This window comes from Netta rufina, assembly GCF_964035555.1.
Source record: "Netta rufina genome assembly, chromosome: 1".
Lineage (NCBI taxonomy): Eukaryota > Metazoa > Chordata > Aves > Anseriformes > Anatidae > Netta > Netta rufina.
Genome location: NC_140123.1, coordinates 198714830 through 198859008, shown reverse-complemented (window position 1 = coordinate 198859008; position 144179 = coordinate 198714830).

Here is a 144179-nt window from a genome sequence, read left to right as displayed (position 1 = left end):
CAATTTTCTTCAATGGATTCCCTGTCCAATTTCCTCTTCCCTGTCTGCTCCCATCATCGTCACTCTGCTCTTCTTTGTTCATCCCATGACATCTTCTCCTACAAGATACCATATCTTAGTTCATTCATGTTTTCCCCTGTCGCCTTTCCCAGTTTCTGTCCTTCATCTAAGCATATCCTTTCCAGGCATCTGGCTCTATTTTATTTTATTTTATTTTATTTTATTTTATTTTATTTTATTTTATTTTATTTTATTTTATTTTATTTTATTTTATTTTATTTTATTTTATTTTATTTTATTTTATTTTATTTTATTTTATTTTATTTTTGACAGGGAGGTCCCAGTTCATCAGATTAATTTCTTACTTCTTTACTGCTCCTGTTTCTATGATTACACAGATCATTCTGATCTTGTTTGACTGATTCCTAGTCCTGTTTCCTGTACTTCATTCCCTCACACTTTTTACCAGTCAGCTCCAGAATATAACTTTCCTCCACCAACTCTTTGTCACAGTTATTTTGCCTCGAACAGCTCTTGATACTGTTCTTCTACTCAGTTTCCTTGTCTTCCATTATCCTCCTTATCCTTTAGCTGTCCTTTTTTTTTTTTTTTTTCCACATTCACATCACTGGTCTTCTTGATCCACACAGGTAGAGTGAGAGACAAAATATTCATGCCCTCAAAAGTTGCATGGAAAAAACAGTACCTTCCTTTCAACCTTTCCTCTGGATAGGCAGAATATAGAGAAGCCAGATGTGAACCATCAACAAGGATTTGCTGACTATTACTATTTCTAAACAAGGTGATTGTGAGAACAGAAAAAGGTCTGATATAACAGTCTACTTCCTTGCCAAGTCTCTTATTCCTTCTCCAAAGAGTAAAGACACTGCACTGTCTCAAAGAAAAGGTTAGGAGAATTTTAATGTTGATAAAAAACAACATATTTGTTCCTAGTATTGTTTTTGAAAACAGCTCAATAAAGTTGTTTGTAATTACAATATGCATCCAGAAGCAGATACCAGCATGGAAAATGTCATCTTGAACAGCCAAATTTAAAAACATTTCTATTAGGAACTGAAAACAGGGGAAATGTTCTTACAAGAGGAAGTGTCATCTAAATCTAATTATAGATGATGTTTCCATTCTTGATGTAATATAGTTAAAATTCATTATCCATCTGAAGTGAGAGAAAAGATGTATTTTAATTCATATGCCACATCTAGCATTGCTGATTCCAAAAGCTGTCACAGATAGTGACAGATTAAGGGAGGTCAGTGTCATACCACAAGGAGGAATGACTGATTATCAGTTTGGTGAAAAAAAATCAAAAGAATTCGGAGAACTCTTCTTTGAAGGGAAACCTTCAAACAATATCATTAATTCTTTGCGTTGATTTTTTTTTTTCAATTGCTCAACTTTTTGCAAATTGGTAGAATTATATGTGATTGCAATATGACTATCTAAAGAACTAAATGCAAACAGGTCTTTCAATTTCTGCTGCATGATGCCCGCATACATTTTTTTAAGAAAGGTGACTCTTAGCCAAACTAAATGGTTTAGGTAAATTGGATGCAAGCATCGAGCCTTTGATGAGGGCACTATAAATAGTGTTATATTACTTCTTTCTCTCACATGCACATTCTTTTGAACTGAATAATTAAGTCCAACTGTTTTGGACAGTTGGAACACTTTCCAATATAAATTAGTTTAGAAACTATAACATTTAGGTTCTTTTAAAACTGGATGGATGCACTAAAAGAGACTTTACATTTGCATATGATCAAACAGTTGTTTATTTTATTTCAGCTAAGAAGACTTCATCTTCCCTTCCCTTCCCTTCCCTTCCCTTCCCTTCCCTTCCCTTCCCTTCCCTTCCCTTCCCTTCCCTTCCCTTCCCTTCCCTTCCCTTCCCTTCCCTTCCCTTCCCTTCCCTTCCCTTCCCTTCCCTTCCCTTCCCTTCCCTTCCCTTCCCTTCCCTTCCCATCTCTTTTAACCAGCTCTGCCTCCTTATGCATTTCATGAGTTGATTCAAAGATTTAAAATGAAAACCAGAGTGGACTATAGCAATACACAGACATCCCTTGCAGATTTTGTGACATTTGTAATGTGCTTTATTGTCCTGTGCCACACAAACATCACTTTTTTGTTTTTCTTGGCAAAAGTCTCTTCCATACAGGTACACGATGTTGTACACTGAAAATACATGTGAGCACTAGCACACGTGGAATTTAACTGCTTTTGGACAACACCTTTGTAATGCTCTTTATGACAATCTGTATGGTGGACAGAACACAGAAATTGGCATAAATACTGTTATAAGTATGCTTAAATCAGTCGTACAATGATGATTTACACTGATTAGACAACTGACTCAATATTCCAAAGAAAATATGAATACCCATCTGAAAAACTCTAAATAGTGGTTGGGGTGGTAGCATCTTCCTTAATTTTATGGCAACATCTTAAAACACATATTTATCTATTTCCACAAAATATTGTCTTTGGATCTGATCCTTCATTACCCCATTTGAAATATAAAACTTAGAATTAGTAACTGTCCAATAAGGACCTAGACTTAAGCAAACAAACAAACAAACAAAAACAATTAGTTTGACACAGATTTCCATCAGAAACAATAGTAAGGTCTCAAATGATGCCAGACAAGTAAGGACTTGATAAAATAAAGGGAAAATCAAGTCCAGCCCATGCCTATTTAATCAATTAAAGATGAGTGAAAGATGTAATATGAACAAGTTGCTCCTCAATTACTGTTCAAGTTTTTTTTTAATGAGTTGACTGATACCCTATTTACATAAAAAAAATCTCCACTCATGCTTCACTGAGCCTCAACCAGGCCATAATTGAGAATTTATGGTTGAGCTCTGAGTGGAAATAAAAAAGTTGAACATTAATTCAATGTGCAGCAGCTGGCCTGAATTCACTGTTTTTTATGACACTGATGAGCAGTGTCCATTCACGCAAAATTCCTGTAACCAGCAAAGACTTGAATCGGAATTATACAAGGAGCTGCCAAAAATTTGGAACCAAGATTGAATGTACCTGGATTGTATATGTACATATAAAACAAATTTTCTTTCTTTTTTTTTTTTTTTTTTTTTTTTTTCCTGGCTCTTATGTGTGTGCTCATAATGTACAGAAAGTTTCTCCAAATCAAGTAAATCCTTCTTTCTGGAAACTGTCACATAGCCAAATTTGCTAAAGAGAGGAAGTTGTTTGCTACTGTCTAAAGTTCCGTGTGTTCCTTCAGTGAGTGTCTCACAGGTTTCCCTTCTCTATTCTTGTGTTTCATTTGTACATAGGGTTCTTTATCAGGGAATGGTAGGATAGTATCCCACAGTGGACTAAGATTCACTCAGGAAATTCTTTAATCATGTTGATAGCTGAAGGATGGGCCATTTGGGTTCAATTCTCTTCCTAGCCAGCCTTTTCTGTGTGGTCATTTGTAAAATATTTAAGACCCAGACCTACCTCTCCCATGCAGTAGATGACTTTGAGGACAAGCACCAAAATGGCAACAAAATCTTTAGGTTTTAGATATGTATAAAATCTGTTCTCTAAGCAGTTCATAGGAGAAATGCAGGTTGAAGGTGAGACATCTAAATTTAGTCCTCTACATGAAGGTATCTACCAATGTGCCATGTGTCTTATGTAGCCTTTATGGTCAAGGGTAACCAAACAGATTTTTGGCATCCTTGAAGCAGGTGCCTAGTGCCTGAACTGCACTGTCTGGGGTACGCTGGCTAGGGGCTGGATTCAGTTATTTAAGCACAGGCTGGAAGGTCTCTGGCTTTTCTATTGGAATGAGTTTTTCCAACACAAGTTTTTAGTAGGTAAGGGTTGCGAAAGAGTGACCATGTATGTGGAACAGGGGTCCCAGGCAAAACGTGGAGCAGAGTTGTGATGCAGAAGGAACACTTAGAAGCTCCAGTTGCCGCTCATTCCTTTTTACTCTGTGAGAGGGTACTTCAACACCCATTAGGAAGCCAAGGCAAAGAACACATCTACAAATGTCATAAAGAAGCCTTTTTAAGAGATTGGCGCAGCAGGGAGTAGAGCAGAGGAGAGAACAGAACTTTTCTCAGGATCACCAGTTGGTGTTAAGCTATTGTAGTTCCTGAATATTCCAATTTGCACACAAATATACTGTTTTCTTAGTAAATCTAGTATATTTATTTATACATTTTAGTGTTCCTTACCAGCTGAGACTAACCCTGAATCTGCAAACTTTTCTTAGTAATCCTGGTGGGTTGTCCACTAGAATTTGATTCTTTGATCAGCAGCTTGTTACAGCCCTAAGAAAAACACGTCTTCCTCCATCTACTCCTCATAGCATCTCGCCACATGTAGCAGTCCATGCCTCTGCGTCAATTACTGGGGCAATCTGTTCTGAACATGCTGGTAGAGATGCTACAGCCCCTCAAAGGCTTAGGTACGGCAGGGAAGCTCCAGACACCTGCTGAGAACAGGTGTTCTCTAAGATAACTATTTGCTTGTAAAAATCAAAGGGAGCAGAGGGAGGAAGAAGCAGTGGATGAAAGCTGCCTTTTGTGATTTCAGAAGGTCAGTAGTACCTTCTACAATAAAAGGCTGAAGTGTGTCTGGAATAATGACATGTCAAACATCCAGAGATGAATAGATATTGGCTTTATGGGATTAGTTAATTAAGATTTGTTATTTGCATGGGATTGGTTATGTGTTCCATGACATACAGGAAAGAAATACTGAAATAAACAAATAAGCAACGAATAAGGGCTTTTTTTTTTTTTTTTTTTTTCAGGAAACTTTTTTTGAAGAAACACACATATGGGACTGCCCAGGACCTCATTCCCCAAATTAGTAAGGCTGTCTGTTCACCTGAATAAACATTCAATAGGAAATGATATGCATGGGAAAATCAGTGAAGCACAGTGGAGTGAGGGGAGAATTATCTGATTCAATATTTGTACCACTGACATTATTTTTGCAGAATCACAGAAGGATTGTGATGGGAAAGAACCTCTGGAGAGCATCTTTTCTAACTCTCTTGCTCAAAACAGGATATTCAGGGCTGTGTCTAGACAGGTTTTGAGTGTCTCCAAGGATAGAGTCCATGACCTCTCTTGGAAACTTGTTCAAGGACTCACTCCAGTATGCCCATGTATCTCTTGTACTGAGGTCTGTTGAGATTCTTCTGAATGGCAGCACAACTGTCTGATGCATCAGCCACCTCTCCCAGTTTTGTATTGTCTGCAGACTTGCTGGGGGTGCACTTAGTCCCATCATCTATGGCATTAATGAAGAAGTTAAACAGTTCTGGACCCAGTATCAATTCCTGGGCTACACCACTGGTCAATGGCCACCATCTCCACTTTATTCTGCTCGTCACAACCCTTTAAGCCTTTTCCTATAAATGCGAACAGGCAAACTGGATGGAAATTCACATTATTAACATATCTATATTACTCACTGGAGCATTTATCTTGATTGAGAAAGCCATCATCCCCAAAGGGTTGTGCTCCACCTTGGAGTTGTAATTTCCAGGTCAGAAATGCTTCATACTAATTTGAAAATCCCTCATGTAGTGGGAATACCTGGAGCTGTGCCTTCATTTTTTGCTCACCTATCCTTGCTGAGCCCTCTGTGCTTGGCTGGCAGTTACTTCTGAAACTTAATCACTGCTAGAAAAATCCCTACACTCATACAGGGTCAAACTTTGCTCATTAAATGTCTTGGTCCCAGCTTTTGAGTGAGGCAATGCTAGAGCTGAGCTGTCAATACTTAGAACACCTGGGATGGCATATCACCCACACTGGCACTGTTGTGCGTCTCACAGCTGAACAGAACACAGGACATAGACCCCAGTTATGAGCACAGAACAAAAACCCCAGTACTATCACAGCCTCAATAGTGAACTGCACAAAATCACACTGATACCTCAGCTTACATCCAGAAATACTGCTTTTGCTTTTGTGGGGTATTGCAACCACATGAGTAAATAATTTTTGCTCAGGTTTTGTAACAGCCTACCCACATCTGCACCCATGGTATCGACATTCCTTCCAGCAGTTAAGTCTCATACTGAGATTTCAGAGCCAGTTACTGTAGCTGGTCCCTTCAGCTGCATGAAGAATTATGCCTGTACACCCAGGAGGGCAACAAAATCAGCCCCCTCAGACAACTACTCAGTGTCAGAGCATGAAGCTCTCCTCTAGATTTTTCTTTCTTTAGAACTTAATCAACAAGTACTGATGGAAGAAGTTGTTTCATGTTTCAGTTACAAAATTATGAAAATCAAGCTGCAACTGGGAGTTGTATTACAGGATGTAGTATGTCAGGAGAAGGACATACACACCAAAAAAAAATGCCTCTCCCTGTATCTTTATTTTAATTCTAAGATTTGCAATCCTCTAAGACTAGTCCTATAATATCAGCTTTGCACTCACCAACATATAACTTTCATGAACCTAACTCTATCCAGCAATCACCCCGTCTTCAGCCTTCAAAGAGGTGAAGGAATGCTACTGCTTCATACTACATTATTTAGGGGCTTCCTAGAGTTCAATATATTAACGCAGTTCACTCTATTCAGCAGTAAATCTATTTTGTCTTTAGGAAGGTTATATTCAGCTGTGCAGAATGTTAGAAATAATCCCAGTCCTGTCAGGCAATTAAAGTAGTATTATTCCTTACAACTTTAGTTTTTAATTTATTGTTTGAATCCCTACACTGTTAAGTCAAATATTTTCATAGAAAAAATCAGTGTGGCACCACACAATAATATTAAAGCCTTCCACCTCCTACATCTTTTTCTGTATGAGAGCATTAGAGTCTGGCATGCAAACAAGATAATTCAATATTTAACCTAAAGTTTAGGCAAGGAGATGTATTATTCTTAAACTTATAGATGAATTAATCATTTAATGAGGGTTATTTAAATGATAGAATTTATAAAAGGGATAATTAAGGTTAATATTTTTTTCCTCAGTTTTCCTGCTTTCCATGTCTTTGTTTGCAGTCAGGCATTTGCAACATTTTAAAAACTGAATTGTGAGCTGGAATTTTCCAGACTTATTTAGAGCTCAGTGGCAGTTCTAGGGAGGAGTGAAGATCTGAGTAAAATTGGTTTAGATGCTTATGACTTCAGACCAAAAATGAACTACATTCTTCAGCTTGGCTACTGATCTTTCATGGGAATAATTTGAAAACAGCTGAATACGTTTTGTTCTAGCTTGGCTTATGATTTCTTGGGTATATTCCTTTAATGACTTGGTAGTTTTAAAGTTTATAAGCATGAAAACTTTATTATTATTATTAATTATTATTATTATTATTATTATTATTATTATTATTATTATCATCATCATCATCATCATAGATGCAGAGTATAATTTTCTACAAAGATTATTCTTAAAAAAAAAAAGATTTTAAACTCTGCTTCAACAATGAACAGAAGTAAACACAACTGATATTTTTGACAGTCTTTCCGCAGTGTCCAATGAGTGAGCCTCAGCTTTCTCTAACTGTTAGAGAGAAACAACTATTCCTAAGGCATGGTTCAGATAAACTAAATAGACGTTAAAACATCTGTTTCTTGTTATCACTTAAGAATGGGAGTAAAGTGCTACTATCTGAGATGGAGGTGTTTGAATAATGTATATCTTTTTGGATTGGGTATATGTTCCAAAGATATTTTTTTCTGAAAATTTATTTGAAAAGCAGAGCAAAAAGGGTTTGAGTTCCTGTTTCAATAAACGTATTATATACAAAGAGGAACAGATTGACTAACCCCCAAATAGCTGAATAGGTATAATCCTTAGATGGGCAAGGGAAGGAAGAGTTTCAAACAGAAAATATATGTGGAGCAGTCTTCAATGCTTTGAAGAATGATGAACCCCTTTGATTTCCTCAGCCACACAGCACCTTCAGTTTGCATAAGAAGTGATGGAAATACTCCCTGATCCTCAAAAAAAGCAACAAAAAAGAGGGAGTTATGAAGACCAAGCTGAGCTGTCAATACTTTTTATTTGTTTGTTGATATAATATCAACAAACCTAGCTCAGGTGTTATCATGATTTCCAAGTTCTAGTGATGTATTGCAAGACACTGGTTAATGATGCAGAGATGGCTTTTCAAGTGCTGCCTTCCCTTTGTGACACTTAAGATATAATTCTGCATAATAGTGAAGCTTCCTGCTGTGCTTTCCTCATTCAAAAATGTGACTTCTTCTCTAGCAGGCTAAATAAATGGTGAGTTTACTGATGTCATGGTACTTATTCTTACACATAAAGGAGGACATACAGAAATTTGATAGCTGGAAAGGTACTAGTTCAGACTGCTAAATAGTCACTAGATAACATACTAGAGCAAAAATGCAGTACTTGGAAATGTCCGACATACATCAAACAAAAGAAGATCATGTCAAACCTATTCTGTTTCCTCCTCTGGTAAGTGATCTTTCTTAGCACATGGAGAAGAAACAACAAATGTGATGTATTCTGACTTTATTAATCTTGATATTCTATATACACAAAGTAAGGAAATAAAGTCAGTGTGTGTGGATCTGTGGCTGGCTGAAAAATGGCACTTAGGGAGAGGTTTTCAACCATTTTTCTATCAAACTTTTTGTTTGATCAGCATTTTATTTGATCAGACATTTTGTTTAGAGTGCCCCTGTGATTTCCCTTGGCCCCATCTCTGGTCAATCTTTTTATTTATGAATTGTATGAAGGAAACAGGCAAACATACAGTTCTTGGGTGACAAGCTGAGAAAGATTGTACATATTTTAGAGAAAAACGTCAGAATTTGTGGCCATTCTGCTTTTGTGGCAAGCTTTTGAACCATAAGGATGGAATTCGATAAAGACAAGTGCCATGAATAATAATGACAGTGGAGGAAACCAGAAGCAAACAAATACAAATGGGAGAATAGCTGGAGGAACAGCAGTACAGTAGGAGAGGTCCAAGGTCATAATGGCTCACAAACTGTATGAGTCGACAAGATAATGCAGTTGCAAAAAAGGCAGATCTCATTCTGGGCTGTATTAACAGCATGACAAAGAAAGTAATTATTTCGCTGTACTAAGCAGTGGTGAGACCTCAGCTGGTGTACTGTCCCTGGTCTGAGCAATGAGCATTAAGATAGATGTAAATAAATTGGACAGTCTCTAGAGGAGAGAAAAAAAGAGAAGGCATAGAAAGAACAGCTTATGTGAAATGGCTGGAAGATTTCCATTTATCCAGTAACAAGAAGATCAAGGGGAAACCCAATGATATATGAAACAGAATTAATTACTTTAAATAGAGTAGTAGCTATTTTTTCTCCACATTTTTTATGTGTATTGTAAGAGATATTGACTTCATTAAACTAAAATAAAATTTAAGAAATAGACAAATTTCAATACAAATGTTTACAATAGAGATTAGGAAAAATGTCTAATTATTAGAATAGTAAAGCTCTGGAACATGTCTGGTAAGCTGCAGGATCTCCTGTGTTATAAGTTTTTAATAAATATTGAACACGATCTCTCAAATATTGTCTAGATTTATATTTTTGTGCTTCATAGAGAGGAGACAAATAAGTGACCACTCAGTATTTTATCATGTTCATGGTTTCATTAAAATATTATTTTTTAAAAAAATACTGCAACATGATATTTAATAAGCCTTTATGCCTCAGTTTTCCACCTGAAAGAGAACATGGATAATTCATCCTAGAACGCAGAAGGATATTTGAAAATGGAATAAAATTTGGGATGTCAGAATAGGATTAATTTCTTATAAAATATCAGTGAAAATGAGCAACTAAACAACAACAACAACAAAAAAAGCAAAGAATTGTCTTTTAATGTAGAGATATCACATTTATATCTATATTTTTTAAAGTAAAGACTTTTGTAGTAACAGAATGTTTCATAAAACATTCTGTAGAGTTGAAAGGACGTCTTTGAAAAGAGTTTCAGCTGAAACAACTGTGAGCTGCTCTATTAGAAATTATGAAGGCATTGTTATTTGCAACCATGATACTGTTGGGCACAATAATTTTTATCCTTTGTTGCCTTTGGATTAACTGGGCTTTTTGTTATTTCCTCTGAATATTCAAACTCAGTTTCTTAGATTGTTTCAACTTTTGCCTCACACTTCCCCAAATAACTCTCCCTCTAAATAACAAAGGCAAAATAAGGAAGACAAGTTCAGACAAACAGATAACAGGAATTCAGGGAACTCTCCCACAACAGTATATTTGTGAAAGCTCTCTGAAATCTGTCCTTTGCTTCATAAAACAATCCATTGTTGTTGGCAGAAATGACAGTGTAGAGGCAGGTAGCCTTGTGGTGTAATACCTTGTTCAAAAGCTGTAACACTCGCTCACTACTACAGTTGCTATCATTATCTCTGTGTTGGCATTTCCATTATACTCCTCCTCATGCATGAGTTGGAAACTATTTTACACTGAACTTGAATCTCATTTAGAATGCATATTCTTTCAGGGTTGTATTTTTTTCAGGGACACTTCTAACATGAATCTGGGTACAAAATGGACTCTTGCTAATTCAGTTGCACATCCAGATTGAGCCTATTTGTCCAAAAGGCAGAATTTATGGGGCACTTCACCAGCACACGTGAACCACTGACAGCATCTGAAACTCTCTAAGCACCTTCTCTCCTCCTCCCAGTCCCTGGCACCTCTTCCACTTAGGCTGACATTCTCTCAGGACTTGGTTAAGTACATTAAGGGTTAAAGTCACAGAAAATCAATGTAAGTAAGTTTAGGAAAAGTAACTCTTGCTATGCTTGAGAGTCAATCAGAAAAAACAGAAAGGCTGAGGGTGGAAAATGCTCAGGAAAAAGGACTTGAGAAGCTATACCTTGAGTCACAGAGTAAAGCTGTTCTTGGAGCCAGAAGACATGAGTTAGAGTCTTACTTCTAATATTGAGATAATTAGCTAGCTTTTACATCATTTACAGTCTCACCACTCTCTTTACAATCTCAAATGAAACACTTCCGCCTTTCACAGTACTTCCACAGTAAATTATTTTTGCTAGATACCGTTTCTTCCAATATTTTATCACAGTCTCTGCTATAATAGCTCCAGGCTCATTAAGAGATCTGTTGGTGCTCCAGTAATATGAATAAACATATTTGAATATATGAATATGTTTAATGATCATATGAATATATTAATAAAGCCTTATCCCATCAGGGTTACACTGGCTTGAAGTGGAGTAACTCATGACTGAATTAATCAGAGACTTGTTGCTACCTCATTTTAACTGCCTCTAATTTGTTCCAGTCCTGTGAAAAACAATATTAATGTTCCCATTTTTCCCTTCTCTCTTGTCACACTTGGAAAACCAAGGGGGTGATACATACTAATGGAAATCTCTAGGTTCACCAAAGTCATTCAAGGTAGAAAAAGCACTGAGCTCTTAACACTGTTAGTGCACCCTCTTCTTTTCTCATAATGAATCTTCAGTTGGAGGACAATAACAGATGTGATCAGTAAAGTATTCCCTGAATAATAAATAAGAAAAAGCATGTTCATTCTGTTCTCTGTCTGGACTCATACTATCACCCTGTAGGATTTGAGTTTCTTGTGTATGATCAATCACTGGTACATTGTATTTCTGAAAAATAAATAATAATAGTGCAATAGAGAAAAGACTCTTGCAGCCAATAGCAGCTTTCAGCTGTTTCAGTTTTTGGCCTAAATAAATAAATAAATAAATGAAGGTAGCCCAGAAGACAGCAACATTATTTTGCAATTATATTCCTCTCTGACCAGCTCACGAAATGCATGAGGATATGTCCCGGTTTAAGGTGCTCAGCACCTTAAAGGAATATCACCAGCATTGAGAATCTAACCTACAGGACAATCAAATATTTATGCATAGCTCCTATTTAAGTTGCATTCAAATATGAAATCTATTTAGAAAAGTACCCATTTCAGCCCACTATTATTCAGGTAATCACTTTAACTTGTTACTCACTTTAAGTAAGTGCAAAAGTCTCATTGATCTCAATTAAATTTATACAGATATTCAAATGAAACCTGGTGCAAAAGGTGCATTCCTGACTAAAGAGAGCTATTTTGTAAAGTGGGCCTGGCTTCAGTTGCTATGCTGAGCCTCTGATTTTAACAACAGGTAAATAACGGTGATGTTTCAGCCAAAAGGACTTGTTCAAGTTTAATTATCTCCCTATTTCTCAGAAGATTAAGGTTCTATGAAAGTTGTTTCTGAATTTTGGGAAAGGTAATTTACTATTTATTTTAATGGTAATGTTCCCCTGTCAGTCAGCACATATTTTATGTTTCTGTCACATTTGCATTTCCATGCATCTAATATAAGCAAATATACTCATTTGAGTGATTAACAATTTTACAGTTTATACCTTTTCTATGAAAAATTATTTGTGACCTTTATTCATTTTGAAAGACAACAATTCCGTTTTTAAGCCATGGTTGCTACTAGCTGAGAACACAGCTTCTTATTATTACTGATTTTAATACATTCATGAAAACTGCAGCTTCTCAACAATATTGCAGAAATGATTCAGAATTTAAATCTATGGAAAAACAAAGAGTTTTATCTAGCTGCAAAAGAGCCATTTCATGGCATTTATCCTGTTCAAATATCAGTTATTAGGCTTTTAACAATTTTATCTCTTAAAGAATGACAAAAATCCTAATAAATTAGTTCTCCTGGACCAGGTTTAATATCAGCTAATCATGTGTGATTAAGATGATAGATAGCATTTGTCACCATAGTAGCTGGTGACAGTAGCTCTTACTTCATTCTGCATTTCCAATATCTATCAGATACTTAGAAATTATGATGAGATAAATAATGTATCATTACACATATTAGAACTTTATAAAGGTACTCAACAATTTCTAGTGCCTCCAACATGTGACTTATTCTCATGACTCACATCTGATATTTTCTCAAAGCCTAAGCTTTTAGAGATGTGGATTCTAAGAGGGTGTCACTTTTTGTGTCACTTTTTATGCCAAAAAGCAAACAAGCAGAAATGTAAAGAAAAACTTAGAAAGCTGAACTCCATAATAAAAAGATAAAAGTAATTAAAAATGTACACTATGAATAAATAATAATACAATGTATTCCCACAAATAAACGTTCTTGTGGCTTTAACAAAGACATCGATATCTTTGATTTTCACAATAACATGCAAAAGACAAAAAACAAACCAAAACAAAACAAAACCTACTACTTTATTCATGTCTAGCATCCTACATAGTTTCCCAGTAAGCTCAGGCTCACCAGTGTGTGTGTGTGCTGTAAGGTGAGTGATGACACATGGTTCTACTAAGTGCATATCTTTCACTTATGCAGTTTTGGCCATGTTTTGGGTGAATGCTGCATTGCAGTACACTACCAGGACTTAAAATCTATTTAGTACTTCAGTCTTTGCTGCTATTTTGGGGAGGAAAGATGTTAAAATGCTGTGGAGACAGAGAACATTGTTTGAGATGATTGATTTTTCTACTTATATTAAAAAACAAAAGCAACATTTAGGAACTACATCAAAGTTGCTGGCATCCACTGTTAATTTTCTGTCTCAAATCCAGTGGACTTTTCCTCCCGAGTTTAATTGCAGTTATCCACGTGATTAAGGAAACCCTAGGACATGTCTCATGACACTCAGAAGAACCCTCACAATTCATGTGATTAATGAGAAGAGTCTAGACACTAGCCATTTATTGTCATATATTTTTATGCACTGAGATGAATTCTTCCAGAGTTGGGTTGGGTTGGTACCAGCATATTCCCCAGTTAATCTCTGGGACAGACACACTAATATGGATAACTCCATGCCAGTTTAATCCAAATGTCAGTAAGGACTGTAACCACAGCAGCACAGACATCAGTGCAGGCAGCAAAAATACCGTGTAAGGAACTGAACATGTTTGGGAGGCTGTTCTGTATTCACCTCCACATTGACAAAGCTGGTTTGATAAAATGTGTTTGGAGGTTTTGTTTGCCCTGTGTGGCTTCTACAGTATGGGTATACACAAACTGAGGCATACACCTGCACCATGAGAACAATGGGGTTACCCTATTGAGAGTGTGTGGCTGGAGAATCTGATAAGTAGCCCAGATATGTTGTTACAGTTTGTTGCAGGAACAACGGCCAAAAACATGACAGACACGAATATGGTCAGATCATGCTCTCTCTTTATTACCCGAATAGCCTGACTTTTATAGCAAACTTAACAGGGGCAGATAGTGTCTCACACAAGATTATTGGTCAAAAGCACTCAGACAAACAACTGCAAGAAAACAACCCCACCTGCAAGAAAACAACCCCCTTGTGATTAGCAGTCACGTAGATTCCATCCTTGAAGCCAACTTCTGGCAACAATATTTTTCTAAATTCCTCAGTTGGGCGATGTGGGAACACTGTCATGGGAACTTCTCATAGTCATCCTGGTAGCTTGGTTTGCTCAGCTGCAACAAGTCATGGCCTCCTTGCTGTTTCAAAAATCCCTTAACAATAGTTTAAAGTTAAATAAAACAAAGCATGGTCTCTTGATGACTCCTAGCTAACCTATTGCCTAGACTGACAAATCTTGATGAGTCCTTTATTCAAAATGTGGATAAAATCACCATCATCAATTGATCAATCACAAGCATGCTTCTCTGCAGATAGTATGGCTGTGCTAATAAATGTGGATAAACAAATTGCAATGGTCAGAATACTGCTGTAAGTCTGTCCCCTTCTGTGTATGCTGCAGAGGATAGTATATATCCAAGCCAGAGAAGAGTGTGTTAGCTTCATGACCAGGATCAGAATAGCCGGGTAGTCACAAAACTAGGATCAGAATAGCCAGGTAGTCATAAAACTATGACCATACTTCTAAAATCTGATGAATGCCAGGGATTATTGGTTTTGGTTCAGGATTATACTTGCATGTCACATTGCTTTCAAATCTGAGCTGGCTTCTGCTCTCATGGAGGCACCAGCTGAAGCTGATGCTGGGTTTGAGAGCTCTGCAGTGTGCTCTGCTGCTTGGATAAGATTTGCTTTCTGACTGCAGTCATCAAGCTTTAGGTATTGCTCCTTCTGCCTCCCTGGCAGGACAATATAATGACTCTTCCTCTTCTGGACTGGGATCAAGGCGTAGTTTCCACTTTCAGTTAGATGTGGATACCCGGCATTACAGTTTTTTGGAAAGAAGCAATCAGTGGCATTCATTGGCAAGCACCTATAACAGAGCATTGATTGAAATTTTAAACTAGCAACAACTACTGAAATCCTTCATGACCAAGCAAGAAGTGCAGTGTGTTCACCAGCAAGCTCTGGAATCCCAGCCTCTGCTTTCCTTTATCTGATTTCCATCAGTTTCAGAAGTTACTTCCAATTTGTCTCAACTGCATATACAAGAAAACAAAATCCTTCCTGATTCCTGAAATATTTTATGGGAAGCAGAAGAAACTTTTCTTCCTTCATCCATGTATCAGGAGACTCAAAAAAGAACACCAAAGACTAAACTAAGCCTTGTGGTAGATGTCTTGCTACTTGGATATGCCACACCCATTACTTCTGGTATATAAATTTTAACAAACATACACAGAAAACTGTCAGCATACACATTCAAAAACCACCTTTACAATTTTCAGTACAAGTACACAAGAACATGCAACTTTAACAAGTTCTTGCATATGTCCAAGTATATTTACTTTTATTTTTATTTTTATAAGTACTTTTATTGCTTTTGACACTTACAATACGGCCAAGAATTTAATCTGCTGCAACAGGAGAGCAAACAGTGAAGTTTATTAAGGTGGAAGAGGTAACATGCTGTTTAGGGTTAGTCACTATGTCAGTTGTGTTGCTCAGAGCTCAATAACGGCAGAGCCTGGCTGGCTGCCCAGCAACTGTGGCTGCTAATGGCAGCATATGCTCATGTTGAGTCTGTAGCATGGTGGCATGCAGGGTCCTGGGAAGAGGCAACTGCTATCAACATCCTGCCCGGTCCTTTCTGTGGATCCAGGGCAAAAGAATTTAATGGCTGTTGTATCTACTAGTTAGTTACAGCCACAGTTTCACCTACTCCATCCCATTGTGCACCCATAGCATTACCTGTGTCTCCTCTGACACCTAAGATTTCCAGATATTAAATTTAGTGGCAATCAGACTTTTCATTATATTAGTCATATGAACTTCATTTCTTACTGTCCAATTGCTCCTTGGGGCGGTGATACCTTACATTTACCAGGTCACAGAAACAAAAGAGAAAGTAATGTGTTGGAAGCTACAGATTCAATGTTTCCTTTTGTTTCAGTGTATAATGTGAGTACAATTAACTTTGTTAACTAGAAACATTGTCTAGAGCATTACCTAATCTTTCAAGAAAACCTGTATTTCATAACTTGTTTAGCTGCTACATGATCATGTGCAAGTACGAACTGCTTAAAAAGTGGCAAAGTCTGAGCTCAAAAAAGGTTGCAACAAAATTTCACTGTTATCAGGATTCAATTCCAATATCCCTAGTGTTTTTTCAACATTTGAATTTCATTCATTCAAATAAAAACAATATATAATTTGCCATTCCTCTGTTGTCATAATACTGCCAGAACTTCAATCATCCACATGACATCAAAGATTGATTTCACAATTTCTAGTGTGAAAAACATCCTGAAGGAAACAATAATACCTCTCCACCCATATACTCATTAAAAAGTATTTCAAAAAGTGGCCAAATGTTCTTTTCCAATAACAAACAAGACAAAAAAACAAACAAACAAACAAACAAACAAACAAAAAAAAACCTCTTTTATTTCCCATTGGAAATTACTTTTAAAATAAAAACTCAGTTTACGGAAAGATTGGGGAACATTTTCCTCAGGGCCAGTTCTAATGCTATAATTCATTTTGCCTTACTCAAACACCTCACCAACACATATACACCTGGTAATGTGTAAGATTTTGCTACATTCAGTACTAGATCAGATGTTTTCCAAAGTACCATGAAGATGACTCACGTAACTGCTCTGAATGCAGCTGGTGTAACTCCTGTACTCGAACCACTCAGCGGGGGTAAAGATAGCTGTCTAGACATGGCAGCCAGCAACTAAGCATTAGCTGCAAAAGTGGAATAAGAACTCCTATGCCTAAGTTGCATCTTCCTGTCATGACAATTTGAGCTTTCTCATTTAAAGTCTGGTCAGGTATGCCACACTAGTGGCAGTCAAAGAAACGCAGAAACTCAGACCAGTGTAGCTGCTGCTAATGTTTGTCGGTCTCTGAGATCTGGTTTCTCCACAGAGGTTTTGTCTTCTGCACACATGGGATTCAGAGCAAAACATGCTGGGTTTTGACACCACAGCATCAGTGGTGTCAACTAGCAATGAGTCACATGTCAAAGAACAGCAAGCTCCCTTGGAAGAAAAAGGCAGCGCTCTACAGTAATGTCAAATGAAAGTCAAGCATGTTGCCTTCCTGGACTAACAGAGAAATAAAATATTTACCTTTGTGCAGCATAGAAGATATTGAAGTTAGGTGGTGAGGGGAGGAGGGCGTGGAACTCCTCTTCAACACAGCTGAATGTGTCTTCTATATGGGCAAGTAAAGATACTGGAAAAGTCAGTTCTGATTTGGCCTCTTTTCCCTCTCTTTCTCTGAGTCACATACTGTGAGCCAAACGGGATGGAAGGAGAGGGAGGAAAGTGGATTGAAAAGGTATTTATTTGGCAGGAAAGGAGCTGGGTAAGCAGAACTAAGCAGAACTAACTTCACAAAGTGGTGGATGAATGGAGGTTGAGGTAGACATCTCAATGAAGCCAAAAAGTGAAGTACCTACCTGTGAGTGGAGAGGAGGACTAGAACACAGGCAAAGTTAGGACAGATAATGGTACAGACTCTATCATTAATCTCAAGGGTGACCAAACATAAAATGAGTGGAATTAATTAAAAACACTTTTCCTTAAAAAAAAATTTCCTTTTCCTTTTCCTTTTCCTTTTCCTTTTCCTTTTCCTTTTCCTTTTCCTTTTCCTTTTCCTTTTCCTTTTCCTTTTCCTTTTCCTTTTCCTCTTTCTCTTTCCTCTTCTTCTTCTTCTTCTTCTTCTTCTTTTTCTTCTTCTTCTTCTTCTTCTTCTTCTTCTTCTTCTTCTTCTTCTTCTTCTTCTTCTTCTTCTTCCTTTTTTATTCTTTTTTTTTTTTTTTTCCTTTTCTTCTTCTTTTCTTATTCTTCTTCTTAGTCTTTCCGAGAAACAGGAATCTTCATGTCCCAAAGGGCTGCAGCCTGACTTAACGCGTTATTAAACCACTGAGAAACTGCACTGCATGCAACTCAATAGGCAAAGCTTGAACTGATACTCGTAATCAGCCTCACCCAGATTCTTTAGTTCTGCTGTTCTTGGCTTTATTTGTTTCCTAGTGGGATAGATTCCCCAGCCTAATTTGTGTTATCAGGGTTTGTTTTTCCTTCTATTACTTTCCCATTCTTTCTCTCCACATTCTAGGTCCCCTTTGTTTAACAACAAATGATTCTAATTAATCATTTTTGGGCTGCTTTTGAATTGTGCAGTTTGATTAATTTGGGGAACTGAAACAGTGGCTATAGGGTTGAGCTGAAGTGATAGTGAGCCATGAACATGGGCTTTATTGTGTACAATAGCACAAAATGTTTGTGCATAGTAGTTTGCAAGTTTAAGTGTTTCTTTTGTGTGCAATGTGCTATGCTTGCTTAAACCTTTGCAAACAATGTTCCTATTATATGCACTGAGAGGTTACCTGAAAGTTAAGAAGATGATTACTCAGTCATCGTAGCACATTATAGGTCAGAGGTTAATCTGCCCAGTACTTTACTCTTGTTGAAGACTGAGATTATTATTGTTATTATTACTAACCTATAAATAAAGGAGGTTTAATAAATGTATTGAAAACACAGGGACCAGGTATTATTTTACAGTTATAATGCTGGTTCCTCTGACTTCCTAGAAAGTTCCTGTTCCAGTGCAGCAAAACCTTTTTTCCCTTTACATAGACCCACGAGAATAACAGATGAACTCATATAAGTTGTCTAACTCATCTACTGATAAAAGCAAACCATCAAAATAAGATATATCAGTGCTAGTAGTAAGATTTATCAGTTTTTGAGTTTTCTACACCTTGATTCAAGTATACTCATATAATTGTGCCTATGTATCTAAGTGTGCATATACAGTGCATAAGTGTGCATAAACAGACGGATGTCACTGAGAAGCCATGCAAATATATATGTAAAAAAATAACTACAGGTTCATTATAGAGATACACTGTTTCTTAAAAGGAATATGAGCTTGAATATGGAACTAAACACATGTGGCTACCATGGTAGGAATTCGTAAAGGATAAATTCTCTCTCCTGATGTCCCACTGATCCTACCTATAAGGCTGAGAATAAAAGGGAATGTTTTCCCTGTTAAAACTCTCTCTCTTCTGTCTCTGATTTCTGTGGGGAGGGAGCTTTCTTAGATTTTTGCTTAGAAATGTATGAGTTTGTGCAGTTCTTGTGCATAACTGGAACTTCTAGGGATTAGTGGAGTACAAATACTAATGAATAATGAACCATGAAAACCTAACAAGACAGCTTTAGAGATTCAAGAAATCTCTCCAAGTTCCCCTGAAGGTGCCTTGCACACCAGAGGCAGTATGGCAAATCTCTACTTCTTTAGTACACACAGAGGATTTATCCTTAGCTGCTGTCACTACTATTTACCTTATATTTTCAATTAAAACACAAAACATATCTATTGACATGTTTTTATCGTGGTAAAAGTTTGTTTGCTTAGATGAGGAGCAGAGGTGAAGGCAAAGGTGTCAAGCTGATTAAGGAACTAAGGGAACTATGGCATGGCTATGAGTTTGATATCAACATAAAAACTTCTGGGATTTTGCTATCTTGTCAGTTTATAGTACTTTCCTGACAGAAGGTCAGAAGGCTGGGAGTTTGTTTGGAGACCATGGGACAGAACTGCTGAAAAGCAAAAAGCATCTCTGAAATCTTGCCTTCTTATATCTGTTTTGAAATTATAATTCAGTCTGAGAAGCAACTTTTTTTTTTTTTTTTTTTTAAAAAAAGTACATATACAGAGATAGATAGCAAGGGGAAACAGAAATATAAATCCTTGTTTTCTCTTTAAAGCCAGTAAGCATAAAATTACAGAATGAGACATTTTCTGAATATTTAAAACATCTTTTATTTTACATAAATACCCCACTGAACATTGTTAATGCTCTACTAGAGCACTACAGTAAGCAAACTTGGCTACATAGGAAATATCTGGAGTAATTCTGTTGGCTTTAAGTTTATTACAGGGCTTTACTGGTGGACCAAGAGTGGTATTCTAAGGAATTTGAAAGTGTACTATTGCATAATGTTAATATGTTATTAACCGAATAAATATATAAAGAAATCAAGTAAAGTACTCACTTTACAACAAAGAAAGTATAACAATAAAAAGAAGTGGTGCACAAAAAAAAATAGGATAATGTAGATTGGCAGGTAACTCTGGAGGTCATATTTTCAGCCCTTAGCTCAGAACAGGATTGATTTTTATCAGATTAAAATTGAAACATGATTAGAATTGCAAGACATGTCTGTTGTGATGGCACAGTAAAAAACAGGGTCCATGTGACTCTGCTGTATGTGGCACTAAGCTCCCTTTGTTCATGCTGTGTGTGTGTGTAGTCTTGCTCAAGTGGCCCATTGCTTCTAGGCAAATTGGACCTTTGTCAAATATAAGAAACATATGTGACTGGGTATTTTTAATGAAACAGTTTTAGTCTTTAAAATGCTATTTTTCATCTGTTTCAGGACCACAACAGAATTTCTAGTGAAAGACTTGCACAGTTCACTTTAACTAGAGAATAAGAGGAACAAAGAACAATTATTACTCCTTGTGTCAATTCAGTAAGTGAAATGCACATCCACAATACATATTCAAGGAACAAGATCTGTTGAGTAATAATATTCTGGCCTCTTAGAGGTCACTGGAAGTTTTGCCATTGAATTCTCTAGGACTTTGATTCTTACTCCATTTTACTGGAATAAATACTCATTTCATCCTTAATAAAACTTTAAATTAAATTGTGAAGTTGGCAAGAATGCATAAGGTGCAAAATATAGACTCATCTGTTCTGTATTGATGTTATTTGCTGCCTAAGCAGCAGAGCTATTTTAAAACTAATTTTTTTTCCATCCGAGAACAGATTATTAGGAAACTAAAAATATGCAAAGACTGCTCATATTTGCTGGTTCAGTGGTGTTAACTCAGTTCTAGTTCCACTGAATGTTTGACTAGGTTTCATCTGAAGATAATTTTATTGGTATCTTGAGTTTAATGTGCATATAAAATGACATTTTCTAGGCTTTTGAAAAGATCTGAATGTCTCAGTCCTGCTAAAATATATGACACATGCCTCTAAAATCATTTGGGTGATCCTGACTTTTTAAAGAATCTTTAATTGTGGTTAGGGGGGAATAAATCAATATGGCTTACAGTGTCAGTCTCTGTTCTTCAACACAGCAGACTGGCAGCCTGTTCAATCACTCCCTGGGCAGCCCTGTGCAAGCCCCCCTCTCTGCTTATCATTCTCTGCAAAGCTAGTGGTACTGTTGCGCATGGTGTCCCTGGACTTCTTTTTTGCAGACAGAGACACACTTCTCAAGTCTAGCTCTGAACTACTCAGTGGAAATGTGTCCCTTTCTCTTGTCTTTGGACTACAGCTGTAATTTAGCATGATTCTTACTCAGGAACTTCACTTAGGTGTCTAAAGAAAAGTGAAACTTTGAGACCACCAAGAGAACAGCTCCAGAAGATGACAGTGATTTTTCTCTCTTTTACAGACATGACAAAATGGTAGACAGTTCTCCTGAAGTGGAATTTTATAATATTTGCAATTAATGGAAATATGTTTCTGGGGGGGAGAAAGGTCAAGGAACTGAAACAGACTTTGACAGGAAAATCAACATGTAGAGCCTTGAGAGCTTTGGTAAATGCTGTCAAATAGCTTAGGTCTAAACAATACAAAGCAATAAACACAAAGAAACATATTGGTTTCTGGATGTCAAAACACCACTGATGAACAAACAAACAAAAAATCCACAAATTATTTTAAATGTTGCCCTAAGATGTTTTCAAAAAAAAAAAAAAAAAAAAAAAAAGCTCTAAAAATAACAACTCGGAAAAGTTAGCTGGTGAGGAGAAGGACCTGGGAGTCCTGGTGGACAGCAGGTTGGCCATGAACCAGCAGTGTGCCTTTGTGGCCAAGAGGGACAATGGGATCTTGGTGTGCATTAAAAGGAGTGTGGCCAGCAGGTCAAGGGAGGTGATCCTCCTCCTGTACTCTGCCCTGGTCAGGCCTCACCTGGAGTACTGTGTCCAGTTCTGGGCTCCATGGTACAAAAAAGACAGGGAACTCCTGGAAAGAGTCCAGCAGAGGGCTACAAAGATGATATGGGGCCTGGAGCATCTTTCTTATGAGGAAAGGCTGAGAGACCTGGGTCTGTTCAGCCTGGAGAAAAGAAGACTGAGGAGGGATCTTATCAATGTTTATAAATACCTGAGGTGTGGGAGACAGAGGGATTTGGCCAACCTCTTTTCAGTGCTCTGTGGGGACAGGACAAGGGGCAATGGCCACAAAATGGAGCCCAGGAAGTTCCTCACCAACATGCAAAAGAACTTCTTCACGGTGAGGGTGACAGAGCACTGGAACAGGCTGCCCAGGGAGGTTGTAGGGTCTCCTTCTCTGGAGATATTCAAGGCCCGTCTGGATGCCTACCTGGGCAGCCTGCTGTAAGGAACTTGTTTTGGCAGGGGGGTTGGACCCGATGATCTTTTGAGGTCACTTCCAACCCCTTCAATTCTGTGATTCTGTGGTTTAATTATGGCAGATGAGAGCTTGGACTTGCTGCTATCGAGTTTGATTTCTCAAATATGCAGAGACTTTTTTCCATAAAGAAAAGAAAACCAACCAAACAAAAATGAGATCTTCTACTAAGAAGGTACTTTAAAATCAGGATCAGGTACTTTAAAATCATGGATTGCCTTTGGCAGAACATGAGATCAGGCAGACAGAAGGGAAGGGGAGAAGGGTGAAAGCATAAGGTACTATATTGACCAGCTAGTTCAATTCATGACAAGCAGCAGAAAATAACTTATTTGGGATTTAAAAGTAGGAATACAGGCTTAGGAAATAGTGCAGAGAGACCAAATGAAGGTCAAATGAGACATACAGGCCAGCAATGAAGAAGAGGTATATATGATCTCAAAATAATAAACAGACATTTCTATCCTCAGATCTGAGAGATTATACAGTTTTGTGGGGCAATTCCAAATAGTTCCATGGAGAAGAGAAATATGATGTTTCCCTGATGCATATTTAGAAATTCAGAGTACTTTTCCCATTCCCTGAACTTTCTGACGTTTCTGGCTTCTGTCTTGCTTTTGACATATGAATGCTCACAAGCAGATGATACAGAGCTCAGCCTTGCCATTTACAATCAGTCCTCAGGGAAAATTCTCTTGTCTCACGTGGTTTAGCTGCTGGCTGCTGAAGCACTGGTAAACCAACCTGTGCTGTAGGCAGCAGTTCCTATGCTTTCATCGCAAAAGAGAACATTTGATTGTTCCTTCTTTTAGTCTGAGTGAATGATGTTTGCTGCACCAATTGCCTGCAGTTGATATCTGCCTTTAACATTGCCCAGAATAACAAAAAATAGATGGATTCCCATCTCTGGTAACAAGTACTGACATTAACTAAAGGCAGATTGTAAATGACCAAACCATATGTTAGCTTGACATAATATAGGTGCTCTAAATTTCATGATCAATGCAGCTGAGTTGTAGTGCTGTTAATCGAGGCAGTTGCCCCTTCTGTCCTCGGTCCCAGACATGCATTTTGTCACCACCTTTCCTAATACCAGCACATGTGTTTGGTCAGCCAGGTCAGGAGCATATCTGAAAGCAAATTAACTCTTGTAGATGTGGTTTTCAATCAGATGGATTTACAGGCAGCTGTGGAATCACATAGCCAAGAATGTGAGGAAAGAAGGAACTATCCTTTTTGCCAAGTGCCTATCCTTAAATTGGGTTAAACTGGTCCTGAAACTGCATCCTCAAAGTGAAAAATCTATTATAAAGATTAGCAAGCTAGCCACCGTGAACTTTATATTTAAAGCCAGACTCTTAAACCCTAATGAACTCCCATGGATTTTGATGAGGATTTAATCAAACTATGCATCTTGAATCTCTTACTCAAATTTATTGTACCATTTATCTTTTCTACAAGGTCTATACAGATAGATTTTGGTAAGGAAAATTGGCTTTAATATATCAGTAAGACAGATTAAAAAATGCAGTGATTAAGTTATTTACAGCTCATACAAATAAATCTAACACAGAGATTAAGATATTTCTAACCTATGGGGCATAGAGCACACATTTTGGGTTGATGTAAGCATGTTATTTTTCATTGTGGATCTTCTAGCAGTGACTATAAAAATATAACGTAGTCAAATGTAACATTAAATCTGTTAGACAGTCCTTTGCAACACCTGCAATATAACAGAGCAGGCAAATAGAAATATTTCAGCATCTTCTGTATTTCTGAATACTGAAATACCATTCAGAAATAAAGATATAAATTCATCTATTCTTTCTTCCCCTAACATACTGAAAAGGCATTGAAAAGTAAAGCTGATAACACAGAAGTACAATTGCAAGAGTTCTGTTTTGGCTTAATTATAGATTCAAGACACATATGCGACATCATTTGAAAATAATTGAAACTGAACAAATACTCCAAGTGGTGCATGGATGTGTGAATAAGATGTAAGTGGAGAGCTGTTATTAGTTATATTCCTCCAGGTTTGGTCTTGAAAACAGACTTGCTGAGTATGCTCAATAAAGCATATTCTTACATCTTAGTATAAGAATTAGATATGAAATCTATACATGATTGTAAGTTGGAAGCTATTGGCAATGGACCAGATCATGATATAAGGGAAGTTTCTGGATCAGGAAAATACAAACTGTGTACAAACTGTGTGAAATTCTTGATTTAGAGATTCATCAAATCATGCTGCAGTAGTTGGGTGGGAACAAAAGAAATGAGATACCCTTAGGATACCTGTTGCTCTTGAGACAGATATGAATTATTAGGGTAATTATGCCATGAAAAGGGATAATGGACTCACTGGAAGTATCAAATCAGGTAGTTTTTCACTAAAACAGATAAGATTTTAAAACCACTGCATAAAACTTAAGAAGACTTTATGTAGAATCATATGTGTAGATCGGGTATCAAAGAGAAAATAAAATAATTTCTTTGCACAAAAAGAGAAATATTAAACATACCTTAAGAGATTAATTAGCAGAATTTGGCTTATTTATTTTGTTGAGGGGAAACTGAATTATTCCATATTGGTACATTTTAGGATGAGGGGAAAATGTTTAACAACAGCAATGGAATAGAAATATTTATGTTGGAAAATAATTCTGACAGAAAATCATATAGATTTAACTCATCATGGATACATTTAAACTGAAAATTAATTGACAATGAAAGTGTTGAAATAGCTTCCCAAATAAGACATATAGGATACGAATATTGCATTATTCCAACATGAACCTTAATAAGTTTATGGGGGAAAATGATAATAGAGGGATGAATCTAGGATGAAAAATATAAATCTGTGAGGTGATATTATGGATTATTAATCCACTGATATTCCCCAAAGTGGTGGCAGAAGGATGTGGCATAACTGCTATGTAATGCATATGTGCTGATGATATGTGATAATTCTAGACATTCAAACTACTTCTGTTTGCCTCCCAGGGCCAGGAATATCTTTTCTGTCTTCCAGAATAACTTGACTACCAGTAATATTTCTGCTCCTTTGTTAGAAACAAAGAGGACTGACCACAGCTGAAAAGATGTTGAGTGAAGAGTCTTGCTGCTTCAGGTGCTAACAAGAAGTACCTCATTACTATGGTTGATGAGATTTGCTCAGATATAATCTTATCACTCAAAGAATATTCCCATGATCAGATTGTCTTAATTTATTTTTATTTTTTCATTTATTTCAATGTGGGTCATTCACTCTAGTTTCACCCTACAAATTGTCTACCATTACAAGAGTGTAAATTGTTAGAGGTAACAAGGGACAAAACAAAAGCCTTGCATTGTTTTGTCTCTTGTAACAGCAATGGATACCTAGAGAACAAAGCATGAAATGTTTCCTTAGCCTTGCCTACAGGTTTTCTGAGGAAGAAATTGTATTTTTTAATAGTGATAAATGGTTATATCATCCTTGCCTTTAAACTAGGAATGCCCTAGATTTCTCAAGCTATTTCCCAGTGTTGTGATACAATTCTTATATCATTTGATCCTTTGTATAAAGGTCTGGTGGCTTTGAAGGTAAGAAAGGTGAAAAGGACTTGGAATATATGCCTGACAGGCCTATTGGACTAAAGATCGCAAACATCAAGGCTAGTGCTGATAATCTATGAGCCATACTAATCTTTTTTTCCTGCATTAGTTAAGTCAGCTAGCCCCCAGGACATCCATATCTGTTTGGTTAATAGGGGTTAGTAGAAGTAGTCAGTAACTTAAAGAGGATCAGTTAAAGGAGAATAGTGACACAGATTACTCCCATATACAAATGTGGTTCAGATGTAAAACTTGCACTGTAATTTTCTTCTATTTGGCCAAAGACATATTATATGCAAGAGGTTTGATTATAAGACCATTAAGTGAATAGCTGATGCTGTACATAATAAGAAGTGATGAAGTGTGACGGCAGCATATCTTGTACATTATCATAATAATTTCTCCACACACTGGCTAGAGAAATGTGTTGAGTTGCAAGGCTGCCATCCCTGAGTGAAGAAAAGAGCTATAAGAGTGTTTAAGGGTGATTAAGGCATTTGGAGGCCTGTGTTTTTGCATAGGCTGCACGGTCTGTTCTTTAGCAGCATGACAGTACAAGCAAACATAGTGGTTGTCACAACTATTCATTTTTATATACTGGGAACATAAGCCAAGCAAAGCAGAAGCATTAAAGGTACAATCTAAATGCTTTGCTTAACAGAAAAAAAAAAAAAATGTGACTAGAATATGTACTAAAGATTAGTCTGCTTAAAATGTTATACTGCAATTTACATGGTCACAAATTAGAAGTAACAAAGTAAAAACCGACCGGATCATCTTAAAACCACTGTTCTTTATTTCACCAGTCTAGCACTTTTTCCCCATGAACCTCCAAGTGCTGAGGAAAGGTATGTGTATACTGATACCCAACAACTCACAATAAAAATGTTTCACTCTTTGTTATTATATGTTGAATGTTTGTGACTGCAACAAGCCTACTAGAAGCGAAAGCTTGAAGGCTTGCCCACTTGCCTTTCCAAACACAGGCCAGGTTTGGAAGAGTCAATGAGCAGTAAGGACAGCATATTATCCAGCTTTGTCTTTTGCTTGGGCACATTGATGTTTTTTCTTCTCTTATATTTTAAAACATGGCTGAAGTATAATGTGGCTTCTTCATCATGAATGAATCATTTTTTTTCATTGTGTTGCCCCAGGTTCTTTTCTCTTATGTCTCTGCAAGTGATGCAATAAAGTCTTACCAAGAATATATTCAGCCAGTAAAAGTTTAACAACTGGATTCTGATCTCATTTGTACCTGGGGGTTCCATGGCACAAGGCAGTTCTGAGTTCATTTGAAGTCAGCTCCAGGAGGATCAGTATATGGTTTTTACACCATTGACGTTGGTGAAGTTAGTCTGTCTTTCCATTCATGCCAATAAGTTCAGAATTTGTTCTTAGTATTCCAGAAGTGAAAATCCTTAGACATCCTAAAAATCATTGCTATATAAGCCACAGATACCTCAGAAAGTTTCATCTCAATGAAACACAAGACGAATTTCAAGAAATACCAAATTATCCCATATTATGAGTTCTAAATAACCAGTTTAGGCCTCAGCCATGCTTATCTCCTCATTGCTGATTTAGGAACAGTACAGGGAACAGATCATAAATCAGAGTCCTAATTCTCTCTCTGATCTCTCTCTTTAAGGCTCTGCTTGTGCTGCCAGACAATACTGGTAAGAAATTATCAGAGAGGTTTAATAGGTTAATATAAGTTAAGGACCTGTCATTAGATACATTCACCCAGAGAGCCTGGGAGCTAGAGTATGTGCGTAAATGAAGCATGGGGTTCCATGCAGACGGAGTAGATGTTCACAAAAAAGACATTTTGTCTATGCCACGGCTACAAGATTACTGTGTAATTCAGGTCATATTTTAGATTTTCTTGTCTAACTTGGTTTAAAATCAAGCCTCCTGCCTAAACTAGTTATCTGGTCTTCTCTATAGACAACAGAGAAAAGTGTTATCTTTAGTAGTGAATTATCTCACCTAAAAGAGGCATCTAAAATGTAATGGAATCATGCACAAGAGGTGCCTTTCTCCACTGTGTGCTGTCATAAGGTTACTCAGACTGCTTAGACTGAACACCTAAGTTTAAGATGGTGTTCTTAAGAAGGTTGTTCAGCTGAAAGCTAGAGGTATTTTTTGTGTTGTTTTTTGTGGGAAGGGTGAGCATTTACAGCTCAAAGTAGTTGAAGAAGAAGTTGATGAGGACTGTGCTTTGACCATTTAAACATATATAAGGTTGGATCTGTGGGAAAAAATGTATATATTTCTAGGTCCTTGGCATCTTTAATTTATGTCCCCAAATTAGAAAATACTTTTAGCTTTAATCCCACCAATTCTGCATTTCTTAATGAATAATATGTTTTTCTGTATTGGAGTATGAGATGAACCTACAAGGAGACAAGCAGCAGAAGTGCCCTATGTACTGGGTCTGGCTGGAATGTTAACTTTCCCGGCAGCAGCCCATACAGTGCCGTACTCTGTACTTGTAGCTGGAACAGCAGTGTTATCACACCAGTGTTGTGTCTACTGCTGAGCAGCAGTGGAACAGCATTGGGCTTTTCTCTAACCCTCCTAGGGGGTGGGCAAAAAAGTGAGGAGAGAAACATCACTAGGGCAGCTGACCTAAACCAATCAAAGGGATATTCCATACCATGTGGTGTCACACTCAGCAATAAAAGGTGGAAACAGGAAGAAGAGGGGGGGGGTGGGCTCTTGTTGAGAAGACGTCAGTCCTCCTCTCGAACACCGGCTGCGTGCGTTGAGGCCTTGCTTCAAGGACGTGGTCAATCATCGCTCATTTGTGGGAAGTAGAGAGTAATTTCTTTCCTCTGCACTTCCATATAGCTTTCATTTATTTTGTTTGTTTGTTTTCCTCCCTTTTTCCCCTTTCCCTTTTATTTCCCCTTAGTTAAATTGTTTAGTTCATGGTAGTCTTTATTTAATTATTATAATTATTTCCCTTTAATTAAATTATCCTTATCTCAACCCGTGAGTTGTTCTTTGCTTTACTTCTCCCCCTCCTTATCTAAAGGAGGGGGAGTGAGAGAGCGGTTGTGGGGTTTAGCTGCCCAGCACGGTAAAACCACCACACCCTATTATGTCTGGCTCAGTGGGTCCATGTACCCTTGGCATGGGCTACCTCAGAATAGGGTACTTCAAGGACTCAAGGGATAGTGACGAGACTTAGATGTAGCCACTATGAATGCAAAGAAGGTTAAACAGTTGCCTACCTTGCTCAGCCTCTTGGAGGATCTTCCTACTGTGGCAATACTGCATGTGGAAGTACAGCAGTTGTTGTTTGTTACCATGACAGTGCATTATGACAGAGCATTATGACAGCAGCTGTATCACACCAACTGAGACTCCTTGGTCAGAGCCTTTGTGATATGACTTATGTAATAGCGGACCAGAAGCCTCTTAAACCTCTCTCTGAGGCTAATGTCACCCTCAAACAGTCCAGAGAACAGCACTATGGAAAGGAATCTGTGGCTTTTTGTTGACATCAAGTTAAATGTGAGTCAGCAGTGTACCCCAGCAGCCAGGAGGGCCAACTGTACCCTGGGGTGCCTCAGGTACAGCACTGCTAGCTGGTCTTGGGAAGGGATTGTTCTGCTTTACTCTATGCTGGTAGGGCTTTACCTTGAGTACAGTGTGTAGCTTTGGGCAACACAGTATAAGAAGGAGATAAAGCTATTAGCGAGTGTACAAAGGAGGGCTATGAAGATGGTGAAGATGGTGCAGGGTCTACAGGGGAGGACATATGAGGAGCAGCTGAGGGCCCTTGGTGTGTTCAGCCCCGAGCAGAGCAGGCCGAGGGGAGGCCTCATGGTGGCCTGCAGCTCCCTCACGAGGGGAGCGGAGGGGCAGGCACTGAGCTCTGCTCTCTGGGGACAGCGACAGCATGTCCATGAATGCATTATCTTCCTCTTCTTATTGTGTTACATCTTATAACATGCTGTTTAAACATACCCTTGGTTCGCTGGCTTAGGGATTCATCCCTGCCTCCACTTTGTCCTAAATTTACAAGCATAAGAACCCCAAGATTATATATTTTGGATGTTTCATAGCTGACAAACTCTATGATCTTGGAGCACAGGTACTTTAGAAGAAGTATCTGAGAGACATAAAGATTCCAGAATCCCATTGAAAATCTACCAGTACTCTTAAACACTGATTTTGGGAAAATAAGGTGCAAGCTATCATACTGTCCATGAAAATTTCTCATCTTTTATGCTGCTTAAGGCATCTTCCAGCCATATGAATTTCCAGGCAGGTCTGCACTGCTGTGTTGGATCTGTCCTGGAGTTCTGCCCATGTTCTGAGGTGACTGAAGTAGAGCTTATTCTTCTTTGTAAACCATTTAACTAAATTATCATACCCATGTTAGATGGAAAATTTAGTCTCTTCTGGTGGCAAAAGACTAAAATGACTGTGTTTCAAAGGAAACCAAGGATTCAAATAGCTCCTACACAGGAAATCATTATTTTATTTTTTTTTCTCTCTCTCCCCTCCCCTGTAGTAGTCTGAATTAAAGATAATCTGTTCAGAATATATTTGGTAAGTTCCTACTCGTTCTTTCTCTTTCTTTCTTTCTTTTCCTTCCTTCCTTCCTTCCTTCCTTCCTTCCTTCCTTCCTTCCTTCCTTCCTTCCTTCCTTCCTTCCTTCCTTCCTTCCTTCCTTCCTTCCTTCCTTCCTTCCATTAATGTACATTGCCTGTGGCATCACCTGTTGCAGGCACAGATGAAGGCTAATACATCGTTATCAGCATATTGAATGAAGAGGTTGTCTTGTGGAATTGTCTAAGTGTATGGTTGCTTACTTGCATTGTAATAAGACCTGATGACAAAAACCCTCCAGGTCATTTTGTCTGAGTCTTTGGAGAATGTTAATATGGCTGTAATGAATTGCAACTTGTACATGGTACAAATGCACTTGCATACAAACCATTCAAATTATTTCACTAACCTGTAGAAGCCAAACCCCATTTGTGCATGTTCAGAGGTTATCCGTAGCTTCACTGAGCTTTGGATCAGACAGATACATAAAACTGAAAAAAACACTCAGTGCTGGAATGTTAAGACTATGTTCAGTCAACAAATTGGGATTAGTGACAATAAAATTACTAGTGCTGGAAATGATTGTGACATTGACAAATGCAGTCTTTGGATTCATCTCTCTTAACGTTAGATGCATAGGTTGTCCTCAAGCACACCTGACAGAGTTTTCTGGATTTCTGTTTTGTGAGCTAAAGACACTCTTATATTCTCTTGACAGCTAAAATAGTTCCAGTAAATTACACTTTTAAAATGTTTGTTTATGTCCATTGATTGCAAAGGATACAGAAAACTGTTCTGATTTAGACATATGCATTGAAAACATTTAGTGTGATGTGGGATGAACCCCACACTATAGCAGCTTTTGGAAGCCATGATGTGACTGGCACATAAACTTTAGCACTTACCTTATATATTACCCAAACCATTCACTTTCTACAATGGATAGAACCCATTTCATCTAAATTTAGGCAAGCCTGGTGTAGACATCCATGTTGTAAGTGGATCAACCTAGGCTGTAGCTATCACCTGTAGAGATAATTAGGCATTTGTTGTACAGACATTTATATACAGTCAGATGAATCCCACCCATGGAGTCTTCATTTGGCATTTCTTCTGTCTGCTGAGGCTAGGTATCCTGGGGAACAGAAATCTAATGGGCATCTAATTGCAGTTTTCCACAACTTAAACAAGCATCACAGAGAAGATGGAGCCAAACACTGATGGGCATGATGGAAGATTTGAAAGGAAGTTGTCAAAAGTTGTAGCAAACATAATCCTAGTTACATACAAGAAAAAATGTCTTTGCTGGGCACATTTATTCTATACTGCAGGGTTCACAGAATATACTTTGTCGCTGGTAGCCAAATGTTGAAACAGGTTGCCCAGAGATACTGAGAAACCTGATTCTGGAAATTAGGCCTGCTTTGACCAGGAAGTTGGACTACCAACCATATTTATTTTGTGGTTCTGAGGTACAAAGCATTATAAAAAGGGAGGGAGGTGGGAAGAGAGAGTGGACAGATGCATTGGTACCTGAGACATTTCCCCATGGAATACAGGTATCTTCTGTCTCTGGAGGACAGCTTCCACCTGGGTTTCTTTCATCTGATGCCACTGGGCAGAGGTGGGATCTGATTAACTGGGGCAGTTAAAAAGCCTTGTTTTGCACTCAGTGTCTATGGTAATCACTTCACAGCAAGGTCTCTATTTTCCTAAAGCAAACATCTAAAACAGGTTAGAGAGATGCACCTTGGAAGCACTTTCTTAATCATCCTAAGATAAATAAACCTGATTACAGAAGCTGAATTTTCACTCGAAAGACTCAGAGACTCCATGAGAAGCAGTTATGCTGTGCCTCAGTGAGTTACTCTGGTATCAATGATGCCCTGTACTATTGCTGCTTTAATTGGCCTATGTTTGGTAGTAAGATAATTAGATGCTCCAAAGTGCACTTATTCTCAGGCCATCCAGTACTTGCTAGATTTATTTTCTGTTACTCTGCAGCTGAAACTGGATCTGGGTGCTGCTGGCTGCTGCCCAGTGCAACCCCGCCGAGTACAGAGGGTTACACAAGATGTGACTGGGGGCATTAGGTTGCCCTATGCTGTAAGGGCCATGTGAACTTCCAGCCAATGAGGTTCAGGTCAGCACAAACTACTCACAGCACAGAGAGCTGCTAGCAAGGCAAGGGGATGGTTGTGTACAGCACAAGGCTTTATTTTTATGGCTTCCAGAGTCTGTTATTCATGAGTGGCCTAGCAGGCATCAACCTCTCTTTTATCTTTTGTTCCTGGATGTTGCAGAATAAGCAAAAATAGGGATTGGATTTACCTGCTGCAGAAAATCTAATTTGTTTATCAGGAGATATGAGAAATGGGAACTGCACTAAATATGCTAAAGTGCAAAGGAGTTAACTAACACATTTTTGGAGTTATATTTCCAATCTCCTCTTAATAAGCATGTATGCACTTTTAAATTCAGATGACTTCTTAAGGGTTATGACTATAATCAGCTGACAGATTATGATATCTCTAAATCACAAAGAGTGAAATAGGTCCTATTCTTGGAGCACATGCTGTTCAGTTGGTTTTTGTAGGAGAGTAAAGCAGAGCAGACTGGGAAACTGAGATGTGGGCACTAATAGGAATCTGGCATTCTTTTTAGATTTCAAAATAATGTTTTATCCATGCAAGTTTGGTGACATTTTGATGGAGAGTGACAGCTCGTTAACCTCCCTAGGAACATTTCTCTGTCCACCTCTGACCCACCACGGGGGAGAAGTTAAGGCTTTTGTTCCCCTGACTGATTTTGTCTGCAACTGTAGAGCCTGAGGGAGGACATCTTTTGCCCTGCTCAACACTATATGAAATCCTTGTAGGAAACAATGAGCAACCTATTGTTTTTCACAGATCTTTTCCTCCTACACAACCCCCTCAATAATTAACCAGCATCATCTTCAAAGCAGTATTGTGTTAAATAAATAAATAAGGAGGAGAAAAAAAAAGAAAAAAAAAAAAGTGATAATACCCACATGACGCAGAAGTGACAAGGTATTAGCCTCAGAACAGTTCATCTTTTATGAGCTTGCTGGCATTTATGCCTGTCTTCAAGCTTCACAGATACTTTGTCTGTCACAGGTGCACTTTCACTGCCTCTTGCTGTTCTCACCAGCACCTTCTCCTCTCCCCACTGCTCAAATTCAGCTGAGAGCACTAAGAGAGGAGGGGGCCCTATTTTAATTTTCCTGACATCCCACTGGGGGACAAACAAAATTGTCTTCTTGCCTGGCTTATCTTCCAGCGTCTTCACTGAGATTAGGAATGTACCAGAGGAAATCAGTACTGAGAAAGTATTTTGCCTCCAAATATTTTTGCAAGTACATTTTTTTTTTAAGTTTACAGAATAAAAGAAGGTAAAATCCAGGTATCTGAGCTTACTGCACAAAAGCCACTGCTTCTGAAGCTGTATTTCATGTCAGATAACTTTGTCCATACTCCTATTCATAGGAGTATGTAACTTGTACAGCCTCACCCAGCAGTACAGGAGAAAAAAAAAAGAAATCGATTTGATAAAATGGAGCTGCTTAAAATGAATGTGTTTTCCATGTCTGTTAATTTTTACTTTTATCTCTCTTAAGAGACTATACAGACTTTATCTGGGTCCATATAAATGACATTTATGAACAGAATACATATTTGACAAAAGCTGTTACTTTGACCAGTTTTTAATAGTTCCTGTATCAGAAAATGCAGAGTGCGTGGGTTCACTCAGTTTTTCAGGGGACATCTTGTTTTGATATGTAACAAAATTCAGAGGTTTTATCTTCCAAAATTAGTATATTTTCCTGAACTTATGACTAAAAATGATTGAATATTTGTACTCAGAAATCATTTCATTGAAAACCTTTCAATATCTTACAGATTTTACATATTGGGTTATGCTGCTCTCCAGCTCTCAACCACTTGGCTGGGAGTAGTAATATCTCTCTATCCATTTGGGGAGGGAAGGAGGAGGGGGCACTCAGATTAATAGTTATCTGTAGTAGCTTCTTGTCAGAGAAACAAAACAGAACACAAATAGACAAAGAAACAAACAAAACAATCGTTGATAAAATTATTAATTCTATTTACCCATGTTCCACTGCAGACTGACAATAGCTCAGTTCAGACACATCTCTCCTTTACTTTATTTAAAACAAATTTAGATAAACTGCAAGGAGGAAGAACAATGCACCTCAAGAATTTAACAATCCAGATCTGTGTTATCTCAAATCACAAGTCTGCCTTAAAACAGATTTAGATCATTTTTGGTTGTTTTGCTCTTTTTGGTTCTTTTGTTTTGTTTTGTGGGTATTTGTCTTCTGTTTTGAAACCTTCAGGGTTTGTATAAGATACCTTTATTTTTTTTTCACGGTATATAATAGAACAAGAAAAATAACTGGTCAGCCTAAAACCATATATCAAATCAACACTAGAGTTTGTGTCTGACTCTTCCTTCTCTCCAGGAAAGTCTGATTCCTCAATCTCTCCTTTGGCTGTAAGAAAATGTTTCCTCCCATATATATGTGCCTCTGCTTTGTCTTTTTGCTTATGCCCTCCCACTTTCAATAACAAGGTAAAAAATATTCTCATAAAGAAATGCAGCACACTGTTTTTTTTGCCATCACCAATTGCCAGCTTTTATTATTTCTGTGCCTACTCCTTGCCTGGAGCAATATGATTTTAATGTTCTGATAAAAATTAAAAATAAATAAATAAATAAAAGGCACAACTGTCATCCTCTAGGAAAATAGAGTCTGAAAGACAACAAAGTACATGTGTGCATGAGCATCTTGGCAGATCCTCTGCCTATTTCTTTATCCTTGATGATATCAACATTTTTTTCCCCTCAAGCAAACAAACTGCTTTGAAGTGATGCCTCCCATGTCACCATGAGCTATTGAAAAGCTGTCATGACTGGACAATAGACAAAATTCTATTTTTGTCTATTCGTGCCATGTCTGAAGGAATCCGGATACTGATGTGCCATAACTTTGGCTATCAACTGAAATATACAGAGGCCATTACATGTATCTGTGTAAGAGACATAGGTCTAATGTATGGTCCCAGTACCGACCCATGAGGAACACTACTTGACACTGATCTCTACTCTGACATTGAGCCATTGACTGCAACTCTTTGAGTGCAACCATGCACTATTGCAGCAGCTGGGAGAGTGAGGAGTGAGAATCAGCCCTGCAGACACCAAAGTCAATGCAGAAGGAGGGCAACAGGTGCTCCAGGCATGCAGCAGCAGTTCCCCTGTGGCATGTGGAGAGGCCTCTGCTGGAGTAGGTTGTTCCCCTGCAGCCCATGAGTCCCACATGGAGCAGATCTCCACGCTGCAGCCCATGGAGGAACCCCCGATGGAGCAGGTGGATGTGGCCTGAAGGAGGCTGCAGCCCATGGACAGCCCCTGCAGGAGCAGGCCCCGGGCTGGAGCTGCAGCCTGTGGAGAGGAGCCCATGCAGGAGCAGGGGGTCTGGTGGGAGCTGCCGCCCACAGGGGTGCTCCTCATACAACATGACTTCCACCCCTTTAACTACCTTAATGACTTATGGATTTTATTGGGAATATGCAAAGATGAAGCTAACATGTGGACAGTACAAGGATGGAGACAAAACCAAGCTGCTCCAGCCACAAGATGGGAAGACTGGGTAACCCGTCTTGCTGCTCCTGGGCAAAGTGATTGGAAGTGTAGTGAACATTGATGGTCATAATGAGTTGACTCACTGACCTGTGCTTTTCCTTTGGCACTAGCAGTTGGGCAAGTCTAGCTACCCAGAGGTTTTGGTAACCACTGGGGTCATGGCTACTTTACTGCCCCTGGTAATCAGCTTTCCTTGATAACTGTCTGCTTTCCTTATACCTAAAGCCAGCATAGGGCAATTCTGTGTTCAAAGGTGATGCAAAAAGGCTCATCTAAACCTCACAATCATAGAATCATCGAATAATGCAATGTAGCAGAAAATTGGAACAAAGTATGTAATTGCTAACAAAGATGCTGCATGTTTCTTCCAGGGAGGTTATCAGAAGGAGACCCTGTTATGCTGGTGTTGCTGGCTTTTCTGTGGAGAGAAGAACCAACATGAGGACAATAGCCTCTGGATCCTAGCTACCTACCAGTTACAGGACAGGCAGATAATCGGTAGTAGTGTGGTCCTAAGCTCTTGCAGGTGTATGCTTCAGGGTAGATGAGTCAGAGCCCTTACTGTACACCACTTACTGAGCAGTCATGACATGACCAGTTTTTACAGTGTGTCATAGCCTGCTGTTCTTATTCCTTCAATTTTCGTTTGTAGAATTGCAACGAACAAGCTGAACCAAAATGATTAACATGAAAACGTATTCACCCTGGATTTATCTGAGTAAAACATAGATGAAAGACTATCCTATCACAGTCCCTTGTGTTACACTGTCTCTTTAGTAAATCGTTTTTGAGAAATATTAGAATGAAAAAAATGAAAGCTTGCTAAACATGTTGTAAAATGCTTTGCTTCTCCCTGGAAGCCATTGTATGTTGTATATTATAATCTGAAGTGTATGGAGGTGTAGCTTAAAATATGTCAAAAGATAGGAGTTCAGATTCATGGCAAACTCACTAACACTGATGATTCTGGGTAGTAACAATGGCTACTCCATTTGGCTACTCCACTTCTAACCCCTGTTCCAGACTGCTGGGATAATGTGTATCATGAACTAATAGTAAAGCAACTTCCTCCCAGAAACCATCCAGGAGCTGTCAGACAGAATGCTGAACCATGGAAAAACAGTATTTTTTTCATCATTTATCTGGAGCTCAGATATGAGAATTTTGCAACCCATAACAGATTGGACTGGGGTCTCCCTCCCCATCCAACCTTTGTATTGGTTTCTGACAAGTACGCATCTGTAGACTTGTCCCCTACAGTTAGACTTTTATGGTTATTTCAGCTTCTGTGGTCTAAAAGGTAGGTGTTGGCCTTTGAGTTGAAATTCACATTCAGTACTTTAACCATTAATAGGGAATTGAGCACAAAAGTTTGAGAAATGGAAAAAGGCATGCAGCAGGCAAATGGCAAAGAAAAGAGCAGATAGTGAGAAATAATTTGATCTTGATTTTCTCTTAAAACTCGACTGGTAGAGGAGCTGGTGGTTCTAACCTATTTTATAGATAAGTCATGATTAGAAAGCTTCTCCAGAAATTGGAAAGCCTGTGTTTTGAGCCCAAAATGACACTGAAACAAATAACAAAGAGATTTTATCTGCTTATAATTTTAACTGGAATAAAGCTTTCACTGCCACATCTGAAATTTTGGGCAACTCTCTTTACTGGTTCTTTCTGGTCCTCTCAGAGAAGGAAGTTTGAAACCACCCACTTAACCTCATGTTAAGTGAATGGGCAAAGAGGGACCACTTCCCTCATTTTTTTTCCTACAGCAGCTGAGCTGCTGCTCAGGTTACTGTACAGAAATGAATGACCCCCAAGGCAAAAAGGAGAATAAAGAAGAGAAAGCAGTCCCATGTGTTTTATGACTATATGAGACAGAAAAAGAAAAAAAGAAAAAAAAAAAAAGAAAAAAAAAGACAAAAAAAAATGGACCTAGCATCAACATTCATCTCTAAATATCCCCTAGCACCACCACTGGCACATTCCCCAGGCTCAGGAAGGTAAATAGGTAGAGGACAGACTAATCCTGCCAGCCCCCAGGCACTCAGTGGCTTGGAAGTGTCACAGCTTTGAGTATTATTGCATACCCAACAGCAGAAATGTAGACACCTGAGACATTTCCACATAGCTGCAGAGGTCCCTTTGGGTTTGGCACTGGTGATTTTGAGGATCTAAATTTTGTATTTTCACAACCAAAGTGACAGGCAGGTATTGAAGCCTCCTCCAAGGCATTTATGTCTCTGCACTCCAGTTACTTGTCAGAAGCCCTTTCTTCATCTATTTACAGGATATGATAGGATCTGTGTGTGAGGGAAGGTTCAGATTATGTACGTGCCTAACTCCACACAGAGAGGCATATAAGTTCAGCTGTTGCAATAAAAACAGTGGAATTCATTAATTAGGTCAATTTAAATTACTTATGTAGAGGAAGTTGATTTCCCCTTAACAAGATAAATCCAATTAAAAAATCCTATCACCTCTCTCTCTCTCTTTTTCCTTTTTTTCTTTTTTTTTTTTTTTCTTTTTTTCCTTCCAGGAGATATCCTTAAATGGGCCTTTTCTGTTATCAGATGTGTGAAGCAACATTACTGCATATTTTCACACCTAGTTGATTACTTAACCATCTGTTCTTTCTGACAATACAGGATACAAGATGGGAGAAAGGGAGGGGAAGAGAAGTAAACAGAAACATTGCTGTGATTACTTTCTAACCCATGTCTTAATTTTTCATTTGAACCATAAATCCCAGGGCAATTTTTATTACAGTGGTATGGATGCTGAAACAAAGGCTATATATAAAACAAACCTCTTACAACTCTTTTTTTTTTTCTTTTTTTTTCTTTTTTTTTCTTTTTCCCTCTCAGAATAATGGAAATGTATCACAACATTCTTCATATCCTTTCTAGATGACTATAAAATGGAGGTGGAGGGAGGAGAATTTTGTAGGCAGAACATTATGTGCATTAGATAAAAATCAGTTACTTAGTAGCTCATATTTAAAAATATTCACACTTAATTTAACTCTCTTCATTCTCTGGGAGGACTGTGGGTGTATTAATCTTTTGGGTTGATAAAATCATTCATTTGGATGGGCAGGTTGGAAACTGACTTCAAATTTTTATGTATTTATTTATTTATTTTAATGTGTCCTCTTTTGCTTAAACATATTTTCCAGAGACAATTTAAAACAGAGGTCCGGATAGATTTAATTAAAATATATAGAATACAATTCAATACAAATACAACAAATATTCTTCTATCCCCTTCAATTTTATTGGTTCATTATAATAATAATTGCCTTAGATAGCACATATAATAATAAAAGAAAAAGAAATAAAATTTCTTGCTAATGGACAAAGGATTCTTTAAATACAGAATCTTAGTGACCACATTCAACATGGAGTCGTCTGAAACAGTCATAGCAGTCATTCTTTCTTTTTTTTTTTTTTGGTCAGATGAGGTAATAAATATTTATGCAAGTGAGAATTAATGAAGAAAACACAACAGAAACAGTCAGAGGCAAGAGGCATTATAGAAATCCCTCCCTTACAGGAATAAAACTCAGCCTACATTAGGAGTGACAAAAATAAAATAGGGATTACTGAATTTAAAGAAACCCTAAAGTAACCCTTGTGTGGGCCACAATGGTCTTTACCTACCTGACAGCTGCCTGACCCCTGCAGCATCAACACAGTGAATTGTCATCTCATCAGTCAAAAACAGAGATGAGCAAGATGAGTTAATGCGAGCTGTGCTGTCTCTGACTTGAGTGATTGAGCAAGTCATAACAGAAAGAAGCACCCCGGGAGCTGCAGGTGGCTGAAGTATGTTGAAGCACTGTGGGTGTTCAGAAACAGCAAAGGTTAATGTGACAGGAAGCGTTTACTTCATACTTTTTTGTTCACAGCTACTTTCTGTTCACCTAAGAAGATCACTCAGGTGGGAGGTTTCTCTTTACTGGACAGCCACAGAGCAAATGAAGGAAGGAAATGCAGTGAGACTTTGGGTATGACTTCAGGAAGAGGGTGGGCAGGAATCACAGTGAGGAGCTAAGAAATGCAAAAGCTTTCTGGGAACGAGAAAGCTCCAAGAAATTGTCACTGAGTGTGGCTTACAACCCAGGAAGTCAATGCATTAACAACCATGAAGTCAATGATATGTCTTGAAGGATACAGGTAGGTGGGAAAGAGTTATGCATGAAGGCTTTTAGTTTCTCATTTGTCTGCTTCAGGTATTTTGAGGATTCTCTGCTTAAAATATTAAGTAATTCTAAGTGAATAAAATTTGTTTTTTTTTCTAGTTCCTTTGGAGGCTTGCTGCAGTAAAAGTTCCAAGCAGAACCATCTCAAAGCTTTGTTAAACATGGGGTCTTTCCACAGACCTTTATTGGGATGGACAAACAAGGCTGACTTTCAGTGTCTCTGAGTGGAGAAATATGGGCTGGGTCAAGGAAGTAGCTGTACAAAAACATGGGACCAGGCTTTTGTGCCAAGAGGCATATGGTGGGGCTCTCTGCTCACTTTTCTGCAGAACAGATGAGAACTATACTTGGGTGCACTTTCCTTCAGCATAAGCTATAAATCTAAGGTTTCTATGTCTTCTGAACTGAAAGCCAAGCTTTAATTACAGCTTCGAGTGTTAGGGAAGGAGTTTAGTTAGTGAGCTTACCTGTCACACGTGTGAAAATGCCTAAGATAGCCTTGCATTTCTTCAGGTATCATGTCTACTTTAAAAATAATGCTTCCTGGAGTAAAAGCTAGGTTACACTTTCCAGAAAAACCGTGCCAGAAGTCTGTGGTTTAAAAATATGTTAGGTTTGCAGTCCATCATATTTATGATCAATACACTACAGAGAGCTGACACAGATCTTCCACAAAGACAGACTGCACTTTCAAGAGAATTTCATGCCATTTAAAAATGGAATTAACCAAGATGGAAATGCTAAAAATATGTGGAAGACAAAGTTTAAGTCACTAATGGAAAACCCTGTGTGTCATTCTGCTTATTAAAAGACAACAGAATAAATGCTCCCTGCTGATGAGCTAATATTTAATCTGCACTGTACTCTGTCCTCCAAAGAAGTGCTTCTGTTGATCAAATTTTGTTATTGGTCCTTTAAAAAAGTAGATGGAAAAATCAAAGGCTATATTTAAATTGCTCTTTTTTTTTTTTTTTCCCTATGCTGTGAAGTAGGAGTGTGTTGTGGTGCTTGTCATAATTTTCTTTATGACCCTCAAGCCCTCAGTCTCTAAGAGTAGGAGAGAAAATGGAGGTCACACTGCTTTCTTATACGTGTTGTCATGCAGATATGTGCTCTTCATACAGAAGTGGGCTTTCAAATGGGGTTCTTAGTTCTTAACCTCAGGGTAGCTTACTTTTTTAATTATGATTTCCACTGGCTTCTTTGCACTACAGAAATTGGACTGCTGCTGCTTTTTGGTCTTCTGTTACTGCCTACAGGAGATGGAAGGCATCTACTTGCTGAATCCTGTGAGATGTTTGTATTCAGTAGGTAGGCAGAGTAACCCATTTTGCTGCTTAGGACCCAGATTTCACCAATGGACTTCTGCAGGAGTGAGTTTGGCAATGGAACAGGGAGAAGAAAGCTCAGTTATGAGAAGAAAGGAGATTTTGCCAAAGGGCTGAATAAAAAATAATAAAACTGGGGTGGTGGTAGGCTGAGTTTTGATAATCACCTTCCTCTTCTGTACCGTTTCCCCCCTTTTCAGGTTTAAAATAAATATGTCTTTTCAATGAAATTCTCAATAGCCAAAGGAAGTTTAATTGCTTATTTCCAGCTGTGACTGATGTATGAAATTGTATTTCAAACTGTACAAAAAGTCACCACCTGGCAAAAATTTACCTGACACTCTTCCTCTGCTGCAGAAATTCTTTTTTTCTTATTGCTCAGGCCAATAAATTAACGATGGTTTCCTCACTCTCAATAGCCTTTACAACTTCCATAGTATTTCATCAAGGAGATAAGGTCTCTGATTTACTATTTAACTTTTCAAGATCATGTTAGACATTAAATTAGGAATATTTTTTCACCATTAACTACTAAAACTCTGCTGTCATTTACTGCATAGACTGAGAGATACTCTGGTCTGCATGAAAATGATAGATGCTCCACATGTTTTCTCACCTTACTAGCCTTATTATTGATGACTGGCATAGAGAGCTCTGTGGCAGTACAGGACATTTTATTCCTTCTGGTTTTGTATCTCTTCCTCCCTCCTGGGCAAACTTCCCTCCCATGACCACAACAAGTCTTCTGAGTTTTGATTTCTTTAAACTAACACCTGGCTCCTATTTGGACTGGTGTTTTCTCACTCTTCTGTGAATCACTCTTCTGTGAATCCATTAGGAGGATGTAGCATCTTCTTGCTCCAGCCACCTTCCTTGGAAAACCAATTATTGCACCCAGTGCACATCTGTTAAATACAATCATTCCCCATGGTGTCCAGTCAGGGACAAAGACTGCATTTTACCTTGTCAGAAATGCTATATTCAACATCTTCAGAAAGCATTCTAGAGATTATACAGTTTTCATAATAACATAATAAGAATTCACAATAATTTTCACAATAAGAATGTCTATAGGAATTTAGAGATCTTTGGTTTTGCCTAGACAAATTCTTCAAACTGTTATATCAGTCAGAGATAAAAAGAGGTTAGAGGGGTAAAAGGGGCAGTGTAACACATTCATAACTGGTGGGAAGGTAGGCTTTGTACTCCTTCCCTTCTGTGACAGAATATCTGCACTCTTTATTAAAACTTGCAGTCACTAGGTCTAACCATGCTGAGCTGATAGCAAGTAACGAGTAAGGATGAAAGATGTGATGGAGATTGCCTGTTCCTTTCAGTCTTGGTTTGGGTGTTTTCAGCTATAAATTGAAGTTCATTTTAAGGAGTTACTGGGCTAAGATGAATATCCTGGGTGGGGAAGATCACTCATTTTGGGGGGCAGATATTGAGCCTTTCCAGAACAGAGGAAGTGCAAGGAGCAAAAGCAGTGGTAGCCATTTGAGATGCCCAAAGACAGCTTGCCTGGTCTCCATCTATCCCTCTAGAAAGCTATGGATCTCCCAGAGGTCTGTTATGTCTGCCGTCTCTAACTGAATGTCTTATTTTCATCTGTCTAAAATAGCTACAGATGGATGCTTCTGCATACATAACTGAAGCCTGTCTTATGTGTCTCCTTTCATGATCTGAAATGCTCCCTAGGCTCTATTTAGACTACATTAACTAGATCTCTGTCAACTGTAACAGAGCTTGGATACTTATCTCATATATTGACAGCTACTAATAGACACTTGCATTAGGTGTCTAATCTTGCTCCAAATTCAACCCCAAATTAGCAATCACTATGAGTGAAAGCAAGAACTCAACTTTGGCCAGGGAAGAACTGTGCAAAAATACTTTCAGTCTTTTCCTTTTGAGTTATTACTTTTTTTTTTTTTTTTTTTTTTCCAATTTGGTAAGTTGATAATCTAAACTTTTACTCTAAAAGAGTAAAAAAATGGCTTTTTAAGAGCCTTTCAATCATTTTTTGAGGACTTTCTCATAGGAAACCTTCTTGACTATTGAAAGCGGTGAGGTCCAAAGCACTGTATATATATGAAACTATTAGTCTTGCATTCTTAGGTTCCCAGGAGTCCCGCTTCCATAACCACATCAGGTTAGATGACATCCCAAAGTAAATGGGCTGGGATTCCGGTACTTACTGTAGTGAGAGCAGTAAGGTCTCTGACCCTTATACAAACCTCTCCGTCTTTGGCTTTTTGATGCTGTACACTGCACTAGCATCGCTCTTCTTGGGTGGCAACAGAAGACTTCAGCTTCTCTGAGGTTTCAGAAGGGAGAAGGGGTACTCCACTGGGAATGGGAGAGGATGCAACAGTAATTACAGACTCACATACACACTGGTTCCTTGATTCACTCCATTCCTCATTTCTTTGTCTTTTCAAGACTAAAACAAAGGCAGAGGAGGACTTTCCTCCCTTCTTTTGGAACTTGTTTTACAGATGTAAAACCTGACCACTGACATTTATCCAGAAATTTTCTCTCTCTCTTATCCAAATGGCCATAGTTACAACTATTTAGACTGATCCTATTTCTTCCAACAGCCCTCACAGTAGTGCAGCTGAGTAAGAGCATAGATTTCCTGGAAAGAAGTCTGCACATTGCTCACCTGATATTATCTAGATAAAAATGCTCTTCTAACCTTTAGGCTGTTATATAGACCTAGATATTTTTATGCCTTGTCTTCCATTTTCTTCTCTCTGTTGAGTGAGATTTGCTGTGTAATCCTGATTGTCATTTTTTCTGGTTTATTTTTCATGTCCTCTATTCATTTTCATTCTTTTGTTGTTGAATTCATAAGAAGTTGTCTGGTTGCATGGTCCCTACCCTTTTGATAGATGATCGTAGTCTTCAGTATGTCACAGTGATTCACAAACTACGTTACCTCTTAAATGAATAAGTCACTTTAGCAAAACTCCTTGCAGAGTAGTGTACCACTCAATGCAAGTAACAGGGTTAGAATGGGACTCTTCAAATGTAATTACTACAAGGACAGAAAGCAAGGTGTCAGACAAGATTAAAGACCATCTACCATAAAAAAGGCTAATCTACCTAAAAGAAACATACCCACTTTCGATCCCAAAATGGTACAATTAAATTCTCCTACTCAAATGCTGTTATTTTCCATGCTTGTAGTACATGATGTTGTGATGAGTACAAGCAAACAAAAGAGATATAGGTTGTCCTAGTCAACACATTGCCTAAAGACAGACTGAAGAGGAAGGCCCTAATAAAGTTCAGCCTATACAAGTAAGAAAGAGTGGAAGAAAGCTGATAAGTTACCTCCCAGCTGACAGAGCTGCACAGCGGAACTCACAGCCACAGGTGGGCTGAGGTCAGACTTTGGAGGATTAATCTCAGCACTTGTGTTGCTGTCAGAGATCAATAACTCTTGGATGTTTATTTGTAATCTCTTTACTGAAAAGCACTCTAACTCAGTCTACGTTGTTCTGATTTCTGTTGTGTTGTCCCTGTAGACTTCATTTTAGAAGGACAGAGAGATAATATGCTCTAGGGAGGTGACATATCTTGAGAACTCCGGATATTCCGACACTGATTCTAAGCACTAGTGCCCAATTGTTTTTTCCTCTTAAACTTGTTTATTCTGTTAGCTCCACAGGGAACTGATCTAAGTTACTAGTAAAGTAGAAAATGTACATGCAAGATTATGTACAGGAAATGATACGTATTTATGCAAAGTTTTTCAGATGGATAGATTCCCTGACAACACTGAGGGGGTCAGAGGCATGCCCCAGGACCAGGAGTAATTGCTGTGGTAGAAATGAGGAGGAACTTCTTTAGGCAGTGCTGCTGCTGCACCTTTTGTGTTGCAAACATTCAGTTGCAGAACTTCTTTATTCAGGCACAGTGGTAAATATGACAGGGATCTGAATTTGACTTTTTATATTGAAAGGGGCTGCATTACCTGTTTACTAACTGGCTAGAAATTGTACTTTTTGATTTGGCATACACCCTAGACAGTATCTGTACTGTTTGTATGGCATCCTTGCCATAGTTCTTTTCTGCTTACAAAAGACTTTCTGAAGTAGGCATTACTGCATTTCTATCCATATTAAGTTCAGGTTGGGGCAGCTGAGCTGCAAATGCCTTGTTCTTCTTAATTTGATGGCGTTTTTGTTATACAGCTTTTTTTTCAGTGTTACACATTTAAAGACAAACCTCCTCTACTAACTGATGATTCCTCTGTTAGTTATTGCACATAGCTTTTATGTTTGCATATTGTTTGTAGCTGTGCCTTGTTGTGAAGAAAGAAAGAAAGCAATAGCTGCTGAATACAGAATGTGCCCTAAAGCCATCTTTAAAATATGACTAGATGCTATCCAAATGTATTTGGCTAGGATACATAACAGAGGGCTGGCTGAGGCTGTAGCAGCCCAACTCAACTTTTATATAGGATTCATACAATGCAGAAACTGCATGATAAGCTCTTGACTCTGCAAAATAATATAAACAAACATCTTCCTGGGCTCATGGGATACTTCATTATCACCATTACATTATTTTCAGCTACTTTAATTAAGCCGTCTACAAAGAAAAGCTTAAAAGAAACACATTGGTAAGGAGGATGTTTTTTTACAACATACTTGCAAAACAGAGCATGTACTGTTCTCTTGAATGCCAGTGCAGAGTGGACATCTGCAAAGTATATCTCACTTCTCTGCGACAAGACTGTTTATTTATTTATCCTAAAGCAAAGGCAAAACCCAAGCTGTGTAGAACAGGCAGAACTGACTTTCCATTGATTACAGCAGAGCATCTTTTTCATCTCAGGTTGGTGTCCAGCTTAAAAGCTTAGATAAAGGAAATGTTGAGGTATTATTGCAGTACCCATGGATGACAACCTGGTTGCTCTGGTAAGTCATCTAACATTTGAATGGTGATATAAATAGGAGCACAGAGCACATTAGTTGCCATGCATTAGCATGATAAGAGATGTAAGAGAACTCACCCACTTCACATTTGAGATTTCTGCAAAGTACAATACTTTTATATGTGTGTGTGTGTGATTGAAAAAGGTCTCAAAGTCTATTTTTGTATAATATAATCCTAATGTAAAGACTGAATAGAAATCTGATTCCATTCAATGAACACTTTGAAATGTTATCACAAGAAGTGTCTTTTGTACAAGGGCATGATAAATTATTACAAAGGAAAAGAAAAAACAGACTACTTTCCTAAAGAATTGAAGCTGTTCTTTTGAAAGTCCCAAACACTGTTCACTAAGACAGCCTGGCTTTCCAGGAAAACAAGAAGTCTAAAAGTTTCCTTTAATATCTAAAACACAAAGAGGAAAATAGGTAAGTAGTACAAATGAGAATCCGAGTTTAGTTTGGTGCAGACTTGGATACAAAAGCAAGGAGGAGAATAGGTAATTATACTCATCAAAAGATGTGCTTGCCTGATAACACAAATTGTACACACCACAGCAGGTATTTCAGTAGGATATCTATAGCCTTTTTTGATTTCCTCAATAAATCCTCCCTTTCTACATGAATCACTGACCACTGAGCTGAACTTCCCAAACTTATCTTGGTTTGTTAGGAAGGTACCAATAGCCTGCTCTGAACACACACATGGAGAGAGTTCAGTCTAGCACTACAGTTATTAGAAGGTAATATCATGAAGTCCGCAGTCAACCAATAATAAGACATTAGAAAAAATAGAGGTAAAGGACTGGGCGTTACAACTTCAGGCTAAAAGTACTATAAATACATCCTTTGTGTGAACAGATTAAGAATAATATTTCCACTTGCCTAAGAGTGAGCACAGTTAGCAGATATATTTGGTCTGTACAGTCCTTCAGTTGGATGGTGTCAAGAGGCAGTAATAGCATTAAAGTCAGAGGTGTTTCAGTGTCCACCTATTTGTGTGACTGCTGTTCACTGTTGACCAAGGTGGCTGACATTTCTGAAGTAGCTTTTCATAGGTCAGGAGTTGAGATCAGCCAGGAGCTCAGTGAAAGCCAGCCAGTCTTGAAATTACCCAAGTCATCAGGTGTTTTGTAAGGTCTGCTGAGCTCTTTAGTACAACTTTTAGACTCACACCATTCTCCAAATCAGTTAATTTTAAATTATTTTAGCTTTATCTACATGAGATCTAATTAAAAAATGTCAGTGTTATCCTTGTCATAGTAATGTGTTTCAAGTCATCTTAGTGACTAACAAAACTTAAACCTACATTATTTCTTTTGTAGTTGTGCTGCCTTCATAGATCTGATGTGTCCAGCTTCTCTGCATCTGCATCAGGGAAAGAAAAGAAAAACGATTTCTGAGAGATACAAGTGTTTATGTTCATTCTTATCACTTGTGAGGCTGTAAAGCAATCACAAATTTAGACAGGTCAGTTTATTCTTTCAGCGGCTAGTGAAAGAATTCAGTTTTGCAAACCTGATGCTTCATATAATCTTCTGTGCCTCAAAATGCATTTTCAAGTGCAGATCCAGAAATAAAAAATTGCCTTAAAGCAGATTTTGTAGGCCCAGTGTTTTTTGTTGACTTTTTTGTATGCAGCAAATCTTTCTTATGACTTCTTTCATGTGAATGTGCGGTGAAGGAAATACAGTACATAGGTAGCTCATTTCATTAGAGCTCTTTTATTTAATCTTTTTAGCTAGTGACAACCTTGAAAATATGCATCATGTTTCCAATTGTCAGCCAACTGTAGTGCTACATTTGCTTTTCATCAAGTATAAGGAAATCAAAAGAAGGACAATATAGAAAAAACAATGAGAAGAGTGGGCAGCTGATTTCCAAGTCAGTTCTGTGAAAAAAAAAAAAAAAAAAAAAAAAAAAACAGGAAGGACAGTGAAATAAGGGGGTGTAAGCAGTAAACTAAGCATATTCAGAAAGCCCCATGCAGAACTTGTCCCCTCTGGGAAACACAGCAGACATTCAGTCACTTTGGGTCAGATTCCCACTTACATGAAAAACCATTGCATTAATTTAAAAAGATATGACTTACAAATAATTTCTAGGTCCCACAGGTATTCCTTGACAAACCCTAATAGTACTTCTTTTGTAATCCACATTTATTCCTAAAAGGACAGGTTGTCTTGCTGTTTGAACTCACAGTTCAACACAGAAATGGTATTTTTGGAAACATACACAGTTTGCTTCTTACAGCATTTCTCTTTCTTACTCATTTCACACAGTAACTTGTATATCCATTAAGTGATAAGATGTTCCATGGGAAAAGGTTGTAATTGCACATATTTAAAGGGTACATCATTTACCTTTATTACGACTCTTGTTGCATCTGTGGTTTCAAAAATTATTCCAGTGTGTACAAACGTGATGGTGCAATTAGGAGAAACTGGTTCTCTGTCTTTATAATCCTTCTCTGGATGAGAAATAGTAACACCAACAGAGCAGAGAAAGCATTGTACTGCGTTATAACCCCGGAAGCCATCCTGTCCCCATGACAGTTCATGGAGGAGTAAATCAGAGTTAGAGAATAGTTTGGGAAGGGAAACCTAGTTAGAATGTTTTCAGTAAATAGAAGAACTGATGCGTGGGCGTTTCAGACACAAATCCTGTTATATGCTAATATGATTTATGCACATAACTCCCAAACATCATTATCAGAGTTAACCCGGAGTACCTGTTGTATTTAAAATTTAAATGAAGGTATGCTGTTAGTAATTTCAAAACAATGTGTTTATATTAAACAGAAAAATTTACTATTCTAACTGATTTTTCGCTGATTAGCTACACTGTCCTGGACACACTTCTTTCATTTGAACAACGATTGTCATTCATCTTGAAACTCATAATTCTTGAATTAAAATGAACTACCTTAATTGCAATTTAATTTATAAATATGGGTTCTAATGCAGGTGTTCCCCAGTTAGGAAGCAAACAATACATTAATAGACAGAGTGTGCTGTACCAAGCCAATGTTTAATGACAGTTTATGACATAATCATTCTAGAGTGAGATCTTAGTGAGTGGACATGAGACACCCAAGACAACCAAGCAAATGAGCATTTTATAGTCTGGAACTCTCTTCAGGATTATGGTGTTAATGGATGTGCCTATACTGACTTCATACTTTGTTCCAGGGCAAGTAATGGGCCTCTTGTTGCAGAGCTGTTTGCACCTGTACTACTCATGGCTAATTAATTGGCTTCATCCTTTCTGCATAGCATTTGGAGTGGTCCTTGACTTGCTCCAGGACTTCACAAACCTCTCTTTATACAAACCATTATGCATACCCATGCAAACATGTATGCTCCAGTTTTGTTGAGAAAACACCTGGCTGATTGGCTACAGGGAAGGATCCTGCAAAGTGAAAAATCAGGGGAACAGAGACAGATTCAACTGCTGGTGATGACACCCTCATTCTAAATAGCCTTGTTTAGCCTTTGATTTTACAAAATATTGCTACTATGTTATTATTCAATGCAATGACTAAATCTATCAACTGGGAATTAACCCTCCTTCCTTCTCTGAAGTGCTAGTATTTTCTAAGAAGGCTTCTCTATTGCAAAGCTGGAGAAAAAAAAAAAATGTGTTTTTAAACACTGCTGAATTCTGGAATATAAACTCAACTGCACACAGCCCTGAGGCAGGAACAGTAAATTTAAATATGCCTTCAGCACAATAATCACTATATATAATAGCTGCTGATGATAAGGTATTGCTGGAAAGGTGTTGCTCTACTCTGACTAGTAAAACAAAAAATATCTTGCATCAGGAAAGCAGAAGTTTTCATTTTGGTAATGGCAAAAAAAGTCCCTAAGATTTTTTTTTTTTTTTTTTTTTTTGCCTCTTCTGATCAGAAACAAGATTTCTCAAAACTAACTCTGTTTGTAAAACTTTGAAAAAGTTTGTTGTTCTGAGTCTGTTGTGTTTTGTTTTTGTTTTTTCTTAAAAAAAAAAAAAACTATAAAAATCTTCTCAACCATCTCAATAATTCCTTGAATTTTTACACACCAATTTCTATAAGTAAGGAAGTTTTGATAAATGTTAAGATAAACAACAGAAAGAAAAGAGCAATCCTATTGCAAACATCATAAACCAGCAATATCTTTATTTGGGGTAATGTTCTACTGGTTCATGGAATTACACATGGATATGGCTATTTTTTTGTAATCTTGAACTCAGATTGGATTAAAATTCTATTACTTTCAGCACTCCCTTTCTTGCTGTGAAATAATCTATTCCTTTCAGTTTAATTATCTGTGCTCTTAACTTTGAAAAAGATTTCTCTTCTGGTGAAAGGATTTCTGTAGTAACTATTTGTTGAGCAAATTATATACCAGTTTCTAGAGTTTCTTCTTATTATTATACTCTGTTCAGTTTGAAAACTCACATAGTAATTAGAGCTTTACTTCAACTCTCTCTCTTGATCAAAATAACAAAAGTGTTTTAAATACCATCTACTCATCTGTCATGCATCAGGCCATAGGGACCTCCTCCATCAAATTAAAGGATGAAAGACAAAAACTGTGCTGGATTCCCATCAAAACAGCTAAGGCTATAACTTAACATCTCAAAGAACAGCAAATGGAAGTGTGGAGTGGATTCACATAAGAATAGGCTATTTGTCCAAGAAAGACCTAGTTCTACTCATCTGACCTTGCTGACTTTGGCAACACATTAATAGTGTATTTGTAACATGGCCATCTCCAATAGCCAGTACATTGGTGGAAGATGAAAACAAATTATGCATGAGGATTTTAAAGAGAGAATGTTCCCATTTAAACATTAAAGTTAAAACAACAAAAAAATTGAAAACCTTTTATTTTCTTATAGACAATAATATCTATCCCCTGAAGCTCAATAGCACAAAATGTTACCGTCCTGGACATTAGTAGGATTCTAATAAAGATTAGTCCTTTCTACAAAAAGCCACAACTATTTTACAGAGAATGTAAATCATAAAAGTGTAACCTCCATGCTTCAGGGCATACATCAACCATGCACACAGAAAAGGTAAGAAAAACTCCTCCCTATGAGCACATTATCCTTTAACGACCCAGCAATCATTATGGATCATTATGGCAATTAATGAATGATTGGAAAGTTAATTTATCTATTTTCTTGTGTTATCACAGCAATTTGAAGGATACAAATCTCCCAGAATCAATGGCTTATCTTTTGGAGATCTAGGCAGTAGACTGCTGCCTTTCAAGGCTGTAATTAAAATGAATTTCCTTTCTTATAAGCTGACTATTAAAGGTAATAACATGAAATATGTGAAGGACTTCAAACTGTGTTTCAATGCCAAACTCATGAAAACACATGCAATTTAATCTGCTGTGCTTCTTGAGTGTTTTGTGAGCTTCCTCTTTTGTTGTGTGGAGCCAACACCATCTCTGCAACCTAGCAAGATTTAACTTATGTCTAATGATACCCAGTGTGTATGTGTGAACCCAGACGTGAATATTAGCTATATAAAACAGAGGAAAGTAAAGATACCTGGTGAAGAGAATAGCTTTCACATTGGACCATCAGAAAGAAGGAACAACATTGTAGTATCAGAAGCTAAGATACATATTAAATTCTTTAATGACAAAATCACTCCATGCCTCAGTTCCCTCATTCGTTAATAAAAAAGAGACACAAGTGTATTCTCTCTGATTTCTTTGGTGGTGGTGGTGGTATTTTCTTCCTAAACAAAACAGTTTTCCTATCTAGAAGACCCTGCAGGATAGAAATCTGAACTTTTAAACAGGTTCACACTTGACAGAATTTAATTCTTCCATCACCTATCTGTTTACCTTTGCTTTTTTTTTTTTTTTTCCTCTTCATTTTTTTTTTCCTGTCCTCAGTCACATGAATGGCAGACACAAAGCCCAGTAGTCACAGCTTGTTGTTTTCCTCACTTCTGTTTTCATGCATGTCAGTAAAGGTAGAGTTTCTATGGCACAAAAAGAGCACTGTTCAGTTTCCAATGTACTTGTTTACCTATGTGAGATGCTTTGAAGCACATGAGACATTTACTCTCTGCAGCAACACAGAGGCCAGATGAGATACTGTAAGGTGTCTAAAATGGAGCTAGGTATTTAAGTTTGGGTAACTGAATCCTGAACCAATCATCTTGCTGAAAGATGGGAGATTCCTCTGACACAAACAAATGCTGTAAACTCATTTCAATACATAGAATCCAAAGGCTCAGTCATCAGACTTGAGCCCACAGGTGTTTTATTGATAAATACTGATATATTTCAACATCTATGCTTGTTGTACCTGAATAGAGCTGGTTTTGGTCTTTGTCACTTTTAATTCACAACAGTGATCAAAAGAGCATACTGTAAATGCTTTGGATCCTTTCTTCCTACAGGCAATAAGAGATTTGCCACTAACTTCAGCAAAACCATTTTTGGGTGCCACATTTAATTAGCATATCATTCAGAGCGTCTAATAGGATTGATGTGTATCTGAATTAAAACTGCAAATAAAATGTTGCTGAGGGATAGAAGCAGAGAATGGACTTTAAATCTCATTTCAGGACTTGAGCACAAATGGCAGAAAATACCATGGGGTTAACAGACAGGGAAGAATTTGGCATGAGATAAAAGGTTTAGGCCAGGATTCATGAAACTTACAGGCATGCTCAAAGGATGAAAGTATCTGGGATTTGTATATTAACAGCCTGAATTGCCTGATATGTATGTGGTGAGCCCATATACAAGGTTTCAAGTGCCTCTGGAGATTGCCTTTTAGAGGATATGAGAGTGATACATTGTTTAGTGAGAAGTCTCAGGGTGGCTTCTGGCTGGTCCATCAGGTTTCTGAGCATTCAGAAGGGGAGAAGACACCAAATGTACTGTATTTAAGGTACCTGGGGGAGTAAGGGCAGGATTTGGGAGGAAGGGGGGGCTACTTTTCCAAATTCACAGATTCGCATAATCTAATCTGTAGGACACAATGTGAGACAAACTCTCAAGCCATTTCCTCACCAATCTTTCTGTGAATATTCATTCACAAGTTTTGAAAAACCACTGAAATATGTCAAGTCAAAATACATTGCTCCCTTCCCTGCCTGTCTGCTCAAGTGAGAAGTCTTCCTCTTTCCAGTGAGGCTAACAGGAGAAAATAAACAAACGAATAAATAAATAATAGAATTAAAACATCTCTAAGCCTGAAATTCTGCATGACTGTTTAAATTTGTAAGATTAGGTCATTAGTTATTTGTGACCTTATAAGAATTCCTGGTTTTCATGGTAACACTGCAATTCTGCTAGGTGGACCAAAGCAGGCGGCAGTTTGTGGTCACTGGCACATCTGTCCATTCTGTTCTCCCTCATGTCCTAAATTCAGGGTGGAGTAGTATACCACACTGACAGTTTTTATGTGTTGAAAATGACATGATAACCCTTCACTCTTCTCTCTCATGTTTTGCAGAAGTGGCTGCATTTGGCATTGTGATACTGGCAGAAGCAGTAGCTTCTGCTTTATTTAGAACAGATAATATCTGCACATCATATTGCTTCTTGCAGAGGTAAAGTCCTGCTGCTGGGAGAAAGCAACCCTGCAGCTGTGGGGAGAGACAGAAGTGGTGAGGCCCTGTCTCAGGCTGCCCAGAGGAGCTGTGGCTGCCCCATCCCTGGCAGTGCCCAAGGCCAGGCTGGATGGGGCTTTGGGCAGCTGGGCTGGTGGGAGGTGTCCCTGCCCATGGCTGGGGCTGGGACTGGGTGTGCTTTGAGGTCCCTTCCAACCTAAACCATTCCATGATTCTGTGATTCTACCTGTCATAGGACCACAATCTGAGCAGGCAGCAGGAGCTCCCAAGTGGGATCCAGAGAGCAAAGACCTGAGATCAGACCAACTCTGGTGTATCGCCTTTGTTTAGGTCCTGGATTCCTACAACATTCACATTCGCAAGCGTGCTTTGTTTTTCTCTCTCACCTTGGTCTCTGCTCATATCTTTTTAGTGGTGATGGATTGGAGCTCCATCCTCAGTGCTGCAGGTGTAATTGTGTCACATGGAAAATCATGATATTTCCAACCCCAGGGACCAAAATTTTCTGTGCTCATAGGACAAGGGATAAGGGCTTTTTTCATGCATGTTTTCAGGGTACTGTTATGCTGAGGATCTGGATTTCTTTTATCATATCTCTGCTTGATTACTCAACAGCAAGTATTTAGGCTGCTGAGCCAATGTTACACACAGAGGTATTCATGCCTAAAGGATAATTGGGCTGCACAAGAGCAAAAACCTTTATGCATATTACTAACTATTGCCAACTATTGAAAGCTTTGATCATGATGAAAAAGTATAGATTTATATAAGTAAAATTGTTCAGAGAAAATGAAAATCTTTATTAACCATGTTAAAATAGTTATGTGTGAATAAGAGACTCCTTTCCACCTTCCTTCCTCCCTTCCCCCTCCTCCTTTTCTCTCTACCCTATTTTGCCCTTTCCCTTCCCTTCCCTTCCCTTCCCTTCCCTTCCCTTCCCTTCCCTTCCCTTCCCTTCCCTTCCCTTCCCTTCCCTTCCCTTCCCTTCCCTTCCCTTCCCTTCCCTTCCCTTCCCTTCCCTTCCCTTCCCTTCCCTTCCCCTCTTTTTTCTTCTTTCTTTCCCTCTTTCCTCTCACTCTCTCCACTTCTCCCTCTCTCTCTCTCTCTTTTCTTCCTCACTTTTTAAACTAAAGATGTAAAAATCATTCTCAACTTTTACCTCAAATCATTTGTTTCTTGTTGAAACATCTTGTGAGAGCACAAATTTCAGCCAAAAGTTCATCAGTGCTAGTACTGGACAAGACAGTCACTTTTCAAGTGTAATACACAATTTGTTATCTTGGGTTGGGGTTAGTTATTAAAGGTTGTATATAATTATTCTTGCTTAGTAATTTCATCTAATAATAGATGCAAGAGAGCAGTAGGTATTAATTAAGGAGGCACAAGGAAGTCCAGTACTAATGACATCTGAAGCTACAATATGTGTGAGGCACAAAGTCTGGAGAGTTTTCTGATCTTCCTCATAAGAAGCAAATAAGTATCAGAGAAGTGAAATGAGAAGAGCCTGTAAAGGATTAAGAACAGTGGCTAATGGTAAAAGTAATCAAGTAGAGAGAAGAAATTATATAAAGAATACTGTTGTATTGAGTCACAGAGGAAATATACAAGTGATGGAGACTGGGCTGTCATTACAGATGGCAGGGAACTATGTCTCTCAGCTTTGGAGACAATGCAGGTGGGAAGTCCATGCATCAAGCAGCAATGAATTTCATACACCTTGACTCATCCTCAAGGAATTCCTCCCAACTGCCAGTGACACAATATTATAGCAGACTGCTGTTACTGTCATCTTCAAGAAAATGCATTTAAGTATTAAAAAACATCTCAAGGAAAAAGTGTATATTTAACTTTTCAAACTATTGAGCACATATATGTAAACCACTAACAGGTTTTTATGTTGTCTATGCCCTTCTGAACATGTTATTAGTAGGGTCAGAATTTGATTACTGCAGTAATTATCCAGTAACATGGCTCAAATGATGAGGCTATTAGAGAAAAATATGCTTAGGAAGATGTTAAAATGTAGTTCAAAAGTTTTTCAACCAGAATATCCAGATTCTTGCACCTGAGATTTTGTTTAGTCAAAAAATTCTCAGTACCAGTCATGTTCCATTTTCAGGAACCACTGGAATAAAAGGAAGGTCAAAATATTGGAGGGAAGGTCAAAATATTGGAGGGAATGTTATGCCATTGCTTTTAAGGGATAAATGAAACAATAAACTTGTCTTACTGTCAGCCCAGTACTGATCTCAAGACTCGATTGTAAAGGAGGAAAATTAAACTAATGCTAACTAATATAGAAAGTAAAATAGTAATGACATGGCAGATGTAGATTTCTGTATTTTTGTCTTAATGCTGATGTCATGTTAAAGGAGACTTATCAGAGTCTGATGTTCGCTTGCTTCAGAGCTTTGCTAAGGGCTTTCACTGAGACAGTTTCACAAAGTTGAATATATTTAATAAGGCAACAGACATAATAGATTCTGGATAGCCATTGTTAAATACATTTCTTGCAATAGCACTAATGTATTATAATAGTGCTAGCAAAATGCTTTCCCAGGTATTTCTCACCAAAGTGTGAAGGCACAGAGCTTATGAAAAAGGCATCCCTGTCCTGGTGGAGGAAAAGGAGCACAGCCCATTGACTGCTTCCATTAGGTTTCCAATTTCTTTTCTTACCTCTTCCCTCCCCAGCTCTTCTTTTTTTTCCATCACTCTCACTTCATCTTCTTCTTTTTTCTTTTTTCTTTTTTTTTTTTTCTTTTTTTTTTCTTTTTTCTGTTCTTCTACACTAACACTTCTAACACTCTTTTTTATCCTAAATCTATCTGTTCCCTTCATGGGGTGACATTTAGCATGATTTGGGTGAAGAGTAGAGTACTGCAGTCATGGTTAGCATGCACTTCATTAATCTCATTACTATATCCAGTGACAATAACTTTAATATTCGTTTCACACGAAGCAAAAGGTTTCACTCAGGCACTGTGGTCCTCAAGGTTCTGTTCTGCTGCCAAAATAGGGCTGTCCCACCAACACAAGACTCCCTCCTTCAGCAACCTCTCATACCAAGCCTGCAGACCTCCAGCCACAAAGTTTGTATAAGATTAGCATGAACAAGATGCTCAAATCTTTGCCAAAGACTTAGTGATGCTAACAAGTCTGACTGTTCTTCAAATGTTGCTTAAGAAAATATGATGGCACAACTTTAATATTGTACCTGTCAAGCAGATTATACATAAGGCATGTGACGGCTGTCTGAATAAATGTAAAAATGGCAAATTAACAGTGAACAGGTTTGTTTTCATGAGACTGCACAAAGAGGAGATATATCTGCATTATTTGTGATATTAATTTATTATATTCGAGGGCCAAATATAAACTCCTAGCTGATAAGTTTGCTGCTGCCTTTGACGTGATAGCTGAATGGGTACACAGTGATCCAGATACCCTATTAAACAGGGTCTGTACAAATAAGATTAATCTTCCCTCTTTTTTTCCTCTGGGAGTTAGACATGTAAATCTGAGCCCCAGGCTCACTCTGTGACTGGTTGAGAGAGGTGCATACCTCCAAAGAGAGGTTTGTGTCATCCTGAAAGCATGATGATGGGTATTTCCCCTCATTCATCAGGAAGGGAACAGAGACATTGAATCTGAAAGTACAGGACAGTTACCAGTATCAAACTGGTTCAAGCCCTGGAAGTTAGTAAAGGACAGGATTCATCACAGTTCAGTTTGCTCAATGGGGAGAAGGTTGAAGGATGGTTTTGTCATATGCATAAAGAGATGGCTGGAGATTAAACATATGTATTTTCGGATTGAAAACAAGGCACTTATTTTAAACAGCAATGGCTATTTATTTCTGAAATGCTTTAAGGACATTTGTCTTGAATAAGGTTTTTGTTTACTTTAAAGACTAATCACCAAAACTACAATCAAGACTTCATTAAGTCTGTGATAGTATAAAAAGGAATAAATTCAATCAGACTTATGGTTTGTGATTTTTAAGTCCTGATAGGAGCTCATAGCACAAACTGCTCGCTCTGTCCGTGATTAACTGTACACATTCATTTCTCTCTTTACGCATTACAGTGTAACAAAAGGCATACGAAAATGGGAGAGGGATATGCACCGAGCATGATTGCTGCAGCAAGATGCAGTTGAAATTTGTTAGGATGTTATGTCGCATGATGAAACAAGCTGTAGTTTTTGATCAGCTGGGCAAAACTGGATTTTTAAAAAACATTGATTTTTGCATGTACTTATTTTCTCCTTGTGTTTCATGAATGCCAAAGAACCTTGTCTATGATCTATGATTTTCAGTTCTGGCCACGTATCCAAAAATCATACAGTTAGACAAAGTTAATATAGCACTTCTACATTTCATTTTATCTGAATAATTAATTTTATTAAAAGTCAATCCAATACCAGTCTCTGAGGAAATTTCAACTCTCCCTCTCCCAGTCCTTTTATTTCATCCTTCTGACCTCTCCCTTTTAGTCTGTCTCCAAATCTATTCTCATCCATGAATTCCCTTATGAAGTAGTCATCTCTCATGACTTACCAATACCCCACGATGATCCAAAAGAGCTTTTTGTGAAAGTTATACAAAATCTCCTGATTTCAAGCAAATGCATTCTCAGAAGAGTCTAGGCAGCAGTACAAGCAGATAGGGGGCTCTGCAGCACCCCCACCCCCCTCACCTCCCACCAGTTTTCTTTGTGTTCACTTTTGGTTTTGGTGTTCTGCTGATAACTATGAGCACTGTATCTGAGCACTTAATCTCATTTCCAGGCAAACTTGGAGCTGTAACACAAGTTTGTTTGTTTGTTTGTTTTCTCAAAGACAAACTGCTAGAGCTAACTCTAGATCAGTGCCTGGAGCTAGAGCTCCCATTCCAATAGAGATGAGTTTTCTTTGATAGGAAAGTGATTTGTTTCAAAGGAAGAAGCAAATTACTTTCTACTAATCACCTCTATTTGTAATAATGCACAAAATAAAATATTTTACTTATTATATTCAGCTATTTGTGAGACAGTACCAAAAATGCCAAATAAAATGAATATTTTTTTACTCTTCAGTTTAGGTCTTGAAACAAATTAATTCATAATTAGTATTTAAGTGCTTCTGGCTACTTTACACTGGTGAGTGTAAATGGTGTTAAAAAGGAGAAATCCCTGCATATCTACAAATATATAGCTTCCATTTCAAAGTCCCTTGAAAAAGCTGTCTTAGGGTAAAATATCCTTAAGATGATTGATGCCTGTAGATGAATCAGGTGATATTTTCATAAATGCTTTGGGTCGGATTTTTCAGATGTTTTCATTTTTCGTCTTAGATTCTGCTTAAATGATACCAGAGCTGGGTAGAGCTCCAGAGGACACTAGTTGTCATCCTCACCTGCCAATGTCTGCCCTGACCCCATTGTACCTACCACTCTGCCTCAGCCTCAGCCTTTCTATCTGTGAAATGGAATCATATTGCTTATCTTCTTCATAAAGTACTTTAAATATACTAATAGCATTCCTATGTCTGAGGAAGAAATTACAATGAGGGTACAATTTTTTTTCTCTTGACATCTGAACTACATCTGCACTACTCTCATGTGATGGATTTTATATGACCACATAGACATTCTGCATCTGAAGTAGTCACTTGAATTCTCTTTATAATCAGTGCAGAGAAATAACCAATTCTAAATCATTTTTCATCTGCTTTGAATTAGTTGTCTACCTTCAGATAGGCTTAACATAGAAAAAGAGATCCCTATATTATAGATGTCTAGAGCTACAAGATGTTAACCTTACCTGAAGTGATTTAGTAATCAGAGCTTATGGCTTCCAGAGATTTAGATTCCTTTATCCATTTTACATTAAAGAGTTTTATCTGGGTAATTTTGCTTCAGCATATGTAGGCAGAAGACAATAATAAAAAAAATGGGGCCTTGAAGTACCCTCATATTATGTCACTTAAACAATTCAATGCTTGATTTTCTTCCTTTGGCTAAGAAATAACTAAAGAACAAAGCTTTCATGAATTCTCATTTGCAAATTGTAATTGCTTCAAGAATAGAAACACTTAACATGCACTTCTGATATATATTTAAAGACCAAAAAAAATAAAAATAAACAAACAATATTACCCACTCCCAGAAACTAATAACTCAGACTTCATAGTAAAAAATAGAAAGGTTACACAGACTATTTTTTTTAGATTCCTGCTTGATGCTCAGCTAAAATTGTGCAAAAATATGCCATTAAAAATACAACATTGATTTATAATGTGGCTGAAATGCACGCATATTATATAATTTATAATAAGATTTACTGGCTGTAATTGCCATGCACTTCTTATGCCTCCAAGAACTACATGAAGCATAAGGATTTACTAACTGTGCTGAATTTTAACTACGTATCAGAACTAGGGCAGTACAAAGCACGGTAGTGAGGCATCATGGGGGCTCATCTAACAGCTTCCTTTTGCTTGGTGCTAAACCAAAGCCTTCCTTGCTGCTGCAGGTTCCTTGGAAACCCAAATGTCAGGGCAAAACAGCCAGGCACAGCCAGGGTCACACCTTGATCCAACTAAAAACCTGGATTTTATCCACAGAGTTCAGAACTTTAGGGTTAGAATAGCATATTGAAAAACTTTTTCACCTCACATGAAAAGGGTAAAGGGATTCACCTCATCTCACGAGTCATTTGAAAGTTGCATGTTTAATTCAACCAAACTATTTAAGCTCCTTTGTAGCTAAAGGAGAGAGGGAGAGGTACTTCTGAAAAGGCAACTTATCCCATGGTAATGACATTTCTGCACCTATGCTTCTAAGATAAGCAGGAAAATCATGCTTTGGAGATGCCTGTCTTTCTCAATTGATTAAAATGGGAGCCTAGACAATTAGTTTAGGCTTATCAGATAAATGGCTGTACTTAGGTAAGACAAAGGAGATCTTAAGTCTGAAAACAAATGTAGTGTGCAGTCCAGAATTACACTTAGGACAGACACTTAATTTTACTTACAAGGGAAGAAAAACTTGAACATTTATCTCATTTGCACACAAAACTATGAACAAAGAACTAGGATTTACTTTTGTGAATACAGTAGTTACAGTTTGCAGAATTAAATCTTTACAATGAGGTTTTGTTTTCCCTTTGTAACTACTTTACTAAATTTATACTGAAATAATCCATGAGGAAGAGTTTTTTACAGAATCACAGAATCACAGAATTGTCTTGGTTGTAAGAGACCTCAAGATCATCGAGTCCAACCTCTGACCTAACACTAACAAGTCCTCCACTGAACCATATCAATAAGTTCTACATCTAAACATCTTTTAAAGACCTCCAGGGATGGTGACTCCACCACTTCCCTGGGCAGCCCATTCCAATGCCTCACAACCCTCTCAGTAAAGAAGTTCTTCCTCATATCCAACCTAAAACACCCCTGGCACAACTTTAGCCTGTTCCCCCTCATCCTGTCACCAGGCACATGGGAGAACAGACCAACCCCACCTCATTACAGCCTCCCTTGAGGTACCTATAGAGAGCGATAAGGTCGCCCCCGAGCCTCCTCTTCTCCAGGCTGAACAAGGCCAGCTCCCTCAGCCGCTCCTCGTAGGACTTGTTCTCCAGACCCCTCACCAGCTTCGTCACCCTTCTCTGGACTTGCTCGAGCACCTTGATGTCCTTCTTGTAGCGAGGGGCCCAAAACTGAACACAGTACTCGAGGTGCGGCCTCACCAGAGCTGAGTACAGGGAGACAATCACTTCCCTAGACCTGCTGGCCACACTGCTTCTTACGCAAGCCAGGACGCTGTTGGCCTTCTTGGCCACCTGAGCACACTGCTGGCTCATATTCAGTTGACTATCCACCATCACTCCCAGGTCCTTCTCTGCCTGGCAGCTTTCCAACCACTCATCTCCCAGCCTGTAGCTCTGCTTGGGGTTATTGCAACCCAGGTGCAGGACCCAGCACTTGGCCATGTTAAACTTCATACAGTTGATCTCAGCCCATTGGTCCAGACTTTTAAGATAAAGAATTTTCATTTAGAATACTCTTGATATCACACGAGAAGGAAAGTTTTCAAAATGTTTTCTTCATTTTTTTTCAGAGTAATATTTATTAAAATGTAGTACATTGTAAGTCAAATTTAAGTGAGACCTTTCAATTTTATCAACATGATGTTTTAGGTAAATTAAGATAAAGCTTTTTTTTTTCTTTTTTCTTTTTTTTTTTTTTTTTTTAATGTAGGTCCATGGGAAAATTATAACATGTAAAATTCCATTTACTTTCACAATTAGAAATAGTGAAATGTCAGTATGTATAATGAAACATAGCTCTTAGTTTTGACCACAGTGTTCAACTGAGTCTAATATATGTGTACATGTGAATTTATAAATGGGTATTGTGGTTTAACCCTGGAAGGCAGCTAAGCACCACCAAGCCATTCGCTCTTTCTCCCTAGGGGGGAAGGGGGAGAGAATCAGCAAGTTAAAAGCGCAAGAACATGTGGTTTGAAACAAAGACAAATAACTAGGTAAAGCAAAAGCATTGTGTACAAGCAAAGCAAAACCAGGAATTCATTCACTGTTTCCCAACAGTAGGCAAGTGTTCAGCCACTTCCAGCAAAGCAGGGCCCATCGTGCTGTGTTGGGTCTGCCTGAGCTGGAGTCACCTTTTCCCTGCAGCAGCCCACACAGTGCTGTGCTCTGCACTCGTAGCTGGAACAGCACTGATATCACTCCAGTGTTGTGTCTATTGCTGCATAGTGCTGGCACAGCATCAGGACTCCTTCCAAGCCCCCAAGAGCCAGCAGGCTGGGGGTGGGCAAGTGATGGGGAGGGGACATTGCTGGGGCAGCTGACCTAAACCAACTAAAGGGATATTCCATAACACCTGATGTCATACTCAGCAATAAAAGGGGGGGCTCTCGTGGGGGAGGGGGCTGTTCCTCCTGAACAACCACTACGCGTTTGAGGCCCTGCTTCCCAGGACGTGGCTGAACACCGCTTGCTGATGGGAAGTAGAGAATAATTTTTTCTCTCTCTGTGCTTCCGCGCGGACTGATAGCTTCTTTTGTCTCTGTTTTTTTTCCTCCCCATTCCCTTTCCCTTTAATTAAACCTTTCTTATCTCAAACCTCGAGTTCTCTGTGTTGTATTTTCTCCCCCTTCCTCTTTGAGGAGAGAGGGAGTGAGAGAGCGGTTGTGGTGGAGCTCGGCTGCCCACCTGAGTAAAACCACCACACGTGCGTAACAGTTTCTTGGGAAGACGAACACCACCACTCTGAATGTATCCCCTTTCCTCCTTCTTCCCCCCAACTTTTATTCCTGAGCATGATGACATATGGTGTGGAATATCCCTTTGGTCAATTTGGGTCAGCTGTAATGTCCTGGCTGTGTTCCCTCCCCAGTTCCTTCTACATGATGATAAAAGAATATACAAAGCAAGAAATGTAAAATGCAATTGCTCACCACCCACCAACTGATGTCCAGCCCATCCCTGAGCAGCAGCTGCACCCGCCAGCCAACTTCCCTCAGTTTTATTGTTGAGCATGACATTAAATGGTACGGGTTATCTCTTTGACCAGTTTGGGTCAGCTGTCCCCTCCCAGCTCCTGGTGCATCCCCAGGCTCATTGCTAGGATGGCAGCACAAGAAGCAAAAAATTCCTTGCCTCTGTGTAATTACTGTTCTGCAACAACTGAAAACACTGGTGTATTATCTGCATTATTGCCACCCTAAATCCAAAACACAGCACCATACCAGCTACTAGGAGGAAAATTAACTCTATCCCAGCCCAAACCAGGACAATGGGGAAGATGAGCAGATTTTTGCCTAGAAATTTTGTAATTAAAGACTCTTGAAAGAGAAGGCATTCCCATTCTACTTAAACAGGTGATTACTGAAAAAGGTAAGAGTATTCCACCCCACCTTCACTGTCATTTTTTTTTGTTTGTTTGTTTTTGAACAATAAAGATTTATTTTGTTATCCCATCCTAAAGGGGAGCACTTTCTCATGTGATGATCTGAAAAGAGGCAGAGAAATGTCATTGGTCATGGAAACAGACTTGGAAAGGTGGATAGAATCTTGCCCAGAGAAGTCGTGCATGCCCCATACCTGGAGGTGTTCAAGGTCAGGTTGGATTGGTCAAGCTGATCTAGTAAGTGGCATCCCCACCTATGGCAGGGGAGTTGGAATTAGATGAACTTTAAAGTCCTTTCCAACCCAAGTCATGCTTTGACTCTATTATTGTATGATAGAATAAACTGTAGAACCACATGGGAATGAAAGCGTTAATAGTTAATTTGAAAATAAATCTCTGTTGAATGGAGAATAAATTATTTGTCTAGAGTTAATAGGATTCAGCTAACATTAGGGAAAACATCACTGTGCAGAAATCAGCTGTATAGCCTGTAGTTGTTTTTGTCTCAACACAGATATAAATATGAAGGCCTGTTTAAAGCCAGAGTGAACTTCCAAGAGAGTTCAAAATGGCCTAGCACTGAAAAGTAAAGCTCTATCACATCAAAAGGCAAGCTATAGACCAAGCTGCACAAAACATTTTATCTACTTTGATTTCATGGGATCAATATTTACAAATACATTCAAACCTCCCATGTTAGCTTAGCTTAGCCTGCAGATCTTTTTTTTCAGTCATGGGTAAAGGAAATATATTAAAATCGGTAACTTATTTGAAATCATGTATGCTCTATAGAGTGCTCAAGAGCATAACAACCTACACATTAGGATAGTTTGGCTGTGAAATCAGATGTAATTTACTTGGGATTTTCAAGGTAGGATGAAGCAGGTCTCAGTTTCCTTACAAATGTTGGTTTTATGTTAGCCAGTAAAACTCATATAAAATACATATTCTTTTAATGTGATAGAAATAGTAGAAACCAAGATAAAATTAAGTCAGTATTGAAAGGTTTTCTGTAGAAATTCAGATAAGAATAAAATATACCAACATGATTTTGAACCATCTGAATTTCAGTTATATGCCATTTTGACAGAAAAGTCATGTCTCTGTCTGTCTCAGTTAAATACATCATTCTGAATCTCATTATTGGACTACCATAACAATTGCATGAAGAAAATATTTATCTGATGCAAGTAAACTGATGAAAATACATATCAAAGAACTAGAAAAAATATATTTATATATTTCTTTAAAGATAGTTCCTTCATTTAACTTCTTGTGAATATAACATATGAATTTTACGTGAAATAAACTTGAAAATGTTTCATTTGATTTCTTTATTATTTTCTTCCTTTTTTCTCTCCTTTTCTCTACTCCTTAATGGCACAATGTCCTTTGAAATAAAAAAGATAAATTCTAGTTTTTCTTTAAAATACCACTACAAGAAACAAACATTTTCTTCTGAATACGCATTTGAGAAAAAGGCATATATAGTTTGAATTGTCTTCAATAAAAAATGACTTTTTTTTTTTTTTTTTTCATTTTGACCCTACCATACACATGGAAAAAAAAATAAAGCAATTGAGAAATTGTTCTCACATGTCCATATCATAGACTGGGAAGCAAGTGGTAATGTCTCTAATATCATAAAAAGAAACATAACTGTTTAATCATAGACATTTTGAACTACTCTATTTCCTCCTTCGAATCCTTTGGGTTTGATTCAAAGCTTCCTGAAGTCAATGGATATTGCATCATAAAACCTGAGCCTTTTGTTCATTAATTTAATTCAAAATTTTGCTTATAACCATTCATGAAAGAACAATACTTTTTGGCAATTATGTGATAATAATTGCTTAATGAAATGGCATTTGATTAAACAATTTTTCTTTAAATAACTGTAATTATCCAATTAATAGATATTCAAAATCAAAATGAATGAAATTGAAGAAAAGCTCAGAAAATGAATAACACCTTGAATGCATCCTCTAATCACTTTAATAATGAAAGCTCACAGCATATTTATAAGTTTGGCATGAAAATTTCTTGGTTCTTGTTCCCATTTAAGTGAATAGAATTTTTTGCCATTATGTGTATTTGCACATTACTGGGAAATTGCACTTGAAAAAAAATGATGAAGTGGGAAGATTAAGACAATAAATGAAACAAGATACAATTTTCTTAAGGATTCAGTTCTGGATTCTGCTTATCTGTAATATACAGGCCATGAGTTTAGACCCAAGATATGTATTCAGTCCTTCAAGTAGTGAGAAACTTTTACTGAAGTGCATAAATTGTCGCACACGTCTTGCATAGATCTCTTTGAATCATCATGAAGTGTCTTCATATCTCTGGATATTCAACCTATGTAAGCTGTGTAAGGAAATGATTTTTGTACATGAGTTGGGCATGGTTTTGTAAGGTGCTGTGCACCCTTGACTCCCACTGACTTCAGTTGCTCAGCACCCTGTACAGTAGTTCTACTGCCCTGAAAGCCAGGTGAAGCAGAAACTACAATATTCACAATAAGTACTCCTCACAGGACACAAACCAGAGACTTGAGGATTTTCACAGTGTTTGTTCCAGACATTTACCTTTCATTTCACACACCCATACTGAAGGTCAGCACAGGTGATATAGCTTCAATTTCTTCTCATTCAAGAATATCAAAACCTAAATCAACTCTGTGGATCTGTGTCTCTAAACTCCTCAGGTCAAGGACTCTTGAACAACTCTTCCTCTCTCCAGAAGATCTCCCCTTGGAATGTATCCTGTGTATTCGCTGAACAACCTGGCCTAGGCTTCCTACCTGTCTATGAGGGGGGACAGGGGCTGTCACCCCCCTCAAGTCAGGGAAGGAAGGAGAACTTGGGCCAGGCTGTCCTTCAGTGTAAATCTACACTGTTCCTATGATTTCCAGACTAAATGTTAAAGTTGTGAGTTACTCAAGAAGCACATTTCAACCAGTAAAAACATATTGAACTGAGATGTACATACTTTCCACTAGAGCTCTCATTAAATCACTGTGATTTTTTTCTTTTTTCTTTTCTTTTCTTTTCTTTTCTTTTCTTTTCTTTTCTTTTCTTTTCTTTTCTTTTCTTTTCTTTTCTTTTCTTTTCTTTTCTTTTCTTTTCTTTTCTTTTCTTTTCTTTTCTCTTTCCTTTCCTTTCCTTTCCTTTCCTTTCCCACTTAAATTATTTTATATTACTTCCTGGTACAGCCCTTCCAAAAATCTAATGATCCAGACACTGTCTTCCTGAGCTACAACAAATGAAAAAGAACAAATAAACAGAAAAACTCTGTATCTCCCTTAGAACCTGCAGATCCTGCAAATATCTCCCAGTGGCTCTGTCATTAGCCCTAATGTCAAGCAGCTGAGCCCTGGCACAGTCACATTGGTTTTCACTGAACAGGTACTTGTGCATGAAAGGGAATGGCTTTGCCAATATTCCTTCTTTGTTACAAGTGTAAGACATTCAACCACATAACCTAACTTTGGTGCGGTTGTGACAATGATACTGTAGGGATAAGCTAAGTCCAGGCTTCACTCTCAGAAATAAACTTGTCACTGAGTGAGGAATTTCTTTCCCCAAGAATACTTCCATGATATGCATAATCATGACAGAAGTTTTTATTTATGTCTGAAATCTAATATAACTTAGTTATCTGGGATATATTTATATTAAGCAAAGATAACTATAGGATAAAACTTATTCCATCATTACATAGGTGATTAGTGTATGTAGGAAGACACTTTCTCTAAGGTGTCTTCCTCTCTCCAGTGATGATAAAGACAAGTAAGAACATGATTCATCTAATCTCTGTTAGAAGCCAACTTCAAGAGAAGCGGAACTCTCCCTTTAATAATGCCTGGTTTTCCTGTGATGACTACCAAAAAAAAAAAAAGAGAGGGGTGAGGCACTTGCAAGTGGATATTCACTTTTGGTTAGGTTAACCCCACCCTATTTGTCTAACTTCACCTAACTAACCTTGACTAACCTTACATAAAATTAACCCATTTGAGACCATTGTGCACCAAGAAGGCATGAAATATCCATTGTTACAAGGCCTCTTCACTTTGCTTCTGCAATATTTTTTGCTTGTGTTTGACTATTGTATATGGAATTCGGCCTTTACTCATTACTGGGGTTATGAGTTACAATCCCCATACAAATATTAATAGCCAGTGGTGAAATGTGATGATTCAGCTATCAAGATCATAGGAAGTACAGCCATATTGGCTGTAAAGTCTGCCTCCTATCTCAAACAATGGCAAGGAGAATATATCGCCTGAAGAGCATAAAAATAGGGCAAGCAGCATTATCACCTGTTATACTCCCCAAGGCCAAATAGTTGTAGTTTAGGCACTTTCAGAGCTGGGTTTTATTTCTAAATGAATTTCAGGCCTTGTTGGAGGTAAGGGCTTGACTTTGCACTGGTTCTCCATTAAAAGCTATTTCCATCTGATCAAGATATAAATAGATATGTGTTCATTTTCCGAGAGTGTTAGAAAATGCCCAGATGCACAGGTTAGCTTATGGCCTACCAGAGGATTTGTCTACCTTTTGTCTAAAAATGTCTACCACAACTTTTTTATGTTACTATTACATAAAAATGGGAGTGCCTTAACTGTGTTAACCTGACGGTTTGGTTCCGTGAGTTTGATCCCGTCAGCATACTGGAGGATCAGACTGACCTAAATTTTGTACAATATTTTATTGCCAGTACTATGTACTTTAGAGCTCAGAAAGTCATTAAACTCCAAGCCGACACTGGGAATGCCTAGTGGGATTAACCTTCAAAAACTAATTATCAAAGACATCAACAAAAGGAAGCTTGTATCACTACTTTGTAACAGCATACCAGAGGAGTGAGTGGTGTCAGAAAATGTTGATTAAAAGAATCTGCCTTGATGCTTGATGGAGATCCTTTTTTTATGTAGATAAGGGTTTCTAAACGTTTACTAAGGACTGATCAATGAAGGGCGGGTTTCTAATTGTAGCTAGTGGTCTAAGCACAATCGCTATGATGATTATTATTTTATCTTTTTTTCCAGTGTTTTTTTTTAGAAAAAATATGGAATGAGGTAGTGTACTAGCATCAATGAAGGCTCAGTTTAAAACCACAATTATTTATTTATTTATTTATTTATTTATTTATTTATTTATTTTTGCTTTAAATATGAAGGGAGACTATGATAAGTAATGGCTACAGTATTGGTTTTAAATGCTGGAAGATGAATTCCAGATGTATTCCAAACAAATATAATGAATAAATACTGAGCTGATGAAAGGGTCAGTATTTCATCAGATACCAACCTCAAGTACACTACTGTTACCTGTTAAAACTGTTAATTACTCCTCAGATTTCATATCCAGTGGATGAGTGTTATGTCAGGCAATGTGATAAAGAGCCAAGCAGAAAATCTTCTACATAAACATATGTATATATGTATATATATATACCCATATGTATATGGACATGGACTTTTGTACATACATGCAAGTTTTTGTATGTGTGTGTGCATGTGCATGGTATATGCATGGTATATGCATGGTATACATATGTCAGTATATTCTAATAAGTATTTTATGTTATATTACACATTATATATATATATATACAGATATATAATATCACCACAATCTTGCTTCTGTCTCTGGACGTAGAACTTTTAGAATAATTTGAATGTGGCCAGTTAAATAAAATAACACTTCTGTACAGAAACAAAGAAGACATTCTGTGAATACTATTTGGACCTTTAAAATGGTGAAGACACTAAAGTGTAGCCTGAACAAAACATTTTTGAAAGCAGAAATCCCCATGTTCATAATACCAAAAGTAAAGAATCCCAGAGAGCTCAGAATCCTGCACAGCCCTACAGGCTGAACACATTTCCAAAAGCTACCACCTACTTGAAGCTATTATTAGAAATCGGGGAACATATGTTATATAAATATTGTTAAATAAATCTGATGGTAGCACTATACAGACCAGGCCCCAAATTTAAGAGATCATCAGGGAGGACTCAAAGGAAATTAGTGCATTTAATTACCGTTCTGAAGTTCCCAAATAAAATAAATGTCTATTGAATTTCCCCCCACTCGGTTTAAGGCTCTTCACAAATGCTATTATGTTTTAATTAAAGTGAACTTGTTTTTCCATTTAGTGGTTATTCTAGCTTGATTTTTTTTTTTTCCATTATTCTTACAATTGAATAAAGATGCTAACTGGGGATTAGTTTGTAATAACATCTGACAGGCCCTGAGGATCCATTGTGCAAACTAATAGTCTATGGATGCAGAACAAACCATATGCCAGCATGGGGGAACCAATCTGTTACCAGAAATGATCATCTTCATTCACAACTATAGACTACAGACTAGAATGAGTTTTGTTCTGCTGAGATATTATTTGGAGCCAGTTATTCTTATTGTTTAGAATATGTACTACTGTTCCTCAGGGATTGCTTGTTTGCATTAGCCTGGGGAGAACAGGGGAAGTTTGTCGTTTTCATGGTATATTTACATGACAGGCATAGATAGCTCATGTTCTGAGCTGGATGGAGATGAATCAGGTTTGGTACAGGAGCACAGTAGATGAGTGAATATTGACAGCATTCAAAATACCAATCAGGACACAACACTATGCTAGTACAGTTGCACAGTATTTGGATAAAAGCAAAGGGATTTGTCTCTTTGAGGCTATTCACATAGGCATTTCTAACATTAGCTAGATTATGTTCAATGATCCCAATCTAATCAGTTGAAAAACAAACAAACAAACAAAATAAACAACAACAATAAAACACTCTTCAGTACTCCAGTACTGAGTAAAGACTGGAAGGAGATCTGATATCCTGTCAGAATGTGCAGCTACTAAAACTTAAACCACTAAAGACCAGGCAAGTCAGAGTGAAGATAATGACCAGCTAACTCTCTCTGACCCCCAACATGCAAATACCTCTAAGTATTATACTAATTCACAAGTATAGTTGGTACTAAACGAAAGAGATGCAATTTGAGATCTAGGTCTGCATGAAATCAGGGGTGCCTGATGTTTACTAACATGCCCTATCTGGGGAAAGAGCATAATTTCAGAAAATCTTTGATTTAAATTACATGATATTTATACTATAGCTCCTCCTGCAGCAACAAAGCAGTACTATATCTCCAGAAAAACTAAAAAAAAAATATAAAATATATTATACATATATAATATATATATATTATATATATAAAAAATATATATATAAATTTAGGTTACATTTTAGAAAAAAAAATAGATCAAACTAACTGATAATCTAATGTATTGCCAGTCTACCTGGGAATTTAGGATAAAAACTGTTTGGTAGCCAGCTGCCTGTTTGTGGGGAGTTATCTTCACTTTCACGAACATCTTGTAGCCTAAATGTTACAGAGGCATTTGAAATTTAAATAAGCATAGATATTTTCCTTAGGCTTTAATTGAATCCAGTGGCAAACAAACTATTTCCACATTGTGACCCATATTTCAGTAGAGATTTCTTTAAGGAGGGTAGGACTGGTCCCCAGATTAATTCTATTTTCCAAACTCTATCCCTAAAAGCTCTGAATATTTTACAAATCATAAGGTGTCCGAATAAGACAAAAACATTCTCTATAATGGATAATATACAGTGTTAATAAATTGAGGGGAAGAAAGTGAAAAATACAGAAGGAGAAATCTTTGACTCTTTATTTTTTTTCTTATTCTGAGCATTTTTACAAGATATTTTTCAATGATAATGAAATGGAGTTAATTGGCATTTTATTAAGCTAGAAATATGGAATTTGTTATTCTGATTTATAAGCAAGATTCAGCCAATGTTACAATGGTACAATGTAATGAGTTATTAGAATTCTTAATCCCAGAAATCTGAGCACAGTATATTTAGTGATTTTTTTGGGGGGGAGGGGGGCGGGGGGGAAATTAAAGTAGTTTGCAGAAACTTTGGTTGACAATCCAAGAAAATAAGGAAATACCAATATTTTTTTTAATTAAATAGATTAAAATACTTTCATATAAAAGTGAGACAGCCCGTTATTTTTAAATTGTCCAAATTAATTCTGGTTTGCTGGAACAGTAATGGAAACATGGTACAAAGCCTGTTCTATACAGCTTAAGGAAAGCAAATATGCTAAGGAATATGTTGAAACTGATTCTTCAAAAAGGGAGTCAAACAGCTTAAACCGGGTGTATATTATAGCTCTGTACTGTGAAGAGATTTTCCAAACAGACCGAAGAGTAACTTGTCTCTGCCTCTGAGGATGTCATTGCAGTAAACAACAAAATGTGAGACTATAAGATGCAGCATACAATTTTCATATGGACTAAATAAGCCATATTTATTTCATATCCTCACAGGATTTGGAAACTCATGTGAGTGGCCAGAATCAGACACTGATAGAAAGCCCTGCTGGAAAGGACCACACATGTATGTACTTGTCTAATCTGGGTTTACAAATGTCTAGGGATGGAGATAACATGACTTCCCAGGAAGCCTCTTCCAGCGTTTAACTCTTGGTTCTTACTCCAGCTATGTAGAGCTCTTTAAGGCCTGAAGCATATGACGGGTGCCTATATGCTTCTGAGACACTCACACTCCCACTTGCAGTGAAGATCCAGTCTAGAGAAAATGTTCACACGTTCTGTTGTTGGTCCTGAGCTTAGCCTCAGTGGCTGCCGTGGCATGGGAGGTGGAGAGACTGATGAGTCATTCTGACGCCTACGATCCAGGGGAACTGCGAGCTCTATTTCTGCACACAGTCAACGGATGGAAGAATTCACAAAAGCTAAATTTGGCAGTCGTTACTGGAAGTCTCAATATGGCCCTGAGTCAATTAGGCAACCCAGTCTTATGAACAGAAATGACTAAGGGCCATTATCTTATGAGAGCCAAAGAAAGTCAGCTTCTTAACCCCAGAAGCACAATAACTCTATATAGGTTCCAAAATTGTTTTGTCTGAAGTGAGTAATCAAGAAAAACAAGAAGTGATTTACCAAGGGGGGTGGGGGATTGAGGAGGGGAGATGGGGCTTAAAGTATAATGGGTTTGCCGTCAACAATAGCTTAACTCTAGAGCATACGACGCCCACATTACACCTAAGACAAGCTTTGCATAATAGAGTTCACTTCCACATGATTACTGTTATAGACTCCCTGGAGAGAAAAGCAAGAAACTAGAAAACACAACAGGCTTTTCATTATCATTTATAAAGACTTTAGAGGTATATTCAAAATGGTGAAATGCTACTTACCTCCCCTGCAAAACTTGTGGAATTACAGAGCTTTGATGAATACAGTTGTTTGGGATTATTACTGGTTATAGTCCTTCCATTTAGTTATTTTCCCCATTTCTAAATCTTCCTTTTTCATATTTTACCCTTACCATACTAGCTGCAACATTGAATTTGTCTTATTTATTTATTTATTTATAACTTCCCCTAATTAAAGCAGCAAAAAATAACAAATATAATCTTATTTAAAATTGAAGATCACTTTAGAAATAAATTTAACAAGTATGAACATAGTTCCTTTATTTAAACAGTAAATTTAAAATTAATATTTGCACGGTCTAAATCAACTAATCAAATCATTGAAGAAAAGCTAATTAAGTGGAGTTGTCAAAGGATAATGAGGGCTCTATACAGATATCCTTGATCCTGGGAGATCTCAGCTTGCATGACCAATTGCTCTGCTTTTCTTGGGAAAAGGGTTTATGGTATCAAATACAGAAATTTCTGCTGGATCTGGAACTTAGACTATGTACAATTCTGCAGCTCTAGGACAGAAGTGGAAATGCATATATATGTATTCCTAGAATCAGACAGGATCCAAATTTTTTTTGGTTAATTTACTAGTATTTATTCACTTGAGATCAAATCTGTCTCTATTGAGTAGAGAATATATAAGTTTGCTGGCACTTTAGCTCTCTTCTAATGACTCTTTAGGCTTCAAGAGGTCTGTGTTCATTAATGTTGTCCCTGGTTATGACAGAACACCTGATGGATATCCAATACAGCTCTTCAAGTAGATTTTTCAATTAAACATACAGAGTTGGTTACAACTACCTACTTTTACAAAACAAATACAAGGAAAAAATTGATAATTTAGTTAAACCTGTGTGCATGGGCATAAGAAAGCTTTTAAAGGGAAAGCTATGATTTTTCTGAATGAAATTTCTTAATGAACATGTTAAGTTTCAGATGATCAAAAAATATAAAGCAAAAAAATCTCTGCTGAGTAAAAATGAAATCATATTATTTATACTCAGGTTTCAAAATGCTCTTTGACCATTTAATGATTTAAAAAGGGAGACTCTTTGTACTGCCACGAGTTCATCAATGGTTTCCTCTCTCTTCACTTTTTCACTCATCCAGTAAATTCTTGATACTTTTGTCAATTTCTTAATAATTATGATTCTTCAAAATTGTCTTCTGAGTACCTCTCACCTCACTTTATACATCTGCAATTATCCTTTCCTACTGATCTTTTCAGTTCTATTAGTACATGCTTTATGTGGACCTTTTATTGTAGCAATGCACTCCCACTTGACATCTTAGTGTGAACTAGTCCTCCAAGTACAGCTTCCTCTATGGTGGAAAGAATCTGCTGCCTCAGAGACAGTGTTGAATTCTTCACTCCCTAGTTTGTAACACTTAGAGAAACAACACACTGCTATTAGGATTGAGTCTGGGGGGGGATGAGAGATGTGTGATATTTATAGATCACGGCAGGGTATTTTTTATGTACAAAAAAAAGTTCATATAAATCCATGGTAACAGAGACATGATTTGAAAGTAAAGATTGACATGAGGACAACCAAGGATGTCTTTGCTTATTTATTAAATCTGCACAGGCATAACCCAAGCTGTAGTCTGTGTTCATTAAATTTATACTTGTGCATTACCAGGTCATCTGGTACTATACATTTGAACTGGAACAGAAACAAACATACAATTGCATTTCTGCCAGAAATTAGCAGAGAGCATTATATTGTGTCCATGACATCTTGTAGGACAGCTCTTATACTGACTGTGAAAGCACAAACAAATCTGGATATACTTGAATTCCATCAGCCCAAACCACCTACTGCAAACTTGACAAATTAAGTTTTGTTCCAACTTCTGTCACTTAGGAGGAGCTTTTGAAAGTCTTATCAGATGTCCTAAAAACTACATTAGGGTCCTCAGGAAACCACAGGATTAGCTCTCTTCCATATACATGTTATATCCACTTTGATTATACCTGTTTTACCAAACTGTAGTAAAAGAACAGGCTTTGTATTGTAACCTATTACAACCTACTAAAACTTTGAAGTTAGCCTGTCTTTGAGCAGAGACTTCCCAGATGTCCCTTCTATCTTGACTTTTTCCTGTGATTCCATTATTTAAGATGTTGAAAAAGAAAGTACTGAGTTCAACCAAGTAGATTTGCCTATGCTAATGTAAGAATGACTTAATTTAACTCAAATGGAATTAAAACTTCCTAACATTATGTTCATATAAGCACCTCTTATTTTGAAGAAGAAAGGGGGAGAAAAAAACTCATCATACATGCATGTGTAAGAAGTTGCTCTCCACCTTTTTTATAAATCATGTTTAATTACTAAAAGACCACAATGAGGTGTCCTCTGAGGCTTCTCTTCTGCAGGCTAAACACCAGCTCTCTCAGCCTGTCTTCAGAGTAGAGGTGCCTCTGATAATCTTCATGGCCCTTCTCTGGACCCACATTCTTCTTGTGTTGGGTGCCCCAAGCCTGGATGCAGGACTCCAAGAGAGACCTCACAAGGGCAGAGTAGAGTGGCGCAAGCACCTCCCTCAACCTTTACTTCTAGTATTGTAAAGTTTTGTCCATAGCTGAAAGCTGGAAAGGGGATTGCTTCCCCACAGGGCAGATAAAGGCAACAGCAGCACTTTGGAACAAAATGTTCCATGCTGGAGAATACAGCAATATTTTCTGCAAATTATGCAGTCTGTAAAACAACATTATGGAAGGAGAAAGAAACGCCTCTGACTGGCTCCATTTGGGGCCCAAATTGGGATAAGGTTCTAACCTTGAATGCTGAAATAAACAGCTCTCAAGGAGTACAAATATATTTTTGACACAGCTCTCCCTCCCAGAATCTTAAGGTGCAATATGAAAGTCTGAGGCAGAACACATTCTGCACACAGAAAAATGGCTGACTCAGACTGGGTAAGAAATAACTTTGCTTGAAGAAATCAAATCAGCTAAAAATATTAGGTCTGAATAGTTTCCTAGCATCTCTGGTTTCAAGGCACAAGTTACCTAAAAGATTTATTGGTGTAATAAATACAGAATTTTACTGGACAGCCAATAATTTGAAACTTGCAGACTCAACTGGAAGAGAAGATGAAACAAAGTATTGTTATAAAATGGCAGTTTGGATAAGGTTCCCAATGTATTCAAAACCATCTGAACGATAGATGCCAAGCAGCCTTACAAAATTCTCTGAGTCACATGAGTCTGTTTGCACCTAAGATTATGATACCTGCATTAGGATCTCTCTATATAGTTAGGAAAGCTTTTATTTCAAAATCATTGTTCATTTCAAAAGGTACTGAGACCACAGTTCTCTTTACCATTGGTAGGAGGTGTTGGTGCTGTGCATCTCTGAAAATGAGGCCACTTATTTTAGGCATCTAAATATGGTGGCCCCAGCTTCAAGCTTCCTTGTGCCACTCTGTAGATACAAAATAGCCACATACCTGTCTTAGCTGGCTGTTTATGAGATACAGCTCTGAAGTAAAAAACAGTGTTTCTGAAATTAACTTTTTTTTTTTTTTTTCCCCTCCAGTATGTTGTAAAATGTTTGATAGGTATGGTGGATTTATCACCAAAATGTCTAAAGTTGGCAAAGAGATCCAAAGGTCTTAAAGCTTTGGACTGAGATAGGTAGCTGTCATATCAGATTTAGCATGTGATTATGCAAACCACAGGAAAAATACTTTGTCTTGCTACAGAGAAAGAATGTCCTATTTACAGGAACACCATGTTTCTTACTTTTGGAGGAATTCAAAAGATTCAGTGACATTGGGGTCCATTAATCAGGGCTTTTATGTATAGGTGTATTGCCAGCTCTCATTGCTTTACTACAGCCATAATGATATTTGGTACTTTGATGAAGCAGCTGGGTGCATTTCAGTCCCAGGAATTTTTTATTTTGCAGAAAAAAATCATAAATGCAAACTTCTAGTCAGCACTGCTGCAGAAGAAAAATTGAGATGGTGGCCTAAGGCAAATATAATTGATCCAAAAATTTTATATATTTATATAATTATATAATTATAAACATATTAATGGTAATGGAGAAACATGATTTGGGATGGAATCCTGTTTAAAAAGGAATGTTTCACTGAATCCAGACCAGAGACACAACTGGCAGAACCAGCTTCTATAACTGTACTTCCACTTCATTAGACATAAAAAACAAGTTTATTTATTTATTTATTTATATTCCTGCTTTTTGTTTGGGGGTGCGACACCTACCTTGGGTGGAGTGTGACAGGAACATGGGAAGGTTATAACATTTCTGCCTCCCATTTAGAGAAAGTAGATGTGGGGGTGTTCTGGTGGAAAGTTTCCAGGCAGTTTTGTTGAAAGCAAAACCATAGCTTAGAGGAAAAGACCACATCTAATTTGGCCATAAAATTGGTACCCCAGGACATCTATTTTGATAGAAATAGACACAAATGAATGAAGTGCCATTCTGAGTTTAAGATGTACTTTTTTCTTTTTTTTCCTGAAATGCATCAAATCTAGATACAGTCTATAATTACATGTCTTCCTATTACAGTTATAATTATTTGTTATATGTCTTTGTTATGCTAGAATTGCAAAAATGTTGGCATAAAAATATTATATACAAGATCATTTAAAGGATTTAAAGGCTTCTTGTCATAGGTGCCTCTGGTATTTTATTGTAGACTAAAAGTACAATTCTGTGTTATCAACAATACTACCCACTGATGAAGTCCCAAGTCAGATATTTCAGCTATTAATATGTTGTGCACTGTTTCTATGGAAACTTCCCGACAAAACTCTCATTGTGGGATTGTCAAACATATTGTATAAATAATGCTTTTATAATATGAAGCTATCAAGTAATAATGAAACAATAAAAAGATTCTTGTAATAAGTCACGCTGTCTAAGGAAAGCAGAAATCAAAAAGCAGACTGCTGCTTGCACCAAAATACTTGTATAACTTGTGGTTTGCAAAATGTTGCTATGCATGTTTATAATAACAATTCAAATGCTCTTCTAAGAGAATAAACAGACATGAATAAAAGAAGCATCATTTCAAAATATTTTTTTCTCATTAAGGGGTTTTGTTCTTAAGTAAGCTGAGGAACATGCCATTATTCTTGTAGACACCAAGTAGCTAAAGCAAAGCTGCTCATAAAGATAGCTTGTAAATTCACACAGAAATCCAGAGGATTATGTGACAGGCTTTTAAATATCAAAAGAATGCATAAAATTCCTAGGTAAAAGTGGAACCAAAATCCTAGGGAGAAGTTGCTCTCTGAAAGACAGCATTTGAGAAGCAGAGTATTTCCAAAGATATTCTTCCTTTCTCTGACACTAAGAAATGCCTCAGGTCCACCAGGTCCTAGGATGGCTCTCTCAGTAACAACTGAATTATCCACGGGTCACAGCCCCCTTTCATTGTTATCTGCCCCTCTTCAAGAAGTCAATGTCAGGAACACTCTGAACTGATGTTTTAGACTTTTGTGTGTTCTCCTTTTTGTTGCCAATAATGTTATTTGCTTGTTCAGAGTAAAATCTTGTTGTTGTTGTTTTGTTTTGTTTTGTTTTTTTTTTCCAGGATTAAGGTCAATACAAGTGAAGGAAATGATCTGCTGCTAAGGGAAACATTGCATTTAAAATACGGCAGTGCTTCAAACCAGTAATGGTAGCAAAATATAAGGCTGGGAACTTCAGGAAAGAATGAGTTTCCAGCAGTGCTGTAAATCTATCAACACGTACCATGTAAAGGGATGTTTTCCTCGTGGACAGTCTACATTGCTGGAAAGAAATAGACATTGCTCTGGTAACCTACACAAGAAGAAATCTATCTCTTTCATCATACCCATGATGACAACAGAAGCTAAATGCCTCTGTACTTAAAAATATCTTCTCTAGGAAGATTTAGTACAACCAGCTAATTTTTTTCTGTTATAGCTGAAATGTCCGCAAAAGCTGAAAAATCTACAATATACAACCTTTGGTTATTGCATCATCAAAATGTCTTCAGAACTGAAGACCAGAATAAGAAGGAAAATAAAAACAGGGCTCTGAGCTGGCCTTGATAACATTATAGCAAAACAAAACAAAAAAAAAAAAAAAAAAAACAAAAACCATATAATTGTATCATCAAAATTATAATCTCCAGAAAGTTAGCAGGAATTCATAGGATAAATTGCAGGAAAGAATGAGAAAATGCAAGCACACCTGTAGCTCCAGCATGTAGAACTCAGTTAATATTCTTTACTCACAGAGAGAGTGAAGGGATATTCCAGCTGCTTGGCTAATTTATTATTTTTTTTTAAGAAGAAATCAAGTCTACTGTGTCTTCTAATGAGATGCTGCTGAATCATTTATATTTGCAAAACTGCATGGTCTACAGTAAATTTGTTTGAAACAGTAAAACTCCTTATTACATAGATATTTCTTAATTTGTTTTTAATTTGATTGTTTCCCATATTCTTGCAATGTGTTGTTGTGTTAATATGCAATATGGATTTTTAATTGCATTATATTTGCATTTCATTTTATTAAATTTTTAATAGCTTGGCTATTCAAGACATTGGAGACTATTTTTAGATTTCTAAATGATGATATTAGAAGGTAATATAATATTAAAGAGTGTCAGGATAGCCCATAAATTAGTTAAGAAGCCAGATGGGCATCTGCAACAAAATCTTAAGGGTTGATCATTAGTATGCAGTTCTGTAAACTATCTTCCATTAGTCACTAGGAAAGACCAAGCCAGTTTTCAGTTAACAGTTTTGTAGCAAATGCAATTGCCATATTCAGGCAACAAGATTCTTTGCTTCTTCATTACCTTTGGCGTTATCTAGAACAGTGTTGTTGCTTTTGCATCGCTCTGAACTACAAGTAGTAAGTAGCTATTCTTTGTTGTTGTTGTTTAAAAGAGAACAGAAAGAAAATAAACATCTGTTCTGTTTTGGGTTAAATTAAAGGCTTTCAAATATACAAGGAGAACTACAAGAGAATTTGAAACCATCCAAAATGATATAGAAGGCCATCTTTCCAGCTCTGTCACTCAACATGCTTTATGCTCAGCAAACTAATGAGATACTTTTTCAGCTTGCATGTAGGAGACTACTCTTGTGTACCATAGGGTGACAACATATGGTACATTCATATCCTCCTAGAACTTTCTAATCAGAGGCTTACCTGAGGGTCTGTTGAAGGAAAGCTTTTATTGCTTTGATACCCCTGTCCACCAACCTGTGTTTTTAATATAACAGATAAGAGTATTTACATATTTACTGTTTAAATCTGTGGCCTCTAAACTGTGTTTATTTTTAGCTATTACTTCCCCTCCTCTCCCTTCCCCTCCCCTCTCTTCCCTTTTCCCCTTCCCCCTTTCCCTCCTTTGGTACTGCCTTAGAATCTATTATTTTCCTGATTCCTTTAAACCACAGATAGTTCACTTCCCAGGATCACCCAAAGCTCTAATTAACAGGGCACAGTATGGATGGATTACCCAGTTTAGTAACAGATATTGAAATACCTTGTCTTGATAACATGCATTAATAGTTGCAATTGATGTCTGTGAAGTTTTATTCTGAGTATTTTCTCTGAAAATTACACTTCATTCTTTATATGAGCCTGGACAGAGCATTTTGTTCTTTTCTCCTGCACTGATATGGACTGCTTCTAAAACTGACCTTTGCTTCACAGATCATTTTGATAACCTTATGGAATTCTTTCATCTTCAAAATGTCTTCTAAGCTTGTATTTAATTAGAAAATCACATGTTAAATTAATACTGATAACTCATAGGAATGAAGAAATTGAGTTGTGTTTGCCACCCTTTGTGGCAGTAACTGTATCAGTTTGAGCTCAAAGTTGAGTTTTGCTCAAAGCTAAGCAAAGCTGGGACACTTTGCTGTTAGGATAAGATCAGACCCTTCTCTAATGAGTGCATTGAAAGCCCTTTTAGCACATATAATACATACATCAGTGTTTTCTCATTTTTCAAGCTTATAGGACACTCCTTGGAGGCATTCATAATGTACTTTTGACACTTATATTAGATGGGAAGTTTCATTTTGTACAGATGGCTGATTCTCTACTATAATCAGTGGCCTCAGTAAAAAGGCTTTTAAGCAACTACCTTGGATAGATGTCCCTGTTTTGTAAATATTTAAAGTGAGGTAAAATGCCTCTGTGCCTGCATCAGAGGTTGTCGTTTAACCTCGTGCGTTGACAGTCAGAAAACAATTTCAAAAATGGATGCTGTTCACTGGAACAATGAGTTCCCCCTAACAAATCACAGGAAGAATGCAAACAACAGAGTATCCACAGCTACTCAATTAGCTACAGATAGCACATTTGTAAGCCTTAATTTTTAATTTATCTCGTCTCCCTAGCTCTCTCTCCCTCCCTCAGTCTATAGTTAAAGAAATATAAATAAGAGGCTAGACTCTATTATGTTTCGTTGTTTAAGCACAGTCAATATTACACCCCTGTCCTTCCTTACCAGCTCTTGAATAATAATTTTTCTGCAGTTAGGCTAACTCAGAGAGATGTGGACCTAGTGATTGACAGAAGATTATTACTATGGTAAGCCCTTGTGAAGCCCCACTTGGAGTACTAAGTCCAGATCTGAGGCCCCCAGCACAAGAAAGATGTGGACCTGTTAGAATGAGTCCAGAGGAGGCCACAAAGATAATCAGAGGGCTGGAACACCTCTCCTATGAAGAAAGGCTGAGAGAGCTGGGGATGTTCAGCCTGCAGAAGAGAAGGTTCCGGGGAGACCTTATTGCAGCCTTTCAATACTTAAAGAGTTCTAATAAAAAGGGTGGAGAGGGATTCTTTACTCATGTAGATAATGATAGGACAAGGGGGAATGGTTTTAAACTAGAAGAGAGGAGATTTAGATTGGATGTTAGGAAGAAATTCTTTACCGTGAAGGTGGTGAGACACTGGAACAGGTTGCCCAGAGAGGTTGTGGATGCGCCATCCCTGGAGGTCTACAAGGCCAGGCTGGATGGGGCCCTGGCAAACCAGATCTTGAAACACAAGGTTGGGAAGGACCTACAACATCATCTAGTCCAAAAAAAAGTGTCTGAATCCAGCAAACTCACTGATGCTTGCAAATAGCCTCCCTGGGTAAGTCTGGCAGTGTGTTGTTATGTGCACAGTTCAGAAGTACAGGCCCAGTCAAAGCTGTCCTGGCCTCTGTCTGAGTGCACTAAGAAAACACAAGGACTTTGAGAGGCTCCTTTTTGACAATGTTTTCCTACCCACTCTCTTTTCTTGTAACAACTGGTATGCTCAACAAAACTGACTACAAATGATGATAATGGAATTAACATTACATTAGGGCTCTTCTTGCAAGCATAAATCCATGTTTAACTTTTGTATTTATGCTCTAAATTCCCACAGTTTTGTTAAGCAACCTTCACTTTTTTATGATATGCCTTGTTGAAATCAACACAAAGAGCTGAATATGGGTCCATGGCTTTCAACGTGTCTTATAGACAAAATAAAATATGAAATATGGTTTAGCAAGTGTAAATTGATATACCTTCCGATTCCTCTTGCCACAAAATACACTGATATCAGTTTTGATTTTAGCAGTCACGTAAGCTACAATTTGCACTTTAAGAAGTAAAGGCTTTTTAATCCATTATAACCTTCCAAGGAATAATGTCTCTTTCACAACAATAGGCTCTAGACCTGTCGGTCAATTTACTGCTTGGAATTATAATGCTTGACAAAGTATCTTCTCATCTCAAGAGCAGGCACTTACCTGCATAAATCACTCATGCAGAGATAAGAAACAGATACATACTGAAATGGGCTTTCCTTGTGAAAGGTCAGCTTTTGAAAGGATTTCCTTCGTCCCCTGGAGCCTCAACAAAAGATAACATTGCAGAACTTATCTTCTGTTTTCTATCCTATTTAATTAAAGTGTGCAGCTCAGTTTGATGAAAATATGTTTCTATCATGATTAAAAAGCTCTTTTTATTAAATCATTTTGCCTAGACAAGTAACCTGTAATAAAAAAAAAATAGAATATTTTAAAATGACTTTTTCATGTGTTAATTCATTGTAATTCAACTCTACATGGTAACCCCTCAGTATCCAAAGTATTTCACCCTCCAGCTGAACATATGGCTGTCACTGAGCAAACACAAACTCTTTCAAAGTGGATTACATTATTGATTTTATTCTATGGAGCAAGAAAGTGGGAAAATACCTATCCAAATCAGTGCTGAAAATTCGTTCATCCCTCAGATAATCTTGTAATCTGAAATGCAGGAAAGTGTAGTACAAAGGCAGCTGAGTTTACTTGATGGAAGTCATCTGAACTTCAAAAGTTCAATAGCAGCATAAATAGAGTGCTAATCCTTAAAGAATAAATCCTGTATGATTTCTAACCATCTCAGGTTCTCTGGTATATTTTCCTCTTGTTTTTTTTTGAGCTGAGATGACAATTGGAAGAATAAATTTAGGTCTCTTCTCATTCAGCAGCAATAGACATATTCCAAGACAAATATTCCAAGACAAAAAGAACATCTTCAGTTTACTTAGTGATACACAAGGAATTTGTAGAAAGACTGGTCTTTCTATAGCTTGATTTCTCCTTTCTTCGTTATTGCTTATTAGCAGTAAATGTTATTAATAAGGTTAATTAATATTTACACATACACACACACACAAATAAGCATGTTCAATCTGTAATAGACCAGAGGCACTGATGAGTTGGAATCTGGTCTGCTTGTATTGTGATGGTCCTTGGGAATGGAAAATACTTCTTTTCTTATTGAAATAGGGTCAAGAAAGAGTTTCATGTTAAAGACAAATTGCCCACCTCCCCCTTCCTTGTTCTGTAGCTTCTGGAGCAGGTTATGATACTTACCAGAAAGAATATCATTTGGTCAACTAAGTATTAACATTTTGACCTCATTATGGCTTATCTTTGCACTAAATTACACAGTCCAAAAGATTATAGAAATGGACATTGATATTTCTGAAGACAATCACAAAACTTATTTTATTTTATTTTATTTTAACCACAGTAAAAAGACTGCAGTAAGGAGTTCATTTGCTATATTAAACTTAAACTCACAGGCTTAGAAAACTCAGCTCATCTGAAAATTAATGCCTTCCCTAAGCTTGTTTGATCCTGATGTTTTTGAAGCAAAGGCCACAATATATATGAGTGACAGGCTTTTATCCCCATGAGGCTTAGCAGAAGTCACCAAGCTGTGACCTGTGCTAGATAAGAGTTAGGTCCTTTGGAGGCAATAGATAATGAAATACTGGACTGCTGTACCATCTGACTTCTCCTGACATCATCCTGACATCAGCCCCAGTTAAAGGTCAGATGACAAACCTCAGGTGACAAAAGAGAATGAAACTCAGCCAATCATTTTCCCTGATCATTTCAAATGTGAAAGGAAACAAGGTAAATATTCTGAAGCAAATAATTACCTAACTGCTATTAACTATTATTATTCACATTCTTTCATGTTTAGACATGCTACATATTTTCAGAATCTGGAGTTAACATGCATTTTTGATATCTAATTGCAACAGAATATACCAAAATGCTGCCTGAGCAAGAGCGTATTTGTAAAAATTCTTTTAGGCATTGATCGCTTAGAAAAAGCTGATGGGATTCTAGCAAAATACTTAGGTTGCAAATAAGAATTAAATTGGAAAGACTTTTTTTTTTTTTTTTTTTTTTTGACTGAGAAATACATGCTGAAAGAGTTTTAAATTATAGGTGTTTCCTAGAGAAAGGATTATTTAGAAATCTCAGTCTCTCTGAATTGGTCCTGAAAACTCAGTCTAAACATGACAGTGAGCTATCTCATAACATCCCATGCCAAAAATGATAGGAACTGAGAAACCTCAGCACATCTGTTATTCGATGGAGCAGAAGGGATCAGACTCTTCAGAATAACTGAAGTTTTGTCTTGGTTTCAGCTGGGACAAGAATAATCCCGATAACACACCAATGTTTTCAGTTTTCGCAGATCAGTACTTACACAGAGGCAAGGACTTTTCTGCTTCTTGTGCTGCCCTCCTAGCAATGAGGCTGGGGGTCCACCTGAAGCTGGGAGGGGACAGAACCAGGACAGCTGGCCCAGGCTGACCAAAGGGATATTCCATGCTATATGGCACCACACAGAACAATAAATGTGAGAGAGCTGTCTGGGCCTGGGAGGAGTGATCCCTGCTCAGGGATGATCTGGACATCAGTCAGGGTGGCGAGCAATTGCATTGTACATCACTTGCCTTGTATAATCATTGTTGTTGTTGTTGTTATTATTATTATTTATTATTATTCTGTTTTATTGAACTGTCTTTACCTCAATCCATGAGTTTTTTAGTTTTTTTTACTTTACTTTTTATTATTATTATTATTTGTAATTTCTCTCTCCCACCTCATTATTGGTGTAGGAGGGGGAGAAAGCTAACTGCTGTGTGGTTCTTAGCTGCCTGCCAAGTTAAACTGCAACAGGTGTTCTCTCGAGAGTGAGGGAGTCAAGTTTTCATCCTGCATGTGTCTCTAATCCACACTGAGAATGCTACACCCAGCTCTTCCTTTGCTGATTTAAATCACAGGCTCCCCCATGGCTAGTTGAGATTGTCACAGCACAAAGGATCTGAACATCCTTGCCAGGACACTGAGGCTCATAAGCAATCCTGATGCAATTACTTACTCTTAACCTGTCAGCAAGGGCCTGTGGACATTAAGGTGGTGCAGGCTGAGCAACTCATGCAGGGTGTGTATGTCTGTATGCTGCCATTTAAATGTGACACTCTTGTTTTATGTATACTATCTCTCTGTACTACCATAAGCTGGCTGTCTGCACAAGCAGCTGACATTTTCCTTCAGTTCACTTATTTCAGCCTATGCAAAGGGAACACATGCTATCACATGCAGGGAAATATTTTTCTCCCTAAAATTCTCCCTAAACATATATATTACAATGAAAGGAACGTGCCGATGGCTGAATATAGTGAAACAGAACAATAATTATAAAACTATCTGCACATTTTTGAAAATCAAGGGGATTTTTAATATGCTATGAACATAATATTGGTCTTATGAGAAATTTCTGTATATTGTGGTATGTTATGCAGGTCTAATGTCATCTTATACTTTCATGGGTTAAAATGCATTGTTTTCTTTTCTTTTTTGTTAATTAAATTTACTTATTTCCTTTCCTGTTAAAAAAGCACAGCTTACCTGTTAGTTTAAGTAACTGTATTCACTCAGAAAAGATCTGACTTCAGTACATGAAAATCACCTTTTCTTGTCTTTTTCCTGTGCTTCTTGTGACAGCAGAGAATTAAAGTATCATATCTGCCTGTGGGAGCCAGAATAAACTTTGATTAGGACATTAATTTAAGACCAAGAAAATTCCAGACTCCAGTCTGCTTTATAAAAAAAACATGCAGTATTTATATTTAAAAAAAAAAAAAAAAAAAAAAAAAGGCAAGCATCAGAGCCTGCAGAATGCTCTGATGCAGTAATATCACATACATAAATACTCAAGTCAGAGGCATCTTATAGATTTCTCTCTGGGATAACTGGAAAGAGCTAAGATCCACCCAAGACATAGAACTTCAATTTCAAAAGATATGAGTATATAATTTCCTTGGGAATTGTACCAGCTCAAATATTTACTTTTGTTTCTTGAAATATCATGCATTTCAGACAGAAAATATATCATCTATATTTGTAACAACACATACTATGACCAACTGTTTAAAAAAAAAATCTATTTAAAATCACCTAAGCATTTTGTTTTCTCACCCCTTTCGTTAAGGAACTTATTCAAGATTTTTTTTTTCATTGTGAAAGCTATTTACAAAAATTAACTTGATCTAATAATGGTCTAGGATAGGAAATAATTTCTGTTTATATTGTCTCCCAAGAAAGAGAAGTAAAATACAAAATGTGCCTCTGACTATGTTATTAATTAAGAACTTACATAATTCTATTTCAGGAAATTGCTAATAAAAGGGGAGTATCAGGAGAGAAAGAAAACTAACCTTCAATGTTCTCTTCTTTCAGTCTCTGCTTTCTTGAACCGTGAGACTCCCCATTTTACTGACACTCAGAAATGTCTGTTAGCTTGTCCAAAATAAAAGAAAGCATTGACATCAAAACAAAAATTAGGAATCATCTAGTATGCTTTACTGGAACATGATGATCACAAGTACTTAGGAAACCTATAAATAGTGAGAGATGTAGAAGTGTTATGACATTAGCCTGTCAAATATTTCAGTATTAAAGTTCTTGTTAGAGAGGGATCAATAGTGGACTCCTCCTTCTGTGAAGCTGCTTATAATTTTCTGAAGAACTTATTTAACAATAGAAGTGTTTGCAAATCCTGAACATTTTATTAACTTGGTATGTAAAGCGTTGGAATGAAGAGAAAAAACATGCTTCTGCAGGGACAGCACCCAAGGGTTTGGTGAGCAGTGCTGTTGTCAGGCTGTTTGCAAATAAGTCCACAGGGACCAATTGCAAGCCTTCAGAATTCTTCCCTTGAATAATTCTTCTTTCCTACAGCCTGCTTTTTGCTGTACATTTCTTCATAATGAAAAAGGCTTTAACAATATAACTACTACTACAAAAACAAAAAACCTTTCTATTACTATTTTCATTTATAAAATTCTGTGAACATTTGCCTTTATTTACAAACATTTATAAATGTTGTGAGCATTTGTTGTGAACATTTGGCTTCACCAAGGGCAAATTGTGCCTGACCTTTCTGGTAGCCTTCTATGATGAAGTGATTGCACTGCTCAACAAAGGAAGACCGACAGATGTCATCTACCTGAATTTTCATAAGGCCTCTGGCACAGTCCCACATGACATCCTGGTCTCCAAACTGGAAATATATGGGTTTGATGGGTGGACTATTCAGTGGATAAGGAATTGGCTTGAAGGCTGCACCCAGAAAGTAGTGGTCAATGTCTCTATGTCCAGGTGGTGGATGGTGACGAGCAGTTTCCCTCAGAGGTCTGTCTTGGGACAGGTACTGTTTAAGATCTTTATCAATGACATAGTGGGATAGACAGTGCACCCTCACGAAGTCTGCAGATGACACCAAGCTGAGTGGTACTGTTGATGCAACAGAAGGAAGGGATGCCATCCAAATGAACCTTGAGAAGTGGGCCCATCTGAACATGTGAGGTTCAATAAGTCCAAGTTCAAGGTTCTGCACCTGGGTCAGAGCAATCCCAGCCTTGAGTACAGACTGGGAAGAGAATTCATTGAGAGCAACCCTATTGAAAAAGACTTGGGGGTTCTGGGGGACAAAAAGCTTAACATGAGCCAGCAGCGTGTGCTTGCAGCCCAGAAAGCCAACTGCATCCTGGGCTGCAACAAGAAGTACAAGAGGAGTGGCCAGCAGGTGGAGGGAGGGTATTATTTTCCTCTGCTTTGCCCTTGTGAGGCCTCACTTTGAGTCCTGCATCCCTTGGGGTCTGTGGCCCCCAGTGCAAGTAATGTGTGAACCTGTTCGAGTAGGTCCAGAGGAGGCCACAAAGATGATTGGGGGCTGGAGCACCTCTCCTATAAGAAAGTCTGAGAGAGCTGAGGCTGTTCAGCCTGCAGAATAGAAGGCTAGGAGGACACATTGCAGCCTTTTAGTACTTAAACATGACATAAAAAAGATGGAGAGCAAATTATTGCATGCACAGCAAGTCATAGGACAAGGTTTTAAAATAAAAGAGAGGAGATTTAGATTGGATGTTAAGAGGAAATTCTTCACTCATAGGGTGGTGAGGCACTGGAACAGGTTGCCCAGAGAGGTTCTGTATGCCCCATCCCTGGAGATGTTCAAGGCCAGGTTGGATGAGGCCCTGGGCAACCTTGTCTAGTGGGTGATATCCCTGCCCATGTCATGGGTGTTGGAATTAGATAGTCTTTAAGGGCCCTTCCAGCCCAAGCCAATTACTATATTTCTGAATTACTATATGTCTGAAAAGACAGACCTTAAAGCCTTTTCCCAAAATGGAAGGCATCTGGGGAAAAAAATCTGTGCTTTAATTTAAGCTGTCAGTGGTATTCATTGCTGACTTAAAAAAAAAAATCTATAATGATATGTCTTACAGTCTGCACCTGCAGTCCATAGATCAACAGTGAGTAATGGTTTTGTGCTAACTAGGAATGTGCTAATAATAATAATAATAATAACAATGATAATAATAAAAAGAAGACTCCTTCCAAGTAAGCTGTTCAGCACAGCATTTACTATACAAATGAGTATGTTCTCAGTATAATACCACCTTGATGAGAAGAAAGATCTCTTTAAAGAGGTTGCCTTTGGTATACTTAGATAGGAACAGATGTACTGTATATAAAAGGTTGTTACAAGTTGTACTTTTTTGTCTGAAGATACCTTCAGGTGGTGGGATTTGAATTTAATAGTGAAAGTGTTTATTTTGTCAGCTCGTGGGCTAGCAGCAATGAGAGATCTGAACGTGTATCATTCAGATACTTAAAGCAAACATCTAATTTTAAAGAGACCGAGCTTACAGAAGCTAATTCCTGTATTTATAGAAGCCTCCATTTTCTCTTTGTGCCTATTACTCAGAGGCATTAAAGTGAGAGGTGTTTGACATAAAGTTACATAATGTGTGCTTTTATTACCGCAATTAATTGGTGGACCAACACTTTCAAGAATGCCATGAACTTATCTGTCACACCCCATTTGCTTTGCTCTTCTTTCCCCTTTATCTGAACCCCTCCATGATTCCTTTCAGATAGATAGCTCTGTTATTTGTTTGTTTTCTTTCACCATAAATAATATCTGTAAGAACAGTTCACAGAGATGTGAAATAAAGAGTTGTTGCTAATGGCACAAATTCAGATGAATGTTGTTCTCTTGCAACTTTGAGCATTGCATGTGCTAGAGCAGTTCTCTGACCTTCAAAGATTCTCAGGCAACCAACCCATAGCTATTAACTTCAGCAGAATCCTAAGACCTGAATAACTGGGAACAGGAGTTTGGCAGACATGCCTGAGTTCACAGAGATATTCAGCAGCAGGGCAAATGTCTGACCACAAATTTTGGAAACGCTGCTGAACAAGAAAATGCTCTTTCTCATCATATAGATGGGTGGAGAAAACAGGATATGCCTGGGAAACAGGTATTTGAGGTTATCCACTGGTGAGCAACATTGTGCCAATTTACTACTGTGTATGAGCAGCTATAGGACTAGGGATTAAGCTAAATTAGGTACTCCTCCCAGTCATGTTACTGCTAATGCACTCCCAGGCATGACTTAATGATAGTGCCAGCATGCTGAAAGTAGTTAGCAAGCTAGCAAGACACCGAGACTCACTTGACATCTGGGTTCATGATCCTTGATAGTCAAAGTCAGCTTATCTAATTTTAGACATCTATATTATAAACATCTGTATCTGAGTTAATTATTCAGAATCTTTTTGTAGGCAGAGGAGAGAAAAAGGCACTTCTAAAGAATGAGACATCTAATGGTTTTAGACATCTGCCTTGAAGCAAGAGATTAGCTATTTCCTTCCACTAACTGTGCAGAGTCTAGACAATTAGTTTACGTTAGGAGTGTACATTTTGTACCTGTAGATTGTGTCTGGTAAGGACACAGATGACTAATTCAGATAGGATGTCTAAACTTTAGAAAGCTAACAACCTGAATTTCACCCTCTGCAAAGTGTGGCTGTTCCTTCCTGGAGTTGGGTTGCATGACTAGCTGTGCAGATAAGTCCCAAGCTCATTCCAAGAGGATTTGTGATATTCAGGATACAGAGCCAGTGTGAACTTGAACTAAACTCAAAGTGGAAGTGAGGTACTTGGTCTGAAGATAGTGCTGATGCTAGCCAGCATTTATATATATCCTGAAGATAAATCTGGAGTATTGGAGTGAACTTGAACATCATTGAAATGAACTGTCCATAGCTTTGCATAGATTTGCACAGAAAGTAGACGTGGGTCTAAAAGTTTTAATCTATTTGCAAGCTTTCTTGTGGTTTAGGATTATTTATAGCCAGAATAACTTTCAACAAATCATAGAATCACAGCATGGTTGAGGTAGGAAGGGACCTTTTGAGATCATAAGTTCAACCTCCCCTGCTCAAAGCATATCAGGGAGGGCAGATTGCCAGTGCTATGTCCGGTTGGGTTTGATTATTTGCAAGGATAAAAACTCCACAACCTGTCTGGACAAACTGTTCCAGTGTCTGGTCACCCTTGCAGTGAAAATTTTTTTATAATGGAATTTTCCATATTTCAGTTTGTGCCCATTGCCTCTTGTCCCACCACTGAACACCACAGTGAAGAGTCTGTCTCAATCTTTACTCCCCCCTTCAAATTATATTTATTTATAAAAAAAGATAAATTTTTCCCTGAGCCATCTTTTCCTGACTGAGCAACCCAAGCTCTCAGCCTTTCCTCATATGTCAGATGCTCTCATCCTGTAAACATCTTTGTGGCCTCTTGCTTTATATGCCCCAGTACCTCCATATCTGTTCTGTACTGGGGAGCCCAAAACTAGACCCAGAACCCTGGACAAGTCTCCCCAGTGCTGAGCAGAGAAGATAACCTCTCTTGACTTGTTGGCAGTGCTCTCACTAATGCAGTCCAAGAGGCTTTTGGCCTGCTTTGCTGCCAGAGCATGCTGCTGACTTGTGTTCAACATGCAGTCCATCCGAACATTATGTACAACTTATGAGGAGAGGAATGGAGAAGCCAGCACATGTAATAGACATTAATGACATGAACGAATCTCTGAGGACTCCTTCAGAATCAGTGATGGCTATTCTATAAGACTGTAGAGAAAACAGGTAGCTTGTATCTCCAAGATCCATCATCAAATATTTTCTAAAATTTGTTATTTGGCATCAGTGTTTATAATTAAAATTTATATATTTTTTAATTTTATGAGTATATAGGTAAGTAAATTTATAGCCAGAAGATTATTTTAATGCAGAAAGTGTTTTGTTTTCTTCTTTGTTCCTTCAGGATTTTTTCCATTTGCTGGCACTGCAAATTCCATGCCCTAGGATTTCCCATGTCAAAAGTGATAATTTGATTTTTCAGTAATAAACATGCTTGGACAGGTGAGACTGGGTCAGCAAGTGAGGCAAAAGATGACACAACACAGAAAGCTCAAAACCCAGACCAAAGACAGGGAGGATATTAGATATCATTTGCAATACTTAAGACTGCTGTTCTGAGAGCATACTCATATCTTACAGTTTTATCTTCTTGGGAGTCCCTGATGCCCATTAGCACAACCTTCCCCTAGATAAAACTGAATATGTTAATTCAAGTGATAACATTTCTAACAGCTATATTGTTTTTTCTTAAGATAGCTTTGTTAGAGATTGCTCTGCTGAACTCCAGCAGCTGTGCTTAGAAAGGAGCTGCACAACAAAATGACCCCAACTGAGAAGGACAGCTCCCTGTGAACTACCAAACTCTCACTTATTAGGCTAAAATTAGAGGATGATTTTTCACCAAATAGGAAACAATAACCTAACATACACTTCAGAACATCCAAGAGTAGGCAGTATTCACAGTTCTTAAAAGGGAGGAGGGTGCTGGCCTCAGCTATGACTTGAAGCAAATAGATTTCCCAATATGGTATGTATTTTAGCCATTGCAATTTTACTTAAAGAAATATATGACAATGAAAAAAGGATGTGAACAAAACTGTAGTGCACTAAGCATGCACTGTGGTTCTGTGTCGGACTACAGAAGTTAAAGCTTCTAAAGGAAAGACTGAAATTGTGTTTGAAAATGAGGGGCTTAAAAAAGAACAGTGCAATAATCATACACTTCCAATATTTGCTCAGCTGATAGATATAAAAGAAATTATACTAATTGGTTTTGTATCAAAAATACATTTTTCAGGTATCTTACTCAGAGTTTTTGAGTTTGGACAGGGATGTCTTCAGTTTTGCTTAAAGGGGATGAACTGGTCATTGACACTAAAACTCAGATTAAAGATGAATTTCTGTAAGACTTAAATTGACAGCATGAGGATCTTAACATTTCTTCAAAGTTAATGTAGATTAACTTCTTGTGTAACACTTAAAGAAATACCCAAACCCCTACTTCTCTGGACCTGATCACAGAAGTGAGTCAGAGATCTCACAGCGGGAGCTGAAAAAAAAAAAAAAAAGAAAGAAAAAAAAAGAAAAAACAGAACTGGGGCAGATCTAAATTTCAATATATGTGATTTTATTTATTTATTTAATTATTTGCAGGCATTTTCTCTAATTGGATCAACTTTTCTACTTGGCCATTTCAACAGGTCATTGTTCCTACTTATATCGCTGAGTGTGATCAATCAAGCATCAGAAATGTTAAATGTCCTTTGCCCATGTGCTGAGCAAAACAAGATGGTTTATCATATTTTATGCCTATGTTTTCTGTTTTTTCCATGACAGATTTTTATTTTGGGGCATTATAGTGCCAGCAGAAATATGCAAAAGGAGAAGCCTGGATATTAATGATTGGCACAAAAAGGATCTTTCCTCAGAGGGACAGTATGTGCAATGTTTTTTTCCTCAAGTTTCTCATCCAAAAAACTATCACTGTCTGGCAGTTCTGTCTTGCCTAGAGCCAAGGTGCAACTCAGCCCTGAGCCAGCTACCTACTACCGAAGTAACTGAGTGCTGAGAGACTGAGCATTTATCAGGTTTTGTTTTTCAAGGAATCATTCCCAGCAGAGAGCACCTGGATGCACATCCATTGTGAGCTTACTGACCTGTGGCTGAGGACAGTTGCCAGCCCTGATTCATCTCTAAAATGGATTAACTTTCACAGCTTCTTCATAGCGCAGTATGGATTGAATGAGGAACTCTGTTAAACATCAAACACATAAAAGAGGCTTGGAAATGAACCTTTCATACTTCCCATAAAATGGGTCTGAGTTTGCCTTAGGATCCAGAGTTTTTCCAGCCTTCTCAAGGGCTCTGGTGTAAGAGTGCAGGAAGGAAACATGGGTTCAGTTAGCAGACATAAGGGCTGTTTTGTGTAGCTTTGTCAAGGGAGTCAAAATGCCTACATCTAGGAAGGTGTTGAGTGCTAAAAAGCCCCATTCAAACCAGATAGGCTCCCAGAAAATTCAAAAGCTAGTATGCCTCAATCACTTTGATATGCAAAGTATTTGTCTTTAAAACAGAATATAGGCCAGATCTTCAGTGTGTTTCAGGCTAATCCACTGACGCTCACGTAGAGTAGTTTGTACCCACTGAAGACCTATCTGCATGTTTTGCTATACCAGAAGTAAAAGCACTGGTGCTCTGCATCCAGCCCAAAGGTATTAGCTCTTTTTCCGGGTGTGTTTCCATTAGTGCTTTGGTTCAACTCAGCAGTGCACTCCTTACATGTATCTCCTTAGCATCGCCACATAGCACACATTGAGGATGGCTCTCCTAACACACAAACTGTACTCCTTCTGAAAAACATTACAACAGAATATGCATAGCAGCATCTGACATGAGCTAACTGCTACCAGCCATCCAGACCACAGCACCAGAGCCAGCCTGAAGCATAGCCACCAGAAGGTACGAAGTGTAGATATCAAATTCTCAGCACCGCTTTGCTCTAATATTGGGCCTCACAGCTTGCTAACATAGACCCACGTACTTACTTTTTCTAAGACGAAAATTTCCTCAAAATCTTGCTTCAGCAACTTTCTCTTCTCTTCCTTGCCCACTATGCACAGCACATTAATCATTCCTTGCACTTATGTAAACCCCTGTCAATGAGAGAAACCAAAATCAAACCCAAGTAATAATAAGAAGAAAGTGCCTCCAAACTATTCAATGAAATAAATAAACAACAAGTAAAGATCAGCAGCAGTGCATAAGGGAGTGTGAAGAAACTCAGAGACACAGGGACCATGTTTCCAGGGACTTGGAAGCTGCTAAGAGAGCAGTTTTACGCACCAGCCCCAAAGCAAGTACTGTAAAATTCCATTTGAATCCTTTTTTTTTTTTTTTTTTTTAGCTGGAAGCTCAAACACTGCCACATGCTGATAGTGATAAATCCAAAGAGGCACAACCTTTGCAAAGCAATTTTTATCAACACTAAGAGGATGCTGCCTCAGCAGCCTAGAAAAGCAGAAAATGTTGAGCTTCCTGTAACGCATATGGTAATTTTTGCTAAATTTTTGATCAAGTGGTGAATTTAGTGCTGTGTTGTAGATTTTTACAGCTACTTAAGTTCACTGTTAATTAAGGAATCATGTTAAAAAGGCAAACAAAAACAAACAAACAAAAACAGTTAATAATATTTAGCTCTTGGACAGAGTGTTACAATTCCAAAAGGCCTTTCACGTTTTCACGTGAGTCTTCTGCAGTGAGAACTCTGCCACACAAAACTGCCTTCACCAGCTGAAGGAACGACATTGGCAGAGGTCATCTTGCTATAATGCAGTGAAGCCAATCATATTTCGGTCTTCAGTGCTGTATGTTAGACGCTGATCTCCACAGTTACATGCCTAAAAAGGCTTTTTCTTAGAGATACCGATCAGCTCCTGACAAAGTCAGTGGAAACCGTGGCTTCACCAGCCTTTGAAGAAGCTGCCTTATATTTCTGTGCAGTGCTAGGTTTGGTTTCCAGCCCCACAGATCTGACCCCACAATTTTGTGAACTGCTGCAGCAGTTGTACTTTGTATTTGTACTGTGAATAAAAAGTAGCTATGAAAATCATGAAGCTATTCATATGATCAGACAAAATAATTAAAAAATCACTTTCCATTGCCTAGGCTGAGATGTTGGGCTACAATGTGGTTAGGTTCAGTCTCTGCTGATGTTCAGACACTATGTTTAACTCCATTGCAATCTAGAGTTTAAGTTTAACTTCCATACTTATCTTGAAGGATATATGGCTATGTAAGTTTGAAATAGTTGGGTCCTCTGGTCTTGTCTGTATGACTCTCCATGTAGCAAGAGCACACTTTATCTATACCCACATCAGTTTCAACACAAAATGTGATGCCATAGATCACAGTGAGACAGTATCTTACCTTATACCTACCATCATTCTAATTAAAACACTTTCATCAAGGGCCCTGCAGTGTTCACAAAACCTTCCTGAAAGTAAGTGTGAAATTTCCTGGCCCTATCAATCAACTTCTTTACCTGCTTGAGACCCATTTCTTACTTTCCTTTTTGCATCTTCCTATACAAGGAAGCCAAATAGATCCCGTCTAACTTCAAAATTCTACTGCTTCCCACATCTTTAAATCAAGATCTGAAACCTACGGCCTCCATGTTAAGCCCTCTCTTTGTCACCCACTCTCACACATGCAGGTTAAGGCCTTAGTTCTATAATTCCTAATATCTTCTGTATTCCTGCTGTCTATCCCATGTATGCCTCCTCAGTTGCAAGCTCAAGTCCCCAGATGGCATAGCTGCTGCAGAGTCATCACCAATTAGTTTCAACTTCACTGCATAGTATTGCTTCATTTATTTATTTATTTATTTATTGGATGAAGACAAAGAAGTCAAGGGTAAATCATCTGTTGATTTGTAAAATACTTTACATTTGGCTTACAGGTCAAATTCAAACCCTCCAAACAATCAGCTGGGTGATCAGCCTGGGTCAGGTGAAGGATATTTGAGAAAGAATATATAATTGAATGAGCTGGAAGACAGAAAAATTATTCTAGTAACCCACTCTCTACTCTTCCTTCCCAGGACTTCTTTGCCATTTATCCCATGGTAATCTAACTAGAAATCTGTCTTCCACTTCTCCAGAAATGATTTTCCATTTATATGTTAGGAGTACTCACTCTTATGTAGGCCTGGTCCCTAATACATGCTCCCACTTTTGCTAATGCTTTGGGCCAAAAAGCAACCTTGAATACAAACATCTTGGTATGATTGGGTGAAGATGAAAGACTGAGACTGTCTGTAAGAATATCTTTACCATCTTATATCTACAAGGTTGGTTTTTTTTCCTTGTATTTTTCTTTTATTTTTCAGTATTTCTCTTTAAAGCATTAGCAAGATTATAACATGTAAACATTTGTAATATTGGTTTTGAGTTAGCAAAGAGATGAGGATTGCATTATTTCAGTTCCTATCTCAAGAGGCTTATAGCAAACTTAAGAAATTTTTACTTGAAGGTAATCTGATGTTTTATAATGCTGCTGCAACAGTGTCACCATGGACACACTATCATTTTTTGGAGATGTCAGAGATGTAGGCAGCTGACATTCTAGCAGAGTCAGCTCTACATGTCACTATGGCTCACAGAAATGAACTCCCAGTGAAAATGAAGAGCTCAATAAGAAAGAAAAGACTTTTCTTTTCAAGTATGCTTCAGGAAAGAAAGAATTTATGAACACAATCAGTCTGGGAGTTATACTAAATAGCTACCAGTGAACAGTAGTGACACATCTTGCAAAGACCCCGTTTCCCCAGTTACAAGCTATTTTTTCTCTTATTCAGTATGGGAAGTGACATGTGTGTTAGCCTATTAAGCTCATGACATCTGTCTAGTACCGTGCTCTACTTTTCATGAGATTTAATTGCTAATATGACCGATACCCTAACATCCTACTTCAGTAGTTTGTGATAACCTAAATGCATTTAACATCCAAATGTATTAAATCCTGGAACGCAAGAGTTGATTACTGCTGTGTGTGTAGCCTGGAGACCTCCACAGAGCAGCCATCAGTAATCCATGTGACAGCCTGGGAGCCACCATCTTTAGGTAATTCCAGCTGAATCTTGGAAAATACTCAGGAAGGTGATGAAACTGAAGAGGGATAATCAGCGCTTGACCAGGTCTAGTTAACTAAGCTCCCTTTGCTCACAGTGGAGTCAGATAACAAGCACAGGGTGACCCAGGGGTCGTGCTGTCTCTTCTCATGTGGTGAAGACTAATTTGAACATCTTCAGAAAATTCCTACAGTAATATAGAGGGAACCTGACTTTTACAATTAAGAAAACTACACAAGAACAAATAAAGAAATAAATAAAATAATATTAAATAATAATAAAAGTAATAACAGTATTAGTAACCCTTTAGAAAAAAAATCTCTGATAAGCTTCAGCTTCCATTTGCAGAAAAAAAAAAAAAAAAAGTAAATCAGAGTTAAGAATTTGGGGCTCTAAGAACAAATATATTTAAACTACTGAAGAAGATTTAATTCTGGTCCAACCTCTCTAAGACCAGGCAGATCCTGTTTTTTCCTGAGAAAAAAAAAGGTTAATATCTGGTCAAAGCTGTGGGACAATAAAGCTAGAGCTGACAGGACAGGGTGCTTACCTTTTGTCTATAGATGCACACTTGGATGAATGTTTTAGTACTACACACTCTCAAGAAGCTTAAAAACTTAGGTGCAGCATAAAACAAAAGAGTTTGGGAAGTGGTAGAAAGAGAACTTTTAAGCAATGTGTTATGGCTTCCCTGTTAACCAAGACAGCTTCTCCCTCTTGCCCTCACTGAACATCACATTCAACTTCACGTACCCAGAAGCAGTTTCTGAAGTCACCTGCACTCTTTTCACATACAATGAGTAAGAACTTGTGCTGATAGCGTGCACTTTTTAAAATTTATGCTAAATCTGTGTTGGACTTAAGGATTTCCAGAGGTCCCCTCTGACTTCACCCATCCTATGATTGTGTGACTGACTAGATGACTGTAGAGGCATGTGAAAATGACTGGTGAGACTATAGATACCTATTTTCTAGGTATTTGAGTTAGGGTAGATGAACCCTTTGAGAGGCAACTTTTTTCATGAGGAATAGGTTATGGACTTCCATGATCAGTACAGATATCTAGCTATTGATTTAAGCTGTGCAGTGAGGGCAACATTTATTTATGTTTCAGCTCTTGTCCATTGTAATACATTGTTGTTCTGGTTGGCCCTTTATGAATTCATCCTCATTTTTTCCCTGGTTTGGAAAAATAAAATAAACAAAGAAGAACCATGAGCTTAGTAAAAAGGATAAAATTTTGCCTCTGACTGAATGCACATCTGATAGGGGCTTTATTTATTAATTTTTAAGTATTAAAAGACTGCTGTCATCTCTTGCAATTTGTGAGCCCCGTCTGAGCAATGAACAGTTTGGACTTTCCTGAACTTGCATTTGTTATTGTTAAATAGAACTTTGCAATGCCTGAGAGTTAATGCTGACATTGAGTCAGGTTTGTGATTTCATTTACTTACTTGATTCTTATTTATGAAGGCTTGGCCAGATAGTGAAGCTTCTCAGTACTGAAATAAAGCATCATTAGAATCAAGCAAGGAAGCAAAGTGAAATAAAGGTGATGTAAATGCAATTCACTTGCTTATTCATTTAAATCGATTTTTCCTTACTGGTTGAGAGCATCTATCAAAAGAAAAAAGACAAAAAGAAGAGAGAAACGTTGAATTTGGAAGCAGATTTCTTACAAACCATTAAGAATTATGTGATCTACAATACCATTGTTTCCATCAATGATAATGGCAATTTTTGCCATGGATTTCTACAAGGAGAAAAGAGAATGACAAGCATGAGAAATCAGACCAATAAAACAAATGTCAGCAGTCATAATTACTGCTTGCCAACTCTCAGAATTTCATCAAAGTATAGAAATCACTCATATGCTTAAAGCTTCTGGAATCCCATAATTATGAACAATTTATTTTTTTAAAAATAATCTTTCCATTCTGCATGACTGCAGAACAAATCTCAGATCTATGGATTCCAACAGCTAAAGAAATAAGGCAAACACAAAAATCTGAAATATGTTAATTTCACACTGATCACAAGTTTGTCATGCATTGTGTTGGCAGTGCTGATATAATTAATGATCTCATTTTGCACACCAGGGGACAGATTTGCAGGTGATAGAGATTGATCAAATACCATTGACTGCAGGACAGCAGCTGAACTAAATTGATTTACAACAGTTAAAAATATCACTTGTAATTAAGAATTGTGACTTTAATGTATATTTTAACATAATAGATATGCTTGCAATTCTCAGATATTTTTCTTTTCATCTCATATGTCTCTTCCTGTTATTTTTTATGCTCAAATCAATTTTTTTAATTTATTTATTTATATATTTTTTGGTCTTCATATTGTGCAAACAGGTGATTTGTTTACTTTATGAAAATATGCTTGCTTTTTCACTAAGAACTTAAAATATTTGCTCTTGAAAATTGCTTCAAAAATTGCAAATGATGAATTTATCATGTCTCAAGAAGCTGCAATCTGTGAGGGATCTGAGAGGTTTGTTTTTCTTTTTAATCTATTCTGGTAGTATCGGTTATTTAGTGCTTCAACTGTTCGCTCAAACTGCTGTTCCTGCCCCGCAATGTCTCATAGGAGAAGCAGGATGAACTTGGTTCTGTGTCTCAGGCAGGCCAGTTTTCAGTCTTGCTTATTAATTCAACAAACTAATGAAACTGAATTTATGCTTGTGCCCAGGAATATGCTTTAGATGATGTTGTGTACTTGTGGACATGGTCCTGACTTAAGCTAGTTAGACCTGATGGAGGCTCCTGCCATTTGTTATCTGTCAGTAGCCTCCATATGGGCAGGACATGACCAGGAAGTAAACATATTTGCTTGTGGGCCTGAGTCTAGGGGGATAAATAAAAACCCTTTAAGATCTGATCCATTTCCTAATCCTCTAGTTCTGGATGATGGAACAGAGTGTACTCAGTTTGCTGGTGACACAAAGCTGAGTGGCTGACACCCCAGAGTGCCATGCTGCCATTCCGAGGGACCTCGACAGGCTGGAAGTTTGGGCTGAGAGGAACCTCGTGAAGTTCAACCAGAGCAATTGCAGGGTCCTGCACTGAGGGAGGAATAACCCCAAGCACCAGTACAGACTGGGTGCTGACCTGCTGGAGAGCAGCTCTGCAGAGAGATCTGAGAGTCCTGGTGGAAAGCAGGCTGACCATGAGTCAGCAATGTGCCCTTGTGGCCAAGTAGGCCAACAGTATCCTGGGCTGCGTTCGAAAGTGTTGCCAGCAGGTTGAGGGAGATGATCCTCCCCCTCTACTCAGCCCTGGTGAGGCCACACCTAGAGTATTGTGCCCTGTTCTGGGCTCCCCAGTACAAGGGGGACATGGAGCTACTGGAGCAAGTCCAAAGGATGATGAAGATGATCAGAGGATGGGAGCATCCGTTATACGAGGACAGGCTGAGAGAACTGGGCCTGTTTAGCCTGGAAAAGAGAAGACTGAGGGGAGACCTCATCAATGTGCATAAATATCTCAGGGAAGGGTGTTGAGAGAATGGAGCCAGTCTATTTTCAGCTGTGCCCACTGACAGGACGAGGCAATGGGCACAAACTGAAGCACAGGAGGCTCCAGCTGAATATGTGGGGGCACTTCTCTGCTGTGAGGGTGATGGAGCACTGGGACAGGTTACCCAGAGAAGTTGTGGAGTCTCTTTCTCTGGAGGTATTCAAAACCTGCCTGGATGCCATCTTGTGCAATGTGCTGTAGGTGATCCTGCTTGGCAGGGAGGGTGGACTCAATGATCTTCAGAGGTCCCTTCCAACTGCAGCCATTCTGTGATTGTGTGATCCTGTGCTTAAACTAAGATTTAAAATTATGTCTCTGAGTTATGGTGGAGTGACTGAGGTGACAGCTACCTCCATGCCTCAGCTGATGTGTTTCTTTAAGTCACATTAACATGGATGTTTATAAATGTGCAAATGTGCTTACAGATTTCTTCCTTTCATGAGTGTCACACTGGAGCTAACTAATATGATGTGAATTCATGAGGTATAACAACTAAGATTGCCATAGGTAATATGCTTTCTCTGAATTTTGGAAGATGCCAGTTAAATGTTTCCTACATAAATATGTCAGCACTCCTAACCAAGGCAAAGTCTCCTTCTGCACAGAAGCAGTAGAAGTATTGTTACATAATAATAAATGTATAATTACATAATGTGCAGCAGAGCACAAAACATGGCAATTTTTTTTCTTTTGTTTGCTTGTTTTATTCCCACTTGAAAGAATCTTAAGTATAGAAGAAATAATGTCAGAAAAGATATTTATTGACATAAAAACTCTTGTTAAAACTTTTTAATTTGCAAGTGCAACATAAGAAGCTTGATTTCCCAAAACAATGGTGATACTTTTTTCAGTTGCTGTATTGGTTTTCATTAAAACACTACAGAAAACATAGTTAAGAGTCAATCATTTCTAATAGGCTTATAGATTTATAGAGTTTTAAAACTTCCTATAATATGAGGACAATAAATAGTGCCGAGATAATAAATATATTAAACAATTGTCCAACTAAGGGAGAAGAAAAAACTATAGATTTGCTTTTTTTCTTAGTGCAACAATACTTTGGTCAGCATAGACATTGTGTTATGCTTCTTGTATGCTCTTCTGGAATTGTCTTTAAGTCCATAGTTTTTTGTTTGTTTGTTTGTTTGTTTTTCTATTTCTTCCTCCAGATTATTCTCATTAACATCATTTGTTAATCTATAAAAATGAAAGAGTGCTGCTCCATAGACAGTTATAGAGACTGGGAAGTGACAAACAAAGCAGCATTTGCTAAAGAGCAGACAATCAAACAGAAGTGACAGACAAGTCCAATTACCACATGCAAATGAGAATACATCAATTATATAGTATAAGGGGAAAAAAAAAAAAAGCCATAATTGTCAAAAATCCTGCTATTCAGAACTGATTCGCTATCTGGATGAGCCCTATGTAGTTCAAAGTTTTATGAACCTCTGCATCACTTTTAACCATTTAAAAAAAAAAAAAGGTATTTCTCTTCAACTCAGTCTTCCCTATGGTTTAATGTTTAATGTTTTGCTTTTCTGTTTCTCCACAGGTAAAATGTTGAATGCCTTTAAAAATAAATAGCATATTGCCATTCTGAATCCTGACTAGTCCATCTATTTTGTTACTTCTTCCCAGAAAACTGCAGATGCTTCAGGGAAGTTTCAAATACCCTGCAATACATTTATTTGCCTCGAAGGATTTTTTTTTTAATTTTTATTTTTTGTCAACTATTCTGGATGAACTCCAAGACAATGCCATAGCTGACTTGAATATGGTGATGACTTTTTTCCCTACCTTCAAAATGTTGGCCTGTGTGAAATGTGCATGATCATAGCATTTTGCTGGTGACAATAGATGAAAATGTACTGAAATGCACTTGCAATTGGTGTGCATTCATCAGAGTTTGATGCAGAGTAATCACATCAGCCACAGGCATCTTCTTTTATTTGGCAGTTGTAAGTATCTGCACCAATGACGTCCATCTACAGTGATTGTTCTGCTTTACCCTTTCCCACAGTCCCACAAAGCTAAGTGAATTCCTGGAAGAATAAAAATATGCAGTCCTCTATGGCTTGCCTACATATGGAAGTTATTAGGAAATGAGGAGATGAATTTTAAAACTATTTAAAAACTTGTAGCTATTTCACACGGCATCTGATATAAAGGCTAGTATTCTGCACTTCTGAGGAATATTGAGTTAATCTTCACAGAAGCAATGGGCACAGTTTCAAAATTGCTTTAAAATCATTTAGGTGGGGCTAGTGTCATAATTCTACTGTCTCTTATGTGTTGGTCAAACAACAAGCCAGATCAGAGAATTTCCTTTCAGAACACTAAACCCCAACCACAGAACAATGTCTTTCCATCTAGAGCCATTCTCTGATGTAGGTTGCTACTTGGGTGTAAAAACACTTGGACTCACATGAAGAGGAGAGCAGGGAAGAGAATGAATGGCCAAAGGTGGCAGTGAAGTGGGACAACTGATTTTTCTGACAAAATGTTTTCAGCTGAAAATTGCTGTGGAAACCAGACGTAAGAAGGGCAGCTACAGGAGGGGTAATGAAGAAACTATTCATGTCATCTGCTCTTAACATAAGGGTTTAGGCATGCAACTTGAAGGTCAACTGACAGTGGCAGACTCTTTTACAAGAGCGTTCTGAGCACTTGGGCTTGTGTTCTGAATGACCTCTTAGAGAAGCTCATTTCTGTCCATTGGCTATAAAAAGCCTCAGCAGATAAGACAAAGGTAGATTGTTGTTGGGAAAACAAAACAAAACAAAACAAAACCCTGTTATTTAGTGTTATTTTCTCCTGCATAGAGTACTTATAGCACTTGTTTTAAAGTTACTTTTGACAGTTTGGTCAACAGGGTTAGCTAATTATCATGGTAATTACCTTTCATTGTGGCAGTCACGAGTAAATCTCAGTTGCTCTAAACTGTGTGTAACTGATTAAGATGATCATTGACTCAGAGAGCTTATGGACTTAAGAAAGTCAGTGAATGGCTAATGGAGAAGAAAAGCAAATTTCTAGGAAATTTTCTGCCCAATTCTTGTGGAAAGAGTGTTAATGTATTTACCTCTTCCTCATGATTCTTCAAGCTTTTAGTCTCCAGTGCAGAATTGTGAAAGCTGTACATTCTTGTTTATGAAGCTGCTGTCTGTGCTTTACTAGCAGTGCCCCAGCTGAGCATATTTCACTATATGTGATGGCTGTATTTAGTAAAAGCAATCATGCTGACAGTCTGCATGATGGAAGCCCTAATCTGTGCAGTGTCATGCACTATGCATCACCACAAGGGAATCTCTAGTGACTCGTTATTAATGAGAAGGAAGAAGTGACATTATTATTATTATTTATGACTTACCCTGCTCCACAGATGTGTGAGGCACTTTAAAAAACAAATAAAGATGGAATCCCTGCTGATAACCATGCAAAGAAGCTAGACACAATTTTTATCCTCATGACTCCTACTGCAAAGTGTCTAAAGAAAGTAGCTGGGCAGCAGTGAGGGCAGGTCCATCTTCTAAATCTGTCAATGAGTTCTGGGTAAATGGAGAATGGACAGCATTGTAAACATCTGATTAGACTTAATTCTGCTTAGTATTTCAGTTACATGTAGGAATCCAATCTAGACCCTCCTTCTCTGAGCCTGAATTAGGGCTTCATGTACAAGTGAAGAATTAACTACTAGACTTATTTTTCCTGCCTATACAAACGGAAACAAATGTATTATTTTCCTACAACATGGAACATAGGAAAGGAAGGAATGTTTTGACTTTCTCTGAGTTTTCTTACTTGCCAATGTGTATTTTAAGGGAAAGGAACACATTCTATATAACAATGATGGAAGGAGGAAGAAAGTACACACTAAAGATTAACATGCAGGTACTATTCTAAAAACTAAGAATGAAATAATGAAAGAATTGCCATTATTAATAAAAAACATACTTTTATCTTTTGATTTTGAGGTATTACCATGTTTATTTTTTTCCTTTTTTGGTTCCATAGTGTCTAAAGGTCCTGAGCTGGGTCAAGGGAAGTAACAGGATGACACAAATATTTGCATGGGACAAAAGCCTTTCACTTCTTGCTAAATTTTGCTCTGTAAGTAAATAAGCAAGTAAAATATGGTCAGCATACCGCAACTGTTTATCTCTCTGGTTATAGGTCATATTTTTTTCACCTTTCCCTCTGCTTCATCACCTGCTTCTACTGTCATCCTTCCTGGTTTGCAGCTATGAATAAACATCCTTACTAACTTGAAGCTGTATCAGCACCAGACATAGTGTGTTGCAGATGAATAGTTAGGTCCCAGACTAAAAAGGAGCTATGAAACAGAAGCTCCAAACCTGTTAACACATGCTTCAGTTCTTCACCTCCCTCATGACCAAAGCCTGTTATGTTACTGCCATTTGACCAGTATGTTAACTTTGGTCTGAATGAACACGCTACCTCCCTCACCACTAGCAGAAAGTGTTCAACATATTTCAGCAGCACACAGAAAGAGAAAGAAAGAAAAGATGACAAGAGATGCAAAAAAGTCATTCCCAGCACTTATTATTTTGGCATATCTCATGTAAGAAACCTTTCTATGGATCCATCTGTGGGATCAGTCATTCTTCCAGAAAGCTCATTGGATGGAAAAAATCCATACCTTCAAAATGGGATCTTCAAGCCCTAAACTTATTTCCTAATTACAGAGAAAGTTTTCTGGTGTTCATGGCATGCTGCAAAATGTATCCATTTATTCAGTCACGTCTTAACAGAATGTTCTTTAAAAAATCTCTTACACTTGGCTTGTTTCCACTCGGTTTCCAAGAACACCTTGATTTCTTCACATTCCTGTAAATTTTATAAACCTAACACCCCTTTCCATCCCCATTTTAGCTTCTTATAATATACATGTATATTGCTATGGCTGTATCTTTACTTCATTTCTTTTTATGTGATATTGCAGAACAGCTTGCAAAACATCTGGCAGTAAATGGTTTATATTTTGAAGCTATTGTTTTGCATGAGAAACTTTCAGAGACATTAGCAAGTTTTGGATAAATGTCATTGTTAGTGCACAGTACTTTGTTCTACTGTTATGGGAGGATTAGAGAAATTTCCTCATGAAACCAAAATCTTGAAAACTTTAGGGTTTTCTTTTTTCTTGCCAGCATGAATGATGGTTATAACAGAACGTACAGGTTCTAATTTTGCCATAGCTGTAAGTTTCATAAATTTCTTCTGGTTTGGGATGAAAGAAGGATGTTATTTTCAGCAGCCCATACCCACTAAAAGCATCAAATGGTCCAAGGGAATAAAGTTTTACTGAGCTTGGTGAAGTTATGCTGATCTATTAATACAAACTAACAACCACTTCTGGGCAATGCAGTAAAACTGCATATAGTTAAATCATACTGTAGGTAGTGAAACCAGTGAAACTGTTTCATAAAACCCATGAAAAAATGTGATTGCTAAGTGTGCTCAGACATTACAGCAGAACCAATGGGTTTCTTAGGTCAGGAAAAAGTATAGACATGACTTTTATGACAATATTAAAGAAAAACACATGGAGAAACATTGAAATTAAAATGATGGAATACAAAGTTTGCAGTTGTACAATTTATTTATTTATTAAATGTAATAAAGTGCTTTATATAAAACTTTGAGATCTTGCAAAACAGATTATTTGGACACAGCTCAATTTTCAGTTGAGTTCATATCTGGGATTGTCCCCTCTTCCAGTATTTGAGACAGGGCAGGATTTATCTAACATATTCAAACCTTGGTGGTACAAAATGGTATTTCCATCCGTCTTTAGACCTTGCATCCAAAATATGTATACTATCAGATATGGAAATATAGGATAAATTATATATTTTTCCTCACAATTAACACATAACAACACAAATGCAATTAGAACTAAAGAAATCAAACACAGAGGATCATGATCACTTGACTCATGGCTTCATGAGGATTAATGTCAGCAGTCACAGAAAGGTTAGTGGACGACCAAACACAGCAAACCATCTCTTCCTCCAGTGTAAAATGAAACAGTTCTGACTTAGAACTAAGTACAGTAGCAACATAACAAAGTAAAATCATCTTTTGTTTAGTGTCTCTCTTTGGTTTTTCTTTCAAAGTTACTGTAAGATATACTAAATGCAGGATGAGACAGAAAATCTTCAAATAGAAAGGGCAGAAAACAAGAAAAGAAAGAATTCTTTTATGCTCAATGATATATTTTTCAATGCTTTTTTTTTTTTTTTTTTTTTTTCCTTCCTTTCCCTTTTCTTTTGACAAGCCTTAGGCTGGGGCTTTGATCTATATTTCAGTCACTAAGGTCCTTTATCAGAGAAAATACAAGAAAAGGAAAGTGATAGATACAGACAGAATAACAAATAGATGCACCCTGAGTCACCACAGAGTGACTTTTCTGCACCTCAGTATCTCTTAAGCATAAACCCTATCTGGAAACTCTATCTGCAATGGGAACATATGGGAGAGGGACAAAAAGCCCTCAGGGGCTAAACCAACCCCCACTGATTGTCAAAACTTTTTTTTTTTTTTTTTGATATGTAGAAGGCTGTTTAGCCTTAGCTTCAAGAGGATGAAGCTATGTAATGTTCTAACATTCCCTGGATACTCATTTTTCTGCTCTTCTCCCATCCAGCAACGCAAGTTGCTTCTCTCCACATGTCATTTTTGGTGTATGCATACACCTGTCTAACTTCCAGGAATTATTTATAGCTGCATAGTGTAAAATGTGTAGATCAAAACCCTATACAATTCAATTGTCTGTCTCAGACACAGGCCAGGGACAGATGCCTAAGGGAAAAGCAGGGCCAGAAAGTAGTGTTTGTCCTTCACTTCCAAAGTTTTTCAGGCGAGGTAGTACCTGAAATGGAGGTGGTAGCTCAGTATCTAGTCACCTTCACAGGATTCTCCTTCTACGAGTATGCAGGTACCTTAAACACAACCATATTAATAGATTCCTTCAGAAATGTTTCACACCCCGTGTGAGGAATGACTTCATTTTGTCTGTTTTGAACTTACCACGCAACAGTACAACTCATGACTTTAAGATCATGTGCTGCAAGTTGATCCCTGTTTGCCTCCTTGTCATTCTTGCTCTGGGCCACCTCTTCCCTAGCCTGAAGAATCCTGGTCTTTTTCATAGTTTCTTGCACAGATGACATCTGTGTCTTTGATCAGCAATGCTGCCCCTGTATGTGCCTTTTTCATTTCTACTCTATCTGAAACAGAAAGACCAGAAATGCACATAGCATTAGAGATACAAGTATACCATAGATTTATACACCAGCATAATAACATTTTCTATTTGTTCTCTATTCATTTCCTGATAATTCCTAACATTTGATTTGATTTCTGACTGCTACTCAATTCTGAGCTGATGTTTTTATATAACTATTTATTATACCCCCAATATCTATCTCTTGAATGATAATAGTCAGCCCAGAGTCCATCATTTTGTAAGTAAAGCTTTATTGCTTTTACCTATGTGCATTACTTTACATTTATACACGTTGAATTTCATTTGCCATTTTATCTCTCAGCCATTTAGTCTTGTACAGTCTTTTTGCAAATCTTTGCAGTCAGCTTTTATTTTACTAACCCAAGCAAGTTCGTGTCATCAACAAAAGTTTGTGTCCTCTCTCTCTACGCCTCAGAGACTAGTGCATTTTCCCGGTGTTTTCAGGCAGCTGACTCAGGGCCATAGCACTAAGCAGAAAAGAGACAAACTGGTCTACCTTAGCCTTCCTACTAGAATTATTTGCCCTTTATGCTTTCAGAGCTTCCTCCTTAGTTTTGTATAGCTGGCTATAGGCCATCATCTTTTCTTTTAATCTTTTTCAATCCTTTTCCTTTTTATTTTTATTTTTTTTTTATCTTATTCATTCTTCTTATAGACCAACATCATAATTCATCTCTTTGACCTTGCATAGAATTTTGAGATTAAGTTTGGAATAGATCTACTTCACAAAGACAACAAAACTTCCTTCAAAATAACGTTCAGCTCAAAGGAAATTAACAAACTTAAATGCAGTTAAATTAAAAAAACACAGAAGTGGCATAGTATGCTTAGCTACCACAATGGAGAACTGTAGCTAAGGCACATTAGTTTTTGTAGACAGGGGTGCACAATGAGTGATGTGACCAACAACATATCCAGCCACTTGGCTTTCTAACACAAATGGCCAGGAGCACACTTCCACCTGTGTCAAGAGTGACTTCTGAGGAAAGTACAGAATTTAACTCTTGTGCTTGCTTCAGGATCCATGATAAAAATGTCTTAACATCCTTGACTCAAGCAAAGTCAAGACTTCGCTTGGTCACTGTAAGTGATGCTGCTTCTCTCTCTTCTTTTTTTTTTTTTTTTTCCTGCCTACATTCCACCAACTTAGAAGCTCAAAGAGAGGAGGTAAAATCTCTGTAGAAAACTCACATACCACCCTCCAAAAGGAAATTAACATGTTAATAATCTTGTTAAATATCTTTAACAATAATCTTGTTAAAGAATTCAGCCATTCCATTGATTAGATGAGCTGGTGAGTTCCTCTGCACTGCATTTACAAGACCACTTAAGATTATTTTTGAGGTCCTTCATAGTTGTCTCAGCTCTTAATAACACATAGATTTTCCTCTCCAACTAATATGGTTCATTTACTGAGCTCTTTTCCTTTCAGTCTATGTATAAATATGCCATTATGTTCTCTAAACCTTATTTAAACTTCCTGAAGCAAAGTAACAACAAACTTCCCACCAGAGTTAGCAGCAGATTTCAATGGATCTGCTCATGAGTATGGACCCTGCGACTTGGCACAGACAAAAAAACACTGGTGTGTAGGCTACTGCACCATTTACCTCTTTCTTCAGTAAGAATAGAACATTATTCCTTCTTCCTTTTTCCTATCTCCTAGCAAGATTTTAATCCATGTGAAGTCTTACCTCTCACTCCATGGTTACCAAGTTTCCTGAAGAGTTTCTTGTAAGAGTCTTTATCAAAAGTCTTTTGAAAGCCTGAATTAATTTTATCCACTATTTCTCCCTTATTCACTGTTTTGTTAACTCTGAATGAGTGTCAGCAGCATAGAGAGAGGAACAGTTTGGCCTTTGAGAAACCCAAGCCTTTAGTACTATCAAGTTGTGTACATTAAATTAATCTATAACTCTACCTTCAATGTTTTTCTTGACTATTTTTCTTGCTGTGGAGATATGTCCTGCATATCTATCTATTAAAAAATATTGTGTCTGGCACCTTATGAAAGATTCAGACCATCTTGGCTATAACCCAGTTGGCCATGGTAGCAGGTCTTTATTTCAGATTTTTAACAATAAATTGTGTATCGTTAACGAGCAATTCAGCTACCTCATTATTTAGTCCCTCAGAGCTCCCAGACAGCTAAGACACAGGATTAATGATTAATTACTATGTAATATGTTCTGTTGTTGCAATACCTTTTTTTCATTTGGATTTTGGGTTCCCAGAGAACATCTCATGCTCACTTCATCTTGAGAGCAATACCTATTTAAGTCATTTCTGTGAACAAACATTTATAGTAAATTACACGTCAGTGAACTTTTTGCTTGGCTACTTTTCGACAGGGTGGTGAGGAATGCATGCAATTGAATCACCATGTGAGAAGGAGTTGAGGGACCCAGATGGCAATAGGGCAATAGGCAAAACAAAATATAGTCAGAATTGTGCTTTGTTTAGAATATGGCTGTGGGGAGCATGAATTAGTGAGATTCAGCTCAAGCTATCCAACTGCCCTGTCAGCCTTTCTTAGGCAAGCCATTTAACCTCTTTAACTTAATATCTATGGCTATGGGTGATAATATTTGCCAACTTCCTGAACATGTTATGAGGAATAATTAAGTGAATTTTTGAAATTGTTCTAATTATGTTAATTTCAGAGCATAAAATCATTCCCCCCCCCCCAGGAGACGTGAGTAGAGGGGGAAAAAAAAAAGAAGAAAATAAATAAATAAATAAATAAATAAATACTTCATATTACTGAAGATGGCAAATTATTCTCTTTGAGACTGAGACAAATATTGCCTAGCACAAATTGGATTTACTTATAACCTGACATATATTTGAGTAAAATTGGTGTAATTTCCCTGAAACTAATGAAAAACTCATTTACACCACCTGGAGCCCTGGTTCTTTTAATTCAGTGAGGTTACTCTGAATTTATGTGGGTGTAAACCAGAACTGCATTTATTTCACTCCTAAGATATAACACTCTCCTTTCCTATTCCTGTGATGGTTGGTAGCTAAAATAGGCTGTGGGATACTGCCATGAATGAAATTAAAAGAGGAGGGGAGGGGAGGAGAGGAGAGGAGAAGCTCTCCATATTCATGGAATAATTTTTTTGTTATTTATTTCACCAGTAGCTAGAAATCTACTTGGATTTCTCTTTGGCATTGTCCTAGGCACAGCAACAAACTAACTAGATAGGAGGATGTTGAATCAATATTATGTTTAGGGTTTTTTTTGCACTCCTCTTCCTCCTGCACCTCTGCTAAACTGCTTACTGAATGATGAGGCAGGGATATGGAGCTCCTGGGCTCACCTGGCTAAGAAACAGTATGCTGTAGCCTAATTCCCTCTACCACTTTAATGTTTCTCTCTTTTCTTTGTGCCAAATAAAGCTGAATGCAGCACACCGATAAAAGGAGAGACAATGCCCTTCTCAAAGAGCTTCTAGCAGAAGCAGACAACTTCGAAAGAAGAAAAGAGAGGAGAGGTAGTGTGCCTGAGCTTGTGGGCCAAACCAGAAATAGAAAGTGAACCAGCAGCACTTGAGATCCATATGCCCGTGTGCCATTACACTGTGTTTTGCAAAACACAGCAGCTAATGATACCTTTCTTTGTTGGGTGCTGGAATTTTTGAATACTGGTGCCTCAAGATTAATTGCAGCCTTTGGAAATGCTTTGTGTTATCTCTCTGTTACAAGTGACGATGATTTCTTTTTGCTTTAGAAGTTTGGATTGGTTTATTTGAAATTTTATGAGAGTAAAAGAGTTTTACAGAGGTAAAGAGGAAGAATTATCACTGTATGTTAAAGAAAGAGTTATCACCAGTAGTCATAATAGCAAAAGGAAGGATTATCACTAGCAAAAGCTCAGGAGGATTACTTGGGATTCAGCAATGTACAGTAAACAATCTTTATCTCTTGCTGAATGTCAGAGTGTATTTTACAATATATTTGGCTTTGGTGTTCCATGAAAAAAAAAAAAAAAAATCAGATGCTTTGTAATGCTGTAATTTAAGTTTAATCATTCTGAATCTTAGAATTAAATTAATATTCAGTTGTCAGAAACTAGGCAAAGAAGCTGCCTATGAAAGGAACAAGAAAAATCATTGTAATTTCATTTCAATCTAGTTCCAATTTTACATCTTTTTATCACCACCCCCTCTACAAGTTATCAGTAGTTCCATAAGAGGCAGTAGAGACGTATAATCATGGGGATAATGTACATGACATCATGTAAAAAATAAATAAATAAATAAAAATCTAGTTTCAAAAGCTTCACGTTTAAGTTAAACACTTCTTAAAAACTAGAATTAGTTCTAAAAGAGACAAAACATGGGAGAAAACTTTTAATACTCTGCTGGAGATTACTTAGATACCATGAAGATAGGCAGCCTATAGCATACTGCAAAGATTTAAAAGGCCACATAAAGACACTGAGCTTGTCTGTAACATGATGGAATTGCCTGAACTTATATTAGTTTTGCCCCTGGAAATTTATATTCATATTTACAGTTATATAATCAGATTTATAAATCAAAAATATCCTGGACAAATTCTGTGCCAATTCGGTGTCTTCAAGAACTTATCAGTAGTACATTCCAAATCATCCTCTGTTGGAACTGGGGAATAAGAGTGATGTTTTGTCTTCTTTCACACCTTTTTCTTAACTTTGACCAGTGACTATATGGAGACATAGTATGACTGCTTATAACACATCCCCCTTGGAGTTAAATAACACAAAAGAGTATTGTGTCCCTGATCAAGGTGTCTCCTATTGGACAGAATTCTTGGTTACTGGAGAAAAAAAAATAAATACCTCTATTCAAAGTACCTTTTTAGTTATACATTCATTCTGGCCTCCAGGTTAAGAGAACACACATTATGAGTTTTTTTTTGAAGTCATTATTTTGCAATGAAGCTATGGTACTGAAAATTATGGCTGGAATTACCAAGATGGAAAACTGTGAAAGGTAAAATTTGGTATTCTGAGCTGTTCAGGATCATTAAGTACAGTAATTAACATTGTTTGCAAAAATGATTTAATGTTCATGCAAATAACTATTTACAAACGATGTTACTATGTTTAGGGAAATTAGCATCTCTTGATTGAAGTACAGATGAACCATATACAAAGTCACGTCTCCAACATATCTAGTAGTCTCAGAGTTTACATGGAGGATCATCTCAAGAATATAGCAGTAGAGATAAGGTAGTTTTAATGCTTGTTGAAATTTCAGACTCAGCTGAGTTGGTATAATAAATCAATAGTGACTACAAAAAAAAAAAAAAAAAAAAGTAGTTTATGAAAAGAACAGTAGTAAAAAAGCCTAGTTATTGTCCTCTCAAAAGCAGAAAGATCCAATTTTCCTCTCACACATTATATCTACAGCAAGAAATCTGACAACTTTACATGAGAGGTGATTATGTCACGCTAGTGGAAGGGAGTTTATACTAACAGAATTGCTTTCCTATAGTTGTTCCAGTGAATCCATGTGAAAATGTTTTTCCTTAAAGACAGTTATATCAACCTAGGTTTTCAGTCTTAACCGAAAGGTCCTATGTAAATTTTTCAGTAACAATACATCAGCTTATTCTGCCTTTATGTACAGGTGGCCTAACAGTATTTCCCTGGGCTGTGGAAAGCTTAAATAGAAGCAACAATTCACATGACAAAACCATCTTCTTCTGGTAGGTGAGCAAATGAGCAAAACTCTTCCATTTTTTTTTTCCATTATTTATCTCCGGATTTTGAAGAAAATCATTGGAAAAAGTTCATTTCCAGATGTGGCTCAGTGTGTGGCTTGAGCACACAGCAATGGAAAGCCAGCTCTAAGTGAGGCACAACAGGAAGCATGCAGGCAATGAGATCACTCACATCCTAAAGGCAGTACCCAGGACAGACCACATTAGCAGTACATTTCTCCTTTCTGCTGGGAACTTTACTGAAACCAACCTCTGAAAACATTTTGGCTTTGACAGTATATAATTTGCTAATACAGTTTCATTTCATTGAAATTGTACCAATTGTTCTTTAGTGGCAGCTTGGCTGAGAGGACTCTGTCCTCCAGCAATATCTAAGCCCCTGCTCAGGTAACAACTGTAATCTATTTCTAGCTTGCAATTCCTTAAAAATTTGTCTTATCATGTAGCCTCTTTTCTTTGGCCTCAAGGTCAACTAGGATTGTATGTCATGACTAAACCATATGACAGACCTGAATTTACTTATCCCAAAATTTTCAAGGTAATTGGATCAACGCTGGTGTCAAGTGGGCTCTTTGGCAGCCTTAGCCTGCACAGCAATGTTAAATCTGCTAAGTAGTGTGAAGATATAATCATGATAATAATAGTAGAGTTTAATCCCTATTGAACTAAGGTGTTCTGTTACACTTTTGACCCCTGTATACTTACCTACTTCTTCCTGGCTCCTGAAATATTGTGAAAGGGGTTAGTTGTTGCTGCAGTGTCCTTGATGTGCACTTCTGGAGGCTGAGCCAGCAGGTGCTGCAGTGCTTGACAATCTTTAAATGCTTCAATGCTCTTGAATAGTTGATATATTTTGTAGCCTTCCTTCTATAAAGAGCAGTTTCAAAAATGGGAAACTATACCCAAAAGCAGTTATCAGACATGTGATGGCCACTGAGCCATGTCATGTTGGCAGCATCTGTTTGCCAAATGACAAACGCAACCTGGGTCAGGTAAACTGGAAAGCTGCAGTTGTCTTCGCTGTGGAAAGCAGCAACATTATTTGAGGGCAGAACTTTGTCTTGTCAAGGATGACAAAGGTATTTTTACCTGTTCTATGTCAACATGTCTGAGATCCTTTTACTGCTTGGCCTACACCTTTCTCATGGAGTTTTGCTAGAATAAGAAATTCTCTTTCCTATCTTTGATCTCTGCAGTCATATATTAAACAAAGTGACCCATGCTTTCTGATTTTCAGCTGTACTAATGAAGCATTTCTAATGATCATCATTGTTCTCACACATCTAAGGATCTTTAAATGCACTGTCACAGAATATTTCCTCATTCCCTAGGTTTTTATAGATAAATCTCTCTGGTGTTTATAGATACCTTTATCTTCCGCTGTAGTATATAAGATTAACAGATTCGTGGTGTAGAGGAATGATCTGTAGCTGTAAATGAAAGGCTGTTTTGGAGCAATATGAAGTGTTCCTATTTCATTTCTGACATGTCTTCTGTCCATAACATTCTGCATTATATCTTTATCAATAAATAGATTCAGCATTGATTGCTTATGGCAAAAGAGAGAATTAGAGGTCAATACCAATAACAGGTGACTGTAAATTAGGCTGTGATTTCCACTGTTTACCAAGCACTCAGTATGTTCTGCCTCTTTGTCATGTGCTTTTAAAGTGGGAAAAAGTGACTTGTACCATTCCTTTGAACTTTCTTGCATGTGAATTCTGTGGGAACAGAGATTCATTCTGCTAGACTCTGTATGCACATACACTTTGTTTAGTCATGCAAGTGTTTCTGTAATCTGTGGTGGAAAGCAATACACCAGTGCAAATTAGAATATGGAATACAAATACGTACATATAAAATACAAAAATGCAGAAGTTATATTATGCAATACAGTTTATTTCATGGCTGACATGGTGATTAATAGATACTACTATGATGATTCTAGCATAGAAAACCACGGTGTTAGTTTACTGTCTTTGAAATTAATTTCAACAGTTGTCACTGATAATTACATTAATTCCAGCAGATGACATAAAGCATAAAGAAATTAATTTTACTCCATTGGACTGGTATAAGAGCATGGACCTGGTCACATTATTTCAACTCAGTTAATGAGCACTAGCTTTTCAAGTCTGTAGCACATATTTTAGAGACATTTTCATACTACATGCTATACCTTCACTTTATATGTTTGCACTTTTATTTTTAGAAAAATTATTCAGAATATCTACAGCTTTCAATAATAATAAATATAATAAAAATAATATTATAATAAATTATAATAATAAATATTTTTTAACTTAGCAATTTGAAATATTCAACATTCATTAAAGAAGATGTTAAAAAGTTATTGCTGTAAATAAAATGCTAGTTGGATTTGCAGGAAGTAATGCTTGCCACTTGATAATATAGCGCCTGTGAAACTAAGGATTTTATTGTTATTTTTAACTACGAAATGACAGTTCTGAAAATGTACAATAAGAGATCTGCTTGTATTATATTATCTCTATCATATATATATTTTATACATTATCATTCAATATAATTGAAATGACAAAATGACAGTTCTGAAATGACAACTTGAAAAATACCTGGTTTTGGTGTTTGAACTTTTTAGCTTGAAAAAAAGTTATGTGATTTCTAGTGTAAAGTTTTTGGGGAATTTTTTTTTTTTCTTATAGACTCAGAATAGAAAAGATTTTTTTTTTTTTCATGCCCTATGTGATAAAGTAACATTTTACTAGTTGTTTATGTAGAAATCTCTCTATGTAGAAATTTTATAATCACATATCATACAGGTTCCCAATCGGTGCTTCTGTAATGAGTTATGCTAACATTAAAGGTAAGACACAGCTCACAGTAGAAGTCAGTAAGCTTTTCTGGAAGACTACAGTGCAACCAAAAAACAACTTTATGTATCTGAGGGCATCACACTGAGACTGCAGAGTGGTAGTACTTCCAATCTGCAGTAACTTGCTTAGGAGACAAAAGGGAATGAGGGGAGAAGGGATCGAGAGGAATGTGGGGCAGGAATAGAGAATAGACAGCTGTATGGCATGGGAAAGGAGGAATAAACTACAGCACGTAAACCTGTCTTGGAGCAGACTGGGGGTTGTAGCTCACAAAAGAGTGAAAGAGTTTATGGTAAAGGTCATCTCTGCTGTATTGAGATATCTATATTTAACAAAAATTGAGCAGGGATCATTTATACTTATGAATTAATTGCTGGACACGAAGAACTGTAATTCTGCTATAACATAAACAGATAATGACCTTACTTCATCTTCCAAAACTCTCGCTATGTTAGCTGGTATCATTATGCTATACTGCTACTAGGCAATCAACCATATAACATCTTAAAAAAGCATACGATCAAATAGATATTTTCATGCTAGTTCACCTTTATTTTAAGAAGAATGTTTTTCTCTGCCAATAATCCTTTTAGTCACAGCTGTTTAGCCTAGTGAAATGAAACAGTTACCAATATGCTGAAAGTCTGTCTACAATTAAATGTAATCAGTTTTTAATTAACTGGAATATTCAGTATCTCACAAATACTCTTTATGAAGTTTTATTCAAATGAGGACATGGATTACTTTTCTTTTTAAAGTTTAGTGCTCATAGAAAAGGCAACAGAAGAGATGATACAGATAAAATGAACTTTAGTAGAGAAAGGCCGATTCATGTATAGAATCTGCTTAGATGTTAGTCCAGTTATGTAATGTGAAATGGACCCTGAGCTAGACTTTATCTGTGTATTACTCTGATACACACAGTTGCACAACTATTAATAGTTATAGTTGCATCATCATATTGTTATTAACTGTTATGGCTAATGCTGTAATTGAGTTACTGTGTATTACTGTGTATTACTGTGTATTACAGCAGCATTACTGTTTCAGCCTCTTGAAGCAGTAAACTCACAGAGCTCCAAAATGTGGCATCTCCTGGGTGGACTGAGTGTCCTCTCCCAGAACGTACTATAGATGCTGTGCTTCAGCAATGCACTAAAGGAGCCTCCGGGGCATCGTAAACCAGACAAATAAAGACTTTCAAAGCTTCATGAAGCAGAGAACTTCTCTATTACAATTTTACCTTCCTGGATCAATGGACAAACAAATAGAAGATCATTTTAAACCAGTGTAGAAATCCTGCTATTGTCTCTTTTGAAAACAGCAAAGTTGAATGTTTTCCATTCAAAAAGATTTGATCATTTCTTTATAATAATAGCCAAGTATTTTATTCTAGTATACTGAAAAATCTCAATTATATAAAGAAGAAACCTTTCACTTCAAAAAAACTGCACTATGAAGTACTGCTGTAGTATGGTGTAAATGCTAGTTATATCCAACAATTATTCTGTAAAATATTAAATATTAAATGAAAAATAAAATCACAATTACATTATGTTATCAAAAAGAGATATATGATATGTATATTGGGAAAAATGAAAGAAAAAATTAACATCTTGTTTTGGATTCTATTTTTTTGGGGGGCCATACATTTTAATTGCAATTGACAGCATCCTATTAAATACTTTGATTACAACCATTTGTTTGTTTTTATTGTCAGATTTATGTATCTCTCCTGCTGCAAACACGTTCATTTTTGAACTTGCCTGGAGTTCATTTCCATATATTCCTATATTTTTTGCTCTAATGGTTATTAATTCTATTCTGCCAGCAAGCAGCATTTAATATGCCCACCATTCCTACTGATGTGAATTCCAAATGTATTGTACAATCAAATGGAGTAGCAAAGTCTCAGTCTAATTCTTGATACAGATAAGATGAGAAAGATGTATTTGAAGGGTTGGAAATGTATCTGAGTGAGGCATCTAAACCAATTTACTTCTTTCTGGCTCAGGCCAGGCTTCCTTGATTGCACAACTCTGGAGTAAAGGGGCACTCCTATCAGTCAGGTTTCTGGCTTTGAGCAAAAGAAAAGCACAGTTTTGGAAGTCAGTTACAGGGTCCTTTCAATGTCTTGTTCATGATCTACATGAGCGCTGGATCTCAGCCCTCTGGTTACAGAGTGGTTATTTTGTCAGGCAAAAGCAACCCTGTTCGTCCTCAAGGGTATGGGTGGAATGGGAAAAAAAATCATCCATTTTGCTATTTTTCCTAAGGCTTGAGGCATGCTTGTGCAGAGCATCAGTAGTGCTGTGTAGGCATATGCTGGGGTTGCAAAGTACAACTTATAGTAGTTTGGGCATATCATCTTGGAGTCATCTTGGCAAACTAGAGGAGTGGTCAAGGATGTCCAACCATCTATGCCCCCCCAACTACATGCTGACATTCCCTGAGAGAAGCTGAACCCAGTAATGTGAGTGTTGTACTGGTGAGGGGGAAGCTCTTTCTGTTCTTCCCACAGACCACTGGCAACATGGGCTTTTCTGTTAGCAGTGTGAGACTATGTGATGGTCACCAAACAGGGCTGTGAGCATCCGGTTGCAAGAGCTGAGAATGGGCGGTGCTGGAATGGGAAAAAAGAAAAGGAGTTTCCTTCCTTAGGAAGAAAAGAAAATAGTTGGCTTGGTTTATAAAGCCCTAGCTTCTAAGCTCTAATTAAATCTTCAAATGGAGGGGAAGGGGAGGATGTGGGGAATGTGACTGTAGGACTTTCCTCTGCATAAACTGTGCAGTCCAGGGGTCCCATTCATCTGCAGGCAGACAATCAGCCTTCAGCTGTTACAAAACCAGCCCAGCCTGGCACCAGCCCACACAACCCCCAGCTGCTCATTAAAGCCAGGCACAAGTGCTGAAAGAACGTGTGAGCCAGATGAAAGGTGCATTGGCAGAGCTGCTGGAAGTAGCTGTCACCCGTGACTGTCCAGGGTAGGGGTTTCATAAGTAGCAAACTATTTCTCATTTTTCTGATGCTCTCTACAGCCTCATTCCTGACAATCCACAAGGAGTGGATTTTCTTCCAAAGATGGGGATAGGTGGGGATACTGCAAAACTTGGGAATGTTTTCAAGATTCATAAATCTGCTTCATAGCATAGACATTACCATTAAGTCATGTCAGCTCAGAGTATGGAAAGGATCTGAATGCACATCTGTGTGGTTATATCCCAAGTTATTAACAAGAGAGACTCTACAGAGTCTTCTGTAGTTGGGTTTTGACAGGTTGACCATGAGCCAGCACTGTGCCCTTGTGGCCAAGAGGGCTAATGGGATCCTGGCGTGCATTAAAAGGAGTGTGGCCAGCAGGTCAAGGGAGGTGATCCTCCCCCTCTACTCTGCCCTGGTAAGGCCTCACCTGGAGTACTGTGTCCAGTTCTGGGCTCCCCGGTACAAGAAAGACAGGGATCTCCTGGAAAGAGTCCAGCGGAGGCCTACAAAGATGATACAGGGCCTGGAGCATCTTCCTTATGAGGAAAGGCTGAGAGACCTGGGTCTGTTCAGCCTGGAGAAGAGAAGACTGAGAGTGGATCTCCTCAGTGTATATAAATATCTGAGGGGTAGGGGACAGAAGGATGTAGCCAACCTCTTCTCAGTGATTTGTGGGGATAGGACAAGGGGCAATGGCTGCAAGTTAGAGCACAGGAAGTTCCGCACTGACATGCGAAAGAACTTCTTCACAGTGAGGGTGACGGAGCATTGGAACAGGCTGCCTAGAGAGGTTGTGGAGTCTCCTTCTCTGGAGGTATTCAAGGCCTGTCTGGACGCCTACCTGGGCAGCCTGCTCTGAGGAACCTGCTTTGGCAGGGGGGTTGGACCCGATGATCTTTCGAGATCCCTTCCAACCCCTAGAGTTCTGTGATTCTGGCTTTTATTTTTAGTTATTTTGTTGTTGTTGTTGATTGTACCACTGTCTTTATATTTGATTGAGCTACATGGTTAGCTGTTTATGAAAAATATGTATATAAAAATAAAAAATATATAAAATTAAAGATGAGTATCTAAAAGTTATCCCGGGCATTTTTGCTTTAGAAAAAAAAAAAAATCAGTAAGGATTTCAAACATAGAAGAAATCCCTCAAGTTCACTGTGATTTTTTATTTTTTATCCTGGACATATCAAAAGAAAGATATATTTTTAATGTTTATTTATTTGTTAGTTAGATAAAGATGTGCTAGAATGTAGGCAAGAATCCAGTTTTCTCGTCACTGCCCAGGACTTCTGTTCCTATTGTCTACAGCAATAGTAACTAGCGTGAAGTTACAATCAGAAAACAGCCTGACTGAAGCAAAGATGCATATATGCTACAGATTGACTATGGAGACAAAATGATGTTCAAAAAACACCTGGGCCAATTAAGGCATAGGGTGTACTGGCAACCATGGTTTAATGGAAAGATAAGGGAGAAAAGGCATGGGAAATGATAGTCACTGCCATAGCATGGGAGGCATGTAGAAAGGAATTTAGATTTGCAGGGGTGTTAGGTTAATGCAGAGAAATCCCAAATGCACACTGGATATGCATTTCAATTTTGCTTATATTAACCTTTTCACTTCCTATTTAGGCCTGAAGCTACAAGCAATTGAAGGTCACCTCCAATCAGATTGCCTCTAAAATGCACCTCAGTAAGATGTTTTCCTCACTGCTTTTGATAGCTGTCTGAAATTCAGAAGTAGGTAGTTTGAAAGTGTTTGGCGTGTGTGAGCCTGACTCTCTTTTGGGCAAAGCTGTTCACTTGTATGCAATGAAAAGTTCAGGTGTGAGTGTGAGCTCAAGCCTGGAGCTATCTAGCAGTGTAGACATAGTCTGAGTTTCTTTTTGCACAGAAAGGCTGTGCCCTCCCCTGTATTGCTAATCTTGCTCTCCCCATGGTCTCTGAAAGTATTTATACCTTGATAAAGTTCTGTATTTTCAAATGAATGCATAATTATTTTACCAAAATGTCATGGCTCTCATAACACAGGCTTTTCTCCATTAACACATTTTTGAGAAACTTTGATATTAAAAGAAGTGCCTTGAAAAATCTTTCTTTATCCCCAGAAATATTTCAGTAAATAATAATATCCTAAGTACTATTCTTGCCTTTTTTTATATATTTTTTAATTATTTTTCCTAAAGAAGCAAGTGAAAGCAGCCCTAGAAGACCTTTCTTTTGCTATTGTCTTGCTCAGATTGTGTGTTTAGTGGAAGAGAGTGCCTATGGGGAAAGGGAGAAAAGACCACACTCAGTAACATGCAGTGTTTTAAGACAGAATCTAAATGAGTGCTGCAGCCTTTGATTGGGTAACAAAGGAACAACTGATGTAGTAATAATATACTTTAAAAAATAGCCAGAGTCCAGACACAATAATGCCCCCATTGCTATAGGGACTTTTCTCTAGTTATTTAGTTGTGTAAATCACACACATATATATAACATATAAAAATTCCATGTCAAATCTCCAGGCCATTCCATTTTTACAACCATTAGCAACACAAACATCAAGGACAGGATGTAAAGGACAAGATGTTTCTGAACACAGAAAAAAAAATAAAAAATAAAAAATAAAAAATAAAAAATAATAATTAAAAAAAAAAAAAAAAAACAGAAAAAATGTCCTTGTACAAGCTTAAACTACCCACAAGATGCACCTTCTATCCGCAGGCACACAAACATACCAGAAGACCCTGCCTGTCCTGAGTAGCTCAGAATAAATCTAGAACCATAGAAATGTTCAGCTTTAAGAGATTCTCTTGTTCGATCACCTTCAGGGAAGCACCATCAAAAATATATGCAAAACCCCTGAGAGTGTTATATTAGTTTTCCTTGAAACCTTCAGTGAAGGACATCCTCAATTCTCCGTAAGCAAATTGTTCCAGTATTCCATACACATTGGGAGAGTCATTCTATAATATTCATCTTAAATTGTCACATTTTACATAAAACTTCTTATTCCATCCCAAGAGCTGTGGAAAATAGCTAATCACTATCTTTTATTGTACAAATTGTATTTATTGGAAAACTGTTAATTGCATTTGTCAATCTTGCCTTTTCCCAATTAAGCCCAGCTCATTCAGATTAAACTTCCTGTTCTTGTTGGACTACCTGTCTGATGTAGATAAAGCCCTGCAAAGTAGTATTGAACAATGGAGAATTAAAATAAATAAATAAGAAAAAGACTTCTTCTGGCAACTCCATTGTACATGCCACTGACTAATAGCTGGTTTGTCTTTCTATTGATCAAGTACTTCTACACAGATCAGGCCAATTCCTCCCCTCTGTTGTGTGTTAGCACCACTGGGGCACAGTTGCTGCTCATTTGCAGAATTTAAGAACCTGCCCCACCAATCCCACTCAATTGTTTTAGATTTCTATTCTGCAGAAGAAAGAGTATTACTTATCTTGCAGTAATTAATCTCTGCATCCTGTAAGATTACCCCTGCATCTTCCAACCAAGTGCTTTCATTATTAATATGCCTTGATTTTCTTTATCCCTTCCCCTCCCCCCCCTCCCCCCTTTTTTGGTGCAGAGTACAGAGACTTCAGATTCAGTGGTGCTGGAAGTGGGGAGGCTATGTAAACTAAATCAATAATGCTTAAAATTTAATTAAGCAGTTGAATCTGAAGAATTGACTCCAAAGAGTACATGTGATCCATCATGATACAGCCAGTGCTGTTTCAACTACAGTAAAATAAAAATGCCAGTCTTTTCATTGTAAGCCTTTGGCAACATGATATTCTTCTGTGGAGAGACAAAAGAAAAGAACAAACTCTGCAGTTCTCTTTGATGTGTTCACCACACTTTGACCTTCAGAGCTAAATAGCTCTTCAAGCCCTACAAAGTGTACATGAGTTTCTGATCCTCGAATGTTTGATTTTCTCAAGGTGTTTGGCTGTCCTTGCTGAGAATTATCCCTGGAAAGGAGAGCAGAAAGGAATTATTTGGAAGATAATTGTTTTAGGTCACTGCGAAAGGGAAATTTTCCACCTTATAGCAACCCTTTACACCCTGCGCAGAGGTGGTTTCTTGAGAGCTTACAAATACTGCTAACACATCGGGAGGGTGCTTGGAGGAAGGAGGGCACTGGGACTCCCTTGGCACTTCATATAACATTCACACTACCTCAGTGGGCAGGAGTCAGAAGGACTCCTAACAGCAGGAGTCTCAGAACCCCACACATACATCAAGCCAGAAATTGCAAAAAGGCAGCCATGGCTTTTTAAAGTAATCAATCCTTTGATTAAAAAAATATTTCTGATATCCCCGCAGATTATAATTTTACCTTTCTGTCTTTTTTATTCCTGAAACTGAATGTCTTGCATGGCAGGAAAGGAAAGGAAAGGAAAGGAAAGGAAAGGAAAGGAAAGGAAAGGAAAGGAAAGGAAAGGAAAGGAAAGGAAAGGAAAGGAAAGGAAAGGAAAGGAAAGGAAAGGAAAGGAAAGGAAAGGAAAGGAAAGGAAAGGAAAGGAAAGGAAAGGAAAGGAAAGGAAAGGAAAGGAAAAGATGTATTTTTAGATAACGAATGGACTGAACTTTTATACAACTGTAGAAATATAATAAAATGGAAATGTAACATATTCTGTATCAAGAATAATATTATATGAATATATGGGAAATTTCCTAGAAAGTTACCTGAAAAGAGCTCAGAACACAGCTTTGTCACAGCTCTTTCAATGTTCTATTTTTATGTGTTCCAGAACTATTATTCTTCTTAGTAGATTTTGCATTTCTACACATTGTGCTTACTCTGTCTCACCCTGCCTTAACACTACTGCATTGAGTGCTTGCAAGATGAGACAGCTGACTGTGCCATAGTCAGCTGGTGATGTTAACAAGCTCTTTGATGCACTAAAAATCTGGGGAGAAATGGGTCATGTTGTAAACATTAGTGTTAATTCTCACCAGAGGCTATGGGAATATTTAGGTCACATCACAAGGTGTTTATACAAAATATCCTGCAGCAGTAATAACACCTGCTCTTGGGCACAATGCCTGCTTCTTGCAAGGAACGACGACAAACTTCCCTCCTACCACCTCTTAGAAACTCAGTGATACAGAAAAAATAAATGCCATCCTGAAATATCTACAAAAGGCACCAAATATGCATTTTTTTAAAACTCCTAAAAAAAAAAAAAAAAAAAAAGAAAAGAAAAAGAAAGAAAAAAGAAAAAAATCAAACTTCTTAAAGAAGTTCACAGAAATATAGTCACAGTTGCAGAACTGGCACTTTAAATTCTGGATAAGAGCCTTACCAAGATGCATTACTAAGCAATAACTGACTAGTTTCAAAGTCAGTATTTTCAGTTTACAGATGCATAAGTCTCATAAACAGAGTTGTACTCCAAAAGCTTCTCTACTTTGTATCTTTTTTTTTTTTTTTTTTCAGATGTTACTCATTTTTAGTTGAGTTGATCAGGAATTCTTTTATCTTATTTTCAAGATTTAAACATTTTTCCATCCCACAGAACATAAAATCCTCCACTGCTTCAAAATTGTTCATAAAATCCCATTTAAAAATATACTTAGTTTACAATGTTTTTGTAACATTTTTTCTTATTGTTAAAGTATTTTTCTATTTATATTTAAAACCAAGATAAAATGTATACATGGCAAAGAGTAATGACTTTAAACTAAAAGACGCGAGATTTAAATGTTTGGAAGAGATTCTTCACTCTGAGAGTGGTGAGGCCCTGGCCCAGGCTGCCCAGAAGATCTGTGGCTGCCCCATCCCCGGCAGTACCCAAGACCAGGCTGGATGGGGCTTTGGGCAGCCTGGGCTGCTGGGAGGTGTCCCTGACCATGGCAGGGAGTGGCATTGAGTTCCCTGCAACCCAAACTGTTCTGAGATTCTCTGATTCTAGGCATAGCTGTAGAAGAGGTTGCGGAAGCCTTGCACAATTTGTCTGATTTAAGATTTCTCACCTGGTGATATTCAAGGCAGTTGCTTGACCATGCAAACACTTTGTCAGTTCTATAACTCCATATGAACCTAAACTTTGGGTAATGTCCCAACCACAAAGCTCAGCCTTTCAATACCATCCTTCAGAAGTGTCCTCAGCATAATTGCTGCTATCCCATGCAACAGAACTCATCAGAGCATCCCCTACCATCTACACCCCATAGAAGAGAGAAATGGCCCTATCTAGGAGTAAAACATATGGAGCACAAGGGTAGGAAGTTAAAGGTGACAGAAGTCTCATCTCCACACCTGTAGGACTCCTGGTAGCTATCAACATATGGATGTTACATGTGTATTTATTTCAAGAAGGCAGCAGCACCAGAGAGCTAGTACTTGTTTGGGGCATAAAGTTAACTACTGTTTCTAATACTTGCTGTCTTTGGAATATCAAACACAGAGAAGAAATTTCCAATGGTTTTTCCTACCTTGCATTTGTACATTTGAAAAATTGTCAGTGTCTTCTTTTCTGGGTTTTACAGTCTGTTTCAAAAATCTGCATGCTCAGCTCAGGTTATTTGTCTGTATGTACAAGTAATTTGGACAAGCAATTTGTTTCTTCTATTTCTTAAAATAGCCACCAATCTTTGAAAAGCATTCTGGACCATTCTTTCACCTGAGGCTTTCTCAGCCTTACTTCATGGTCTCTTTCCTCTCCTCAGTCACTTCTTTCACCTCCTCACTGTACCCAGCTGACACATTATTTCATAAACCATGGGCTGCTGTCTATTACCAAAAAAAACGTAGCTTCAGGTCTCCTCAGCTGCCACAGTCAGTGACTACAACACAGTGCTGTGTCCCTCTCCCTATGTTTCTTCCCACTTCACTTTCTGGAAAATGTCCCTCCAGCATCTGCTGCTGGCTGAGGAGCAAAACCTACAGCAGTGGACTCTTTATAGAGAGTACAGCACTTACTGCTCTTAAGGAACACAAAGACATAAGCATACCCATTAGATGTAGTCAAAGGTAAGTGAAGACTGCTGGATACCAGTTCAGTTTTTTTCCTTATCCTAACTCATACAGAACAATTCCAGCTAAAAGGCCCTCAATTCTGCCATGTGCATGGCTAGTAGAGAGTAGATATATTTTTTTTTCTGTTCTATAAATAGTATGTAGGGCTACATGCTTGAATCATATGTCAAGGATATTCCCTAAATGTTGGTTTAAATCACGGTGAGGTGTCATTATGCTATATCCAGGAACTGTTCCCTCCAGCAGGTCTCATGCGAAGCTGGGGACATACCAAATGCTAACTTGGCTCCCGTGCAGTGATTTGGCCCCACTGTGGTGAAGATTAGTATAGAAGGCAGGGCTCACAGAATGGAGATAGAAATTCTGTTCTCCTAAAGAGGGAGCTGTCATTGCTGAAGAAGAGATCCCAAAAGAGGGGATTACATACACTCTGTATGAAACATGAGAGATGTGCGAAAATTTGAAAATACAAAATCACAGAATCATAGAATAATTTATTTTGAAGGTATATAAGGAGGATATAAGGAGAACCGGTTTCTGAACAGGGTTAGCTTCAAAGTTTGAAGGTTGTCCAGCAGAGTCTAGAGCATCTCCAAGGTCAGAGTCTCCCCTATGAAGCTCTTGCTCTAACAGGGTCTTTCTATTTTGTTTCACCTACCTCGTGTTAAAAACTTTTATCCTAATATCTAAAATGAACTTCTCTTGTCATAATGTTCCTCCTTTCCTTTTACCACCCATCACTAAGAATGGTTTAGCTTTGTCTTCTTTACATCCTCCTATTAATGACTTGAAGAAAGCAATAAGTAATAAGATCTCTCCTTAACCTCGTCTATCATGTGCTCCATGTCATAGCTTGTTTATCTGTATGACCTGCACACCTACCAGGTCTTGTGCCACAGTATCTTCGTTAGTCAATGTAGCATAATTTTAGACCTCACAAGCATAGACAGTAAAGCTTATAGTCTTGGAAATGACATGAGACACTCTTTGTTTTCACATGGATAAACAGGAAGTAGGAGGTACATATTAAAGAGTTCTTTGTTAAGTATACTTAGAAATTGCTTTTTGGTGCTGAAAGGTCAAAAATGAGTCTCCAGGATTGCACTGAGGCATTGTCTTAGAGAATTACAATTTATTTTTTCCCAAGGAAAGCCTTGAGCATACATATGGTGCGACAGACAAGGGACCAGGAGCTGGCAGCGAATCATGGTTCAAAGTTGTTTGAAAGCATACATGTACCTGGTGCTTTTCTGGTACCACTCTGGCCAATCAGATTTTAATTGATATTTAAGCTTATTTCTTCATTATCACTCATGACCACAGACTTGATAAAGGATGATTTCTACTGTGCTGGAAATTGCCTGCATAGGTTTTCTTCTACTATTGAATATATTGACAATTACACAGGCTTCAGTAGGAAACTCAAAATTAGTTTCATTTTTTAAACAGAAAAGTGATGTGTTTTTTTTTTTTTTTTGTCATTTGTTTGTTTTTGTTTTACACATAATAATGTTGGACCTGGGATCATTGGTAATGAAGATAAAGAATACAGACATTCAGAATATTCTTTGTAAATGAAGAAATCCCAGAAGGGCATCAAAAATGTAGCCTGAGAAAATCTTTGAAAGACTTCTGCAAATAAATATAAAATTATTCAGAAAGCTTTGGTGCTGGGGAGAAACAGTTTAAAAACAAAGTGAAAATATTGTTTTCTTAGAGCTCTGCTTTCGTAAAAAGAAAGAGTGGGGGGCTGAGGAAATTAATGTCTTGTATGTTTTTTTTGACATCAGTGAGATGGAACTCCTGTACACCAACGGAAGAGTTATTATAGGAAGTGTTGGGTTGCTCTTCTTACTATTCTAACCACTGTAGCCCAGTTCAGGTCTTTGAACTTAGGAGTTGGCCTTAGGAGTTGACAACAAAATCTCCCTGCTTTATGTTTTATTTGGTTTGGGCATAAATACCTGAAGAAGTGAAATGATACAGCTGATTCATTCTTTATGTGTCACAGAACACCTGCCAGTTCTTACAGCCTAATATTTGGTCCCTATTAACCTGTTAAATCATCAAGTTGCACATAACTGACACATTGCTGCCATGTAACACAAACATTTGTGTTTACTTGTGCATATATATAGATGCTACTAATTATCAAGACACAGAACGTAGCCCGGAAACATTATCCTTATGACAAGTTGACATCAACAAAAAAATATAAACGACAAAAAAAAAAAATCTGCAGAAAAATAATACAAACTAGTCAACAAAATTGACCTTGTTTGGAAGTTCATATCAATCCAGTCATTCTACCTTGATCTTAACAACTGTATCAGACCTAGTCCTCCACTTTAACCTGCTGAAATCCATTGGTGGGTTTGACAGATTTCTGGTGTGCTGATCAAAGACAAAAAGCTAACAAACACACTAAAAAAAAAAAAAAAAAAAAAAACAATACCACCACCAAAACAAAACAAACAAACAAAACAAACAAACAAAAAAAAAAACGAGTATTTTTGGCAAAAAATATGGCAAATCTTAAACAAGACATCAATATTCAAAAAATAAAGAAATAAAAAAAAAAAATAAAAAAGGTTTTCCAGAAGTAGGAGTGCTACTTTTAAAGCATTTGAATTTTGAGATTCACATTTCACACAAATTGCCTTGCTATTTGTATGCAAAATTTTGCACTCATAGTCATTTTTCCTCGTGCAATACTAAAATGTTGGGGCAAATTTACTGTCAGCATAAGCAGATGTAAGCCATTAAAGCATTAAAGTAATTGGAAATATGCTTACTTTTGGTGACTGTGATTTCATTCAGTGAGATACTACTGTCTGCCTTCTGCACCTAAAGAAATGAGTGCAAATTACAAATAGAACTTGAACTACTTGCCCATTTTTTTCTCCTTTATTTTAAATATAACCACTAAAAAAAAAAAAAAAAGTGTCATTAGTAATTGTTTGCTGAAACCATAAATCTGGAAAGGAGTTGTATATTAACAAAGAGGATGCTGATTATAGGACTCCTTTGCAGTCCACTTACCCTTAGGTCATTGGAGTAGTTGTACAGCAGAGCAAAGCAGCACTACCTTCTCACTACACAAACTGCTCCCAAATATTTCAAGAACCTAATACACAGGTATTATTCTGAATTTATAGTTCTGTTCTGTACTTAAGTTTTTGTCATGGTTAATCTTGAACTATGTAAAATTAGTGATAAAATTACTGCTGACTTCACCTCAATCAGAATTTTCCCCCTTTTTTTTTTTTGAAGATGATACGACCAGAACCAGACCAATCCTCAGACATACTTTTAGTTCTTTACATACTTCTTATTCTTTAGAACACGTCTTATTGGAGATTACAATTCAAAACAAAGCTTTTCTGTCATGTTACTGGGGTAAGGACACCAGAGATCTGCTGTGGGAAGACAGAAGAACCATATAAACTTACACTTCTACATTTGTCTGCTTGCATATCGTATTATATTTGATCAATTCAATAAGGTTTTGTAAGGAACTTGAAACTTCTATCACTTAGCAGGAAAAAAAAATCACAAAAAAAAAATTAGGACTGAGAACTTTTTTTGCTTATAAAAAAAAAAGAAAAAAAAAGTACCTGGCACTACATTTACCTGTTTATTAATAATGGCCTTATATAAGTGATTGACATTCTGCTTCAGATGAAAAACAGTGTATGGTTTCAGAATCACAAAACAAAAACAAAAAAACAAAAAATTTTAGGGACATATATTGGATGGAAGGATATATGAGGAACAAAATAATTAAATATAAACTTAATCTATGTTGGTTTATGTTCATGACACTACAGATGAGGCAGTAGGAAACTATATTGGTAGGGTAGAAATCTCATTTAAATACATTTGAATAATTATTTCCTGCAGTTTGGATAAAAATAGGGCAGAATGTGTGGGGGCTATATTAGAAAGATACGTTCCCATTCAAAACAGACATATTTCATCAGTTTTGCCTTTCAATAATCCAATTGTCAGTTTAATAGCCCATAAAAAATGTTCAGAAGTGATAGGAAATGACTTTCATACATATCCTGACTGCTCAGTTGCTCTGTTTCATTACATTGCCCTGTAGATGACTGACAGCTCTGTAATCAACTTCATGCTGGATTTAGTGGTTCCACATTCTTTTCTCTCACATTAATTATTGAAGGTATTTTTTTTCTCTGCTGTGAATGGTTTCTGCATGCTATCAGGTTGCTCTGTTCCCAGAGCTTCTGTGTGCATCTCTTGAGCAGCATTGGAGTTGTGTGTTGAACTGGGAGCCAGTCATCACACGCGCACACACAGGAGAAGATGAAGAAAAGTTAACATAAAAGAATTGTAGATCTGTTTGCACGAGGCCCAGAGCAGCTTTGCTGTTACATGGGATGTCTCAGCACCCTGTGTTCAGCAGCCTACCAATCATTTACAAAAGCGGTTCTTGTTTTGCAAATGCTTTTAGTTTTACTCTAAAAAGAGATTTTTGTTTTCTATTGCCAATGTTATTTGCCCTTTTGCTGCTTAATTATATAGAGCAGAGGAATAGAAAATGTTTCTAAGAAATCCCTGCATGCACAAATAACATAACAGTGAATTGAATGCCTTTTAAATGCCATGTGTTCTGAAGATTATTATCTTTTATTTTTTTTCCAAAATATTCTGTGAATGCTGAATGATGGTCAGTGTTACGTCAGTGTTCTGTCCTGGAACACCTGGTGAGTGATCAATTAAATATTGATCACTATATAGAGATATCTAAATAGAAGCAAGTCAGGCACATGCTGTTTCTTGCCTCCTTTCTCTGAGGCAGGTCTGAGTTAGTCTTACTGAAACCTGGTGCTTGAGCTAAGATATAGCCTTCTTTGTCTTGGTTTAGATTATTATAGCATTACACTTGCATATCCATTTGTATTAGATTATATGTGTCCAGGAGCACTGGAACATAAATTGAGAATCTTACCTGTGTTTTAAATAAAGTCTCAACTCAATCTGAATTTTCTAATATTTATAAAACAAGTATTTATAAAAGGTATAAAAGCTATAAAGGTATAAAAGGTATAAAAGTTATAAAAGGCAAGTAAACAGCGCTGGGTGTGCGGGGAGTCTACGCTCCACCAACACGCACACACGAACATCAAACATTCTAAATATACAGAACATTGCTTTACATACTAAACCCAAGTATGCCTATACATACATACAATCAGGAAAGAACAATCTTTTAAGTTCCATGACTTACTAAACTCGAGTACGCCTATACATATGTAAAATCAGAAAAGGTAAGTCTCCATTTTCCATTCCTTTTCTTGACTACAAACAAGTCTCCATTTTCCATTCCTTTTGTCTCGCTTTAAGTTGTCAAGCAACTCGGTCTTCAGGCCTTATGTACCCCGTTCTTCCCATATCGAAGGAAAGCATATCCATCTCCTTTTCAAGGCCAATGAGGCCTGGGTCAAAAGGCACGTTCAGGTCAACAGGAGGCGTAACAGCAAAAGCCTTCGATGGCTGTAGCAGCAGAGGGGCCCATGGCGTAGCAGCCAGATCAGTAAAGGAGCCCGCAGCTCCCTCACTGTCTGGCAAACCACACGATTGTGGCTCCACATGGCTCTTTAAGGCCTCAGAGACTGCTCGCCAGGTGCCGAGCAATCTCACTGCAACCTTGTCATTTTTAGTTGCAGAGTCCCACACCTTGACATCAGTTTGGTCCCATATTTCAGGATCATAAACTGTCCAATTGTTAATAAGGAGAATAAGCTGTAAGGTTACCAGGACAGTCTTTGTTCCTAGGGACGTAGGATTCCCCATAATGCGCAACTGCTTACCAGCGAGAGGCAGTTGTGTGCACAGGTCCACTTCTCTCAGCTCGAGCTTCTCTCCAGCTCCAGTGCGCCTATTTCCAGCGATTTTCATAACGAGCTTCTCTGAGCAGTTTGCTGAGTTTAGCCGAACCTATCTTCATGAGGCAATCAAAGTGCCTGTTCCTGTCCTGGTCTCCATTCTGCCAGCCTGTTCCTCTTCACTCCTTTTTCCTGCTTCTTTATTGATGATGATTAAGGAGGCATTGGGGAGGCAAGGACAATCCCCATACAAGGACTGTATATCTCAAAACCAGACACTGGAACTCATGATAAGGAAGCAGCAGACAGACAGAGAAACAAATGTAAGGACTCAAAACTGGACATTGGAATTCATTATAAAGATACAACAAACGGAAGAATTAGCAACAACCAGCTCTTGCAATTAAGAAACATGCCAACTCAGCAGATTCCTGACCAAAGGTGAAAAGTACACTGTGAGGAAGACTCGGGGTCTTCCTCCCAAAGACCCCTGCCCACGTCCCAAAGACCCCTGCCCACAATTCTTGGGAGGCTCTACGCAGGCGCAAGCCAAAAGGCTAATTAGCATGAGAAGCGAGGGAAGGCGGGGATAGGTAATGAATAAGTATAGGCGCTTGTAGAATATTGAAAGATTGATTGTATAAATTCAAGACTGCTTTCTGCTTTGGGTATGCATGATAGGTGGAGAGATCCCTCGTGCATCCAGTGCTGCAATAAAGAATATACCACTTAAAGGAATTTCGACTTCGATCTTTGAATCAATGACATAACTTCATCACATCGCGTTGCCTTTTTTTTTTTTTTTTTTTTTTTTTTTTTTTTTTTTTTTCTTGAGGGCAGGCTCCCCTCTTACCCTCTTATACCCTTCTCTCCACAGCAGTTGTTTTCAAAACAACTTTTCATTGGTCAAACAACTTTGAATATAGCAACAACAGCAAACACACAGAAACTTCCATGCCTTAATGGCTGGAGAACAAGCAACCCGAGACTGCATGAAGTTTCCTGAATCACCCTTCTTTGTCCCCTCTAAACTCTTTTATATTCCTGATGGCCTCATCGTTAAGAGTCTAATGTTATCTCAACCACGGGGCTTTCCAACCCCCCATAGCCACACTCTCAAATCTTCCCCTTCTCTATTAATATCAACTATTTTCTCGACACGAATTACCATTCCATATGTAACACCTGCAATTATTTTTGTAAACATAGGCTAAATGACCTGATCACCAGGCTCCCAGCTCCTACTCCTAAGAGCTCCAACCGCACCCTTTGTAAGTACATATAAAGAACACATATCAACATAAGCTTATAAAATATAGCATTTTCATAAACATTTTTTTTTTAATGGAATCGTTTCCAACTATCTTTAATACATGAATAAGGGCATAGGGACAAAGTCCAAAATTTACCAATCTTTAATCCCACCTTTTATATATTATTTATGTTATTTTCATAGGGATTTATTTATTTTCATAGGGATATAAATGTGGGAGGAACTTCAAATGTTATGGTATCCTTCTTATCCTAGCCACAGCAATGTTCAATTCTACAATGCATAAAACAAATTACCAACTTGAAAAGTTCTCGAGCTAGTAAGAGAGGGAGAGGAAGATTGTTAATGTACATCTTCAAAGGTAGAACTGTTGCATAAAAAAATTCAGACGAATGCACTGTATTTAATACTACTTGGAAAGGTAGATTTTCTATCCCTAGAAGACAGATGAACAAGGACAACATTATTATCATTATTATTTCTTTTTCTTTTTAAAAATTATCATTATTTTATTTTTTAGATTTTGGTTGATGACTTATAAGTTGAATCAGATGAAAAGCTCTTTCAGCAGCTTTTGGTACTTGGACATAATAAAATAATGGTATCCAAAGGTACTGTTAGTGCAATGTTGTAGCTTAACCTGGCAGGCAGGCAGGCAGGCAAGCAAGCAAGCAAGCAAGAAGAAAAAACAAGAGACGTACAACATGATGTCATATGCTGTCCTGGTTCTGTCCCCTCCCAACTCTTTGTGTAACCCCAAACACATTGCTAGGAGGACAGCACAAGAAGCAGAAAAGTCCTTGGCTCTGTGTAAGCGCCTCTATGCAACAACTAAATCATAGATTTGCTATTAACATTATTTTCATCTAAAATCCAAAACACAGGACAACAGGACTAACCATAGGAACCTAAAATTCACTCTTGAATTTAATCTAAGTGAGAAAGAAATACTACATTCTCCTTATCACTGGAAAAAAGAAACTCTTTATTAAAATATACACACTGTGGAAAAGCAGCTAATATGTATGAAATCATATCAATGTATCTTGCTAGACCATGTCAATACTGTCACTTAAAGAAAGGATCATTTTACCAATAAAATATTTTTTACTTTAAGCACTTCAGATAGAATACTGGCAAACACAGGCGTATATATTACTTATTCAAGTTTGTGTCTTTAACCATTAGAATTGTTTATCTTGGAATATATATGCATTATTTTATCACCCCAAAAGTTCAAATATTAAAGTTAATATCAAGATCAAAATATTTCTTTTTTGTTGTTGTTGTTGTTTTCATATTCAGTAATATGACAGTAATTGTTCAAACATGAGTGAATACAATATCCATTTTGTTTCTTTTTCAGAAGTAAACGTTCTTACTAGAATGAATTGCTACTGCTTTAATTTTGAGTTTCTTCATTGCCAGAGTTACAATTAATTTAAAGATTAACTCGGATATAATTACATGACAGCAGAGAATGAGCACAATAAACAAGAAAGTCCTAGACTTGTTAATCTTACCCCGTCTTCCTAATACTCCAATGGTCATGTTTAAAAATAAAAATAAAATAAAAATAATAAAAAAAACACCCCAAAAGTCAAGTTACATTTGTTTGATCTTAAGCTAATTAGTACGTGTGATGTCTTCATGCTAAAATCATATCCTGTCCTTCAGAATCTTTGCCATTTATTTTCTTAATGAATTTCATGCACATCAGAAAAATAGCCCATAGACAAAGGTAGGCAGCGTCTAATGAAACAGTACATGGTGAACAGGGAGCCATGAAAATATGGTCGATGTCTGGAGTTACAGTTGTAGGATCTGGATTTTGAAAAGAGAGGAAAGAAAAAGCCTATGCTTCATTTCAGAACAAGACAAGGTAAAAGCTGTTATTTTGTGTAGATTTTCGTTTTTATAGAAAGCAAAAAATTTACACTGAAGGTTTCTTTGACAGCAGGGGAGAATGCAAAGATGCTTTCTGGCAGCACCTGTACTAGCTGTGTTGCCTACAATATTAAAAACTCTTTCAGCATGAGAGAAAAAAAAAAATATTATCATTATATCCACTTTACATACATCACTAACAAATCGTAATCTTCTCCATCTTAAAACTACTGATTTTGCTGGTCCTTTGAGAAACTCATCAGTCAAATACTAACATTTTTTCTAATTTCCTATTTAAATATAATCAAGGTCATACCATACATAGTTTGTGTGGTAATATATTTATATATGTATTTAATTTAAGTAGTTTTCTGTTTGTTTTGTCTTTTATCACTATTCTATTGTGGAGTGCTTTTTAGGAAGGCTGGAATTACTTCCTCTGACATGTCTCAGAATCACAACTGTCATGTTTAAAGCTTCATCACACCTGTTACCTACTGATCCACTCATTTCTTTTACCTTCACTGTTATTTCAACCTGATAAACACACAGTTGAAGTCGTCTTTTTGTGCAAATTGAAATGCATAACCTTGCACTTTGCTCTAATACAGCTGCCATTACCACTGTTCAGCTTTCAATGTCATTGAATTTTTACCTTGTATGAAACCCTAACAGCTGACTGGTGCCAAGACTGAATATCAAAATTTCACTAGTAATATTACTACCAAGATTATTATTTTTATTTTATGGATTAGTGTTGGCAATCACATAAAAAATGCCTTAAAGACTTCATAAGCTACTCTAATACAGAAAAGTACAAGATCTATGTACAGGTGCTTCCAACAGTTCCTACCAGGAAAGCAAGATTCTGTTCTACAGAGGTAGAGAGAACTGTAACAGGTTTGAAAATAATGGATGCATTAAACTATAAACACGAATCCATTCATTGGGATACTTTTTTCTCATACTGAAGGCTAATAATGAATGATGGAAGGTTTTCCTGCTAGGAGCAAACCTGGAATAGTTGAACTAATGATCAAAGCCTGTTTCATGGTCACTTCTACTACTGGCTGTCTGAAGAGGACAGCAGTTGTGATGGCAGGTACTAACTTTCCAACATGTAGAATTAGGACCAAGGAGATGGTTGGTAGAATTGAGCTAATTATCTACATCTTTTCTTTCAGACATTGGAGGAAAACAAACATTTGCACAGTACAGTTAATCTCATCCTAAAGAAAGTTTCTAAACTTCTTGGAAGAATCACGGACTGTTTCACATTTTTTCTTCTATGGATTAAAAAAGGTGGCAGGGGTGATAAACTTAGAAACATCTTAGAATAATAAATTAGAAATATCTTAGTTGCTGCAGGTAAAATAAGTGAGCTGCTTATGAAGACTACCCTATACTAAAAGTCCTAGAAATGACCTATTTAATACAGAAACAAACAGAAAAACAAATCAATGTTTACTTCCTCTCTGAACTTATTGCTGTGGTATAGAATAAGGATACCCATAGTTTTTCAGTATCCTTGAAGCATTTAAAAATGCATATCATATGTAGAGTTTAGTATGTTTACCATCAGTGGACTGACCAACAAGTTTAAATTTCTTCAAGTTTCAACAGTTTTTTCAACCTTACCATCCTTACAAATATTTCTAGTTATTTTTTAATATCTGATTCTACCTTCATGCACCAAAAAATACTGAAAGACAAATCTTGACAAGAGCTCAAGAGATCATATTTCAATCTGCCCCCTAGATATGAGACAAGATAGGTATGTCTTATACATTTCTGTCATATTGTATTTTAAAAACATCCACTGGGTTGTATTCTACAGATTACTCAGGTAACCTATTCCAGTGCCATATTCCCTTGTAATAAGAGTGTGTTTGTTTTATTATATTTTCCCAAGCTAAACTAATTTCTTTTTCCCTTATCCCTGTGGATGTAGAAAGCAATTAATCATCATCATTTTTACAATACCACTTTACATATTGAAGATAGTCATCCTGTCTCTGTTTCTGTTTTCCCTTCTGTAGATGAAAGGAATCTAATTTTTTCAACCTTTCCCTGTAAGTTATGTCTGCTAAATTTCTATTGTTTTGCCTTAAAACTATTGGAGCTACCTATGTCTTCTAATATTGTGCTTAAAGTAACTTACTGGAACAGTGGTAAGCAAACTTTAAAAATTACTTCCAATATCTTACCTCTCACATGGCCTTAATGAAACCTAGAATGAATTTCACCATTTATGAATTATCATCTCTCTGTTGACTTTCATTCTTCTCAGAATGTACTATCATTCCCAGGCCTCTCTTGGCACACTGCTGCCTTGTGAATCATTCTGCATTTTGTAGTTACACATTTGATTTCTTTTTTCTGGGTGTACTTCTCATTATTGAATTTCATCCTGTTGGATTTCATCTTATTTCCCCAGTTTCTTAAGATCATTTTGAATATTGATGCTGTCTTGTAGGTTGTTTTTGACTTCTCTTCTTTCCCTGGCTGAATTCAGCAGTGCTTCACAGGTTAGAAGAGAAACTGACAATATTATTGAGATAATCAGTGTGTGAAATGAAAAGCTTAAAAGAATGACAGAGTGAAAAACACTGCAAAAATTAGTTGGGAAGAAATACTTTGTGGTAGTTGTCAGGTAGGGGTTCAACATTTATATGGTGCTTCTCCAGATATTTTTTGTCTAGAAATATGCAGTATCTATTTAAGAAAATAATGATGAGGCAAACAAAGACTAATTTTAAAGAGTCTCTGCTTCCCTAATCTTACATGTGCATGCTGAGAACCTGTGTCAGCTTTCTACATGTCACCATGATAAATATGTCTCATCTTTGATCATCTTGGGTTAGGAGGCCACTTGGGTTGTCAAGTGAAGGGGCTCTTGTGTGTGGGTCTCACACTAATGGAAAAAAAATTAAATAAAATAAAAAAGAGAAGTAGATTTCTAACCAAAAAGTTAAAGGGATAAAGAGTTTATTAAATATATGGAAGTCCATAAATTACATCTTTGCATTTGTAAATTGTATTCTACATTGGCAACAGTGGGTCAGAGTCTCTGAACCACCTCAGAGCCAGTTCAAATGCGTGATGTAAGTCATCTACTGACAGAAAATGCAAATCCTGGAACATCCAACAACCAAAAAGAAACCAAATAAACTAAACCAATGCACTATTTCTAGCCCTTCAACTAAGACATTAAAACTAGTACTGGAGCCATGGCCTAGCTATACAGGAAACTATTTGAAATATCTTCATAGCTTAGCAATGAATTGTTAACTGTGGTTTGAGGATATATTTTATTTAGCTGAAAGTGACTATCTATTCCCTTCATACCAAATACGTAGATTTAGGCTTACTGATACCAGTATGGATGAGCAGCTTACAGTAGCAGTGATCTTTGTAAAGTCTTTGCAAGACTTTGAAGGTCGTCAAATTCAGATGCTCCGACATGTCACAGCAGATTCTTTTTGCAATTAAAACAGTGAGAATAACAAGAAGATTAATTGCTTTCCATGGAGCTATTACAGATTCTTATCAATGTAATTGAACTCATAATCTGGGCCATTGACAGGTGAGTTCCTTTATGAATTTATGAGGAGTGGTTTCATTGTTATTGCTCCTACCACCATAATATTTTCAAAAAAAAAAAAAAAAAAAAAAAAAAAAGTCATTGATTCATCATTCTTGCATTTCAAATTCCATTAAAGGTACGCATACAAAATAATATATTTCTTTCTAAATAAAAGTTTACTGTATTTTCTTTCATCTCAAAGAAATTAAGTATGAATGTATGAGAATGAGTGACTCCTACTAAAGTAAGTGAACTACGGCATTTTTTCTTATTATTTTTTGTATTTCTACAGCTATAAGCAATGATGCTGAATCCATTTCAGCTGTCAATATCCTGCACCATAAAAACATGCGGTAGAGGAAACACATAAGTTAGGTGGTGCAAGAATTTTTTTTTCTGCCTTCAGCTTTGAATCTCACTGAGTAGCAGGTATCATGAGCGCTAGTTGGGTTCACAGTGTGAACCACCATAGTTACATACAAGCTCAGTGGTAGATTGGAACCTCCCTTCATTTTGTGCTTATTGTTTCAGGTCTGGTATCCAAGGGAAAAAAATAAATAGTTCAAGCCTGAGTTACATTTTGCATGTGTCAGCAATACCATCACTCAAAGTCCAGAGAAAACTGAAATCTTAGAAAAGTACATTACTTAAAATCAAAATTGCTGGACGAGAACAAAGTGTTGTCAAATGAGGTTTTCTGACCTGTGCCCATTTCCAGACATTAGCTTCTTTGCTATAAAATTGTGTTGCTACATAGTAAATGAAATAGTTAAACAGCTGTAGACTGTGAGCAATTCATGCACTAAGTGTAAGAGTTCTTGTGTGATTTGGTAGATAAAGTTGTATGAATTTGAATTAAGCCATCACTGGAGAGGTTACCACTTTCTCACCTAGATAGCAGCAAAACACATGCATGCATTGTTTTCACAGGACAATAGCGCATTATGTCAAGCACAAAAGAAGGTGACTCCAGGCTGCTGGCGAATCATCTGCCTTAATTACCGTCTTTGATGGAAACCCCTTAACAGCACTTCTGATTGCTTTAATTGAAACTTGTGGAAATAACATTCCTTTGTCAGGAAAACGAAAGATTGCTTTGTTTTATAACCTTGTTGTATCTGGAATAAGCATAATAATACAGTCTATTGGTAAAAAGTATGCCTCTTTCAGTGAGTACTAGAGAACAGAGGGTATGCTGTTAAAACCAAACCCAATTGCACTCTTTACTGTGCAGAAAGGTTTTTAAAATCTCATATTTCCCTATCTCCTCCTAATAAGCATACTGCTAGCAAATTTACTTTGTAAGCAGAATACATGAGATGTAAGTAATTAGACATAAAAATAAATATACAGACTATGAAAGACAGTGATATAAAGACTCCAATATTTGCACCAAATTGAATTCTGGATGATAAAATCTAACTCCATGGCCACAAACCTTTCCAAGATGCCCAAAGGGAAATAAGTAGTTTGAAATGTTTCATAAATGGAATAGTAAATGTATTTAGAACAGCGATTTTAAGGAGAAATTGCATTCTTCTGGCCTTTTGTGCTTAGGAAGTTCATCTTTTGATTTCCTGTTTTCCTAATTTAGCCAAACATTTATCTATTTGCTGTATTGGGATAGTTTCCAAATACTAAAGAAATATTACACTTTTTATTTTCTCCCTGTGCTAAAATGACTTTGTCCTTTATGTACTAATTTTCTGTTCAAGACTTAAGGAAAAAAAATATAAATAAAAGCAATGAAAAAAACCTGTGTTAGAATAATTTTATCAGGATGCAAATTTGTCAGGATGTTAGAAGATAGTCTATAGGACTCTTAGTCCCATAAATGACTTCAGGAAACTGTAGGTATGTGCAACCAATTCCAGTACTATTATGCAGTATGATAAATTATGCATGACAAAAATTCTCACATTTTTCATTGGTTACTTTCGTTGGTTAATTAAACCTCATGCTTACAGGTTTAATTGCAATTACAATTACAATATTTATAGCATTATTTGGAAAATATTTGAAAAATGTATTTTCTTCTTTTAAAAATCTTGTTTTACAGATCTGCATAGTTTCATTCCCTGGTCTAGTCAGTTTCTTCAAATCTTAATTGCTAACTGAATGCTTCCATAAATAGTTACGAGCATAGAAAAAAAGTTTAGTAGCACAGACATTAGTTGTATCTGGTCCTTGATGCTTTTGATTTGTTGTCTCAAATGGCAGATATAGACATTTTGTGAGATTTGAGGTGTCCTGAACATGTCCTACAGCAGCTGTTCCAGAAAGATGTGGTTTTCCATAGATCCTGTGGAAGAATTTCAAAGATGATTAAGAACTTTTGTCCTTAGGGAGGCTCAGATTACACCAGACACCATAGGCAGGTACTGATTTCAAGATCCTAGCTTAAAAAAAAATGAAGAAAGTTTAGAGGACTATTCAAATTTCTCTAAGTTTGATATATTTGGTTACAATTCTTTAAAATTTCCACTAATAATAATACGAGATCTTTGACTATAATCAGATCCTAGACACTTAAATCCCATTTGGACAGCTACAGAGGGACACTTAAATGTAGGTGTCCTAATGATCTGAATCTTACTCAGAATGTCAGATGCTGACTCTGGTAAGGTTTTTTTTATACTTTCTCCTGCTACTCTCAAAAGCAAGCTAAGAAAATTATGTCTACTTAAAAATACTGTATTTTAGTTTGGGTCCAGTTGTGACAGTTGTAAAATAGCAGGACAATGTTTTGTAGGGATAAGCAACAATTTTATTTAGACCTTACCATCTTTCATGGTTAGAAAACTGGAAATCCAGGAAGTCTTGTTTTCATGTGTTTCTTGGTTAAAAGCATGGTGACAATATTGTGTGGGATGGTATAAAGCTGGGTTGGTTTTGTTTCTTTTGTTTGATTTTTAACAAAGCAATGACTATACTACAACTACTTTTGGTGCTATCAAGGTGGGTTTTCTCCTTTTTTTTTTTTTTTTTTTTTTTCTTTCAGGATTTGCATCATAAATCTAAAGAACTTGGTGCTTAAGAAATACATGTATGTTTTGTTTGTTTTATCAACAAACTGTATTTCCATATGTCTTGAGGTAATATGGTAACACATACTTTAAGAACCTAATTGCTGCTTAGGTTTCACTGAAAGTGTGTAAATACTGCTTTGTAACTATCCCTTAGCTCTTTATACATTTGAATGCAAAATTGCAATAGAGAAGATTTTGCTTTTTCTTAATTAGGTTTGTAGAATGTCAGTGTGATTTAAACCTATCTTTAAAAAGTGACATAGTACCCAAGTGATTTAAACTAATGGTTGTTTTATAACTATTATACTTAGATGAACAACCTGTAAGAGTTCTACCTTAAGAAGAAGCATTTTACATAGATGCTTTCATAGATGAAGAAATGGAAAAGCTGAGCTAGTGAAGCTTTAATACATTTCTATTTATGTGTGCTATTTACAGTATTATGAGGACTGCATTTGCAGAGTTTGAGCACTATGACCACTGCAGTCTGATAAACTGCAAAGACAGAATCTGAGTTCAGGCCCATATCCCC